A 106,030-nucleotide genomic window follows, 5' to 3' on the forward strand; every position below is an offset into this window, starting at 1 on the left:
TCAGATGAACTCTGGCTACTGAAGAAGGTGACCAGGATGTTGAGAATCCTTGGATTTGAGAGTTGGAAGGGAACTCAGAAGCATCTAGGTTTACCCCCACACAAAAGAAATCCCTGCTGCAATATACAAGTGGTTCTTAGTCCTCTGCTTGAAGACCTCCAAGGATGGGGAGCTCACCACCTCTTGAGGCAGCCAGCCCCTGGGATCACTCTAGATGTGGGGAAAATTCTTAATAGCAAGACTCTGAAACTTCTCCTGTAACTCTCGGTTTTGTCCCCCGCGGTGCAGAGAAACAAGGTAGATTCCCTCCTCAATATGAGAGCTCCTTCCACGCTTGAGGCCAGCTCAGAATGAGGGTTAGCTCTCTGTCCCATCCGAGTGTTCTCCAAGCTAAACATGCCCAGTGTCTCCGAGAGACTCCTAACCCCCGCCATGACAGTATCAGAACGTTGGGCGCCATCCGAGCCTGATGCGAATAGCTTCGAGTGAGGTTTATATGGGATTGGCCTTGGCCTTGGAGATGTTTCAGATCACAGCTGGCTGGCATCATGGCCTTAGAACTGGAAGGAGCCTTGAAGGCCAAGGAGTCTGAGGCCCTCGTTGTACAGATGAAGAACCAGGCCCGTAGAAGGTCCCAGTCGGGTGGGCCGGACTCGAGAGCTTGTCAGTGGGGGGGCAGGGGGAGCGCAGTAGGCTGGACCGAACCGTCGGGGCAGGGCCGCTTGGGGAGGGGGGGGTGCTGGGCCAAAGCTTCCGGGCGGGCGAAGATCGTACCCCCTTCCCTCTTAGGCCCCTCCCCCGAGGCCGGGGTGGGCCGGGCCGAGCCGGGCTGGGCTGGGCCGGGCTGGCCAGGCTGAGCTGAGCTGAGCCGAGGCCCGCCCTCCCAGCCCTCCCAGCCCTCCCAGCCCTCCCAGTCCTCCAGGCCCGGGCCGGCCCAATCAGCGGCGCCCCCGCCCCTCGGGCCCGGCCTCGGCGCCCTCCCCCTGGGGTGACAGAAAGTCGGCGGCAGCTCCGGGAGCAGGAGGAGGCGGAGGAGGAAGTGGCGGCCGGGCTGGCCCTGGGACGGACCGACGGACGTCCTGACCGACTGACCGACGGACTCCCCTGGCCCTGGCCCTGGTGCCGGGCGCGCCCCCCTCCTGCTCGCCCCGGCCTGGCCCTCCAGTAGCTGGTCCGCCTCCGCCCCCCCAACCCCCGCCCCCGGCCCCTGCCCGTCCGGCCGTCCCACCGCCCGCCCCGCGGAGTTCTGCGCGCGCTCGCTCGGCCCGGTGAGTTCCTGGGCCCGGGCGGGGCAGGCGGGGCTCGGGCTCCGGGCGCGGCTCGGCGCGGGGGCAGGCGCGGGGCGGGAGGGCGGGGTTCCGCATATCTGCCCCTCTCTCTCGGGACCGGGATCGGGCTCCCCTTCCCCATGTGCCCCTTCCCCCCCCCGCCTCTGCCGTCTCCGCTCCCCCCCGGGGGCCCCAGCTGGGCCCTCCTCCCGCCCTCCCCCCCTTCCCGTCCTCCCCGTCCCGTGTTCCCTCTCCCCGACCGGCCCGGGCCGGAAGGGTAGCGAGGCAGAAGGGGGAGGGGGCCCGAGGCTGGCGGCGCCGTGGGGGGTGGGGTAGGGCCGCCTGGCTCCCCACTGGGAGCGGCCCTGGGCCTGCTCCGAACTCAGGTGGGGAGGAGCACGTGTGCGTGCGAGTGTGACCCTGACCGTGACTGGCACTGCGAGAGCGAGCCCGGGACGGGGACCGCGCCGCGGGCATGTGCGAGTGAGCGGACCGGGACCCGCCCCGAGGCCGCTGGGGACACAAACTTCCCCTTCAGGTGGCGCCCGCCCCCACGGCCGAGGCGAGCCCTTGTCCGGCATTCTAGGCCTCTGAGACTCCCAGCAGGGACTCGCTGGGTCAGCCTTCCTGCCTCCCTTATCACTCTGGGGGAGGAGGGAGGAGGCAGAGAGGCAGGGTTCTGGAGGGGCGTGAAGGGGTTGGAGGGCGCTCTGGCTTGAGCCTGGCAGAATGCCAGGGAGCCCAGCCTAGGCACCCTGGCCTCTGGCCATCAGTTGGTCCTGCCCACAAGTTCTTGTTGAGCACCTGCCCCAGAGGGCTGAGAAGGGAACAGCCCATTTGACCCGCAGGCTTGCAGAGTACCCCCTCCTCCCTTTGTCGGCATTAGGGATGAGGCAGGCAGTTGGGGTTGAGGCCCAGCAGGGGTGTTTGGGGCCTGCCCTGGCTCTCCTTTTCCTTCTGCTGGGCAACAGTGTTGGGGTGTGCAGGCCAATGCAAGGATTTCTCAGTCCCTTCCTCTGGGAATCATTCATTCATGAATAAATTCATGGGTTCCTTAAGCATGCCCTGTGTACTGTACTGGCACTGTGCTGAGCAGAGGATGTACAAAGATGCACATGAAAGTCCCTGCCCTCTGGGACCTGCCAGTCTCCCCAGGGATGCCATATACACGCGGACAAATACAAAACTCAGACAGCTAAGGGGGCTGGTGGGGGTTGGGAGAGACACCAGCAGCTGGGAGGATGGACCGGATGGATAACCCTTCCAGGTGGAGATCTGGGATCCGTCCCCTGACTGAGCTGAGCCTTGAAGGCAGCTCAGACTTAGGTGGAAAGGTAAGGTGTTCCAGGCATAGGGGACTGCTGCTTACAATGGCATGGAGATGGGAGATGATGCAGTGTCATGTATGAGGAAGCCCAAGGCCAGTTGGTTAGATTTAAAGGGCATGAAGAAGAGAGACATACAATAGATGTGGAGTGAGAGGCCGGAGCCTGCTTGTGAAGGGCCTTTTTAAATGCCAGTGAAAATTTGTGGCTCAGGCAGTAGGGAGCCAGTGCATGCTATGGCCCTACCTGTGTGTTGTGTGTGTTTGAGTTTGAGAGAGAGACATCTCTATCTGGTTTTCTGCATCTTTTATGGGTTCCCTGCATGCGTCTGCTGCCCACTCTCAGCTCTACAGCCCACTGGTGGCTCAGTTTGTCTTTGTTCTGTGTATCTGGGCCTGGCTAGTGGCCAGTCAGGGAATTCCGGAGGGCCCCTTGGTGGCTGCCCCTCCTCTGACATTCCTGCCTGCTTGTTGGGACCCCTCCCTCCGGGAAGGGGTGATTTGGGGGTGGCTGCTCCCCTCCCCCTTACATGCCAGGGACTCCTGCCACCCACTCGGAAGAGGGAGCTGCTCAGGGCTGGGGCCCATTGAAGGGCTCACTGCTCCCCACTTAACCCGGCCGAGGGCGAGCCGCCCCCTTGTCAGGTCACCCCAGGCTGGGGCCAGGTCCGGGGCTCAGCTAGTCAGTCGGTCTGAACTCCCAGCCCTTCCGGCCCGCCAGGCCCCCTTGAGGTGAGAGCCTGTTTGGCCAGTTGGGAATGTGGATGGGGAGGGGTCCAGCGACCGGGCCTACTACCGGGACCGGGGTAGTGAGTCCTTTCCCAATCCTGGCGGGCCCGGGCCACGCCCACCTGCTCCCCGTGTACCGCTCCCACAAGCGGCTGACCTGTGGCCCGGATCCTCCTTGGACCCGCCCTGCGAGGGTGGAGGGCGGGGCCGCTGCCTGATCTAGTCAGACAGGTGCAGCTGCTGGGCCGCGAGCACCTCAGTGCGGCCCGGGGAGCGCCTGGAGGTGGGTGAGGGCCGGATCGCGGAGGGGAGAGGAGAGTAAAGAGACAGAGAGAGAGAGGGAGGCAGGTGGGCCAGGCTGGCCGGCCAGCCGTGGGAAGGAGAAGGCTACAGCCCTGGGAGAAGGGAGCCAGCACCTGGGAGAGCAGAGCCGGGCTGGGCCAGGGCAGAGCCGGGAAGCAGCCGAGAAGGGGGGTGGAGGGGTAAGCACCTGGAACCAAGGACAAGGATCGGGGAGGGGGGGGCCGGGGGGCGCAGAGCATCACCCGTTCCCTGGCAGGTGAATGGGAGAGTGCCCCGGGAGGGAAGAGGAGGACCCCAGGCGCCCCTTGCCTTCTCGGCCCTGCTTGGGCCCTTCTCCACGCTCCCTTCTCGTGTTCCTCGAATCTATACCGGCTCTCCTCCCCTCTCCGCGCTCCCGGCCTCCCGTCTACTTCCTTCCCCACATTTGCTGTTTCCACTCTTCTTGAGCTCGGTCATCCAGAGGACCCAGGCATCCCTGGGCAGCTTATTCATAGCCCTCCACCTATGGGGCAGCGGGATGTCTGTGGACCCTTTCTGACCCTCGCCCCTCCCTTCCCTTTCCTTCCTAGAAGCCCAGCCAGCCAGGATGGAGTCCTTAACGAATTTGTACCATGAGGTGATGAAGACAGCAGGTGAGCCAGTCCCTCTGACCTCTCCCCATGCCCCACCCCCAAGCTCCCCCAGGTCCTCATCCCTTGTTTGTGTACCCACAGACCCCCGGCTCCAGGGCTACCCCTTGATGGACACCCCGCTGCTCATGACCTCCATCCTCATTGCCTATGTCTACTTCGTGCTGTCCTTGGGGCCCCGGCTGATGGCCAATCGCAAGCCATTCCAGCTTCGAGGCTTCATGGTGGTGTACAACTTTTCCCTGGTGGCTCTCTCCCTCTACATAGTCTATGAGGTGAGGGGAAGGGCCCTTGTCCTGGAGGGGCACATTTTGCCCTGCTGTCCCTCTCTCCTCGTCCCCTGTCCGCAGTGGACCAAAAAGGGGCATATCCAGCTTGGTGAAAGGCAAGGGTGGGCACAGTAGAGCCCTCCGAGGGTCTTGGGTTGTCAGAGGAGGGAGATGGCCCCTCTGACCAGCTTCCCCCGCTTCCTTCCCCCAAGTTCCTGATGTCTGGCTGGCTGAGCACCTACACGTGGCGCTGTGACCCTGTGGATTATTCCCAGAGCCCTGAGGCCCTTCGGGTGAGCTGAACTCTGGGTGGGGGTGGAACTGGAGTGCCTTGGAGTGTGGGAGACAGACCTGGCCAGGGGGCCTCACTGGGGGGTCTCCTTCCTTCCACTTTGCAGATGGTCCGTGTGGCTTGGCTCTTTCTCTTCTCAAAGTTCATTGAGTTGATGGACACGGTGAGTGTTGATGTGTTTGGGGCCTGGGCTGGCCCGGGGCAGGGTGGGAAAGCCTGGCCCCGCTGACCACTACCCTTCCCCTCCAGGTAATCTTCATTCTGCGAAAGAAGGACGGCCAGGTGACTTTCTTGCATGTCTTCCATCACTCGGTGCTGCCCTGGAGCTGGTGGTGGGGCATTAAGGTGGCCCCAGGTGAGGAGGGGAATAGAACAGCCATGGGATGGGGGAGGCTGCTGGGAGTTAGCACTCAGACCTCACACTGATCCTGTCTCCCTGCTCTCTGCCGCTTCCCAGGAGGAATGGGCTCCTTCCATGCCATGGTGAACTCCTCGGTCCATGTGGTCATGTACCTTTATTATGGGCTGTCTGCCTTAGGCCCGGCTGCCCAGCCCTATCTCTGGTGGAAAAAGCACATGACTGCTATCCAGCTGGTGAGAGAAGTAGCTCCCCTTGGGTCCTCTCCCCTGCAGCCTCCTGCCTTTCCCAGCCCTCATCTAGCTATCCGCCCCCCATCTCTCTCCTGCCCTCTCCCTGCACCTCCCACCCCATGTCTCTCCATCCCTCCATCTCTCTGCCTGCCTCCCAGTCCTCCCAGCCCCTGCATTTCCCACCCCACCTCTCTCCCTGCTGACCCCCGTCCTGAGCCTGGCCCTCTCTCCCCTGCAGATCCAGTTTGTGCTGGTTTCCTTGCACATCTCTCAGTATTATTTCCTGCCCAGCTGTGACTACCAGTACCCTCTGATCATCCACCTCATCTGGATGTACGGCACCATCTTCTTTGTGCTCTTCTCCAACTTCTGGTATCACTCCTATACAAAGGGCAAGCGGCTGCCAAGGGCTGCCCAGCAGAACGGGGTGCCCAAAGTCAAGGCGAACTGAGCCAGGCTGGCCTCACCCACCACCTAAGTGCCTCAGGGCTGCACTGAGGGCAGCCATCACATTTGGGCAGGGGGTCTGCGGATCCCGTCTCAGTCTCTGCGGCTGGGTCACAGGACCCGGCTAGAGCAGGGGGACAGAGCAGGACCCTCTCCTCTTCCCACGAGCTGGCACACAGGGACCACAACCGCCCCCCCCCTCCCCGTACCTTACCCCTAACTACAGGGGCTCCCTTGCCCTCTGCCACAGCACAGCCCTGGGGGTGGGAGTGCAGCTTGAGCTGGACATGCCCCCTTCCCCTCCACCCTGGGCCAACCTGTCTGGGGAAAGGGACTGCTCAGGGCTGGCCCCAACCACAGGCCTATGGCCTTTTAACTTTCTCACACTGAAGAGGTCAGCAATAATCTCCCCTTGGTCACCGGGGACTTGGTTCTCACCCCACATCTGCCCTGCTGCTGGAGGGGCTCAGGGCAGGGAGAACATGGCCCACAGGGGCTGCTCACTCACACGTGTCTTAATTAAAAGTGACAGGAAACATCAGTGGCTTGGAAGTGTGCTGTGTGTGTAGGGGGCAGAGTTGGGTGGCACTGCCAGTGCCTGTGTATGAAGAGAGCCTGCACTTTCTCCAGGCTGGGGTCGCTGTGGGGGGCAGGACAGAGGAGAGATCGCAGCAGGGGGACAGGTGTCTTTATTAGAAAAATAAAACCCAGTGGGCAGGGGAGGGAGCTGGGACCGGCCTCAGCGGATGCCCTGGTGGATGAGGCTGCTCTTGGCCGCACTTGCCTTCTCCCGCTCCCGCCGCTGCGCAGGGTCCAGCTCAAAGCAGCGCCACAGGCGCAGGGTCTCATCGGCGGCAGCCGAGGCCACGGTGCAGCCATCAGGGCTCATGGTCAAGCTCAGGACTCGGGCCGTGTGACCTTTGAGCTCGGCCACCTTGGCCATGCTTGGGTATTTCCAGATGACCAGCTGGTTCTGGGCAAAGCCATGGCCAGAGATGAGTTCTTTGTAGTGTGGGGACCAGAGGATGGCGCACACCTGGGACTGGGCATCCACGGCACTGAGACATGCTCCTGAGCAGACGTTCCAGATGCGGATGTGACGGTCGCTGGTGCCGCCTCCAGTGGCCAGCACATTGGACTGCCAGGGACACCAGGCCACAGCCTAGTGGGGAGGGCAGGGAGGAAAGAAGGGGTTAGGAGAGTGCCCGCCTCCCTTAGGGCTGGACTGTCTCACCTCGGGCCACCTGGCCTCTTACCTTGACTGCACCCACGTGCTGAGTGAAGGTCTGCAGGGGCCCCCAGGCCCCATCGGTCGGAGCGCTGGGCCACACGTTCACCAAGTTGTCGTTGCCACCACTGGCCAGGTATCGGCCATCAGGGGCCCAACGGAGGCCACACACTTCCTGGCTGTGTCCGCTCAACGTGGCCACGTGGTGTTCTGCCACTCGGACATCATGGTGATGGACGTGGCCAGACCGAGACCCGCTGGGAGGAGAGGACACAGCTAAGGGCCCTGGGGGAAAGGGTCCCCATCTGTTTAAACACCCCTGCACCCCCACCAAGGACCATGATGATGTCTGCCTGTGAGTGATAGAGGGAGCATGCCTGACGGGGGGTGGGCCTTCAAAGAGGGATAAGGGCCCAGCTCAGACCTGGAGAGGATGTAGCTGTTCCAGGCCAGCGCGCCCACACGTGCCGAGTGGCTGCTCATGTTCCGGAGCCGTTTCTGCTGCTGGACGTCCCACAGCTGGGAAGGGAAGGGAGGCAGGTTTGGGAATCAAAGGTCCTTCCTCAGGCTCCTTGCTTGGGGGGGGGGGGGAATGGTTCAGGGGTTCCCTGTCTTGCTGAGGGCCCCCCTCCCCCTCAGGAGCTCCAGCCCTCACCTGAACCTCTGCGTTGCTGGTACCCACAGCCAGGTAGTTTCCCTCCTTGATCCAGGCCACGGAGGACACGTAGTCCCCGGGCCGCTCGGTCTGCAGCAGCTGCAGGATCTCCCCTGAGCCTGCGCTCCACAGGTACACAGACGTGTCCAGAGCCACGGCCAGCACGTTGCCACAGCTCCAATCCATGAGGTTGAGGTCTGAGGCCAAGAGCAGAAGGCAGCTGGACCCAGGGTTCCGAGCCCTCCTGCCCTCAACGCCCCCCACCCCCCACTTTGCGAGCCACTCACAGTAGTCATTGCGGATCTCAGGGGCGTCAAGGATTCGGTCGGGAAGGGAGGGGATGTAGCGGCAGCTCTTCTTCCTGCTGGAGCCTGGGGTGGCCTTCTGGCTGTACAGAACGCGCAGGCTGTTCTGATAGCCCTCTGGGGCGTTTTGGGGCTTCCCGCTGAGCCGAAGGATCTTAGCTTCTTCCACATCAAAGCCATTCAGGTTCAAGGCCCAGGCTTTCTGCTGCTCCTGAGGGCAGGACTCAAGGTTAGGAAGGGGCAGGCCCAGTTCTGCGAAGGGCTGGGGGGGGGGGGGCCCTTGGAGCACACCCCCCCAGCTTCTCCCGGCATGCCCCCCCCCCCCCCCCCCCCGCGCACGCAAGCACGCACCTTCTTGGTGGGCGTGTTGTTGGCTGGCTGATTCTCCTTGCTCAGTAGGAAGCTGGCCACCTCCATTTGGGCTGCACTTCGATGGGGAATGTAGCGATCTCCTCCTGCCTTACTGGGGGTGCTCTGTGTCTTAGAAGCAGATTTGCCTGAGAAGACAGACAGAGGCTGGAAGGCTTGGCCCCTCCCCATGACCCCCAAGCCAGGCCAGGCTGCTAAAGTCTCTTCTCCACACATTCCATCAGGCCTGGCTCCTCAGCCATCCTCACTCACCAGGAGTCCGGCCCGGCGTCTTCCCAGAGCTGTGTGAGCGGTTGGCCGTGCGCATTGGGGAAGGGGGAGGCCCAGGAGTTTCCTTGGCTTTGCGCTGCCAACGGGCAGGGGGCGCATTGACAATTGACGTGTCCAGCTGGAGCAGGGAGTGCAGGTCATTCTCAAACACAAACTGAGCCATGATCGCGGACCTGGGAACAGAGAGGCCAGAAACCCTCAGAGCCCTCCCTCCTTCAGGAAGGCCTGGGCTGGGGGCTCTGAGGCTCCTGAGGCAGCAGGAAGAATGGTGACAAGCAGGGCACAGAAAGGGGCAGACTGAATAATGGGTAGAGAGGGGTGGTGAGGATGAGGGGATGGGCACTACTGCACTGCAGACACCTCAAAAGGCTGAAATCTCTTAAGATTCACTTTAAAGGGATAAATGGAAAGTCTAGAATTGGGTTCCAAAAATCAACAGCAGGGGCGGCTAGGTGGCGCAGTGGATAGAGCACTGGCCCTGGAGTCAGGAGTACCTGAGTTCAAATCCGGCCTCAGACACTTAACACTTACTAGCTGTGTGACCCTGGGCAAGTCACTTAACCCCAATTGCCTCACTTAAAAAAACAATCAACAGCCGCAGATTGTAGGGGACAGTGGGGCAGCAAGAAGGCACAGGTGTGGATTTTACCTTTGATAGAAGGAAAAAACAACTTCCTAAAAATGAGGCTGGGGATTTCTCTCCAAGAAGGGAAGGCTTGGGGCGGCTGGGTGGTGCAGTGGGTAGAGCACCGGCCCAGAAGTCAGGAGGACCTGAGTTCAAATCCGGCCTCAGACACTTGACACTTACTAGCTGTGTGACCCTGGGCAAGTCACTTAACCCTCATTGCCTCACAAAAAAAAAAAAAAGAAATTAGAAGGGAAGGCTTAGGGCTTTGGGGGGGCTGAAGCTGTTTTGAAAAATGCAGCAAGAGCTGCATTTCAATAAAATTGGTTTCCTTCAGAATGCTCTCCCTTGTATGCATTTTAAGAAACATTCTGCACGGGCTCAGTAGGTTTCACCAGATACAATGTCACAGGAATCCATGGCACAAAAAAATGAGGACTCCCTGCCCTAGAGAACAGAGTAACAGGAGGTTAATTACATAGCACTGTACTGTTATCTCATTGGACCTGGGAGGCAGGTGCTATTTTGCTCCCTGCCTTACAGATGAAGAAACTAAGCCTACAGTGGGAAGTTTAGTGAACTGGCCAGGGTCATACAGCCGGCTGCATTGGAACTCAGGGCTTCCAGACTCCAGACCAACACCCTGAGCTGCCCCCTGCTGTGAAATTTTTGAGGCGTAAAATGAAACTTGGAGGCCAAGCAGAGCTTCAGGCAGGAGCATGATGAAGAAGAAAGGGAGAGATTAGCAAAGTGCATAGAGTGCAGGGATCTGGGGTCAGGAAGACTCATCTTCCTGAGTTCAAATCTAGCCTCAGACACTTCCTAGCTGTGTGACCCTGGGCAAGTCACTCGACCCTGTTTGTCTCAGTTTCCTCATCTGTAAAACGAGCTGGAGAAGGAAATGGCAAATTACTCCTGTATCTTTGCCAAAAAAAACTCCCAATGGGGTCACAAAGAGTCAGATACAACTGAAAAGAGGCTGACTGAATTTTCCCGGAAGAAGCCCCCAGTCAAGGGTAGGAAGAAGACTGGGCCAAAGAGCCCTGGGACTAGGTCAAGGGCAGGACTGTGCTAGGAGTTGAACTGTGGGCCAGGGATATAAAGACAAACATGGAATAGTAGAGCAAGTGCTCCAGAAACTCGGCTGGTGTAGAATACACAGACCCTGAGGCCTGGCAGCAAGGGCACAGGCCTGAAAGCTCTTCAGGAAAAGGGCAGTGGAGGGGGTGCTAGAAGTGGCTTTTCTCAAAGGGAGGGATTCTAGGAGGCAAAGCTGGACCTAGGAGATGGAAGGCCAAGTGCAAAGCAATAACCAATAGACCTGCAGAGATCAGCTGAAGCCAGATGCTGAGGGGCCATTAATAAATGTCAACTAGCTGAGCCTCTATCTTCCTGTGGAGGTCATGGATGGGAAGTCCCAGCAGCATCTTGAGCAGAGGGGAGTGGTCAGTTTGGCATCTGTGGGAGACCAATTAGGAGGCTCCAACATCAGTGCAGGGGAGGGGAGGGGGGCCTATATTTAAGCCTAAGTGAAGAGAAAGGCCCAGTCTACTGATTTGGAGGGGGAGAAGGCAGCAGGAGCCACTCCTCTGCTCTCACTAAACAGCCACATCCCCGGCTTCTGGCCTCCCACTGCCTCAGTCAGGCCACGAACATTTAATAAGTGCCTACTATGTGCTAAACACTGGATCTTGGACCAACAAGCAAGGCAGCACTCAGGATTGGGGGGGGGGGGGATACTCTCACTTTTTACTCCTTCCTTGGTGACCTCCCATCAACTCCCATATTTTTAGACCCAGCTGTCCTTGGACAGCTCCATGGCCTCCACTCAGTCACCAAAAAGGTTTTCCCAAATTGAAAATAGGGACCATGTCATCCTCTCTACTTAAAACTCCAGTAGTTCCCCACTGACTTGATCGAGGGCCAAGTACAAACTTCTCAAGGCTCCTTTTTAAAGCCCTGCCCACCAGGGTTCCAAACCACCTTTCCAACCTCAAGAGAGTCCACACACTCTCTGGCCCGGCCAAACCAGTCTGCTTACTCACCTCCCATCTCCAAGCTTTTGCCCAGGCTGTGGCCCATGCCTGGAATTCCTGCCCTCCTCCTCCTCCCCTCAACCTCTTAGAAGCCCTAGCTTTTTCCCAAGTTCAGTTCTGGGGTTGCCTTCTCTATGAGGTCTCACCCCCCTCCCCACAAAGCCTGCATATTCTGGATATCCTTATGTCTACCATAGGGGGCTACTTCTCTCTCCTAGCAAGAAGTGAGGACAACAAACAGTCCTCTGCCTGCCCTATTGAGGCTTTCCCCACGTTCACATCCATGTCAGCTTGTCGTGGTGCCCAAGAACAGAGACGTCCAGATGTCCAGCACATTGCCCACAACACTACCGAGTCTAGCCTGACCCAGATTAAACCGCAACTGGGAAATATTTAACAAAATAAACATCATCACACAGCATTGTAAAAATAGGGGCCGAGGGTAGATAGATGGCACAGTGGATAAAGCACCAGCCCTGGATTCAGGAGGACCTGTGTTCAAATCCGGCCTCAGACACTGGTCTTACTAGCTGTGTGGCCTTGGGCAAGTCACTTAACTCTCACTGTCCCGCAAAAAAATGAAAAATAAAACTAGGGACCCTTCCCTACTTATTATATGTGTGTCCGACCTCACAACCCTTGAGCACCCCCACTCTGACTCAGTCTCTGCTCCTCTGGTCCCCCTCCCCAGGAGCATCGCCTCGCCCACCCCTCAGAACCCCCCCTTTCCGTTTTTGTTTTTTTTCAAACTCTAGCCACGCCCCCTGCATGCACAGAATGGGACGCCTCAGCTCAGCTCTGCTCTTCTGGCCTAGATTGGAGCTTGCCATCCCCTCGAGCTGGCTGCCATACTTCAAGGCTCCACTCTCCCCTCCCAGTCACCCCCTGAGCTAGGCTCCCCCCACACCCCTCCCCCCCGCCCCCGGCCCACCACGGGGCTCCTTTCTGGGTCTCGGTTTCCATTTCCGAGAAGAGCCTGCCCACGCAGCACCGGCGCCGAAATAAGGAACGCAACACTCCGCCCCGGGAGCCCCTCACCCCTCGGGCCGGCCGCATCCTACTCGCCCTGGGGCGGCCTCTTCGGACCCTGGAGCGGCGCCGGCGGACCGCTCCGCCTCGGGCCTTTCCGCCCACTCTCACTCGGAGACCTCAGTGGCCCACGGGCTCCACCATCCTCGCCACGATCGTGTCGGAGCGTCTGCACAGCAAGCCCTGATCTCTCTCTAACCCTGGCTTCCGCTTCGCCTCCGTCCGGGACGGCACACATTCGGCATCCCCAGCCCTCCGCCTCCCCCCTACCCACCCCGGTGCCCGATCGCCTCATACCTCCGCCCGGTCTCGCTTCGTCCTCGGCCGCTACCGCAGCCTCCTCCACTGCCCGTGCAGGCTGGGCGTTTCCGGCCGTCGCCATTTGAAGGCACCCGCCGCGTTCCCATTGGCCGCTTCAAATCCAACGGCTGCAACTGCCGTCCGCCATTGGCTCCAGGACTTGGGGCGGGACTTCCGCCGAGCCCCTCCTTCCTCGCGAGAGGCCAACCACAGCCAGGCAGGGGGCATGGTGAAGAAAGCCGGAGAGGCGGAGACGCCGGCAGGGGCGAGCCCGGACTAGGGGCTAGGGCCAGTGAGGAACTGGGGCTAAGGTGAGGGCGGGGTCTCATGAGAGACGAGGCCAATGAGAGACCAAGGCTGAGGCTAAGGCGGGGATAGGGCGGGGTCACATCGAGGATGGGGCCAATGAAGAGCCGGGCCTGAGGCAGAGGCGGCCGGTGTATGTGTGTATGGTGCCTAACGAGAGACCTGGGTAGCCAAGGGGGCGTGTCGAAGCTGAGACAGAGACTGGCCAGAGGGCGGGGCCAACGGACGGGCCACAGTCGGTGTGGGGCGGGGCCAAGCGGGTCAGCGGTCGGAATTCGGGACCTCTCTTCAAAACTCCAACCCCCAAGTCTCTAGGCTGTGTGGTGCAAGGGCCTGAATCCTGCTGCCAGGGGCATCCCCAGTCTCGGCTTGAATACACGCAGGGACGGGGAGCTCATCACCTTGCCAAAGAGCCCATTTCACCTGGCTGAAGCTCTCGGTGTCCAGTCTTTTCACGGACAACATCCAGCCGGACTCGATGTCCCTGCAGCACCCCCCCCCCAATTCTTCAAACCCTTAGGGCATCTCTTCTTCCCTTGGGTTTGGGGTTAGGGTTTGAGTTGGTCCCGGTTCACCCGAGCTCAGCCACAGACCTGTCGGTCCATATGACCCCAGACTGGGGTCCCAACACACCCACAGCCCACTCCCGGATTTCATGGTCCTAGCTCCTTGTCCCCCTCTTTGTGACAATGCCTCATAAGGGGCTTGGACTTAGGTCATCTCTACGGGAGGAAGGAGGCAGGAAGCGCATGGCGACTCGAAAGGCCCAAAGGACCTGGGTTCCGGTCTTGCCTCTGATGGTTGTATTACCTAGGCAAACCGCAGGCCTCATTTTCCTCATCTATAAAATGAGGGGGTTGGACTAGGGGCCTCTGGGGTCCTTCCAGTTCTGGAGCTAGGCTCCTATAAGGTCTCTTTCCGTCCGAATCCTAGGGAACCCCAAGCCCTCCCGGTCCCACGGAGCACTGGCGATGGGGAGTTCTGGGAAGCTTCCGAGCAGGAAAGCAGCCAGGGAGAGGACTTCTGTGGCTTGGCACATTTGATGAGACAAAGGCCCCTTGGAGGTGGTGGTGGGGGGCAGCCTTAATACTTTGGAGGAGGGAAGGAAATGTTGCACAGAGGAAGCTTTAGATGTTTTAGACTGGTGCCAGGGCTGGAAGTCTGCTACTCTGAAATTTAGTCCCAGAGGGCTGCCCGGGACATTAAGAGGGTGAGGGAGTGGATGAAATAATTAACGGATAAAAGAATGAAAAGCATTTATGAAGCACTCAGCTGAGCATTGGGGATAAGGGTAAGAGTCCCTTCCCCCAACAAGCTCTCCTTCTAATGGGGAAGACAGTGCAGATGGGGTGGGGGGGCCCTTTGGTCCAGAAAGTTCCTGTGAAGGGTGACCAATGGCAGGTTTGATTTGATCTCTGATCCAGAAAGGAGGGTGGAGGGAAGCGACTGGTGAGACAGTGAAGAGGATGGAGGGAAGCGACTAGTGAGACTGTGAAGAGCGGGGAGGGAAACGAAGCCCCGGGAAGGGAGCAAAAAATTTGCCCAGACTCCTACAGTCATCATCAGAGACTGGACTTGAACATGGTCTGCCTGACTGGGAGGCCAGTTCTCCCTCTCCAGGCCACACCACCTCTCTTTTAGGAAGCTTTCCTAATGGAAGAGCTGTCCAAAAGTGGCCTGGGAAGGGAGGGAGTTTCCTGTCCCGATGGTCTTCAAGGGGAGACTTGTTGGTGATGCTGCAGGGAGGGCCATGGACATTCTGGGGCTCAGAAGATAGAGCTCCCAGCTTGGCCAGTTTATTTTTTTTTTCAGGGAGGGGCGGGGGTGAGGAGGCAATGGAAAAGCTGGGGGAAGGGTCCTGAATTCAGTCAGCCGGAATCTGGACTTGGTTTTGTGGATGATGGAGGTTGGGGGAGGGGGGAATGACACCATAAGGTTTCTGAGTCAGGGCATGACATGATCCAACCTGGGCTCAAGATGAATCTGTCAGCATCCCAGGCATTGTTTGGAGGGAGGAGCCTGGAGGCAAGGAGACTAATGAGGACCGATTTACCCAACTGGTACCCATTCCTAGATCTTGGGAGGAAGTGGTAAATCAGAGTCACAAGCCACTCAACCAGCATTTATTAAGTATCTGCCATGTGCCTGGCACTGAGCTAAGCAGTGGCGATACAAACATGAGTCCCTGCCCTCAAAGGGCTTTGATTCTAGAGGTAGAGGCTTGATGGGAGCTGGCTAACCCTTCCCCCCAAGCCCATGCAAAGATCTGGAAACCATTGTGCAGGGTGACTGGCTCATGGTCACTGCTGGGCTTCAGATGAGACAGCCCCAGGAGCAAGTGTGGGGAGCTGAGCTCCTGAATCAGTGCCTTATCTTGGGTGCACACTTCTCCGGTCATGGCTAATGAAAGGTTCTTTCGGTGGATTCTGAGGGTTTTGTGTCGAGCTTTTTTTGGACCTAAGCCGGCAGGAGAGGCCTCAATGAAGCTGAGGTGGTCAGCCCAGGCCTGATTTTGGGGAAGGGCGTCTGGACTGGGATCTGGAAGGAAACCAGGCACTTGGAAAGGTGGAGGTGAGGAGGGAGGCCGTTCCAGGCGGCCAGTGCAAAAACAGAGCCCAGAAAGGGAAGGGACCTTGTGGAGGAAGGCACCAGCATCACCCAGCCCTGTGGAGAACAAAGGAAGCATGGCTGGGACTTGGCAGCTGACCAAGGGTGTGAAGGATGAGGATAGGAGAGGGGCTGGAGGGGGACAGGGTGCTCAGAAGGATGGTGGCCCAAGGAGGCAGGCAGGGGAGCTGAGAGGTGAGGGCAGTGGAAAAGGCCTGGGAAACAAGGCAGAAAGCAAGCACACACACAGATGTTTGTGAGCACGCTGGCCACGAGGCACTAAGGGGCCTCCAGGTGGGAGCCAGGCTAGAGCTGGAGGAGCCCACAGGGAATGGGCAGCCCTCTGCTGTCAGAGCCAACAGAGCAGGCTCTTGGCAGGAGATCAAAAACTTCTTAACTATCTGACCTGCTCAAGAGGCCACAGGGAACCAGGCCAGCTGTCCTTGGGTACAGAAAGAACTGACATATGGAGGAACCAGGTTTGTTCTGCTTGCCCTCATAGGGGGTGGAAGGAAGCTGCAGAGAGGCAGGCCGAGGAAACCTGCTAACAGCCACCTCCAGGAGGCAGAGGCTGTTCTGGAGGAGGTGGGCTCTCCCTCCTTGGAGGCCTGCCACCAGAGGGAATGGCTGCACCCTGGGGCAGGTCCCTGTTAGGGACACTGCAGATACAAAGCTCTTTGGGGGGCTTCTCTGCCCATGAGAGGCTTTAAGTCTCAGAAATTCAAGAATTCTCCTTTCTGTTTCTCCCTGTTTCTCAAAGGCTCTCCACCACCTGGCTTCACCCTATACATCACACCATGGGCCCTGGGTTAGCCTGGCAGGTCTGCTCACTGTCTCTCCCCCCCCCCCCACCCCGAAGTCCACTACTATGCAATTTGGTGTTGGCCCAAGGGTCCAGAGGCCTGGATCTGAATCCTCCTTCTGACACTGGCCATCTCTGAGGCTGTTTGCTCCTCTGTGAAACTGGTGGGGGCATGGGCGGGGCGGGAAGCTACTGGTAGAGGCCTCTTAACTGAGAAAGGAGCAGGCTCTAGAGGCCTGGTGTCCTTCATGTGCCACCGTCCCCAGCTCTGACAGCTTACCCCTTCTCTGAGCCTCCCCCATGCATGGCACTGGTCACTGAGGCTGTCCTTCTGTGCTGGGCCCAGTGCTGGGACCAGTGAAGGTGAGCAAACCTTAAGTCCTGAGAGGGGACAGGACTTGGCTTTCCCAAGGCCACACAAGACTGGAAGTCAGAGATGAAAGCCAGCTGGGCCTTCCTCATTCCTATGCTGGTGGTGGGCCCCTAGCTCTCCCCGACACCTGCTGTGACCAGCAGTGCCACTCTCTAGAGACAGCTCCCACCTGGCCTTTTGGGCTCCTCATTCCTCACCCCCAGTCTTTGCTCAATCACCCTCATATGCTGACTCTGCTGTCGTGTGGCAGCAAGGCCCAGGCCAGGCTCCTCCCTGTGACAATGCACAAGGGTCTGATCCTCCCACAGTCCTGTGTCCCCCTCCCTGACCCAGCGTATAAGGCTCAATTGGTCATTCAAAGACACCTTTATTGAGCGGCAGTGTGAGAGACTCTAAGAAGCCTGTCAGATCACTGGCTCCAGCTGGATGGATGGGCATGTGCGTAAGAGGCGCTTCCTGTTCTGTCCACAGGTCCGGGGGGTGGGACAGCCCCCAGGTGCTTCGGAATAAAGCTCAGGCTCCTAGGGTTGGCCACTCTGAGGCCAGATGGCTGCCGAAGCAAAGCCCAGACCCAGGGAACCAGCAGCCAGCCTTGTTCAGGCTTCCACAGTGGGAAGTGGTATTGGGCTGGGCCCAGGGAGAGAGGGCCGGCTTGGCCACAACTGGGCTCTGTGGGGCTGAGGTCTTCTGGGAGGGGGAAGAGCAGCAGATAGAAGGCTTGTTCAGGAGATGGGAACATGGTCAGGGCAAGGGCCCCACTCTGGGAGACGGGGTCAGTAAGCTGAGCTGGAGCTCACTTGGGAAAGCAGAGGGGAGAAGGGGGTCACTGGCAGGCATTCATGCACAGGGGCCCCAGGGAAAGGCACTTTGTCCAAGGTCTGGTGGCAGCGACTCGAGGGGGGCAGAGGCTGGGACAAGTGAGGCAGGTAGGAGTAGTTGTCGATGTGGGTGGTGGGGCCAAGCTCAGAATGGGAAGGGGCTGGGGGGGATGGTGGGGACCATGGGCCCAGGCAGCCAGCCTGCAGCAGCACCGGGTAGTCCAGCTGGGACTGGCCATCCACGGCCTCAGAAAGGACCTGCAGGAGGCTCGGCTCCTCTTCATCTACTCCTGAGGCTGCGGCCTTGGGCTAGAAGAGATGGGGTCAGGGACTGTGAGGGAGGAATCAGATCTGATCAGGAATCCCAGGAGACATGGGCATCACTCACCTGGCTCAGGGAAGCTGGGGGCTCAGTGAGAAAGCCCCCCAGGACCCGATGCAGGTCAGGAAGTGGAGGCCACAGGGTCTGCCGTAGGGCCCTGCACAGGGAGGGAGGGTGAGATAGGCATTGCTGGTTGGGGGGGGGGCAGGGGGAGGTTAAGTAAAAGGGACAGTGGGGAGGGGGCAGCAGTGAGTTCCCAGGATTCCTGTACTCTAGGATCTGAGCTCTTCCAACAGTAGCCTGCTGCCCACCTGGGCAGATAGCCTCCCACCAGGATGGTGCCACTGCCTGTGTATGCTGGGTCCTGGTGTACCTCATTTCAGGCTTCAAAAGTCACCCCACTAGTGTGTTCTAGGAACATGGTGTCCCATCCCTCCCCATCAACTGGCCCAGAGCCCACTGTCCTCTCTCAAGCCTTTCCACAGTTTGAAGTAGGGCCAGGACAGCAGGGCTGGCTAGTGTCTGCTGCCCAGGAGCTGCCGGGGGCAACGGAAGAACCAGGGTCCAGTGCCATCTTGTAGGGCCATGGCCTTCTGGGACTAGGGCTCATCAGCCTCTCATCAGCTCTGCCCCCAGAAAGGAAGGGCCCACTTGGGCCTCCTGTCCTTGTTCCACCTGGGCTCAAGCCAAGGGACCAAAGTCTTCCAGGCTCCAGGAGTGGGGCCCTGTCCAAGATAGCTTAAGCCCCGTGAAAAGACAGCCCAGGCCAGCGGCAAGGTGGCAGACACTCCAGGGAATCACACTGGCTTAGATCCTTATCTGCTTCTGGCCATTAAATAATGAACGTGTCCCCCAAGTGGGAACAACCCTGTTAACACCCATGGAGAGAGGGAAGCTTCTAGAAACAAGTGGCCAAAGGAACTGGGGGCAGTTCATCTGTCTGCTCTCAAAGATACTGACCAGATTGTTGTTCTCCCTGCCATCCTCGGGGTGCTCCCTCCCTACTGCTAGTCTATCCTCTGGGTTCAAACATAGCTAATCCTCCCGTAGTGGCTGAGTGCATTCCCCGAGTCTTTGCCCACCCCCCCCCCAAGCACGCCCACTTTCTTTGCTGTCTGGTTTCTCAATACCTTTCTTGAACTGTGGCCACCAGAACCCGGCAGACAGAGTCTGAGCAGGGCAGAGGACGGAGAAGCCAGGGTCCTCAGCTCCTGGGCTCACTTGATGTGGGCCCAAATCACCTTCACTTAATTGGCCACCACATCCCCACTAATAACACTCATGCCTACCCTCTGAGATCATCTCCAATTTATCCTGGCGAAATCTTGTTGCTTCATACTTGTCTGCATGTGGTCTCCCTCATTAAAACCTGGGACTGGCTTGGTCTTTGCATTCCCAGCCCTTAGCAGGGTGCCTGGCAAACAGCAGGCACTTTATAAATGGACTTATGGACTTGAGATTGCTGATTCAGATAGGCCTAGCAGCCCACGGGGTAGTGGTCGGCCATCTGCATAACAAAGCACTTTACACATACACAGTCCCTGATTGGAGAGGTAGACACCATTTACAGTAGAGGAACCGGAGGCCACATGGAGGAAGCATCTGCCCAGTGGCTCAGGGCCAGCAGAGCTTGGTCAGACAAACCCCCGTCTGACCCTCCCTCCCCCTGTCCCCAGGAAGTTGGTTTTGTTCTATTGCTCCTACTGAATCTTGGCCAATGGCCACCTGGGCTCGCTATGGATCCCGCCCTGGCTGTCTAGGCTTGGCTCCTTCCTGGCCTGAGTCACCACTGTCCCTGGCCCTCTGGTCTACTCTGTACCCAGTCCCTGGCACGCCGTCACCTTCCCTGGGGACCGAGCTCCTTGGGGGCAGGCATCACGTTTGTGCCCCTCCATGGGGTCTCAGTTGCTAGCAGTGCCTGGCACAGAGTGCCTCATGCAGATAATTATTTGTTGACTGACTGATGATAGATACCCTTCTCCAAGTCATGGATTAAAAGAAAGAAGTTAGACCAGCACAGGGCCAGGCACAGATGTCCAGGGCATTTATTCCACTGAGCCCCTCCCTGGATGACACCAAACCCAGCACTACTTTTTTTTTTTTTTTTGGCAGGGCAATGGGGGTTAAGTGACTTGCCCAGGATCACACAGCTGGTAAGTGTCAAGTGTCTGAGGCCGGATTTGAACTCAGGTACTTCTGAATCCAGGGCCGGTGCTTTATCCACTGTGCCATCTAGCTGCCCCCCACTAACTACTTTTTGAGGGCGGCCATGCAACCTTGTCTGAATCCCTTTGTTGTCTATTGTTAACCCCCCTTCCCTTCTATCATCTAGTTCACATTTCTCCATCATCTCCACGAGAACATTCCAAGAGCTTGCTCAGAAGCCTTTCTAGAACTGAGGCAAACACTACCCCCACAGCATCCCAGCATCCACCAATCTGGCGACACCCTGAAAACACCTGCTGAGCACTGCCCACTTCTCCTGATGCCTGAAGGTGTGTGGAAAGGACAGAAACAGAGGGGGTCCCTGGGCCACTCCTGCTGCAGGTTCAGAAGAAGAGAAGAGAGAGGAGCAGCAGGTTAAGAAGGTGTCTAAGGGCTCTTCAAGCTCTAGCCTGTGACTAGCAACATGGCTAAACGCACCAAGAAGGTCAGAATTGTTGGCAAATATGGAACACGTTATGGTGCATCCCTCAGAAAAATGGTGAAGAAAATTGAAATTAGCCAGCATGCCAAGTATACCTGCTCCTTCTATGGCAAGACCAAAATGAAGAGATGGGCTGTGGGTATCTGGCATTGTGGATACTGTATGAAAACAGTAGCTGGGGGGCATGGGGCAGCTAGGTGGCTCAATGGATAAAGCACTGGCCCTGGATTCAGGAGGACCTGAGTTCAAATCCAGCCTCAGACACTTGATACTTATTAGCTGTGTGACCCTACGCAAGTCACTTAACCCTCATTAACCTGCCCTCCCCCCAGAAAAAAAGAAAGGAAAAAAAAATTAAACAGTAGCTGTTGGTGCATGGTCCTACAATATCACCTCTACAGTTACAGTCAAATCTGTCATCAGAAGACTGAAGAAATTGAAAGACCAGTAAAATCTACCCATCAAATATCTGTAGCCCATATTCCAACAATAAATGGGTTAATTTGTGGAATTAAAAAAAAAAGGAAGGTGCCTAAGGGTGAGTTTTGGATTCATGGGTCCTAACTTAACCCTCCAGGGGTGGAAGGTACCCAACAGGGTCCTGGAAATTTGTGAGCCTAAGTAGTAAAGTGCAAAGGGGGAGAGAGCCATCCTGGAGCTCAGAGAAGCTGGGTTCTGCAGGGACATGCAGCCCCAACATGAGAGAGCTTCTCTTTGAAATCTGGTACCAGCTCTGCCATGTGATATCTGAGTGACCTTGGCCCAGTAACTTCCCGCTCCCAGCCCTCAGCTGCTCTACTTTTTTTTTTTTTTGGTGAGGCAATTGGGGTTAAGTGACTTGCCCAGGGTCACACAGCTAGTAAGTGTCAAATGTCTGAGGCCACATTTGAACTCAGGTCCTCCTGACTCCAGGGCTGGTGTTTTATCCACTGTGCCACCTAGCTGCTCCCAGCTGCTCTACCTTTAAGATAATGGGGTTGAACTAAATGGCTTTTAAAGTCTCTTCCACGGCTGAGTCGATGATCCCACGGCCAGTATTTGGTGGAAGATCACATCGAATGCAAGCCAAAATTCAATTACTTGATAAATTTCAGCTTTTTGAGGGTTTTAACATATGGCTACAGATCGCTGCATGTGGACGGGGTGTGCTGCTGTGGACCACATGTCCTGTAATGTTTGTTTGGTTTTTTTTAAAGCTCTTACTAAAACGGACAAAAGAATGGGTGAGATAGAAGTTGCTTGCTATAACATTCAAACAGTAATGACGTAATGGAATGATAGGACATGACATCAGTATCTAAAATCTACTAAAACATGCAGGTGAGATAAAAGATAAAGCAAAGTTGCATTGGCCTTCAGTGGTTTGCAAACCACAAGGATAGAAGTGTCACAATGATCAAAATGCAGTCTCTTTCAGCAGGAGGGACTGAAGATTGTGCTCAGCATTGCTGCTCAGCAGACAAAAGCTTCCGTGTATTTAAGGCCTTGAAAGAAAATGGAAATGGAGTGGATACTGAAGGAACTTCTACTGTGCTTGGCTGATTGATTGCTTTAAAAATTGAGTTCAAATGCGTAACCTTTGTCAAGTTGCTTACTATCAGGGAGGGAGAGAGGGATAATTTGGAATTCAAAATTTTTTTTAAAATGAATGTTAAAAATGGTCTTTACATGTAACTGGGGAAAATTAAATATTATTGTAAAAAATTGAGTTCAACTGCATAATATTAAAATAAACAAAGAGGCAGATGAGGATGAGCCGGCAAAATATCCTGATATTTTGAGGAAGAAAACTGAAGAAGGTGTATACACTGATCACATTTTTCAGGTGGTGGAAAAAGTTTCATTCTAGGAAAGGACGAAGAAGAAAAACTGGACTTGGATTTAAAGTGTTTAAGTACTGCCTAGCACTCTTCTTGGGAGATAATTCAGAAGGGGATTTTAAATTCAAACCAGTATTTGTTTATCAGTGTTGAAACTTTCCTGCCCTGACAGGCAATGACCATTGATTGCTTCAAGCATGAATGACTGAAATTCTTTCCAAAGATGGTTTTGAAGTGTCCTTTAAGCTGGCTGCTGTAAGATATTGCAAGGACAGTAAAAAGCATTATTGATTTTAGAAAATGCTCCAGGTTATCCAGCCACACTTAGTTTATTGGGTGAGAATGTAAGCATGCAAATTCAGGAGACATGGGTAAGACTCTGTGCACCTTCCAGCATCTCTATGAAGATTCAGAGAAAGAGAAGATGATCCAGTCCATGCTGCTAAAACATTTTAAATGATGACAATATTCTCACTATATCAGTGTAGATTATCCATAGTTATGTGTGGGTTTACCTTTATCTATATGCAAATGCGGTAGTTAAAATGATTTTTAAATACTGCTTTCTAAAACTACTCTTTTAACTTTGGAATAAATCTGAGTCAGAAATACATTTTCTCTACTTTGCTATTATGTTTTATTAATACATTTATTTTTTAAAATTTCATTGTATTTTCCATTGGAATATAATATTTTATGTTAGGCTACCATATTTTGGGGGCAGCTAGGTGGCACAGTGGATAGAGTGCCAGGCCTAGAGTCAGGAGGATTTGAATTCGAATCTGGACCAGGACACTTCCTAGCTGTGTGGGCAAGTCACTTCACCCTGTTTGCCTCAGTTTCTGTAAAATGAGCTGGAGAGGGAAATGGCAAACCACTCTAGTGTCTTCGCCAAGAAAACCCCCAATGGGGTCACAAAGAATCTGACATGACTGAGAAAAAAACAACTAAACCACAACAAAAACCACATTTTACATATGACAATAACTTCAAATAATGAGAATTCAAATAATGGGATTCATTATTCAAACTAATTGAGACCTGGCTGTAGTTCACAGGAGAAAATGTCCAGGAAAGGAGAGAATGATTGGTAAAGTCCATGGCCAGAGATATCTGTACCAATCCATATACAAACACATCACACGCAGGAATAAGTGGGGAAGACTAGAGGCTTAATATGAAGGTGCCGGGGTAGCTAGGTGGCGCAGTGGATAAAGCACCAGCCCTGGATTCAGGAGGACCTGAGTTCAAATCCGACCTCAGACACTTGACACTTACTAGCTGTGTGACCCTGGGCAAGTCACTTAACCCCAATTGCCTCACCCCCCCCAAAAAAAAATATAAAGAGGCCAATGGCGGAAAATGGGTGAGAGGAGCTCTGCAAGGATGGCAAGGAGCATAGGGCCCTAAAGATCTGCTTAAGTGAGGATGTCCAGGGGGTGAAGGAAGCCCCATAGCTGGAGGAAGGCAGTGACATGGTGACCAGGGTTGTGTACTGAGGGCCAGGAGAGGAAACAGATGGCCTCATGCCGATGGATTTCCTGCAGGCCCCTCAAACCCAACATGCCCCGGATATGCTTTCTCATTCTCCTTCCCCCAAGCCTGCCCTCTTGGGAACCTCCCTGTTCCTGTCGGGGTGCCACCATCCTCCCAGGGACCCAGGCCCTTGGTGTCATCTGACGACAACTCGCCCTGCCCCACCCCCACCCCCCAGACAACCAGCACATTGCTGCCATCTTTTGAATCCAATGGCTCGGCTCAAAAGGCTCCTCTCACTTACGGCAAGGCCTTCTTACTGGCCTCCCTTTGCTCCCCTCTAGCCCACCCATGGCCCAGCTGCTAACGCTTTGACCTTGGCTGGCTTTGAAGACCTTTCACACCCTACCCTTCCATGATTCCCCTCCACACACTCTAACTACCCTGGCTTTCCTCACGTCTCTGGGCCTTTGCCTAGGCTGTGCCCCATGTCTGGCATGCCCTCCCTCCTCATTGCCAGCTTCCTTCCAAGTTCAGCTCAAGCGCATTATCCCTTCCTGGTCTGAGCCTCCAGCTACTAATGGCCAGTTGGTTGGTTGGTTGCTGTTTTTAGTCTTAGATTTTTGGCAGTTGGGTGAAGTGGAGGCCTCTTTCAAGAACGCTTTTAAAATGAAGTACATAGGATCACAAATTCTATTGAAAGACAGAGATCGGGCCGGCTAGGTGGCGCAGTGGATAAAGCACCGGCCCTGGATTCAGGAGTACCTGAGTTCAAATCCGACCTCAGACACTTGACATTTACTAGCTGTGTGACCCTGGGCAAGTCACTTAACCCCCATTGCCCCACAAAAAAAAAAAAAAGAAAGACAGAGATCAAAACTTAAAAAAACAAAACCAAAAACAAGTTCCTAGGCTCCCCACTGCCAACCAAGAACCCCGGAGCCATAGTGTCTTCCTCAAAATTACCTTGTGCCTATGTGGTATTTTTTACTTTGCACACTGCTGGGCACACAGCAGGTACCTAATAAATTCTCACTGGCATCTTGATAGGGCCTCTGCTGAAAGCAAGGCTGCTGATAAACTTGGACGCTGCCTGAATATTGGTTCATCCTTCCAGAGGTGCTGGGTATGAGGAAGGAGCCAATGGCCTGGTCTTGACCAGAGGCTGGCCCCTCTGCCGGGACAAAGGAGGGAAAAATCTCAAAGCTTCTGAAGAAAAGACAGGTGGCTTCCAGGGGCACAGAAGTTTGCAGGGAAGGCTATACCAGACAATCCCATGAAGCATCCCCCCAGGGCAGGCAGTTCTTCAGCTCCTGGAGGTTTGAGTCTGGGGGCTGGGAGTGGAGGGAGGGAGATCTAATGCATGTGAGGTACTCTGAGGAGGTGGAGGGCATGTGAAGAAGCAGGAACTGCAGGCTTCTAAGAGGTGAGGGGGAAGAGGAAGCTCTCATTCTAAGAATAGGAGACAGCACCGGCACAGGCAAAAGTGAGGGGAACTGAAGGATGGTGATCATGGGAGAGCCAGCAGGCCGGATGTGATGAGAGGGAGTTATGTGACATGGCTTGGAAAGATTGGCCTGAGAAGGGCATCCTTGAGCCAATGGGGAGCCCCCGAAGCTTCTCAGACAGATAAGTTATGATGGAGTGAGCCTAGAGCCCAGGATTCCAATTAGGAGCCTATGACAATCAGCAAGAGGCAAGGCTGAGTGCCCAGAGGGCCTAGCCCAAGAGGCCTGAGAAGCCCTCCAAAAGAGGATGCCACCTTGTGGAGAGAGAGCTCTTCCTCTGTGCTGGCTCCCACCTACCTTTCTGTCTTTACTTCATTCTACGCCCCTCCCTTCCACTGTCCCTATTCGGTGAAAGGAGGGTGCTCCCTAAACCTCCTACCCAACACCCCAACTTCGGCCAAGTGTCCTCCCTAGAGGTTTTCTCAGTATTTCCTTACCTGGGTATAAAATGGCATCCCCCAGGGGCTGATGGGACAGGGTGGCTTTTGTCATCAGCATGGCTCTAAGCCCCTGGAGGCCTTACAGCAGAGTTGATACATCGTTGCACTGAATGACTTTTCCCCTGAGGAGGCCAGAACAATCTGGCAGCTAGCTACACTGCCCTAGATTCCTTCCAGGACCTAGGCCCAGGAGGGAGGAAATAACCGCTTGGCTCCTGAGACAACTGACAGATGGAACCCTGAGAGATGCAAGAGACCAGTGGGGCTATTGTCTGCAAACCACAACCTAGTGAGCAGGACTGATTCCAGGGAGTCAGCAAGCATTGATTAAGCACCTACTATATACCAGGCACACCCTGGTGCTTACCATTCCTGCCCTCAAAGGAATCCCATTCTAAACAAGGAGATAAACCTTCCTGGCCCATTGGCTAGAGAGCAAAGGAAACTGCCCAGCACCCAAATCTTGCCTCCGAAATCCATTGGCAAGTCAGTAGACAGCTCTAGGGCTGTGAGCTACAGAGAAAGAGACCTGCATTGGTGGAGGGAGTTTCTTTGCTGGGGGTTTCCTATTCAGGACAATGACCTCACAGGCCCACTCCTCCAGTTAAGGAGCAATCCAGGCCAGTCTTCTCTCCATGTCACACCCAACTGAACTCCATCATGCCCCAGAGGGTACTTTCTCTACTCCACTCTGCCCAGCCCCACCCCTAGCTTCCTTTTTTGGTGTTGTCTTCCCCCCTTAGATGGTAGGTTCCCTGAGGACAGGGACTCTTCTTTTTAATATCTGTTTCCCCAGCACTTAGCACAATGCCAGGCACATAGTAGGAGCCTGATAAATGTTTATTGACTGGCTCCCAACTGTATACACACAGGACACACAAAGTAGATAAGGGGAGGGCACAAGCAGCAGCCAGAGGCTTGGAAAGGCCTACTAAATCTTGAAAGGAGAAAGGAGAAAGAGGTGAGAGGGGAAACCATCTCAGGTACTGGGACAACCTTGGTGCAGGTAGAGGAACAGGAGGGATGTGTGTGAGAAACAGCCTGTAAGCCAAGGGAGTGGGATCCTGGAGGCCTTCAAATGCCCTGAAGAGGGGTTGGTGTTTGATCCTATGAACCCTTGGAGCGGACTGGGGAAAAGAAAGGGATGGCGTGGTCAGACATGGGCTGCATGAGGCTTATTTTGGAGACTGGTTAGAGGCAGGAATGGAGGAGGGATCGACTGAAGGCATCGAGACCAATAAGCAGGCAACAGACGGGGTCTCAGGTCATGAGGATGGTAAGCGGCCTCAGAGGAGGAAAGGGAGAGAGGCCTCAAGGAGATATAATCAACAAGTCCCGGCAACAGACTGGATGTAAGGGAAGGGGTAAGAGAGAATGAGAAGAGGAAGATGCCCAAGAGGGGGCTTTAAGGGGAAAGAGAATGCATTCTGTACGGGACACGTGGGGTTCAAGATGCCTATTGGACTTCCGGTTGGAGCTGTCCAGGCTGTGTGTGAGAAACAGCGAGGAAGACTTGGGGGGCTGGATCCCAGAGGGCTTCAGGTGTCATCACCAAGGCAGCTGGTGACGAAGACTGGCGTAGGACTGGGTAGGTAGCCTTGGACCGTTAAAATAGTTTGCAATTGGCTTAGAAAGAGAAGCCATGACCCCAGAACAGGTCGGGCTCTGGAACCTTTAACAGGGTGACTAACTGGGTGTGTCACGGACCCTCCCGGAATCGTGTTCTTAAAGAGCATAAAATGAAACACAAGGGATGACAAAGGAAGCCCAGTATATCAAAAGAATTATCGAGATATCAAAAAACAACAAGCTAAGTTCACGGGCTCCAGGTTATCCGGGTTCATCTGGCCATGACATTCCCTACTCAACAAACATACTGCCGCCGGGATGATAAACCTCTATCTGGGGCATTCGAAGCCCTCCAGCACCTGCTCTTTCCCTGTCTTTGTACTCTAGAGGATGCCCTTGTTTTCCTTCCAATCGCCGCCTTTCCCATCTGCCCCACGTGCCTCCCCTGGCTTCCTTCAAGCCTCAGCCTCCAGAGTACAAGGATCTGCCTCCTTAAAAGGGCTCCTCCCGCTGCTACTTCCTATTCATCAATATCCCGCCGGGCGGGGGAAAGGCGGGGAAGACGGCGGCCAGGCACGCGCACGCGCACGCGCCTGAGGGCGGGGCTTGTACCTGAACCGCGCCGGGAAGAGGCGCCGCAACACGAGGCCCACGAGGCCGCCGAAGCCCAGCGTCAGTACCGCGCTCGTCACCACGGAGACCCAGCCTGGCAGGGGGTCCGGGTCGCGGAGGTCAGAACTGTTGCACCCAGAACTCCGCCCTCTCACTCACTGCGCAGCCGCAGCTCCTGGCTCCAGCCCCCACCCCGCCCCCTTCCCCCTCTTCCCCCTACGCAGCCGTACCCGCCCTGCCGCGCCCCACGGAGCACAAAGCGCAGCCCCAGCGAGGTCCACCCCTCCCTCTCACCGTTCTCGGGCGCCATCTCCACGAGCGCAGGCGCAGACCAGGCGCTCCAAGGTCCGTAGTAGGTGGGGCCGTCAGGCCTCGCGCGCAGCTGCAGTCGGTACTGGGCCCCGGGGCGGAGCTCCAGAGTTTCTCCCAGCGCACCCCGCGGAGGCTCCAGTACCTGCACAGACCCATGCGGAGGGGGCGGGGGCAGAGGCCTTCTGCAGTCTCTGATTGGTCTGTGTGCACGCTCGTCCGTGGACAGGGAGAGCCGTTTGATAGACCTTTGTCCTGACCTACGGACTTACTCATCACTCAGACTTATTCGTCACATACGCTTCCACGGTCCCTGCCCCTTCCACGTCCCTGCACTCACGCTTTCCCTGAGACTGTCTTACTGCCACACACACTTCCATACAGCCCTTGACACGCGCATGCCCAGCGGCTCAGATGCTCTTACACAGACCTTCCTTGCAGAAACTCGCGTGAATACACCCTAACACACCCCCACATGGACGCCCAATAACATACTGACACTTACCTCCTTACCTTCTGGTAGCTACCCCGTCGTCCCCCGCCCAGCCTGCAGACACGCTGACACGTGTACCACCTGAGGGTCACAGGCACTGCCCACACTCCCAGCTTGCCCAGAGGCCGTGCACAAACCCTGGCACACCTGGAGACAGTGCGGGGAGCCAGGAGGGAGCTTGAAGGCCTCACCTTCCAGTGCCCGAGGTTCTGCCCGGAGTAGCGGAGCTGATAGTGTGTCTTCCCTGGCAGCCAGGGCGAGGGGTGCCTCCAGGTCAGCTTGACCTGCCCACCGGACTCGGCTGTCCAGTGCAGCCCTGGAGCTTCTAGGAGAACTGGAGAGGCAGGAGAAGCACACAGGGAGCAGCACTCAGCCGTGGGGGGGGCAAAGAAAGTAGGCAGTGTGGTGCAAAGGATTGGGGGTCAGGAGGATGAGGAGGTCAGTGGAGTCTGGGAGAGGGTCCAGAGGTGGCAGGATAGGATCTCTCACCAATTTGATGCATCCAGAAGGGAGTGCCAAGGTACTGATGTCTAGTGCCTTGTTCAGTGGTTATTTCCACCAGGATGTGAATGGCACTATCATTTTGAGATGCAAAATGGCAGCGGGAGATTGGGCTTTCCTCTGCCCTGGAGTCCATCTCGCATTTCTCCCAGGCAGGGCCCCTGGGGAGAAACCCCCACCCCCCACCATGGCCAATGAGCCAGGGTAGGCTGGGATGCCTCCTGAGCAAGCAGGGCCATTCCTAACAGACCATCCTAACCCAGACCCTATCCCTGGCACTCAGTTCACATAGCCAGTCTGTTGTCTCTTACCTTCACAGCATCATGTGTGTATGCATATACACACATACACGCATGGATGCAGATATACCTACATATACACACATGCATATATACATATATGTGTAATGTGCATATATACACATAAATATCGATTTCTCCGTCTTTCTGCTCATACCACCACCACTCTGATTTAGGTCCTCATCGCCTCACACCTGGATAATTACAGTAGTGTCCCATGTCCTCCCTGCCTCTGTCAAAGTGAGCTTCCAAAAGAGCCCATCACTCCCTTTCCTCTAACGTCAACTCCAGGATTAAATATACCCTCTGTCTTTTAAAGCTCTTGATAACTTGGCCCCTTCTTACCTTTCCAGTCTCTTCCATGTACTCAGGGATCCTCCTCCCTGTTGCTTGAACGTGATCCTCTGCCCCCCATCTTCATGCCATGGACTGGTCTACCCTGCCATCTGCCCTTCCTGGCAGCTCAGATCCCGTCCTCGGGAGGTCTTCAGCTGTCAGGGCCTTCCCTCTCCCATCTACCCTGCATCTCTTGTATGTGCCCAGCTGTCTGTCTGCCTGTTCTCTCTCCCATTAGAAGGTGAGCCCTCTGTGGGCAGGGGCCAGTGACTTGATGCACTGCATCGCCCCCACCCGCGGCTATCACCCCTGACTTCCAAGTCCATTGCAGGCTTGGGTGGCTGACAGCCCCTCTCTCTCCTTTGGGAATGGGGGCCATTCCAGCTTGGCTCCACCCCAGGGATGTCCAGAGCCCCAAATGTCACCCTTCTTGACCTCTCAATCACCCTCTTCTCCCAGATTCTCTCTCCTCCTCTGTGGATTTCCATGACACTGCTCTTTCGGTTTTCTTTGCACCTGCCTGACTATCCTTGTTTTCTCCCCCAGTAGACTGTGAACTCCATGGGGGCAAGGATCACCCTTTGCCCTTCTTTGTATTCCCAGTGCTTGGCACAGTGCTGGGCACGCTTAATAACTGTTACTTGCCTTGACTTCACTTGACCCAAGGTCAGAGAAAACGAATCTATTCCCTTGGTGTGAAGTCAGACAGATCTACTCAGGCCCAAATGTCTATTTCTTACAAGGAATTTTGAAGGTTTCCTTCTCTATCACATTTCTTGATCAATCCAAAGCCGTAGGACTAAGCAGTGCCTCCCAGACCACCAGCTCTGCTTCCAGCTCAATTCCTTAGTCATCATCTTATCCCTATTACCACCCTCCATCCCTACTACCACCAATACTAACTGAAAAACAAACAAAGCAAGGCATCATGAGGGTTGAGACGAGGGTTGCTGCATGCCATTGGCATGACCTTGATCACCACTTCCCCTCAGACTGGAGGTAGATAGCCCAGAACCTGACGCCAAGAGACCAGGGAAGAGTGGTACCCCATACCCTCCCCACCCCCAGCTCCCCAGGTCCTGCTTCCAGCCCTGTCCTCACAGCCAGAGATAGGACCCGACAACTGCCCCTGCAAGAGCTACAGCCCCTGCCTTCCCAGAAGCCATCATGACTAAGTCCTTGGCACTTCCAGAAACAGATAAGGGTTTGGCTCTGGAAATGACCATCAAGGAGATGCATTGCCACCTGCCTTGCTGCTCCACCCTAAGGACTCATTTTCCTCAGCTGACTTGAAGCTGAGACCTCCTATTGTCTCCACCTCTTAGCACAGTAAGAACAGGCACTATCCCACTTTTCTATTTGTACCTATAGCACTTTGTACATAGCGAGCATTTCATGAGCTACTCTTTATTCCTTAGTTTTAATTCCCATGGGAGACGTTACCATCTCTAGCCTGACTGATTGTAGCTTCAGCCCCAGGCCGCGCTTTAGTCTCATCACCTGCTGCCTACTGGATATTTCAAGTACTTCCCAAACTCAATGTGTTCCAAACTGAATTAATTCCCTACCCCCCCTTCCCTCTTCTATACTTCCCTATATCTGTTAAAGGCACCACATTTTCCATGTTACCTAGGTTCATGAATCATGACAGAGCACTAGACTTGGAGTCAAGAAGACCTGAATTCAAATCCTGCCTCTCCTGTCACAACCTCTGTCTGCCTCAGTTTCCTCCTCTGTAAAATGGAGATAATAATAACACCTCCCCGACTGTTGTTAGGATCAGATAATATTTACAAGGCTCTCCAGAAATCTTAGAGGACTGTATGAATATGAGCCACAGCCAGCCGATGCTGCCTCCATCATCATCATCATCCATTCATTATCCTTGTCTTTTTCCTCTCCCCCCACACATCCATGCAGTTTGGCCAAGTCTTGGCTCTAGCCCAACATCTCACTGTCCCCTTCTCTCTGCTCCTTCATCCCCTTTCATCTGTTCTATTGCCACAGCCTCCCATTTGTTCTTTTTTTTTTTTTTTTTGCAGGCAATTGGGGTTAAGTGACTTGCCCAGGGTCACACAGCTAGTAACTGTTAAGTGTCTGAGGCCGGATTTGAACTCAGGTACTCCTGACTCCAGGGCCGGTGCTCTATCCACTGCACCACCTAGCTGCCCCTGCCCATTTGTTCTTTTTTTTTTTTTTTGGTGGGGCAATGGGGGTTAAGTGACTTGCCCAGGGTCACACAGCTAGTAAGTGTCAAGTGTCTGAGGCTGGATTTGAACTCAGGTACTCCTGACTCCAGGGCCGGTGCTCTATCCACTGCACCACCTAGCTGCCCCTGCCCATTTGTTCTTTTTTTTTTTTTTTTGGTGGGGCAATGGGGGTTAAGTGACTTGCCCAGGGTCACACAGCTAGTAAGTGTCAAGTGTCTGAGGCTGGATTTGAACTCAGGTACTCCTGACTCCAGGGCCGGTGCTCTATCCACTGCACCACCTAGCCGCCCCCCCCCATTTGTTCTTGATGTAAGATCCTCCCTCTCTAATCTAAGCTCCTCTGCCAGACGGATTGTCCTCAAGTGTGGGTCTGCCCATGTCAATTCCCTGTTGCCTCTAGGATAAGTAGGAAGTCCTTGGTTTAGCACAGAAAGCCCCCCACCATCTGACCCCTTCATGCCTTCCCAGCTTGTTAACAGAGAATTCCCCTCCATGTACTCGATGATCCAGTTGTACCTGCCTGCTTTGGGCTTCCTCGGCTGAGCCTCTGAGCCTTTGGCTGCCAGGCCTAGAATGCACTTTTCCCTCATCTGTTTCTTAGAATCCTTGTCTTCCTTCAAGACTCAGGCCAAGCACTGCCTTTTCGATGTGAGACTCGGTCCTGCTCCAACCCCCTCAGCCTTCCCAGGGCCTTCCCCCCAGGTTACTTTGTATCTACTTTCCAGTGTTGTCTATTCCTGTATTTCTTTGTCTCCCGCACTAGACTGTGAGCTCCTTGAAGGCAGGAAGTGTATTCTTTGTATCTCCAGCACTTAGCCCAGTGCTTGGCTCCCTGAGGGTGCTTAATCAATGCTTGGTGACTGATTGACCCTGCAGAGGAATATGCTGGCTATGGTCTGGTGCTGGTTCAGATATGGATGGTAAAGGAGAGAGAGTTGAGTCCTTGCCTTCCTTCACTCATGCAGCTTAGTTACCTTAGACCCAGGCCTCTGCTCACCCCTGCCCCCTCCCCAGCGCCTGCTCACCTGTTCCTAGGGCAGCTGCCAGCTCTCCACTTGTAGAAGTAGCCATGGGAGGTGTTGGGATGGGCTGGTTCTTCCCACTGGCATGTGACATGCTTCAGATCCTGAGTAAAGCACTGCAGCCCAATCTCCCCTGGGCCAGGAGAGGGAGACTCTGCTGGGCCCCATCTGAACCTCCCTCCCCTCTCTCCCCATCCCTGTTCCTCTACACAATCGACCTGACCTCTCCCAGATAACTCACCTGCATCCTGTGGTAGGCTCACAGTCACAGGAGATGACCACGGTCCCCAGAAACCCTTAAGGGAGATCCCATCAGGCCTGCTCCGGAGCTGGAGCCAATATGAGGTCCCAGGCTGAAATCCCGAGATGACACAGCTCCCACTGATTAGCTCTAGGGACTGAAGAGGGGGGATCATTGAACCAGAGATTCAGAGCTGGATGGGACTTTAAGGGTCCTCCCTTGTTCCCCTCCATGTAATCTGCCCCATCCACCATATCCCTATCGTAACCTTTGCTTGGATACCTACAATAATGGGGAGCTCACCACCTTATAGAAGGAGGCTATGTGGGTGGTTCTTATCCCCAGACTAGCCTCCTGTGAGACATCATCCCTCATTGGCCCCTTATACTGCCTATATCGGGTTCCTTTATACTTCTGGTAAGTTAGTGGCTCAGAGGGGCTGATTCAGTGATGAATCCATGACTTGTGCATAATGAACTTAGCCCCAAATTGACCACTGGGAAAGCTGATAATTCCTGGGCCATGCGAGACCCAATATCCAAACTCTAAACTTGTCATCTTGGAGAGGGAATAAGGATAGGCTTCAAGATGGGGCACTAGGGAACTGCATAGCCACTTCTGTCCATAACCAAGGGAAAGGTTCCAGGCCTAGGGTGAGAGAAGATGGGGCCAGAGAAAGCTGAGTACTTCTCTGGGGCCCCGAGGCTGCCCTGAGTGTCCCCTGCTGGCAGGTCCCTGGCTTGTGTAGCCTTTTCTGGAGGGTCCCTCGCTGGTGGGGTACTGCTGTATAGACTGGTTCCCTGGAAGCTGAGCTGGAGCCAGGTGAGGCCCAGGGGTTGCAGTGGCCTGGTGTGGCTGGGTGTGTGGCCACCTCATGAATGGGCAGCACATGGGTGCTTGGAGCAGTGCTTTGATCGTGGGCTGAGCAGAGTTGCTGGGGTCCGAAGGGCCAAACTGGAGTTCATGCTCCATGAAGTCACTGATTTCTGAGGGCTGCACCACCCATGTGACTTGTAGCTCCCCAGTTTGACCAGAAGTCACTGCAGTGATGCTCTTCGGTGGGGCAGGCAGACCTAGGGGAGAGGACCCACCACCTCAGTGCTTCCCCAAGCTCATCCAGACCACCTGGAGTGCTCCCCAATCCACCCTAAGTGATCCCTCAGAGGGAGTGAGGAGTGACAAGGCTGAAGAATGAGAACACACAAAACTAAGAGGTGAGGACAGCACTGAGAAGTGGTCTTGAGTCTTGTAAATCTAAAGAGCTCTAATTGAAAAGGATGGGGAAGATGGGGCGGCTAGGTGGTGCAGTGGATAAATCACCAGACCTGGATTCAGGAGGACCTGAGTTCAAATCTGGCCTCAGACACTTGACACTTACTAGCTGTGTGACCCTGGGCAAGTCACTTAGCCCCCATTGCCCTGAAAAAAGAAAAGAAAAGAAAAGAAAAGGATGGGGAAGAGAGAAAACTGTCTCAGTGTCTCCAACAAACCAGCTGCCACAGGAAGTAGCTGTAGTGTAAGAAGAAGAAAATTCCAAATATTCACAAGAGACAACGCCCAGAAAAAACACATGGCCTTAGATGTCTATACACAGAGAGGGACAAAGGTAAGGCAACAAATGGGATGAATGAACAATCAGCGAAGCTTGGTGGGATGAAATCTATGATAGGAGTGTGGCTCAGGAAGGACATACCTTATTCTTTTTTTTGTGGGGCAATGAGGGTTAAGTGACTTGCCCAGGGTCACACAGCTAGTAAGTGTCAAGTGTCTGAGGCCAGATTTGAACTCAGGTCCTCCTGAATCCAGGGCCAGTGCTTTATCCACTGTACCACCTAGCCGCCCCCAAGATACTTTATTCTAAAGACATGGGGAAAGAGACAGGATGGGACTGAGCAAAAAGAAGAAAAGCTCATGGGAGGAAATCCAGGAACCAGAGGATGAAAGCATGAGGGAAGATGAGTAGAGGCAGAAACTGAAGGGAAAATTTCACTAGACTACAGACTGCCTGGATAGAAGCAGGAGAGAGAGGAGAGGTTTGAAAAAGAGATCATAGCACTGGAACAGGCTCATGATATGATATGATGATGATATAATGGGAGGTTTCAATGTATGCTGGGGATTTCTCTTCCAAAAAAATAGATGTGAATTTTGGGGGGGAGGCAGTAGGGGTTAAATGACTTATCCAGGGTCACACAGCTAGAAAAGCTAATAATTTGTTGATGGATTGATGATAATTTCATCTTTCAAAAGGTATAGTCATCCACAAGGGGAAATCCAGGATATAAGTTTTATCAGTGGAGAGGAATTTGGCCTTGGGGTAGAAATATTGGAAAACATGAAGATAAGTTACTGCTGCCATTTAGAGTTTGTGAGAGAGGAGAGAACATTTGGGCATGACCAGAGATTTGGGGAGAGCAGATTTGAAAGAATTCAGGGAAAGGATAGGCACGGTTCCACAGACTAAAATCGTATTGAGGAAGTCAGCCTAGGAACAGTTGGAAACTCTAAAGAATGAAATTCTGAAGACCCAAAAGAAAATCATTCTAACGAGGTGGAGAAGTAGAAGGTGTCTGAAGAGACCACCGTGGATACATGGGGAACTTAGCAACCGACTTCAATTTCAAAAAGATACATATGGAAGATGGAGGTGAAGGAAAAAGGGTTGAGATGGCCCTGTAAGAAGCATGTCAGAAGAGTAAACACTCAAACTGAAACTGGCAAGGAAAACTGATGCCAAGGAAATAGTTTCAGGTGTCAAGGTTTTATTTGGATTTGTTTGGATTTGTTTGATTTTTGCTCTATTGGGAAAGAGAAAATAATCAGAGAAGGGATGGAAGGGATAATGATAAACAACAAGGAAGAGAAGGCTGGGCTGCTCAAGTCTTGTTTTGCTCCTGTTCTCTCTGCCAAGGACAATGACCTTTGCACTGGAAAGGACAGAACTAAAGTAGTCAAGAAGGAGCTGAGATGGAAAAGAAGTAAAGAGTGAGAGAGCACTGAGCTGCCCTGAGGTTCCAGTCACCAGGTTTGGATGCTATCCCAGCAGAAGGGAAGCCTCCTGAGGGCAAGGACTATAGCTTTTGCCTTAGTATCCCAGATGCCTGGCACATTAAGTCACTTGCCCAGGGTGACACAGCTATTAAGTGTCTGATGCAGAATTTGAACATAAGTCTTCCTGATTCCAGGTCCCATGGGACATGATGTCTATATTCTGCTGACCTGAAGGTTCTATCTGAATGCCAGTGATGATGAGGAAGATGGTGAAGATGATGAAGAAAAAAGAAGATGATGTTGATGTCAGGAACCCCAAAGCCCTGGACAGGCTGGGTGGGTGAGCTGGGTGGCTCAGTGGATAGCACACAGGACCAGGAGTTAGGAAGAACTGTGTTCAAATTTCGTCTCCACCACTTACTATAGGCATGACCCTGATAAGGAAGTTGCTTAATTCCTCTCCTCTGAGCTTCAGCAGTACCTTTTTTATAGGGTTTTTGTGGCATCCCATGGGATGATCGTGTAAATAGGTTTGTAAATCTGAAATTGTTATCTAAATGTCAGGTTATTGTTATTGTTATTATTCTTACTGAGCCAAGAACCCAAGATATCTGAATAGGCTTCAAGGGGCAACTAGGTGAAGCATTGGATAGAGAGCTATACCTGGAGTCAGGAAGCCCCGAGTTCCAATCCTGCCTCAGATTCTAGCCAGCTGTCAGGCTCCCTCATCTCCCATCTTCACCTCAAGTGCCCTTAGTAAGTCACTTCACTTTTGTCTGCCCACTTCCTCACCTGTCAAATGAGATAATAATAACACTGACCCCCTTGGGTTCTTGTAGGGCTAAAATGAGATAATATTTGTAAAGCTCTTAGCCAGCCTTAAAGTACTATATATATGTTAGCTATAGTATTATTTTGAGTCACATCTAATAAGATGAGATTCAGTAGGAATCAATGTGGCCTTGTGGTCCTAGGGTGCAGAAAATCAGCTCCCCATGCACAAGATGAGCCCAGAGACTGGAGGGCTGGGGCTGGATGGCTACACACACTTGGTCCAACCAAGGCCGGAGCGTGCTGGGGCATTGCAAGCCCCCCTGAGCACCTTTTGATGGAGTGTGGAAGCCAGAAGAACTGACAGGCCACATAAAGAGAGGCCAAGAGTGCCTCTGGCCTCTGCCTGACTCGGGCCACCCCTGGAAGGCTGTGTTCAGTTCTGGGTGAAGGATTTTAAGAAGAATGTTGACAAGCAGTGGAAGGAACATCTAGTGTTTGCCTGGAGAAGAGAAGGTTCTGGAGGATCATGGAAGTGGACTTCAAGGACCCGAAGAACTGCCACGTGGAAGAGAATTTTTCTGCTTGGCTAAGGAGCAGCTGTGTGGGGGGAGTTGGGGGGAGGAGGGATGCAAAGAGATAAGCTGAGGCTCAGTGTCAGAAAAACAACAACCACCTTCCTAACAGAGTAGTCCCCAAATGGAAAGGGGCCATCTCAAGAGATGATGGGCTCTCTCTTCTTGGGGGTCATAAAGCAAAGGTTGGATGACCACTGTGGGTGTGGGTTCTTTTGGGGTGCCGTTTGGACTCATGCCTTTGAGGCCCCTTCTGGCTTTTAAATTCTATGACTGAGGAGAGAGAGCAGTGAGGAGAGAAGACAGGACTCTGGGAAGGGAGGAGGGACAAGGCTGTGGGGAGGGAGGAGGGACAGGGCTGTGTGGAGGAAGGACAGGGCTGTGGGGAGGGAGGAGGGACAGGGCTGTGTGGAGGAAGGACAGGGCTGTGGGGAGGGAGGAGGGACAGGGCTGTGGGGAGGGTGGACAGGGTTGTGGGGGGAGAGGACAGGCCTGTGGGGAGGGAAGACAGGGCTGTGAGGAGGGAGGAGGGACAGGGCTGTGGGGAGACGCCAGCACTCAGCAGAGACAGGGCCTCACCCACGTTTTCCAAGCTGAGCACTCGTTGGGTCCGGTTTCGGTTTTTGGCAGGGTCCCACACCCACAACGTCAGCTTGGCAAAGAGGCGCATGCCATGGGCAGACTGGATTTGACAGACGTGCCGGAGCCCTCCATTGGGCAGCCTCTGGGAGCTCAGTGGGCACACTTGGGGCTCCTCCCTGAGGGCCGGGGACGGATCTAAGGGGCCCTGAAGGCCCTTGTGCTCTCCTGGCGTGGAAACTGCCAGAGGAGAGGGTGCTGCCGTCCTGCGCCCTCCCCCTGGTTCTCCCACTCCCCGCCGACCCTTTCTCCTCTCTCCTTCCCACCCACCCTGCCGCCACCCCGGGGTAATAGTGCTGGGGCCCCTCTAGGCTCCTGGGATTAGTACGATGGGGGCTGGGGGAGGAGGGGAGCAGAGGGGGCTCTACCTAAGGGAGGGGATGTGCCACCGTCCTGTCCCCCCGCCCCCCAGTTCTCTGCCAGCCTCCCACCCCGCACCCCATTCCCTGCCGGTGGGTGTTGCTCGGACTAATTTCAGCGTGGAATGCACGCACCCGGGGTAAGCGAAGAGAAGTTGGTAGGGCCCTGGGTCTTCCTCGCCACCCTCCACTTCTTCCTTAGTCCAGTAGTCCTCCTCCTCTACCTCGTCCCAGAAACACGTGAGGTCCTCAAACTCCCTGGAGAAGCAGCGCAGCGGCTCCGGCTCTGCCGCCAGGAGAGAGGCATCTGGGGGCGTGTGAAAAGCCCGGCCAGGGCGTCAGAGGTTGCCCGGCCTGGCGAAGGCCTGCAGGCTCTGCCAGTCTGGCCCGGCGAGAGGCACAGGGCTCACGGCTGGATCCCGAGCTAGACTCACAGGAGTTTAGGGCCGGCCGGCTAATCTACCTTCTTGTCCCGGCACTTGCCCCGCTGTCCAGCCCTTAGGCTGCTCGGGAGAGATACCTGGAGCATTACCGGGAGCAGAGGGGGCGGCGCAAGGAGCAGAGCAGGCCGCACAGGGAGCTCTCTACAGGGGACTGGTGGCGTTTAGCCGGCGCTGCGCTCCTTGGAAGCGCCTGGCTGGAGGAGGAAGCAACAACGACCTCCAAAGGATAGGGACTTGGGGGCGGTTTCCTGGGGCCCGGAGGGCCATGGGCGGAAGGTGCAGGAGCCGAGGCCCCAGACAGCACGGCTCCCGAGGCTCTCGGGGAGGCCGTGGTGTAGGTTGGGGGTGTGCCGTGGGCCTCGGCGGCTTCCTGGGCTCCTCCAACGCCGCAGATCCCACCTGTAGTGACTCAGATGTGGAGGCAGCCCCTGACTCCTGGTAAAAGGCCCTTTTAAAAAGGGGGAGTAGGAATACCCTGAGATCAGATCGGAGGGGGCAGTCAGAGGGGGGCAGAAGAAGCTCGCAGCGGTAGCCCGAGCGGCTCCTTTCAATGACAGTTTAGCCTGTGTCTCTAGCTTGTTTGTACGCATGTTCTCTCCCAGTGGATTGTGGGACCTAGGACCGCGGGTTTCCTTTCTTTGTATCCCGTAACTTAGCGCGGTGCCTGCACACAGGAGGCACTTAATAGATGTTTATTCAGTGGGCCGAACCCGGAATTCGGTCTGGAGCAGAGCCGGCCCTGGGCCCTTGGCCCTGAGGAGAGTACAACTCGAGACACCTGATCCTGAACCGAGGTTACTCCAATGCTCCTGGGCCATGAGGAAAATCCAATCAGGTCCCAGAGAAAAGGGTCGAGTGGGAGTGGGGCCCCAGGGCCGGGCAACTTCCTGGAGGAGGCAGCTCCCAGAATAACAGATCTCATCCTTAGATAGAATCAAGTCACTCCTTTGTTAACAAACAAAAACCCAAACCCTCAGTGGCTCCCTATTGCTGTTGTTCAGTCCTGTGAGACTCTTGTGACCCCGTGGACCATAGCACATCAAATACTGTGCATGGGGTTTTCTTGGCAAGGGTACTGGAGTGATTTGCCATTGTCTTTTCCAGTGTATTAAGACAAACAGAGGTAAAGTGACTTCCCCAGGGTCACATAGCTAGTAAGTAGCTGAGGCTGAACTTGAACTCGGGTCTTCCTGACTCTAGGCCCAGAACTCTATCTACTGAGCCATTTAGCTGCCTCAAAAGGGCAAGGCAGTGCCCCAAGGTCCTGGATCCTCCCAAGATTCCAATCATCAATGAGATGATCTAGGGCCAGAGAACTACTAAGTTGTCAAAAGAACTGCTAGCTAAAGTTGGCTCCCTATTACCTCCCACCTCAGATTCAAATTCTTCTGCCTGGCATTCAAAGCCTTCACATCTGGAGTTGGTTTATCTTCCCATCTTTGTCCCTTTTCACTCTGGCCCCTGAATAAAACATTCCCCTGAAACTTTATCTCTTAACTCATTAATAATAATAGAGATTGAGTAGTGATTTCATTGTACCTGCCACTTCTAGTCTTAGAGAGTCTAACGCAAATGTTAGGTGACTTGCCCTGGGTCCTACTGTCAGTAGACTTCAGAGACAAACTCAAGCCTTGTGGGCCTCAAGGCCAGCTCTCCAGCCACCAGACCCCTGTTGCTTCTCCTAACTCATCCTTTAGCCCTCCAGGTTCACCCAGAAAGGTGGGGAGTGCAAGCATTATTGTCCCATTTTACAGTTAAGGAAACTGAGGTTTGAGAGAGGTATCTTCGAGGCAGAGTTGAAAGAGCACAGCTCTGCTCTTGGTTTCCTCCTATGTAAAGTGAGGGCCTAGATGAATTCTGTGGTCCCTTCCTGCTCTGGGTCTTGAGTCTATAAAGCCAGGTCCTCCAGCATAACATCTTCTGTGCCCTGGGTATCGGAGAGACAGCCTGGCTTAATGGGTAGAGAGCTGGCAGCAGGACCACAAAGACCCGGGTTCAAGTCTCACATCTGACCCCTCCTGCTGTGTAACCCATGGAGTCCCTCACCTTGGGTGAGTGCTCTGGGTAGCTAAGATGCTGCATGATTCAGAGAAGGTGCTGGGCTGTCCTGGTGGAGGGCGTTCCCCATACTTGGGGAGTTACAGGTTTGGCTCTCATCACATCTTAAATTCCCTGCCCCCTCCTCTCTCTGGGCTCTCATGTTTCCGAGGCCTGGGATGCTGTTCTCCCTTCCCTGTCCCCTGATGAATTCCAGACCAACTCAAAGGCCACCCCCTGCAAGATGCCCCCCCCCCCAATGCCCCGGACAGTCATGGGCATTTGTTCCCTTGTCAGCCCCTCTCTGACAAAATGAACATGAAGTTGTGCATTACATAGCAGTGGCCTTTGGGTCTCCCCCAGTGCTGAGCACAGTGGTCTGCACACAGTAGGTGCTTTATCCCAGCTAAATTCCTGGCTGAATATTCTGAACCATCCCCAGGAAAGTCAATGTCCCAGGCCTCTCTCCAGTCTTCCTCTCCCTATCACCCTGCTCTCCTTCCCCTATCTCCCCCATACTCCCCCATTCTCCCCCATTCTCCTTCCTCTCCTTATTCTCTAGTCTCTCACTCTCGCTTTCTCCTTCCCCTCTCCCTTCTCCCTTTCCCCCTGTGTCCAGCTGCCTCTTCCCTGTCCCCCTCATCTTCTCCCTGACTTTATGATGCCGGGGCTCTGGGGGAGGGTTTTATGGAGGGCTTAGCACAGGATCTCTGCTCTGCCCCCTTACCTTCACTGCTGACATGGGGAGTAGCCCGGCTGGGCAAGAGGAGGAGGCAGCAGGTGCCTAGGATGAACAACCAGGCTGGCATCCCTTTGGGCATGTGGGCTGTGAGACCCTGGTCCTCCCCTCAGGAAGCTGGGCCCCAGCTCTCTCTCTACCCCAGGCCCACAGGTTCCTGTCAGATATGGCCCGACGTCCTGTCCCTTTCCCTTTCCCAGCCCCAGCCCCAGCTCTGGGCAGCCCAGGGGCCGGAGAGGAACTGATCCCTGACCACACTGGGGCCCCAGGCTTGGGGTCTGGGGGGAGGAAGTCTGGGGACCTGTGAGGGAAGGTGGAGTAGACTTGGAGAGGAAGGGGGTGGGCAGTGGGATAGCCTGGTTCTTTGTCCCCCCCCCACTTCATCCCTAACCCCAGAGCAGTCCTACAGAGGCCACCCCCTACCTAAGGCAGCAGTCCAAGGACGTCCAGGTTAGCATCTCACTTTGCTCTTCTTGTTCCAATCTCCCACAGGTAAATAATAATAATAAGAACAACAACAACAACGATAATAACAAAGCAGCTGGTATTTATGTAGTACCTGCTATGTGCCAGATACTATTATATCACTCAATCCTCACAATAACCCATGGAAGAAGGTGTTGTTATTATTATTTTATAGCTGAGAACCTGAAGCAGAGAGAAGTTAAGTGACTTGCCTAGGGTCACACAGCCAGTAAATATCTCAGGTCAGATGTGAACTCAGGTCTTTATGACTCCAAGCCCAGCACTCTTTCTACTTTGCCACCCAGCTGAATGGGGCCCAGAATCCTGCTTCTAGATCTTCCTAATGCATCTGGCCCAGTTGGAGATGTTGGCCACCTACTTGACCTCTCCTAGTCACCTGTTAGGACCCTGTGGCTCACTCCTATACCCCTAACCCATTTATTACTCCCAGGAATGTAACGGTAAATCTTCTTGGAACTGAGCATCTTTCTACCCAGCTGACTGCCTTGGGAGGAACCAGGAACAAGGGTGGTGGTGGTGGTTGTAGTAGTTGCAGTAGTTGTTATTGGGGGGTTTTGTTTGTTTTTTTGGGGGGGCGGCAATGAGGGTTAAGTGACTTGCCCAGGGTCACACAGCTAATGTCAAGTGTCTGAGGCCAGATTTGAACTTAGGTCCTCCTGAATCCAGGGCTTTATCCACTTCGCCACCTAGTGCCCCCTTGTTATTGTTGTTGCTGGTGGTGGTGGTGGGAGGAGGAGGGGAAGGGGGAGTAGGTGGTGGTGGTGAAGCTGCAAAGAGACCAATTTAGCCTTGATGCCAGGAAAAGCTTTCTGGGGATCAGGGCAATGGACACCCCCCCCCTTCCTTGGAAGTTTGTAAGTAGAAACCAAGGGATCATTTGTCAGGTACATTCTAGAGAGGATGCTTCTGGCAATAAGGGCAGGACTACCAAACTCCAAGGGGGCAGCGAGGTGGCACAGTGGATAGAGTGCCAGGCCTGGAGTCAGGAAGACCTGAGCTCAAATCCAGCCTCTGATGCTTACTGGCTGTGTGACCCTGGGCAAGTCACTTCACCCTGTTTGCCTTAGTTTCCTCATCTGTAAAATGAGCTAGAGGAGGACATGGCAAACCACTACAATATCTCTGCCAAGGAAACCTTAAATGAGGTCACGGAGAGTCTGACATGACTGAAAAATGACTGAATTAAGAGCAAACAATGAGGCTACTTCTGAGAGGCTCCAATCTTTTTTTTTTTTTTTTAGTGAGGCAGTTGGGGTTAAGTGACTTGAACAGGGTCACACAGCTAGTAAGTGTTAAGTGTCTGAGGCCGGATTTGAACTCAGGTCCTCCTGACTCCAGGGCTCTATTCACTGCACCATCTAGTTGCCCCTGAGTCTCCACTCTTGTAAGAGGAGGTGTTGAGCTCCCGGTCTCTGGAGGTCTTCCAGCCGGGTCTCAATGACCACTTACTTGTCTGGGATGTTGTCTGGATCTCTCTCAGTTGGCCTTCTGTATCAAGGCTTTGGGGCCCCACCTCTGGCACTTACAAGTTATGTGACTTTCAGCCTCAGCTTCCTTACAAGTACTGACCCAAGTGAAATGGGCACAGTGATGTGCCAGCCTCCCAGGGTTACTGGGAGAGAGCAGTGAGGTCATTTTTGTGAGTCATTTGCAGACCTTGTTGTTTCTTTCTCCACACTGTCTCCTGCATTGGTCCCTTTCTCACATGGCCATCAGCCTGCTGCAGACCCCCATCTCCTTCTCCTGCATTACTGTAACAGCCTTGGCGGGGGGAAGGGGACCCTCCCAGCCTCATCGTCTCCTCCTTCCTAACTCTCTTTTCCACAGATGCCAAGGTGATTTTCCTAAAGCACAGGTCTGACCTGCCCTCCCACCTGACACTTCAGTGGCTCCCTTTTACCCCCAGGATCCCATACACACCCTTCTGACTTCGGCGCCAACCCTACCTTCCTAGGCTTAGTCACGGTGTTTCCCTCCTTCTCCCCAGTTACACACTTTTGATTCAGCCCCGCTGGCCAGCTTGCTCAGCCCTGGACCTGGTACTCCATCTTCCAGCTCCCTGCATTTGCTCAGGCAGTCTTTCCTAGGCCCAGCACACAGTAGGTACTTAATAAATGTTTATCAATTGACTGTACTCCTACCTCTCAGAATCCCCAGCATCCTTCAAGGGCTTTCTCCCATTCCCTCTCCTACCAGAAGCCTTCCTGGATTCTCTTAGCTGTCCATGCTCTCTCCTTTCTCTCTTAATGAGTGTGTGTACATGTACGTACACGTGTGTGTGTGTGTGTGTGTGTGTGTGTGTGTGTGTGTGTTACCTTCCCCAGGCAGGTGACTCCTAGTCCCACTCCTGAGCTTGCTGTACCTTTCACAGCTACTTGGACGTTCCCACTTGGAAGTTCAGTTGGCTTCCCAAGCCCAACATATCTAAGATGAAACTCATGCCGTCCCTCCCAAATCCAGCCCTCCTCCAAGCCTCCCTCCAGTCTTTCCATATTTTGGAGACACCTCTGACTCTTGACTGCCTCACTGCCCCTCCCATCTGTCCAATCAGCTGCCAGATCTCCATCATTCCACCTCCACCACACTGGTCTCCACCCTCCCCCCCCCCAACGCCTCCACCTTGGCCTGGACCATTGTAACCAGCTCCCAATGGCTCCCACATTCCCCTCTGGTTTCTGGCCCATCCTTCATGTAGCCACTAAATTAATTCTCTTGCTCCAATGTGGAGCAGCATCATTACCCAGGAGGGTAATGGTGTGAGGCAGGCCCAAGTTTAAGCACCAGGAGCTCTGGCAGCCTCCCTGGGATCACATGCCACTCATCTAGCCTTCCTGTTCTGCCCTCCCCCACCCCCAATTCAAGGGTAAGGCCAGCCTGTCCGGGGACAGAGAGAAGAAATCTGCCAAAGCAAGACTCTGGGGCATAACCAAACGTTTTATTTGCCCCAACCTAGGGTGCAGGGCTGTGTGGGGAAGGTATCTGCATGAGGAGGAGGAGTAAGTACACTGAGGGAGGACTGCTTATGGGGGGGGGACACGAAATAACTCAATGGAGGGGGAGGAGCTACACTGGGGCGGGGGTGGGGGGGTGTTAAGGCAGAAGGAGCTGTCCAGGACTGGCATGAGGATCCTAGCACCACCATCTGTGCCCCTTCTATTTGCCAAACCAAAAATGTGATTCACTGAGTGAAGCTGATTTGGTCGGAGATCCCAGGGGCTTTGTGGGCCTATGCCCAAGGAGTTCGAGTTGTGTGCCTCTGTCCAGCAGGAGGCTGAAGGGCCAGCAGGGAGGACAGAGCCACCATAGACTTTCAAGCCTCCTCTGCGGTGGCATCAATGCCTGCATAGGTGAAGTTTTCGAACAGTGCCATGTTCACATAGGCCTGAGAGAGAGACAGAGACGGTGTTGGCATCAGAGGGCAGCTTCAGGGCCGTCCTCTCCCTCCCACTTCCTAGTAAGGCACAGGTAATGATCTGCATTTCTAAATGTCTGGGGCTCTCTTCCACCCCCAGATCCTATGACTCTGCAAAGGGAGCCCTGTTTTCTGGGCAGTGAGGACAGAGGCTAGGAGGAGAGACCTGGAGGGGATTCAGAGTTATGGGGAATACTTATTATTATTAACATGCCTGACTAGCTTCAATAAGATATTCAACAGTTTCTCACAAAGTGCTTGGGGAGAGGACGGTGACATGTGGGCTGGAAGAGAGGACAGTCAGTCAGATGGAGTTGGAACCAGACGGGTAACCAGATGTGATTCCACAATGGGCTCAGTGACAACCTGGGGAGAGGTCTCCAGGCAAGGGCCCCAAGGATCTGTGCTTGACCTTGGGCCAGTCATTCAGCTAAAAGGATAGATGACAGGCTCATCAAGTTTGTAGGAGAGTTTGAGTTGGGAAGAGAGCAGACACACTGGGTGTCAATTAGGATACCAAAGGACACTGGCAGGCTTCAGAATTGAGCTGAATCTAATGAGATGGAATTCATAAAGGGATGAATGTAAATCTCTTCATCTTGGATAATGGGATGGGAAAGGCCTGAGCAGGTCAGACATAGCACCTGGGGGCTGTCAGGGACTATAGACCTCATATGAGATGCTTGGGGTGCATGTGAGTGCGTGAGTGTGCGTGTGTGTGCAGGTATGTAGATTCACATTTTGATGTAGACACCACAGAATTATGGAATTGGAAAGTTGAAAGGGACATTGCCAACACCTACTCCAACCTGTACACCAAAGGAATCTCTGGTACCACCTTGTACTATCTCTGCTTGATGACTTCTAAGGAGAGGGAGTTCACCACCTTTCAAGACAGCACTTTCCATATTGGGATAGAGTGTTTCCTGACTCTCAGCCGAAACTGGCTTTCTTTCTCCCTCCTTCCCTTCTTTCCTTTCTCCTTTCTTTCCTTTCCTTTCTACCTCCCTCCCTTCCTTCCCTCTCTTCTTCCTTTCCCTCCCTCCCTCCCTCCCTCCCTTCCTTCCTTCCTTCCTTCCTTCCTTCCTTCCTTCCTTCCTTCCTTCCTTCCTTCCTTCCTTCCTTCCTTCCTTCCTTCCTTCCTCCCTCCCTCCCTCCCTCCCTCCCTCCCTCCCTCCCTCCCTCCCTTCCTTCCTTCCTTCCTTCCTTCCTTCCTTCCTTCCTTCCTTCCTTCCTTCCTTCCTTCCTTCCTTCCTTCCTTCCTTCCTTCCTTCCTTCCTTCCTTCCTCCCTCCCTTCTACCCCTATGGATGAAATAGTGGCTTCCTAGTGCCCTGGGTCTGAATTCAGGCTTTACCACTACTAGCAGATGACCATGGACAAGTCACTTCCCACCCCCACTCCCCCACCTCCCAATTTGTTCATCTGTAAAATGAAGAAGTTGGCTGAGATTATCCCCAGGCCCTTCTAAGGAGATGGTCATGTGAAAGGGATGGAGGACTGGGAGCTGCTTAGCTTCCCCCTCAAAGCTGCCACAGGGACACAGGAAGGCACTGGACTGGCCAGCTTAGTGGAAAGTGAGGTAGGTGGGCATTTGGAGTCAACTAGCAGGGCGCCCCAGGTGCTCAGATGCCCAGCCTGGCCAGTATGGAATAGGAATGGGAAGGGGTGGTCTTAAGGGCCCCAGGGAGACGTTCAAGGCCTGCCTCCAGCATAAAAATCAGTGGGGGAGGGGCAGCCATTCCTCTGGAAAGGGCCTGCAAATGGGCCTTGGAATTGGTCAGAAAAGCCCCCAAGGGAGGGGGGACACAGGCCAGGGGCTGGAGTAGGGAACCTCTGAGAACTCCACCAGCCAGGATTCCATGGGGAAGAGGCAGGAATGGGACAGCCTGGCCAGACCAGGGTGGGGAGAACAGCCAATGCTAATGACCTGCTCCTTCCCTCTCTAAGTTACTGGGGTCTCTCTCAGGTTGGAGCTGAGGGCCCAAGTTCCAGGAGGAGCTGAGTAGAGAGGGAGGGCCCATATGCTGCCAGGCTTGGAGGTTACCTGTCACTTTCCCTCCTTTGTTGTTTATGACCCCTCCACCCCCATTCATTTATTTCTACTCTGAGTCAAACCCTCAGAGCTTCCCACAGGGCCACGGACTCATTAAAGGTGGGATGGAAGGGGAAGAGTGAGCCTGGGGCCTATGTCCTGGTCTCCAGGAGAGAGGGAGATGGGGAAAGACAGGATGTCTGCCGAGTTGTCCTGGGCCCAGCAGCAGACAGGGAGCAGGGTTAGGGGAGGGGTGGGACTGAAGGAGAGAAAGGGATTATGGGAGCTGGCTTCCCTCCAAGGGCTGGGGCCTGGCCTCCCTTCCTGAGGTCAGCCAGATGTTCTCACCTTCCTGGCTTCTAACATGCGGCCGAGCTGTAGGGAGATCTGGGCGAAGGGTGGCCTTTCATATGGACGATCCCTCCAACACTGGCGCATCAGCTCATACCTATGGGGTGGAGGTTACCAACCCTCAGACCTGGGGGACCCCCAGGACTTGGGTGTGGATGTGTGTGGGTGAGGGGGAGACATCACTGGTTAGCATATTGGAGGTGTGGTGGGGGGTCACTGACAGATTTGGGGTTTGGGGGAGCATTGGGCCTTAGGCCCTGAGGGGAGGGGGGGTCATTGACTCTCAGGCCTAGGAGATGGGAGGTTCTAGATCCTTGGGCCCTGGGATGTGGGAGGTCAGAGCCCCTCAGCTCCATGGGTGAGGAGGAATCACTAACCTTAAGGCCTGGTATGAATAGCATGTGTGAGTGCGAGGCATCACTGGTCACAAGATTGGGCAGTAAGAGGGAAGTCTTTGCCCTTTGAGCCTGGGGGTGGAGTGGGGGTGACACCCACTCAGTCTAAGGAGATAGAAGTTCTGGGACCCCCCAAGTGCCAGCCCATTTTCAGGCTTGGGGAGTGGCATACCCCTGACTCAGACCTGTTGAAGTCAGGCATTGCCTGCACTCAGTCCAAAGGCCTGGGGGCCCTCAAGGGTGTGGGAGAGAAGGGGCAGGGCCTTACATACACTTCATCATCACAATTTCGAGGTTGCTCCATGCGGTAGCCCTGGGGCAGCTTCTCATAGAGTTCAGCACAGGTCATGCCACAGTATGGGGTGCCCCCTGTAAGAGTGAGCCTGGCCTTAGAGCCCCCTCCCATATACACTGGGGCAGGGGCTGTTATGGGGAGATTTGAGAGGGGGTGAGATGGACTGGGGCCATTTAGGGGGTGCTGGTGGGGATTGGGGGGTGCTGGGGGATGTGATTGAGGGACTGGAAATCGGTACCCATGACAGTGAATTTACTTTTGGGGTCTGGAACGTGGGGGCTTGGAATGGGGGGCTAGGCTTGTGATCCATCGTGTGCCTCAGAGTTTGGGCCTGAGATGGGAGGGCTGGGGTGGGGGTGGAGGGAACATTAATAGGGAGAGGAGTCCAGGGATTTACCAAGGCTCACGATCTCCCAGAGCAAAACCCCGAAGGACCAACTGCAAAGAGAAGATAGTAGCCTTGTTAAGCCTGGGTGAGTCAGGCTGGCCATCCATGCACCCCTCCCGCATAGACTCGTCCCCTCCCTTTTCAGGGCACCAGCTGGGAATCACTGGGGCCAGACTCAAACTGACGGACAACAGTGTCACAGTGTCCCGAAGAACAATGGATTGGATGATGTAACAATAAGGCCTTCTCTCTTCTCAGCCTCTGGGCTGGCCAGGAGGCATTGACTGGGAGATGGGGGAACGGGGAGGACAAATGTCCTGAGAACTCCATCCCCCCATCTCTTGTGGTGGCAATGGAGCAAGGATTCTCAGCACCTGAGGGTGGTGGACGATATTCCCTAATTCCAGACCAGGTTCCTCAAAGCCTCCACTGGTTGCCCATGTTTTGCCACTCCTTCAACCCCTAGCCTCCCCAGATGTCCTCCTGGCTTTGACCCCAGGATTTTGCTGGGCTGAACCCTCAGCCTGGTTTCTGTTGAGAACCAAGGAGATGGGACTAGATCTGTCCCCAGTGACATCCACCGGCTCCCTAGACTCCAGCCCCCCTCCCAAGCTCCCCTGCTCCCTCCCTACCTCCCAGATGCCTCTGCTCCCTCCTACCTCCCAGAATAGCTGGTGTCTTTCTCCTTTCCCTCATGCTCAGTCTGTCCCCTTCTCTCCCTAAACCACCCTTCATCTCTTCTCCTCTCCCTCCCCCTCCCCATCTCCCCTAGCCTGTCACCCCTCCTCTTCATCATGCTCACCCTATCTTCTCTCCCATCATCCCTCTCCATCCCCACCCTGTCACCCCTTCTCCTCCCCCCACTCCATCACCCCTCTCCATCCCCACCCTGTCACCCCTTCTCCTCCCCCCACCCCATCACCCCTCTCCATCCATACCCTAGTATCCCTTCTCCTCTCCCTCATGCTCACCCTGTCCCCAGATCCCATATCCCATATCTGCTCCTTCCCATAAGCTCCTTTCTCACTCACACGTCACTTTTGGTGGTGTAGACACTATAGTTCAGGGATTCGATTGCCATCCAGCGCACAGGGAGCCGGCCCTGGGACCGAGGAGTCACCAAGTGAGAGTGTCAGGGTCACACTGAGGGGAGTGGGGTATACTGGGGGAATAGTAGGATTTGGGGTGGCTGGGGAGCATGGAGACTTGTGGGGTCCCAGATGATCAGGCCCCAGACTCACCATCGTCTTCTTCACATAGACCTCCTCCCCCCGGGACAGGCCGAAGTCGGCGATCTTGGAGGCCAAATTCTCTCCCACAAGCACATTCCTGGCGGCCAGATCCCTGTGGATGAACTTCAGGAGACATGGGGGCACTGTGGGTCCAGGGATGGGAGCAGAGGGGCACAGGGCATGGTGTGGGTACAGGGCATAGGGGCACTGTGAGTCCAAGGGCAAGAGCAAAGGACTCAGGGCATGATGTGCACTGGGCATAGAGGCCACTATGAGACTAGGGATGAGAACAGAGGAATGCAGGGCATGGTGTGAGTACAGGAGGGCATGGGGAGCACTATGGGTCCAGAGGTGAGAGGAAAGGGGCATATTAATAGGCAAGAGGCCCAGGGCGTGGGGGGCATTGTGGCCCAGGTGTGAGAACAGAGGGGCACAGGTCAAGGGGTTTACTGTGAACCTAAAGGGAGGAACAGGACATGGAGTAGGCATAGAACATGAGGGGCATTGTGGATCCAAGGGTGGGAGGTGAGGGGCACAAGGCATGGTATGGCCACAGAACAAGGTGGGGCTACTTTAGGGTTGGGCACAGACAGTGCAGGCTATAGTATGCTTATAGGTAGCAGGTCATGGGGATGCCATTGAGTTTGGGACATGATATAGACACAGAGGATGCGTCATGGGGTGGGGTTGGCTTAGGGCAGGGCACAGGATGTGAAGGGTATTTGGGCATTGGTTATGGGTGAGAGAGTCTGCTAGTCATTTTTTTGGTGAAGGGGACAGTTTTGACTTCCCTAGGAAATGCAGAGACCGTCTGGATGTAGATAAACATCCTGAGCACTTCATGGCCCAAAAGCCAAAGATGAGTAAAGAAGTGATTCCAGCTGCAGCTGGGGTTGGCCAGAGGATCAGAGGTCTTTCAGCAGAGACTGAATGGACATTTGTTAAGTTTGTCATGAGCTGGGGTGGGGGGGCAGAGAGGAAATTGCTTTTGTGGATGGGTCAAACTAGATGTTCCCAAGGTCTCTCCTAATGCTCAAACTCTGAATTTGTGATCTTGTCCAACTCTTTCACTTAACAAATGAGGAAACTGAGGCCCAGGGAGGTGAGACTGGTCCAAGGTCACAAAGATAGTCAGCAGCAGAGGGAGATTTGAACCCTGGTCCTTTTCCTCCAAATTCAGGGCTCTTCATGTTAGACCATCTTGTCTCATTGCCTCAGGTCTCAGACCAACTGTGGGTGGAGAGTGATAAGCCCAGCCAAGCCAGCCTGGCCCTTTCTGAAAAGGAGAGAGAATCTATTCCCAGGCCCTAGGAAAGGGCTTGGGGAGATCCTGTCCCACTCCAGAGGCACTGAAAATGGTTAATGTGTCATAATTTGTGATGCCTATGTCAGCTAATTTGAGATGTTCAACAGGCAGTCGGTTATATAGTACTGACGCTCAGGAGAGAGGTTAGGGCTAGATGTATAGACCTAGAAATCCTTGCCTAGAGGTGACAATTGAACCCACGAGAGCTGCTGGGATCACCAAATGAGAGAGTATAGAGAGATAAAAGCAGAGGGCCCAGGACAGAGTCTTGGGGAACACTCAAGGTAAGCTGGAGGAGAACCAGGAGAGAGAAGTATCATGAAAACTCAGAGAAGAGAGTGATCAACAGCATCAAAGGCTGCAAAGAAGGGGAGAAGGATGAAGGTTGAGAAAAGACCATTAGGTTTGGCAGTAAGAGATCACCGGTGATTTTGCGGAGAGAAGTTGATTGGGTCAGAAGTCATATTGCAAAGATTTGTGAAGAGAGTGAGAAGATAGGAAGTGGAGACACCAAGTGTAGGTGACATCTTTCCAGGAGTTTGGCTCAGAAAGGAAGGAAGGATATAGGATAAGAGGGAATGGTCCAGTCTAAGGAAGGGTTTGTTTTGTTTTGTTTTGTTTTTTTAGTGAGGCAGTTGGGGTTAAGTGACTTGCCCAGGGTCACACAGCTAGTAAGTGTTAAGTGTCTGAGGTCAGATTTGAACTCAGGTACTCCTGACTCCAGGGCCGGTGCTTTATCCACTGCGCCATCTAGCTGCCCCTTAGGGAAGGTTTTTTAAGCATGGAGGAGACTTGGGCATATTTGAAAGAAGCAGTTAAAGAGAGGCTGAAGATATAAGAGGGAAAGAGGGGATGATTGAGATGTAATCTGTTGGAGAAGATGGGAAGTTATGGCATCAAGGGGTTGGCCTCGGCAAGAAGAAAGGTCACCACCTCTGTCAGAGACTGGGTGATGAGTTGGAGGTGATGTCAAAGGGTTTGGTGATGGGGGCAGCTAGGTGACACAGTGGATAGAGCACCAACCCTGGAGTCAAGAGGACCTGAGTTCAAATCCGGCCTCAGACACTTGATACTAGCTGTGTGACCCTGGGCAAGTCACTTAACCCCAATTGCCTCACCAAAAAAAAAAAGGGGGGGGGTTGGTGATGAAGAAAAGGGGGGAAGAGGAAGCTTACATAGGAGAGTAGAGCACTCAGGACAAGTGACCTCAATTTTCTCAGTAAAATTAAGAGCCGAGGTTAGTATCCAGTGCTGGAGGGGACAGCTGGGGGTGGGGTGGGGGGGGCAAGGTCCTCAACAGGGAGCCAGGTCTCACTAAGGGCTGAGGATGGAAGGAGTGAGTAGGAGAGAAAGACGCCCAGGATGGAGCCGGGTTTGGTCAGTGTGGCTTCACACTCACCCTGAAGTACCTCTCTGGGCCCCTGTTCTGTTCTGGCAGCGTTCTCCACCCAACTGTAGCCTTTGTCCTTGTCTCAACTTTCGGTCCCTCCCTTCCCCCATCCATCCATCCCTGCTCTGGCTACATCAGCTCTGCCATTTGAAGGCCTGGCTCCCCGGCCACCATCCATCTTCTCTGCTTCCTTCAGCTCCTGAGTTGTTCTGCCACCAACTGGCTCAAGTAGACATTGATGCTGGCTCCTCCCTGCTGCTTGTCAATCATCCTTGCTCTCCTCTCCGATTGGTTTTCTCCCCAGCTCCCTTTCTGTAGGACACTCCTCCCCCAGCTTCCCTGGACAAAGTAAGGTCATCTGAGGACTCGGAGGAAGCCTCAATGAGCTGCCCGACCAGCCTGTCACTGAGTCTTGGGGATCCCGTCTGTGTCCCCTTCCTCCTTCTCCCACCACCTTTGTCCAGGTGTTTATCACCTTCTAATGGGCCTCCATTAGGGGGCAGCTAGGTGGCGCAGTGGATAAGGCACCGGCCTTGGAATCAGGAGGACCTGAGTTCAAATCCAGCCTCAGACACTTGACACTTACTAGCTGTGTGACCCTGGGCAAGTCACTTAACCCCAATTGCCCAGCAAAACAAAACAAAACAAACAAACAAAAAAAACCCCTCCATTTACTCTGGGATCCAGTGATGATGGCATCTCTCCATTGGCTGTTGGTTCCCTATGCTTGGAACTCTCTCCCTCCTCATCCCTGCCTCCTGGAGTGCCTCCCTGGTACCATTCAGTCTCAGCTAACGTCCCAGCTCCTGCAAAGATTCTTTCCCAAGCCCCTTAACACTCGTGCCTAGTGCCTTCCCTCTGCTGATTATCTCCAGTTCATCTTGTCTGTAGCTTGTTTGTCCCTGGTTGTTTATTAGACGATGAGCCTCTTGAGAGAAGGGACCGTTTTTTGTCTTTCTTTTTATCCCTAACACTTAGCACAGTGCCTGACACATAGTAGGCAATTGATATTTATTTATTGACTCACTGACTACTAACCTTGAATTTTTTTTTTAACCTTCATCTGTAGCCAAAATGCTCTTGTTGAAGCACAGAACCTTCTGACCATGTCCCTCCTCTGCTCAAGAAACTTCAGTGACTCCCTATTGCTTCTAAAATAAATGGCCAGCCTGGCACTTAAGACCATCCTCCACAATCTCTCCCACCTTCCTTTCAAGTTCTATTTCCTCTTATTTCCCTTCACATACTCTATGTTCCAGTGAAAATGAAGACCTTACTGAGTGTTCTCCAAAGAGTTGTGTTCATTACTTGACATTGCATCTCCTCCTTCCCTCCATGTGTTTGCAAAGGTTCACAGACTTCCTAAAAGGATACCCCAAGGGGCAGCCAGGTGGCACAGTGGATAGAGCACGGGCCCTGGAGTCAGGAGGACCTGAGTTCAAATCCAGCATCAGACACTTGACACTAGCTGTGTGACCATGGGCAAGTCACTTAACCCCAGTTGCCTCACCAAAAAAGAAAGCAAAAAAAAAAAATGATACCCCAACTCAGCCCCTCTGAACACTTGTCTTCCTTTTATGGCTTAGCTCAGGTGCCTCTGCCTGTGACACCTTCCCTTAGCCCAGCCCTCTCCCCTGCACCTAGGACTCCCCCTTCTGGAGCTACCCTGTATTTACATGTCTGGGGAATGGTGGCCCTGCCCTTCCCCCCATCAGAATGTAAGTTCCCTGAGGGCAGGGACAGCATTGGAGGCTCCAGCCCTAAGCACAGCACTTTTTTTTTTTTTTAGTGAGGCAATTGGGGTTAAGTGACTTGCCCAGGGTCACACAGCTAGTAAGTGTCAAGTGTCTGAGGCTGGATTTGAACTCAGGTCCTCCTGACTCCAGGGCCAGTGCTTTATCCACTACACCACCTAGCTGCCCCAGCACAGCACTTTTCATATACTTAGAGCCTAAGAAAGCTTTCTTGGCTCCCTCATTCTCGCCATCCTTCCTCCCCCTTCTCCTCTCTTCTCTCTTGCTGTCTGCCTTATTGGCTGCTTCCCTGCATCCATCCCCACCAGCGATTGGCCTATATTTCTTCTGCCCTTCTTGGTTAAACCCCCAGAGAAGGCGGCCCCCAGTCTGCTTCTGCTTCTACTCTTTTCACTCTCTTCACATCCGTTTGCAATTTGGCTTCTGACCTCATCTCCCAACTGAAATTGCTTTCTCCAACGCCACCAATGGTTTCTTAGCTGGCAACTCGAATGGTCTTTCCTTGGTGCTCCTTCTTTTTGACATCTCTGCAGCCTTTGAAATTGTTCCTCCCTGGTTCTCATGATCTCTCTGTCTCTGTCTCTGTCTCTACTCTCGCTGTCTCTCTGTCTCTCTCTGATTCCCTTCCTGCCTTCTAAGGCTACTCTGATGAATTTTCATCCATTTCTAGCCCACTCATTGTGGGTGTTTCTCCCACCACTCCCCTCGAGCAGGTTCTGTTCTGGGCTCACTACTCTTTTCTCTCAGCCTTCTCTCCAGCTTTCAAGGGTGCAATTATCATCTCTATGGAGGTGACGCCCACATCTATATTCCACCTTTCTCTCCCTATTGAGAGCTCAGATTGATCCTCAATCACCAACTGCCTTGAGGACATCTGTGACATCTCAGACTCAAAATGTCCAAAACCTCAATTCATCTTGTCCCAAAGCCTCCCCTCTCTCATACACGTCTATGGTGCTTTTTTTTTTTTTGGGTGGGGCAATGAGGATTAAGTAATTTACTCAGGGTCACACAGCTGGTAAGTGTCTGAGGCTGAATTTGAACTCAGGTCTTCCTGACTCCAGGGCCAGCGCTCTATCCACTGCACCACCCAGCTGCCCCCTTTCTTCTCCTTAGCTCCCATTTGCTCTATTGCCAGCCATACTGGCTTCCTTGCATTCCGCGCTCATTACCTTCTCTCTCTCACCTCTAGCTTGGTACGAGCTGATCTCCCTCCTCATCTCTGCCTCTTGGCTTTGAGGGTTTCCTCCAAGACTCTCAGGAGGCCCTCACTGACTCCCAGCTGGCACCATGCCCTCTCTATTCTGTATTTAGCTCCAATGTTCTTTCTACATGGACTGTAGCTTGTACCATACCTCAGAATGGGAGCCCCTGGAAGACAGGGCCTGTCGGGCATAGCAGGTGCTTAATCAGTGCTTGTTGACCAACTGCATCCAATTAAGGGGATTTGGATCATTTGCCAGGCAACGGAGGCTTGGGGATTTTCACCCTGTGCCCGTTCACTGGTGCTGGGCAGCGGAGGCTAGCTCAAAGGCTGTGCTCAGGAGCTCACCGGTGCCAGGGCCCTGAACAGGCAGGGGGAAGCTGACTGTGGGAGTCAGCAAAGGGAGCTGTCATCCTCTGAGCTCAGGAGGCATGAACAGAGATCCTGTCATGTGAAACTGCTGCTTGGGCTTCTGCCAGGGGTAAAGACAGGATTAAAGAGTCTCTTGGCTGCCCACTGGAGTAGCTACTCCTGGACTTCCCAGGAGCAGGAGAGGAATATGCCCACAGGGAACCAGGGAGAAAGGGGGAGAAGACATCCTTCCCTGGACAGGAGTTTGGCCAGTGGAGGAGGAAAGGAAGCAGGGAGACTGAGGCACTGGAGACAAGACACAGGCAAGAGGTTCCTACTAGGGGTGGGGATCTGGAGCTTGTAGGGAGAGGGCTGCTCTCCAGGCATCACGTGTCTGACACACAGTAGGTGTGCTTGCTGCTTGCTGGATCTCCCTAACTTTCCTCTTTCATTACCCAGGGCCCCGCCCTCTCTTTCCCCAGCCCCCCACGGGCAGCACCTGCTTCTCACTCAGGTACTGCATGCCCTTGGACACGTCACTGGCAAAGCGCAGCAGCTGCTGAGAGGTGAGCGTGGAAGCTGTGCCGTGCTCATGTGCGAAGGCCGGGTCAGTCTCCAGCACTCGGCTCTTTCGAAGGAAGTCCAGAAGGTTCCCATAGGGTGCGTATTCAATGGCGATGTACAGGTACCCTGGGGGTGGTAGGGGTGGAGCACCGGCAGATCAGGGAGTGATCCTGGGGTTGGGGCTTGGGGTCATAGTGGGAAGGGGGCCTCACCTCGGTTCTCACAGGCTCCCAGCAGGTTGATAATATTTGGGTGGTGTCCGAGCTTACACAGCACTTCCAGTTCTCCGGCAAAGTCACGGTGGTCATTCTCTGAGGCAAACTCTGGATGCAGTGGGAGCCAGTATCAGAGTCAAGGTGGCCACTGGGGTCCCAGAATTGGGACTAAACACAGGCTTTGGGTTGGGGTATAGTTCAGGCCTGGAGGAGATTTGACTAAGAGGTGGAGTGGGGGGGTCAGGTGAGGCTGGGGGGCCACAACTGGGCAGTGAGGAGTCAGGGTGTCAAGGGTTAGAGCTTGGACCACAGCTGGGCAGTGAGGGGTCAGGGGGTCAAGGGTTAGAGCTTGGACCACAGCTGGGCAGTGAGGGGTCTGGGGGTCAAGGTTAGAGCTGGGGTGGAAGCTCAGGGGTCTGGGCTTGCTAAGTTCAGGGGTGGGACCTTTGAGCATCTTGACAGCTGCATTCATCTGGAGTCCGTCCTTCTTGATCATGGCTCGAAGGACCTGCCCGAAGTTGCCCTCCCCGATGAGGTCCTCAAAGGTGATGTCCTCCCACTCTAGCACAGGGTAGCTCAAAGGTTCTGGCTGTGGTTTTGGACGGCGGGTCAAGGTCAGGGTCCCAGAGCTGAATTGCAGGACGGTCTCTTCTCCCTTTGGGGGACAGAGTGGACAGTCACTTCAGGTGAAGAGGAATGGGGACTGCAGCCGGTCCATGTCCAGAGCTATTGGCAGATAAGGAAGCATGGACACAGGAGCACACGATCAGCACGTACCCTGCCAGTCACATGACCAGGGATGGGAAAAGGCAGAATCACAGAGCCCCAGGGGCCATTCGGTTCCTCAGAGAATCCTCATATCCAATACCTCTGGTGTATCCAATACACCCTTTAGCTCCTGAGGTGGTCCCTTCTGCACTGGGAGAGCTCTCTGCATTAAGATGTTCTTCCTGACTTAGAGCCTAAGTCTGCCTCTTTGTGGTGTCCCCTATGCAGAGCCAAGCTGATTCTCCCTCCATGTGGAAGTCTTTCAAAGACCCAAAGACATCTCTCATTGTCCCCCCAAATATTCTCTTCTCCAGGGTAAACGTGCCTGGTTCCTACAACTGATCCTCAAGAACACGGGCTCTCGGCCCTTCCCCACCCTGATTGCCCTCCCCTGGATGGCCCCTGCCTCAGGGATGGTCGTCCTCTGGACTGTGGTTCCCAGAACTGAACGTGGTGTCCCAAGACTCCAGCTGAGATTTAGGTAGAGCAGGGCATGGTAAAGCTGCTAATTCCTTCTTCCTGAACATGATGCTTCTCAGAGCGGCCTATCAGCCTGTTTGCTTTGTTGGGGGCCATCGCCCTCTAATGTTGAGTTTACAATTCACTTAAGCCCCTGCTTTGTGCCATCAGAAAGATTGACAAATATACCATGAAGGCCTTTATAAATCAATGGTAAAAAGGTTAAATAAGACAGGACCCAACACTGACCCCTGGGAAATAACTGTAGACACTCCAGGTCGACAATGGTTTTTTTGTTTTGTTTTGTTTTGTTTTTTTGGTGAGGCAATTGGGGTTAAGTGACTTACCCAGGGTCACACAGCTAGTAAGTGTTAAGTGTCTGAAGCCGGATTTGAACTCAGGTCCTTCTGAATCTAGGGCCGGTGCCCAATCCACTGTGCCACCTAGCTGCCCCTGACATTGGTTTATTGATGATCTATTCTTTAAATTCAACTGGTCAATTGGCTTTGAATCCACCCAATTGCCCAGATCTCTCCACAAAATAACCTGAGATACTTTATCAAAGGCCTTGCTAAGACCCAGGTGAGATTGCATCCTTGCTATATCTTCAGTCTATCAGCCTGGGGCTGCTGCCAGGAAGGGGTGGCTAGATTTGCATGGCCGATGGCCAAAAAGTCATCCTGGCTCTTCGTGGTCCCCGATTCCCTTTCTGCAGGTGATCCTGGGATCAGAGACTTGGAACTGGAACAGTCCTTTGCTCTCATCCAGTCATGATCTGCCTCCTTATTTGATAGATATCCACTATTTGTTGCCTTCATCAAACATTTGAGAATTTTGCAATGAATGGAAGCCAAGCTCACTAGCCTAGGGTTTGTGCCTCTAGACTCTTCCTGGCTCAGTATATTCCAGTCACTCCCTCTCATCTCTAGTATCAAATACAAACTTCTCCTCTTGGCACTTAATGTCCTTTACAACCAAGTCCCTTCCTGCTTTTCCAGTGATATGCTTTCCTCCTCTCCCTCTGCTCCATGGTCCAGCCCAACCAGCCTTCTCTCTGCTCCTCACCTGGGATCCCTTCAGCAGTTCCCTTGAAGCTGTGCTTGAAGGCACCGGAAGCCTGTACTCCTGGTATCTGACGATCTCCACAGTCCAGCCGTGGTCTAGCTCTCTAGCCATATTCCCGACCCTTCCTGTCCTGCCCCTGGCTGGATTCCTCACCGTGTCTCATGCTGACACAACGTCTTGTGCTTTCCCGCATGTCCCTATGCCTCAGTTCACACTGCTCACTCCGCCTACCCAAGCTCCATCAGCAGAATTCCTACCCATCCTTCAATGCCCTGATCAAATGTCACCTCCTCCAGGAAACCTTCCCTGATCTCCATGCCCTGACCCAAGCAGTGGCTTCTTCCCACTCAGGCTTCCCCAGCAGGTGATACGCCTTTCTGCCAACTTCAGAGCCAGCATCATTTTCTGTAATACCTAAGGGTGGATCCCTGTCCCCATAATGGCAACCTTCCCAAGGGTAGGAACTATATCCAGTCTAACAACAACAGCAACACAGAACACCAAAGTTTGCAAAGCATTTTACAAATATTATCTCATCTGATCCTCATAAAGACTTGGGAGATGGCTCCTAATGTTATCATCTCCACTTACAGTTGAGTTGAGGAAACTGAGGCAGAGAGCATTAGAGTGACTTGCCTAGGGTCACACAGCTGGAAGGTGTCTGAACACAAATCTTCCTGATTTCAAGTGCAGGACTCTATGTCCAGTGTCCCCTAGCTGCCCCTGCCCCTGTAATCTAGCTACCAAATAGCTAGATGAGACCCTTTGCTAGTGTCCAGCCCAGAGCTGGAGGCAGAAATGGGCCCTGCCAGCTCTTCACCCGCATCCCTAATGATGGCAGTCCTCCAAGGTTGCAGCCTGGGCCCTCTTCTCTCCTCTCTCCACTTTGTCACGGGGTCACCTCATCCACTTCCATGGGTGTAATGACCATCCCTGGGTGGATGAGGCCTACATCTCCATTTCCAGCCTCAGCGTTTCCCATGAGCCCCAGCCCCACATCACCATCTGCTTCCTGAACATCTCCAACTAGAGGTCCCAGATCCGCCTCCTGACCTCCCCTAGGACTGCTGGCCCTGCAGCTCTCAGTGACCCAGGCTCACCACGGTCATCCTGGACACCACTCGTACCCAAGCTGCTGTTAAATCACCTCGACATCCATCCCATCCATCTCCTGTCCCACGACTTACTACCTCTCCTCTGGACGGGGGAGTGCATGCCCTCCTCCTCTCTACCCCCAGGATCTGGAACTTCCTTCCAGGCCTGGCTCAGCTGCTCCCCTAGGGCAAATGCCATCTCCCCCAAATTACTGAGTCTAACTCTCTGTCTCCATGCTGTTCTCCCCCCACCCCCCCATCCCCAGGGTAGGTAGAAGATGAAGTATTAATGAAGGGGCTTCCCTGTGCCAGGCCCTCTGCTGAGCACTGGGGATACAAATACAGATGAAGAAGGAAGACAGTGCCTGCCCTCCATAAGCTTACATTCTAATGGGGTAAGATGCTTCACAAAAGGGAGCTGGGGCTGGGGGGTGGGGAGTTCCTTGGGGATGAGGACTCCTTTTGGTTTTTAACTCTATGCCCAGGGCTTTGCATATGGTAGGTGCCTGCAGGCCTTGCTGGTCTGGCCTAACCCCCACCCCCCACCCCCGCCTCGGCCCTGGTAGAAGGCCCACAGCCCACCTCCCATAGCACTAGGCAGAAGGCTGGAGTGAGGAGGAAGGAGCCTCAGACCCTGAGGCGGGGGGCCCACCAGCCTTGAGATGGACCTCTAGGCCCAGCCTGGCACCTCCACCTCAGGGAATCCTTGGCCTTCCCCTCCTCCTGACGCCCATGGACAGACAGAGACCCCCATGGCCCACTTACAGAAGAATAGACAGACCCTCTGGGATGGAGAAAAAGAGGTGAGAAGGGGCAGAAACATGCCAGGCAGGAAGGAGGGACTCAGACGTATGCAGACACATACACACACCCACGCATGGGCTGCTATGGGGGGCCCCCGGCCACTGACCGAGCCTGACTGGTAGGTGAAGGTCCGTCTTCGATGGAGGCAGCTCTTGCGGATACAGACGAGGGCCAGCAGGGCAGCCAGAATGGTGAGACATGTGGCTGACACGGAGCCCACAACGGCCAGCACGAGCTGCCGGTCCAGGCCGGGGCTCGCCGTTCGGCTCTGCTGAGCCGGGCCTCGAATGTCTGACCCTGGGAAGGAGGCCAGGACAGGGATGAGCAGAAGCTGGAGGGGGCACAGAGGGCTGCGGGAAAGGTGTCCCTCCTCTGTCCCCAGCCACAGCCCCGCCCCCCTGCTCACCGTTGCCCGTTGTTGTCCCCTCTACTACTTCGCTCCAATCTCCAGGGCCCTGAGCGCTGGCTCGCACCCGGAAATGGTAGCAGGTGCTGGCGTTGAGGCTCTGGATGATGGTGCTCTCCTCGGCTCCTTCCGTGTCTACCCACAGGGGCTCCCCGGAGCCCCCGACAGCCTGCAGCTCCACTATATACTTGGCAATGGCTCCAGCCGGAGCCTCTGGGCGCTGCCAGCTCAGCCGAATTTCGGAGTCTGACAGTGTCTCGGCTCGGAGCAGCCTCGGAGCTGGGGGACCTGGAGGGTCGGAGGAAAAGGACAGCAAAGGACTGGATGCCTCCAGGCCCCCCCATATCCCCCACGCCCTATTCCCACCACCTCCCAGGTCCCTTGGGGCCTCCCCACAGCGACCTCCCTGCCCCTGCTTCCCATTTCCCAGTACCAGTGGGGGGCAGGAGCACGCGTGTTGGTTGGGAGGCGGGGCCCAGGCGTGTGCAGTGATAGAGCCGCACTTCCAGCTGGTAGAAGGTGCCGGGCACGAGGCCGTTCAGCTTAGCGGTGCGAGCCTGGGGGGACGTGACATTCCTGCGTAGCTCCTGACCCAGTGCTGGGTCCCATAGGCGTAAGAGGAATCCATCTCCCACCAGGGGACCAGGCACAACAGGTAAGGACCAGGTCACTTGAAGCCGGTCTGGGGCCTCCACATGCCAGTCCTCCAGCCAGGGCCGCAGCGTGGGCTCTGCGGCCAGAGGGTAGGGGTCAGGCAGATTGGAGTCAAGGGTTGAGGGACGGAGAAAGGGCCACAAAGTGTTCCTGGACACAGCCTTCATCAGTCAGGTGTAGGCCTGGGAGGGACATGCCAGTCCCAAGTGACTCTCTCCTCCCCCCAGGGGCAGGAAGGACTCTCACCAAGGCAGTCGGTGGCCATGATGGAGGGTGGTCCCCAGGCTCCCTCACCGCCCTCTCCTGGGCGGCTCAACTGAGCCAGGACACTGTACCCCGTCTGAGGCCGGAGGTTCATCAGGGTCACGTTCTCACTGGGGTCCACTGCCAGGAAGGGAGGTCACAGTGGTCAGGAAGCGCCCACAGGGAAGGCAAGAAGGAAATGCCGGGAGAACAGGGAGGGCACCCAAGGAGGGTAGTGTGAACCAGGGGGAACCTTCCATTGACCTTCTCCCTCACCCTTCTTATTCTCCCTCGATTCCCCCTTTCCCTTTTCTCACTCACCCACAATTGTGGACCAGGCCGCAGAGCTGTCCTGAGGCCGGTAGCGTAGGCGCACTGATGAGATGGGCCCATCCCCTGAGAACGGCACCAGTGGGGAGACCACCAGTTGGCGACTGAGGCGAGCCAGGAGCTTGGGTGGGGCCATGGGCACTGGAGGAACTGGGAGAGGGGAGGACATTGTGTGAAGATCTTCAGAGGGCTCTTCAGTGTGTACCCCAGGCTTACAGAGGAAGAGGAAAGGAGAGAACCCAGCCCTGGGCTGGAAAAGGTGCCTTCCTGCTTTCAGTACCCATTGAAAGCATGGAGTGGCCCCCAGGATGTGGGAAAAGGCTGTGATCACAGCCCAGAGCTAGAGGACTTAGGTTCACAGCTCAGACACTTGCTTCTTGTGTGGCATTGGGCAAGTCACTCCACTATGCCCCACATACCCTGGGTGAGGTCTCTATCACTCTTCAGAACCCTGTAGGACCCTGATACTCCTTCAAGCTATCATCCTCTATCCCTCCACCCTTCTTCCATAGACAGACTCTTAGAACAGGGCATTCCCACTCAGTGTCTCCATTTCTTCTCCACCCCCTTGCTTTTCTGGCTTACCACCAGATGGGAACACACACACACACACACACACACACACACACACACACACACACACAAAATTAAAGAGCACATGGTAGATTACAAGAGATACTGTGGACATAGAACCAACAGGAGTTGGTCACAGAGGAGATGGCAGGAGGATGTGAAGGAAAGGGAGGACTCTGACTTTTGAGTCTGGGTGCCCTGGACAGAGAGAGCGGGAACTTAGGGAAAAGAGGCCGTTTTGGGGACAAGATGGTGAGTCGTTTGGGGAAGGATGAGTCTGAGGTACCAGATAGTGCAGCTAGGTGGTGTAGTAGCTATATGACCCTGGGCAAGTCACTTAACCTCTTTTCTGTTTCAATTTTCTCAACTAAAATGTAACTATAATAATATAGTACCTGCCTCTCAGAGTTGTTGTGAAGATCAAATGAGATAATGTTTGTAAAGTTCTTAGCACAGTGATATGAGCAAGGTTAGAAGGAGGGAATTAAGAATTAGGAAGCACATAACAGTCATTTAATAAATGCTTGTTCCCTCTTTCAGAGAGGAGAGATTTGGGAGGGAGGCTTCAAAGAGAGGAGGTCAGAAATAGACCCAGACCTGGGGATCCTCTTCCTAGAGATAGTTATGGAAGCCCCAGGGCAGATAAAATTACTAAGTGAGTGACAAAAGCCAAGGAAAAGATGGGCAAGGGAGTGGTGGTATGTTGGAGGATAGGTAGAAGAAGAGGAGCTGGAAAAAGAGAAGTCAGGCAGATAAGAGAGAGAGAGAGAGAGAGAGAGAGAGAGAGAGAGAGAGAGAGAGAGACTGACTGAGAGATAGAAAACCAGAGACAGGGAGACAGTGAGAGACAGAGAAATAGAGAGAGACAAAGAACCAAGGGAGGAGAGAGTATCCAGGAAGAAGGAGTAGGCATTCTGGCAGAGGTTGCAAAGGATGAGGCTTATGAAAGACTACTGGCCATCTGGGTCACTTTGTTGTTTTGTAGTTTTTCAGTTGTGTCCAACTCTTTGTGACCCTTCTGGGGGTTTCTTCGCAAAGAGACTGGAGTGATTTGCTGTTTCCTTCTCCAGCTCATTTTACAGGTGAGGAAACTGAGGTAAACAGGGTTAAGTGACTTGCCCAGGGTCACACAGCTAGTAATTGAGGCCAGATTTGAACTCAAAGAGGACTCTTCCCGAGCACTCTGTCCACTGCATCACTGACCATCTGGGTCGACAGTGGTCTCTGAAACAGAACTTTCAGTAGAGTGGGGCCAGAACCCCAAACAGGAGAAGGATATAAAGTTAATGCATCACAGAGCTTTGGTAAGATGAAACCCTTGATCGGACCTTCCTGATCCCCCTCCTCCACCTCAGGCCTCTTGAACTCATTCTTTCTCCCCATCCCCCAGATATTCCCAGATCTCCTAACCTTTGATGTTAACCCTGAAGTGCCTGCTGTCCTGGCCACCAGATGTGGACACTCGACACTCCCAGAGGCCACTGTCCGTAATGCTCACAGGTGGTACCTGGAACTCTGAAGTGGTCTTGTCTATTTCCATGATGGCCTTTGACGGCTGTGGATGGTTAATGGGGAGCTTGGTTAGTGCGTGTCCAGAGATCGACATAGACACAGGCGTGGATCAGCCCATGTCCATGGAGAGGCAGCAAGGGGGAGAAGAGGGTTGGGAGAACTGGATTTCAATCCCACCTCGGATGCTTCCTGAGTGTGTGGGTGACCTTGGCAAGTCACTCAGGCTTCCTCTCATCTGTAAAATGGGGATGCAGCATACCTGCAGCACCTCCCTCACCAGGGGGTGATGAGACCCCCATGAAACCCTGGATAGAAGGTTACATGTGGGCACGTGTTTAAAGACACACTTTCATGTGGGAGGTTATGTAAGACCACAGAATGGTGGGTGATCCAGGCTAACTCTCGTTTTATGAAGGAGAGAATGGAGGAAGCCCTACGGGTGTGTGTGTGTGTGTGTGTGTGTGTGTGTGTGTGTGTGTGTGTGTGTGTGTGTATGTTAGAGAGAGAGAGAGAGAGAGAGAGAGAGAGAGAGAGAGAGGAGAAGAGAGGGAGAGAAAGAGAAGAGAGATAGCAAGAGAGAAAGAGAAATAGAGGGAGAGAAAGAAAAGAGGAGAGAGAAGAGAGGAGAAGGAGAGATAGAAAGAGAAAGAGGGAGAGAGAGAAGAGAGAGAGGAGAGGAGAGGAGAGGGAGAGAGAAAGAAATAGAGGGAAAGAGAGAGAGGGAGGGAGAGGAGAAAGAGAAGAGGAGACAGAGAGAGAGAGAGAGGGAGAGGTGGGGGGAAGGAACTTTATGCTCCTGACATCTGCTAGGACGGAGGCTTGGGCTGAGGGCAGGGTGCTCACTGAAGCCAGTCAAGGCTAGTAGATAGGACTAGAAGGATAATACAGAGGTCAGTGGGTCTCGGGATTAGAGCATCATCGATCTGGAGCTGGGAGGCACTGGCTCCAACCCTCCCCTTTTCCAGGTGAAGAAGCTGAGACCCAGGAAAAAGAGTTGAATTGCCCAAGGTCCCATGGGCAGTAGCCGTAGAGAAAGATTTGAACCTAGGTCCCCTGCCTCCAGAGCCCTGCCAGGGCTCTTTCCACTGCCCGGGCTATCTGTCACCAGTTATTCAGAAGATCAGTGGATGGGGTAAGGGTGGATCAATCATGAAGACAGTGTGTGAGGTTAAAGGTTAAAGGGGTCAAGAGGGGTGCTGACCATAAAGACAGTGCCATCGGGTCTCCGTAGCTCCATGCTGCCCCGTACCGGGGGTGGGTTCCCTGTGGCTGCACAGCTGACCATGGGCATGGCTCCCACATTGAAGTCCAGCTCGGAAGCCATGTTGACGATCTCTGGGATTCGGTCTGGGGGTGGTAGAGATACTCGTGTGTGTGCACGTGTATACATGTGGGTGCCTATAGCCACTCAAGGACATGTGTATGGGCAAATGGGCTGGGAGCCAGCAGATGCCTGCCCTGAGCCTTTGGCCCAGGCCCTTAGCCTCTAGTCATGCCTGGGAACAAGCTGTGCAGCCCACGTGCCACCCCCAGGGACCCTCCTCTGGGCTGCCCTCTCTGGCCTGGTCCCTTATTCCTCCTTCTCCCAAGCCCTCCCTGCTCCCTGTAGTATAACCCTCTCCCCAGACCTGATTTCTCGCAGTGTTCCCCATGCCACCCTGAGGGGCAGACACAGCCACTGAAGCGGTCACAGGTACCTCCATTCTGGCATTGACACTGCAGGTAACAGGAGGCCCCAAACCAGCCAGGGGCACAGGCTAAGGGAACAGAGAGGGCACAGGTTGGTGAACAGAGGGCCATTAGCTAAGGAGACAGAAGGGATACTGGTTAAGGAGAAAGAAGGGGAGCCAGCTAGGGGGGCAGACAAAAGGGGCACCGGCTAGGGGGTAGACAGAGGAGGCACCAGCTGGAGGGCAGATGGGGGGCACCAGCTGGGGGGCAGACAGAGGGGGCACCAGCTGGCAGAAGACAGAGGGGGCACAGGCTGGGGGGCAGACAGAGGAGGCACCAGCTGGGGGGCAGATAGAGGGGGCACCAGCTGGGGGGTAGACAGAGGGGGTACTGACTGGCAGAAGACAGAGAGGGCATAGGCAGGGGGCAGACAGAGGGCACACAACCAACTTCTTCTGGAGGACTTCTTGCACTCCCTCCAGCCAAGGAGCTTTTCCCTCTGGGGGCAGCCTTTCTTCTCTGCAGGATACCATATCTGCCTTTTTGTTTACATACTGCCTGCCTCCATTTGAATGTAAGCACCTTGAGGACAGGTGGTTTTTCTATTTTTGCCCTTCACAGTGTCTGGTCCACAGTAGCCTGGGAGGATGGGAGTGGGCACGGGGGAGGGGAAAAAGGCCTTGCCCCTTGCCCTAGTGTGGAGGAGGGGTGACCTGGGGCAGTTGTGGAGGTCGGACTGAAAGGCCAGTGTCTGGCAACATCAGTGTAATCCGGATGCACCTACCTTCTTCACACTGGCTGCCACCCCAGCCGGCCCCGCAGGAACAGCCGTAGGGGTCTGGGAGGCAGAAGGTGAGGCCCCGGCAGCCGGATGCACCTGGACACTGCTGCTGGCAGCCTTGCCCAAATCGGCCCTCTCTGCAGGCTGGGACAGGCGAACGTGTGGGTGCCCAGGGCCTGCCCATCCCCATACCCCTCAGATCTCCCTCTCAGGAGTCCTGGGGCCTCCCCAGTCTCTCCAGTCTCCTCCTTTCCCTGAGGCCCTGGGCTCCCCCTTCCTCCCCCCTTTCCCCTAGGCCCCTGGTAGCCCTGAGTCCTGGCCCCATTCCAGCCCCCTCCCTGAACACACTACTACCAGCCCTCCAAGATCCCATCACCCTACTCCACCAGAGCCCTTACCCTGCTCGCAGCGGGTGCCCGTGAATCCAGGGGGGCACACACACTCGCCATTCTGGTCATGGCAAATGCCACCATGCAGGCAGCCGGGACAGTCCTTGGCACAATCTGGCCCCCATCGCCCTGCACTGCAACCTGAGGGAGAGAAGTCACCAGCCTGACCTGCCTCCTTGAGCCAGTGCCTGTACCCATTAACTTCATGGATAGCCCAGCCCATGTTTCTCACCCCCGCCACCCATGTCCCTCCTTCTAGATGCCCCATTTATGCTGGCTCTAACCTCGGACGATGACCCTGAAGAAGGCACTGGCCAGGGGGTTGCCCTGCAGGTAGGTGGCACTGTAGATGCCCCCGTCAGAGGCCCTCAGGTTTGTTAGCTCCATCGTGAAGCGCCCATCCTTGGCCTCATGCCAATCTAGGATAGAGAAGTAGGAGCCTGGGCAGGGGGAGAAAGAGGAGGAAGGGGGTGATGGGTGTGCGGTCAGCATCCACATCCCTGCTCTCTGCTGTGGCCAGACCACACCCAGCTTTGAGGGAAGGTCCGTCTCTGCCCGAGACCCTGGCCTATCTTCGGGAGGGTCCCTATTGGCCACAAAGGAGGAAGTCACTGGAGGGAGCCTACTTGGGCTGCCAATTGACACATTGTAGCCCCTGCCCATGTTAGGAGCTGACATGGCCTGGGAATGGGGGTGGGGCGGGGGAAGGGGCAGCTCCCATGTGTATCCCAGGGGCTCTAAACTATTTGTATCATGTTCTTGTCATGTCAGGAGGGGTGGAAGAAAATGGCTGTGTTTATTCTGAAGTCAAAGGGGCCAAGTGTGTGAAGGGTAGGCTTCTGGGGGGAGGGATTAGCCTCCTAGTGCTTGGTCTTTTCAGAGGGCAGAGCCAAGGAGAAATGGGGGGAAGCTAAGGGAAGGTACACTGAGGCTTGGCTGCTTGGAGAGTGAGCGACTTCTCTCCTTGGAGATCCATGAAGACTGGATGTCATGGTTTGTTAGGTATGTTGAGGAAGAGGAAAGAAACACTGTTCTGTCAAGGAATATTCAGGGAGTATGTGTGTGTGTGTGTGTGTGTGTGTGTGTGTGTGTGTGTGTGTGTGTGTGGTGGGGCAGCTCGGACTGGAGCAGAGCAGAGAATGGGAGGAAGACTGAGGCAGAGCCCCTGCCTGAACAAAGAAGGGTTAGTGGGAGCTACAGGCTTGGGGATCTCTGAGGTCAGCTGTCCATCTGGAGAAAGAATCAGATGCAGTGGGAGGTGGTAGATGGGTAGGTGGCTGTGAACTGGTCCCAGCATACCAGAGCACAGAGACAAGCATCAAGGGACAATCTAAATTGGAGGCCCCAGGATCATGTGGCAGAACCCAGACTTATGGAACAGGGGGACTGGTGGGTGGCGACTGGGTTGGGCCCCTTAGGTGAGGAAAGATGGTGGGCACAGGGACAGAGTGGGAGGGAGCCCTAGGGCAGAGTTATACCCTATATAGACAAACCTGAGCTAGGAATGGGCACCCTGGAGGTAGATGGGACAGACTCGCTGACTTTGCTGTACTCCCGGCCAGCTCCTAGTTTCTCTCACTGGGATCCCCAAGACTTTCAGCTCCTAGATGGTCTCAGAGACAGCTTGAGGCCTGTTCTGAGCAGAGCCTGCCCTGCCTGCTGCCGTGAGGGCCGTGACTATAGTCTGTCTACACTGTCGCATAGCCTGTTCAGGCTATGTGCATCAGCACGTCGGAAACACCTGGCCAAAGCTCAGCCAAATGAACGGACCTGGGGCTTCCCTACTCTCCGCGTCCCAGACGCCCTACAGCCAGGGCAGGGGATTCTCGAGGACAAGGTGGCAGATGGATGCTGGGAGATTCTTCCCAGGCTACACAGTAACCATGTGTCCCTGCATGGCTATATACAAGGAGGATGGATACGTTGTAGCCAGCCCTACTTTCCCCCAGTGGTACTTCCCTCTGTCCTGGCAGAGCCCTCCCCAGCAGATCCTGACAGGCCACCCAGGGAGCAGCCCACTGCCCCTTCCCCCGCTCTGACCCATCTCCAGCTGTCTGGGGCACTTTGCTCAGCTCTTCAGTGAGTTTGGTTTGGCCTCTTTAGGGCCTGACTATGTTGGGTCACTGGGAAGACAGGGCCCTCTCCCAGATGGCCTCTGCTCCCGGAAAAAGGAAGCCTGCCTTTGGCCCAGCTTACCCATTTCCTTTTCCATCCCCCGACCCTGCGTGGTTCCTGTCGCCTGCTCTGACACTTTTTTTTTAGTACCATGCTAGGTTCTCTCCTCTGCTTTCCTGACCCTCCTCCATCTAATCCTCCATCGAGGGCCAGCGAGGGCCCCTGGTACTGCCAACTACAGAGGGTTGTCACAAGGAAAGTGTTTTATGAAGCCTGCCTGGACCCACTTAACTCCAGGACAAGGGAGGAGGAGCTGGGAGGGGAAGCAGGTTGGGAGGGAGGGAAGGAGGGAGAGACAGAGACAGAGAGAGACAGGGAGACAGAGAGAGACAGGGAGACAGACAGACAGAGATTGATTGATTGTGTCTGTGGTGCTCCGGGCTAACAAGTGGGGCAGCTAGGTGGCGCCATAATGCCCAGAGTGCCGGGCCTGGAGTCAGGAGGACTTATTTTCCTGTGTTTAAATCCAGCCTCAGACATTGACTAGTTGTATGACCCTGGGCTAGTCATTTCATCCTGTTTGCCTCAGTTTCCTCACCTGTAAAATAAGCTGGAGAAGGAAATAGCAAACCTCTCCAGTATCATAGATACTAAGAAAACCCCAAATGGGGTCATGGTGATCTGGACATGACTGAAAAATGACCGAACAACAAAACAAGTGGGGCTGGAGAAGACGACTGCAGGACGAGGCCAGAGACTTGGGGGTCATGTACACTGAGGGGACTGGCAAAGGGCAAATGCTTCTAGGGAAGCTAGGCCTGCAGTGGATAGAGCATTGGACCTCAAGTGAGGAAGACCTGAGGTCAAATTTCACCCTGATACCTACTAGGTATATGATCTTAGGCAAGTCACTTCACCTCTGTCTACCTCAGTTTCCTCATCTATGAAATAGGGATAATAAAATCTACCTTCCAAGGATAAAGATAAAATAATATATGTAAAGTTTTACATAAATGTTGATGATGATGATTTATTATTAGCAGAGAGGAGGGAAAGGTTAAAGATATAGGAGAGAATGGCAAAGATACTGCAGTGGTTTGACATTTCTTTCTTCAGTTCTTTTTACAGCTTTGGAAACTGAGGCAAACAGGGTGAAGTGACTTGCCCAGGGTCACACAGCTAGTAAGAGTCTGAGGCCAAATGTGAACTCAGGAAGAGGAGTATTCCTGACTCCAAGCTCAGCACTCTATCCACTGCATCACCTAGCTTCCCTAAGGGTGTGTGTAGGTGTACATATGTGCATGTATGTATATGGCTGAGTATGTATAGGGTATATGTTTACACTGTATATGTATAGGTTATATATATGTGTATGTTGTGTGCACATATAGGGGTGTGTATATCATGCATGTATGGCAGTGTACACATGTGGTATGCATGCCCACTCACGGCACATGCGTGTGTGATATGTATAATGTATATATACACACAAGGTATGCATATACATGATATGTGCATCATGCATGTATGTGTATATTTGGTGTGTGTGAGTATGCATGTGTGGTCTGTGCACACATGTGATGTGTGGTATGCATGCTTATGGTGTGTGTGTGTGCACGCGCGCGGTGTATATATGCATGTGTGGATAGACCTCAGGAGAGAGTCGTGTTGGGAAACCAAAGAAGGGAGCCCTGAGAATGAGGATGGGGATGATCGTGATTTTATCTGATACCAGCCCTGAGATGTCACTGGTAGAGGGAATTACCAAGGAAAAAGTCTCTTCACTAGTGCAGAGTAGCACCCCTTCTGCACCTCAGAGTTGGTTGCCTGGGGCACTGAGAGGGAAGGGGAATTGCCAGTAAGTGTCAGAGGCAGGGCTTGAACCCAGGGCTAGCTGGCTCTCTAACCACTGCACTCTGCTGCCTCAGCAATACTCTCAGATGTTTGTGTCACACCTGTTGTCCCACATAATCCTCAGGCCATCTCTGTGAGGCAGACAGCTGTACTCTCATTATCCTGGCTCAGGGCCAAAGGCATACAACTGGTTCAGATGAAGAAGAGAAGCAGAGGTGTTGGAGGAAGAGAACTGACGTGATGGTGCTGAGTGATGGGGGAGGGGGGGTTTTGAAGGCAAGGCACCTCAGCATGTGGGCAACACGAGGGTGAAGGGCATGGGAAACCAGGGCAGGAGATGGGTGGGCCGAGTCACTGCCATGTAGCCTGAGGCCATGAGGAGGATGTTGATTGGGACGGTGTGTTAATGGCCTGAGCCTGGTGCCCCTTCAGAGGAAAAAGGGGCAGCCTGGGCAGTCGACTGGAGGCAAGGATGAGGCTCAGATGAGGATGGATTGGACAGAAAGGCAGATTTCTGAGAGATGGCGGCAGAGCGAGGGTCTAACAGTGGGGATAGGGGCAAGAAGGCTTCCTGCCCTTCTTCTGGGCCTCCACTCTGTGTGTGTATGTGTGTGTGTGTGTGTTTGTGTGCGCGCGCGCACAGAGAATCCATCAGGAGAAAAAAACCAAGAACAGCTACAGCTGAGACGAGATACCTGGAGGGGTGGAAGGCGAGGTTGGTAGTGTGGTGACCCCCAAGAGAACAAGGCCCCCAAGACTGAAGTGAGGCAGGTGGAGACAGAGGCAGGCAGTATGGTAGGTGAAGGAGAAGAGGAAAGCTTTGGCAGGGGAAATGCCAGAGCAGTGGGGCCTTCCCCAGCCCCACAGAGGCCAGGTCAGTACTCCTAAAACACCTTGCCTGCCAGCCCTGACAAACCCTGTAGCTCTCCACCTCAGCACCTACTTGGAATACTTTCTGTCTGGCATCCCCTGAACCTTGCAAGGGCCATCTCCTATGCCACCTCTTCTGTGAAGCCAGATTCCCCCAGCTGGGAGTCCTCCCTCTCTCCTCTTTGCCTGGCTCTGCAGTGCCTGCAGCTCTCATAGGTTCCATCACACCCCTCTCTCTCGGATGGCCATCTGAGCAAGTACCTAGACATAGGGAACCCTGCCCTCATGGAGCCTTCTCTCTGGCATGACTGGAGCTTAAACCGCAGAAGGGAACCCAGCTAGACCGGGCAAGTGGTACCAGATTGCAGAAGGCCTTGAAAGCCAGGCTAAGGAATCCAAAATCCCTCTAGGTAATAGGGAGCTATGGAAAGATTTAGAACACTGGAGTGTCTGACCAGCTCCCTCTTGGAGGGAGGTCAGATAGGCTGGCACAGAGGGGGAATGACAGACACAGGGAACCGTTAGTGCTGGTGATGGAGCAGCTTTGCCCTGGCTCAAGGACCCCTCTTGTAGGCTCCTAGGATATGGAAGGGCCTTAGACATTGCTGGTCTTCTCCTTTTACAGAGTGGGAAATGGAGGTTGGGGAGGGGGAGGGAATGTTCAAGGCAACACAGAGCATTCGGTGTGTGGCCATGCATGTTTGTGTGTACATGTGCATGTGTCTGGGGAAGGGGAAGGCTCCCACTCACCGTTACTTTTCCAGATCACATCTTCTTGCTTTTCTGTGAGGATTCGAGCAGACAGCAGAGCTGTGTCACCAACGTTCACGGTGTGAGTCACCTTGTCAGGGAGCAGGTGGGCTGGGAGCCCAGGGTGAGGTCAGGGGGCAGGTAGGGCCAGCCCCAAGCCCCCATTTTGCCCCTCCCCACATGCCCCATCCCAGCTTACCCCCAGGACTATTGTGTACGTAGATCACACGTGTATGCCGGGCGCCAGTTCCACCGATGCAGGAAAACACGCCAACAAGGTCGGAGGGCTGGGAGAAGCCCCGAAGGGTGATGTGACGAGATCCATTTCTTGTAGAATGAAAGGGTTGGCGAGGTGGGAAAGCCCGAACGATGCGGTCGTCCTTTTCCAGAAGCAGTGGAGGGTCCCAGACATCTAGGCCCCGCCCTGCCCCAGGATCTCCGGACACACAGGTCAGAAAAAAGCGTTGGGGGTCTGTGAGGCGCAGGTCTGCCAGCAGCGTGAGGTCCATAGCTGCCCCTAGGGTTCAAGGTAGGAGATCTCTGGCCCCACCACCCACATCTAACTCTGCCAGACCCTTCAGTCGCCATAGCTAACCTGAATGCCCAGTGACTCTCTTTGACTTAGGATCCAGCTGGCCATGAGTTGACCCCAATGGATTTAGGACCTCACGATCCTCAAGGACCCCATGGTCATCTTCAGCTTCTGGTAAGGCCCCTATCTGGGGCCTTGAAGTTTGGTTCTGGGGGCAAGACTTACCTACTTGGGAGGTAAGAAGGAAGAGGAGGAGAAGGGGGCCGGCTTGGCCCATGGCCCAAGGCTGAAGTCAGGCAGGCCAGGTCCTCCCTGCGTGCTGCGCCGCTGTGGCCCCACAATTTGTTTCTGGGTTAGCGTCTGGGCCTCTGTCTGGTCCCCTTGTAGTCAGAGGGGCTTTCTGTGAGGGTCTAGGTTTCTACCCATCAGTGTGGACTGGTTAGAGTGTATGTGTGAGCATAAAGTGGTGTGTATCTGTGTTAGCGGGTGTCTCCACCCAGCAATGTGTGTGTCTCCATCAGTGTTGGTAGGTTAGTGTGTATGTGTACTGATGCTGGTGTCTGGATTGGTGTGTCGGTTCTCCTAACGGGGCCCCAGGAGGAAATGAGGCAGCTGGGGGGGGTGGGGAGCCGAGTATGAAGGGGAGGGAGGAGGGGAAGCTGTGGAGGGAGGGTCAGGAAGCTCAGGACCTGGGGTTCCCTTCCTTTCTCAGGGTTCCTCAGTGTCCCCCATGGCATGAGGGAAGGGGCTCATTTCCCAGGCTGGTCAGGACAATTAGGGGGGACACCCCCCCCCCCCCCCGCCAAGGCAGTGCCCCCTCCCTCTCCTCCCTGGGCTGGTCACCCTGCCCCCTCCCAGCCCCTAGGCAGGAAAAGGAGGAAACAGGCGGGGCTTCCGACCATTCAGGGGGAGGGAAAGGGGCAGGGGCTAGGGCAGGGAGAGGGGGAGGAGGAGGGCAATTGTTCTGGACCGGGACAGGCGAAGGGGGGGTGGGGGGAGGCAGACGTGAGAGAGCCGTCTCCTCTCCGCCTTCGCCTAAGGAACATGCCCTCAGGGCATCCCCTACACGAGCCCCCTCCACCAGTCCAGCTCAGGGGTCCCTCCCGCGTGTGCGCACAGGAGGTGCTCACTAAACATTGGTTCAATAAATAGAAATCCTTTCCCTCCTTCTATCAGGGTCATGCTGGCAAGGCCAACGAATACGGCCCCGCCCACGGCCTCAGGGCCCACCCACTTGTGCTCCTCCCATCTGGCCAGTTGAGGCTTTGGAGGATGGACAGACTCTTTGCCCCGCCCACTCGTGTCTCCGCCCATCGCCTTGCACCCCGCCCCCCGGACCAGGTACTGCTCCGCCCCTCCAGGTCAGGTACTGCCACGCCTCTCCAGGCCAGGTACGCCCCTGCCCGTTTGCCCGGAAGCCTAGTTCAGGAGCTGCAGGTAAGACAGTCCCGCTGCGGGGAAAGGAGAGCTGGGCCCTTTTTGGCTCTTGGTAGCGTGAAGAGCCTGAGTGTGTACCTGGGAGGGAGGGGTACTTTGGTGCTGGGGGGATGTGTTTTGTGAGTGTGTTTGTGTGCACGCGCGCTTGTTGCCTGGCGAGTGGATCACTGAGTTAGGGTGTGTATCTGTGGGTATATGACCCCGGAGGAGATTTGGGGGGCATCGGGGTGTGGTCGGTCACTGCACGTGTGTGGGGGTGGCTGCATGGGCGGCGAGGGCGTGGGGAGGGTTACAGGGGTGGGGGCGCACTGTGTCCAGTGTCTGTAGCTTCCTCAGCATTGACACTTTTTAGCCTCCTATAGTTAGAGGCAAGAAGCTTCTTAGACTTCCTCCTCGTGAGTTCTTTCCCAGGCACCTGCTGATTTCTGGGTCTTTCCCTTCATCCTCCAGCCCGACACCTTTGTGTCTGTTTCTTCCGTGTCTATGTTTTCTGTTCTTTGGGTTATGTGTGTGCAGAGTATGTTGTGGGACAGGGAGGCCCAGGGATTGTCTTGGAAGTTCCTCAGAGAGTGCTTGGGGATTCTGTGTGTGTGTGTGTGTGTGTGTGTGTGTGTGTGTGTGTGTGTGTGTGTGCATATGTATGAGTAAGTGTGAGTATGTTTATACGTATGTGTGTGTGTGTGCTCAGCTCCCACCAAAGGTTCTCAGACTCAGAACTTGGGGGGGTGGGAGGATGGCTGTGCTCTTGATTCTGTGCCTGGGACTGCCATCCCTCCCTCCATCTACTCCCCAATTGTCCTTCCCCCAGCACCCCTGCTCTGACACTAAAAAATCCTTTCTTAGGCTTCTTCTAGGGACTAGGAGTAGGGATTACAATGACAAGAACAATCATTCCCCGCCCTGAGGAGCTTGTATTTCACTTGGGTTACAAATAGGGAAACAGCAGATGCTGGGAAGAGGGAGGGAGTGCTAACAGCGGGGTGAGGATCAAGAAGGACTTCCTGTAGAAGGTGGCACCTGAGATAAGCACCGAAGGAAGGGTTCCTAAGAGGCAGAGGTGAGAAGGGAGGGCATACCAGGCAGGAGGGACCGTTGGTATAAAGATACAGAGGTGGGAAGTGGAAAACTGAGTCCGGGAAAACAACAAGTAGGCTGGTATGGTTGTACGGTAAAATGATATGTGAGAACCATGGAAAAGCAGGCTACCACCAGAATGGAAAGGGCTTTTCAGTGCCATTTTTTCCTTAGAGGCAGTAGGGAGCCATTGAAGTTTCTTGAGTGGCAGAGTTCTATCTGTGCCTTAGGAAGATGATTTTGTCAGCTGTGTGGAGGATGAATTGGGGAGGGAGAGTTGTGGAAGCAAGGAGAGTGATTAGAGTTATAATAATAATTAGCATTTAATTTGATCCTCATTTAATTTGATTAGTACTCATTTGATCCTCATGACAATCCTGTGGGGTTATTGTAATAGTCAACAAGCATTTATTAAGTACTTACTATGTACCGGGCACTGTGCTAATCGAGATGCAAAGGAAGGTTAAACACAGCCTCTGCTCTTAAGAAACTCAGTCTATTGAAGAAGAAAATATGCAAATGATTATGTAGAAACAAGCTATATGCAGGATAAATTGGGGATAATCAGGATAGGGAAAGCCACCAGCATTAAGGGGGAAGAAAGAAGCTCTTGTAGAGGGTGGGGTTCTAGCTGAGACTTGTAGAAAGCCAGGGAAGCCAGGAGGCACAAATAAGGAAGGAGAGATTTTCAGGTATGGGGGACAGTGAAAATGCCTGGAATGGGGAGAAACAACAGCAAGAAAGGCAGTGTCATAGAATCAAAGAGAACATGATGAGGAGGGGGTAGATGTAAGGAATGAGAAGGTAAGAAGGAATTGGGTTACAGAGGGCTCTAAAAGCTACCTGGAGGCAATAGGAAGCCACTGGAACTGATTGAATGGAATGTGGGGGTGTATGAGATGGCCAGACTTTCACTTTTAGGAGATCAGTTTGACAGCAGAGTGGAAGATGCAGTGGAGCAGAGAGAGACTTGAGGCAGGGAGACCCACCAGGAGGCTATTCCAGTAGTCTAGGTGGGAGGTGATGAGGGACTGTGCCAGAGTGAGGACAGTGTCAGAGGAGAGAAGGAAAGATGTTCTAAAGGTAAAATTGACGGGCCTCTCCAACTGATTAGATATAGGGGGTGAGAAAAGAGGGAAGGGATGACACCTGGGTTTTAATCCTGGGTGACTGGGAAGATGGCGATGCCCTTGGCAGTAATAGGGAAGTTAGGAAGGGGAGGGTTTGGCTAAGGGAAGATAATGAGTTCACTTTTAAATTTGTTTAGTTTAAGATGTCTATGAGATAATGACTCTGAAATGTCCAATAGGTGGTTGGAGGTGTAAGAATGGAGGTTGGTTAGTTAATAGACAAATAAATCTAAGAATCATCTACATAGAAATGATGGGTGAAATGATGGGAGATCACCAGATGAAATGGTTTATTGGGAGGAGACAGACTCTGTTCCAGGGACACAAACAGTAAATGGGCTTGACCTGGATGAAAATCCAACAAAAGGGACAGAGAAGGAAGAGTCAGCCAGGTATAGCCAGGAGAGAACAGTGCATAAAAGAGAGGAGAGGTATCAAGGAGAAGAAGGCAACCATTGGTACCAAAGGCAAGGTCCAGAAGGATGAGGATTAAGAAAGGGCCATGGGGGCAGCTAGGTGGTGAAGTGGATAGAGCACCAGCCCTGGATTCAGGAGGACCTGAGTTCAAATCTGACTTCAGACACTTAACACTTACTAGCTGTGTGACCCTGGGCAAGTCACTTAACCCCAATTGCCTCACCAAAAAAAAAAAAAAAGAAAGGGCCATGAAATTTGGTTATTAAGAGACCATTGGAGGGGCAGCTAGGTGGCGCAGAGGATAGAGCACTGGCCCTGGAGTCAGGAGGACCTGAGTTCAAATCCGACCTCAGACACTTAACACTTACTAGCTGTGTGACCCTGGGCAAGTCACTTAACCCCAATTGCCTCACTAAAAAAAAAAAAAAATCAATCAAGAGACCATTGGAGACACTTAACAATTGCTAGCTGTGTGACCCTAGGCAAGTCACTTAACCCCAATTGCCTCACCAAAAAACAAAAACAAAACAAAAAACAAAAACAAACAAACAAACAAACAGAAAAGAGATCATTGGCAACTCTGGAGGGAGCATTTACAGTTGAATGGTTACCAAAACCAAATTGTAGAGTTAAGAAGAGAATGAGAGGAAAGAAAATGGAAGCATTGATTGTAGACATCTTTCTCTAGTCATTTAGCCACAAAAAGGAGACGAGATATAGGATGATAGCCAGCAGGGATGGATCAAATGAGGGGTTTTTGAGGATGGGGGAATCAGGGGCATTTTTGCCTGAGTATGGAAACAACCAGTAGACAGGGAGAGATCGAAGATAAGTGAGAGAGTAAGGATGAAAGAGAGGCAGTCCGTTGGAGAGGACAGATTGGAATGTGATCGCTCGTGCATGTTGATTTTGCTGTGGCAAGGAAAAGGGCTACATCTTTGTGTGAGATGGATGAAGGAGGAAACAAGTATTTATTATGTAACTACTTATGTGGCCAGGGATACACAGCTAGTCAGTATCTGAGGTTGGATTTGTCAAGGGCTTTAGCCACTGAGCCACTTGCCTGGCTCAGTGGTGATGTGAGATGAGGAGGAAGGGAGAAGAGGAAGCTCTTATCCAATGGTCTCAGCTTTTTCAATGAAATATAAGACCAGGTTCTGAGTTAGGAGGAGTCATGGCAGGTTTAAAGAGGGATGAAAAGGTTTGGAAGAGCAGGAGAGAGAGTTGATTTGGGAGGTGTACAAGGTTTTTCTTGCCACAGTGAGGATCCAGTTGAGATTATGTGACATAAATTTATAGTGGACCCAGTCAGTATGGTGTTGTGATTTTCTTCAGCTTGCTTCAGCAGAATGTTGTTGTTGTTGTTTATCTTTCATTCTCCAAGAGAACCGGGACAGATGTCATGACTTGTAATGAATTCGATTTAAGTGAGGGAGGTTGTGCAAGGTCACCAACCATGACTCTCCTACAGAGCCATTTGGGTCCAGTGGCAAGATATACACCAGGACAACTAGAGATAGCCCCGGATGTTTTAAGGCAATTGGAGTTAAGTGACTTGCCCAGGATCACACATCTAGTATGTGTCTGAGGTGAGATTGAACTCAGGTCCTTCTGACTCTGGGGCCAGTGCTTTATCCATTGCACCACCTAGCTGCCCCTCAGCAGAATGTGAGTAAGGTGGTTAGCCGTAGATGGTAGGAGTAATTAAAGACAGGGGCCTGGTAGGGCAAGATCAGTGATAGGATAAAAGGGCAAGAAACTCTCAATAGCAGGAAAATGTAGGGTTGACCTGGCTAACCATGGGGTCAAGACAGGAAAAGTGGAGAGTGTACTAGTGTGTGTGTGTGTGTGTGGGGGGGGTGATGGTCTGGGAAAATATTGGATTGGAGGAGACAGCCAACAAGAACAAGGTTTGGGGTTGCAGGTGGAAGGAGAGGTGGGATGGTAACAGATTAGGATCAGATAAAGGAATTTTAGAGCTAACAAACATGGAAGTAGCACATTTCCAGGTGATGGCAAGATCAAGGCTATGACCATCTTTGTGTGTGACTGAGGCAGGCTGGAAGAACTGGTCTGTGAAATCAGGAAGCTGAGGAACTGGGACATAGGGGATTTGAGGGACTATCAATATGTGTGTGAGAAGGCAGGAGTTAGGGAGGAAAGAAAGATTGGGAACATGGGACCAAACTCTTTGAGGAAGGAAGGGGTGTGTCCTGGAGCTTGGCAGGCAGCAGCCAGCAGGGTTTTGATTGGGTGATAGATGGATACAAATTGAGTCAACCTCAAACAAGGGTACCGAGTGACGGTGAGAGAGGGAGAACCTGTAAGTGGAAATGAGGAGGAGGAGGAGGAAGAGGAGTGTTCTGACTTCTCCAGCTCATCTGTAAACTGTGGGAGCGAATAAAAGTACAACCAGTGCTGGAAAGGGAATCCAGAGAGGCCCTGTTATCAGAGGGAAATGGGTTTCATTGAGGAACAGGAGAGGAAAAGGGTTAAGATGAAAGCAAGTTTGTTCCTTAGGGAGCAGGAATTCTAGAAGGCACAGGGAACGGGTGGAGTTGTCAGAGCTTGAACTGTCTTGGTGGCTGGAGTGGGATGGGAATAAGGAGTTAGGCAGAGGAAGACAGAGAATGGGTTTGAATGATGACAACTGGGGGTTTGGAATCACTGGGATGGGGAGGGCATGGCAAGAGTGGGGTGGTCATATGAGTGCAGAGGAGAGGACAGACCAGAGAGAAGCCATGGAGGTGCAAGCAGCTAGATTGCTTTCCTGCTTAGATGTGTGTGTGTGTGTGTGTGTGTGCATGTGAATGTGACGTGTGTGGTATATGGTGTGTGCATGTGAGTGTGGTATGTATATGAGTGTATGGTGTGAGTGTGTGATATGTAAGCATATGGGGTATGTGTTGTGAGTGTGTATGGTGTGAATTTGTGTGGTGTGTGTGGTGTATGTGTGGTATGTGGTATGTAGTATGTGTGTGATGTGTGTGTGGCATGTGGTGTATATGATGTGTGCAGTATGTGGTTTGTGTGCACGTGAGTGTGGTATGTATGTGAGTGTATGTGTGTGGTATGAGAGTGTGTGTGTGTGTGTGTGTGTGTGTGTGTGTGTATGCCCGTGAGCTGCCCAGGGAAAGTGAGCAGCTGAAGATGAGGCAGGAACCCTGGGGGATGAGGACAGAGAGAGTTTGGGGGGCGGCTCCTGTTGTCTCCAGACAGGGCCCGATCCAGACCCCTGCCTTCTCTGCCTTCCTAGATTCTTCAGGCCTGGAGATTCAGTTTCCTCCCCGATTCTTGGGGTACCTTCATAGCTGTGGACCAAAGGCTGCCTGAGCTCTGTGGCTTCCTACAATCCAAGACTGGTTCCTGAGGGTTGGTAGTGAAGGAAGGAGGCAGTTCCGGCCTCGGGACGATGACAGAAGTGAACACCAGTGAGTGCGGTGATGGGGGCTGGCAGGGCCCCTGCCCTGCCGTGGGCATGGGATGTGTGAGGGGCGGGGGAGCGAGCAGACCCCTCTCCAGGGCCTTCGTCTTGTCCCTTCTCCCCAGTCTTGATGCCTGTTCTGATGCCTTTCTTTTCTCTGCTCTCGTGACCTTTTCCTCACACAGTACCCCCCATTCTGCAAGGCCCAGGTCTGGCCGTGCTTCTGGGGGATGCTCCTCAGTCTGTGTTTTTTGTCTCTGCAGCGAGCCCAGAGACCTCAATGACTTCGGCTGGGCCAGAGGCAGGGGCTGGGGCTGGGAGCGCGTCCTGGCCCGCTCTGGTAGGTGTGATTCTTGCGGCTGTACTGCTCTCTCTCCTCATCGCATTGGCTGCCAAGTGCCACGTCTGCCGCCAGCACCGTGCCAGCTATTCGCACCGCCCACTGTCTGGGTCCGGCAAGATCGTTCCTTTTGGGCTGCCACAAGATGATGATAAGGATGATGATGGCTTCATTGAGGACAACTACATCCAGCCAGAGGCTGAGGGCTCACGGCTGGGAGTCAGCGAGGCCCCCTTCTCCCTCTGAGTCAAGCCCCTTTCTCGCTGCCACTTCTTGCCCTCCCTTTACTGTCCTCATCGATGCCCAATAAATTCAGACCTGAAGACTGTGTAGACAGCTCTGCTCTGTCTGTGGTTGAGGGGCTGGGGTGGCACTGAGTATACGAGGGAAGCGTGGTGGACACCCGGGACTCTAGTACAATACAATACAGGCAGGAGTGTGGAGATATGGCAGACACTGGGCATGATGAATAGTGTGGGGGGCCGCCCTGAAGTTCTGCAAGCTCCCTTTCCATCATCCTCTCGCCCTGTCCTAGCCCTGGCCAGAAGGGTAACACTTTTCTTCAGAGACAAAGAGAATGGGGACCTTCAGCTTCAGTGCTCTTTGGGACCAGCCCAGATTCTTCCATCTCGTGCACAAGGATGGGGAGGGATTTCTGCCTCCAGAGAGTGAAGCCTAGGATCCGTTGGGATGATGAGTTTCACAATGGATTTAGAGCTGAAAGGGACCGTCAAGTCCAATCCAACCTTTTCATTGTCACACACGAGGAAACTGAAGTAGAATCACATGGCTAGGAAGGATCAGAAGCAGGATTGGAATCCAGGTCTTCTTGGCTTCAAGTCCTCAGTGCTTCACTCAGTCTTTCACCCTTTAGGTGAAATCCCTGCCAAGACCTTGCTGGTCTCCAGCTTTGCTAAGACTGGCCAGGAGTCCATCTCTGATCCCCTTTGTTATGGTCATTGGTCTGGATTTTGTTGTGGTGGGAATCCTTTCCTGGCATGGCTTGGGTTGGGGCTTGGGTGGTCTCTTCTGGCTCTGAGATTGAGGAGTCTGTGATAAAGGGCAGGGAGGTTCACCTGGCCCTCCCTATGTTAGATGAGGCCCTGCTGGGTTTTGTGGGTCACAGTTTCCTTTTCTAAGCACTCATGAATCATCTCTTTTATGACATGCCCTAGAATTTCCCCAGGACTCAAAGGGCAGCTCCTGGACTGGAGCTGGAAGACTCCAACCTCTTTCTTCCAGTTTAAAAGAGTAGGGACCCATCCTCCAGTGCTTTCCCTGTGCCTGGCCCCCCAGACCCAGCAGCCACACCCACTTCCACTACTTTCAACCCCCAAGGATGGAATTCAGGGCCAAGCACTGGGTTACTCCAAACCAAAATTATTGGCAGAGAAAGCAGAAGTAAGAGTAGGGCTGGGAAGTTCTAAATTTTTGCTTTCATCTGTTGGCATCCTCCCAACCCCCATAGAAGTAAAAATAGAAATGAAAAAAGTTGCAATGATCTATGTAATGGCTGCCCCAGGGCAGAGGCAGCTGGCATCTCACTGCCCACAGGTGAGGAGGAGAGTTTCTGGACACCATGTCCCTGGACTCTGAGTGCTAGGACCTGGGCACAAGACGTGCAGGAGATCCTGCATCCCTCCCAGCCCCCTGGATGGAGGAGGTGGGATTGGCTCAGGCTCCTGTGGAAGGAGCCCCACTTGGTGCTGGGCCTGAGGGATAAGGGCTAACTAGCAGGATCCTGAGGATGTGGGATGGGCCCTCTGTGGTGCTGCCCCTTCCTTGGTGGCCAGCCTCACCCCAACATGACTCTTACAGGGCTGTGCTGTGCTATAGGATTCTCTACCCCTTCTCACCTTCTCCTCTAAAGCATGGGGACCTCTGCCTGGTTCTTGAAGTCTACACTAGCAGAAGGCAAGCTCCCTGAAGTCCCAGATAGGTTGCCAGGCATCCGGCAGCGGAGAAGAATCTTAGCCAGTTCTGTGGAACATGGCAATCTGCTTTGGGTTGAGAGAGCGCCTGCACAGCCTTGGCTCCCATCTTTTGTACATGTGCTCTTTTTTTTCTTCTTTTTTTTTTGCAGGGCAATGAGGGTTAAGTGACTTGCCCAAGGTCACACAGCTGGTAAGTGCCAAGTGTCTGATGCTGGATTTGAACTCAGGTCCTCCTGAATCCAGGGTGGGTGCTTTATCTACTGCATCACCTAGCCACCCCTAAATCCTCTGGCTTTTAAAGCCTTTCCTGACCTGGTCTCTGCCAACCTCTCCAGCATTCTTACACCATATTCTCCTTGATCAACCCTGCAATCCAGTGACTTTGTTCCTGGCACAAAACACTCCATCCCCAATTCTGGGGATCTTCACTAGCTTTCCTCTGGACCTGGCATGCCCTCCCTCCTTGTCTCCACCTCTTCCTAGCTTTCTTGGCTTCCTTTGTGTCCCAGATAAAATCCCACGTTCTACAAGAACCCACTTCCTATCTCCTTAATGCTGCTGCCTTCCCACTGAGATGATCCCCAGTCTATCCTACCTAAATCCTGTTTTTGCAGTTGTTTGCATGTTTTCTCCTGCTGGACTGTGAGCTCCTCAAGAGAGGAGACTTTTGCCCCTTTTTTTGTCTTCCTAGCACATGGCACAACACGTAAATAGCACAGATTAATCAATTCTTTTTGACTTGACTCAGCCCTAGCTCAGCCCGGCCCAAGGTTGGCTGCTTGAAGCCATCAGGGTCCTGAGCTGGCCCCTTTCACTCTGCCCCAGCTCTCGTGGTTGGAAAGTTTGTCCTGACACCAGACTCGATCCCTGCCCTACCCCCAGCCTCCCACTGTCTTCCACCCGACAGCTTTTCAAATACTTGAAGACACATCTCATGTCTCCCCCTCCCCCCTGCCCCAGTGTTCTTTGCTCCAGGCCAAACATCTCCAAACTCTTCCTGATCTCTGGTCATCTCTGGTCATCTCACCATCCTGGGCTCCCTCTTCTGGACACGCTTATGTAGGCCAACACCCTTCTGAAAACATGGGGGCCAAAGGTGAGCACACACCTCAAGCAAGATGTCCTTTGACCAAGGATGGGGGGGGGTGTCTTATCCCCCTCTGTGGACATTACCTCCAAAAACATATATTAGACTCTGCTCCCTTCCTCTCCCTTCCCCCCCCCCTCCAAGGAGAGCATAACCTGGGGGGAGTAACTATTTAATTAGTGACTTGCACTGTTTAGGCACCATACAAGCCTTTTCTGAATGAAATAGAATTTCATCCCAAATCCCACATGCTCTACGGACTGCCCCATGACCTTGCTGACTCATACTGAGTCAATGGAAGCCCCCAGATGTTTTCACATTGATATGGTGGGAAATGGGGTATGGTTGGTGCGAGTTGGGGTTCTTGGGAATTCCTCTTTAAAGAATTACACCCTCTTGCACACAAAACTTAGTTAGAATAAGGTGATAGTTTATTTAGGAGCAAGGGAAGGGAAGGGTGGGGGGAGGGAAACCATGAAAGAAATCCTTGGACTTTTCATGGGGAGATTAGCACCAAGCACATGGCTCAGAGGTACCAAATCTCCTCGAACAGGAGACGGGAAGGTACTTTTATAGAGGACTGATGAGGGTGGACCATCTGCCCGTGAAAAGTTCCTTTAGTGAGAGAGGACCATCCCCCACTGGTGGTAGCTGGGGGAATTGGGTGAGGAGTGGAGGACCATCCCCCACTGGTAGTGACTAAAGGAATTGGGTGAGGGGTGGCTACGGATCCCTCTTCAGAACACAAAGGCCACAGCCACACTCAAATTTATCTCCCCAGGGTAAGGGAGACCAGAATGAAGGGTAGGAATCCCAAACTAGCTCAGTCCTATTTGGTTCAGTTTATCTCTCTAGGCGTAATCTGTCCTCTGGTTTAGTTTCTCAAGGAGAAGATTCCTCGGTGTGCCCCAGAGAAATTCTGGGGTGCTCTGCGCCCCATGACAACATGAAACACCATACCCCTCTTAGCTGTGTGACCCTGGGCAAGTCACTTAGCCCCCATTGTCCCACAAAAAAAAAAAAAACCAGAGGATTTTATATCTGATCCTAGAGCAAGCCACTGGGATTCTTGGTGGGTGGCATGGTCAGGCCTACATTTTAGGAAGATCACTCTGATAGCTGAATAGAGGAGGGACTGCAGTGGTGGGAGACCCGAAGCAGGCAGACCCCTCCAGCAGCTACTTCAACGGTCCAGTCATGAGGGTGCACCCGCACCAGCAGGGTGGCAGCGTCAGAGGAGAGAAGGAGGTGAGTTCGAGAGATGCTGCAGAAGAGAAATTCACAGGCCTTGGCTACGGATTGGATATGGGGGAGGGGGTCGAGAGTAAGCAGTCAGTGATGTCACCTAGAGCTTAGATGACTAGGTAGTACCCTCAACAGTAGTAGGGAAGTTAGGAAGAGGGTTAGTCTTGGGGGACAGGTAATGAGTTAAGTTTTTGTTGTCGCTGTCCTGTCTGACTCTTTGTGACCCGTTTAGGGTTTTCTTGGCAAAGATCCTGGAGTGGTTTTTGCCATTTATTTCTCCAGCTCATTTTTTTTTTAAATTTTTTTTTAGTGAGGCAATTGGGGTTAAGTGACTTGCCCAGGGTCACACAGCTAGTAAGTGTCAAGTGTCTGAGGCTGGATTTGAACTCAGGTACTCCTGACTCCAGGGCCAGTGCTCTATCCACTGCGCCACCTAGCAGCTCATTTTAAAGATGAGGAAACTGAGGCAAACAGGGTTAAGTGACGGGCTCAGGGTCCCACAGCTAAGAAATGTCTGAGGCCAGATTTGAACTCAGGAAAATGAGTCTTCCTGACTCCAGGCCTGGTGCTCTGTCCACTGCACCACCTACTTGCCCTGGTTCAATTTTAGACGTGATGAATTTAAGATGTCTGGGGGACATCCAGTGTGAGGTGTCCAGTAGGCAGTTGGAGAGTTGAGAATGGGGGTTAGGAGAGAGGTTAAGGCTGGATAAATAGGCCTGAGAATCATTAGCATAAAGATGACAATTGAATCCTTGGGAGCTGATGAGATCACCGCGTGAGGAAGCATAGAGAGAGAAGAGAAGAGGACCCAGCACAGAGCCTTGTGCTATGAAGATTCAGCAAAGGACACTGGGACAGACGGAGAGGCAGGGGTCAGCTGGCTCAGGAGAGAGCAAGGTCCCAAAAACTTAGAGAGAAGAAAATGTCCCTGAGAAGAGGGTGCCTATTGTAGGCAGCCTTCTCAAGGAGTCAGGCCCCCAGAGGGAGGAGAGCCATGGGATGCTGACTCTCAGGGATGGATGGATCAAGGGAGGGGAGACCTGGGTGTGTTTGTAGGCAGCCCGGATGGAGCAGCCAGGACCCGGATTCGAACAGAAGACTTCTAAAAATTCCTTCATTCCTTGAGAGTCTGCAATTCTATGGTAGTGGTGGTGGTGGTGGTGGTGGTGGTGGTGTGTGTGTGTGTGTGTGTGTGTGTGTGTGTGTGTGTGTGTGTGTGTGTGTGTGTGTGTGTGTGTATGTATCTCCTGTAAAGCCAGAGTGGGAAGGCCTTGAGGCAGGAGGGAGGGGAAGGGAGCAGCCTCTGGGAGCAGCCCTGGGAGCCGCACCAGGAGAGAAGAGGAAGCAGGGTAATCATGATCAGAAATGACTGGTGATGGGGCAGCTAGGTGGTACAGTGGATAGAGCACTGGCCCTGGAGTCAGGAAGACCTGAGTTCAAATCTGACCTCAGACACTTAACACTTACTAGCTGCGTGACCTTAGGCAAGTCACTTAACCCCAATTTCCTCACCAAAAAAAAAAAAAAAGACCGATGCTGAGAGAACACAGTCTAGTTAGTGTTTGTGTTCCATCCTCCCAACCATCCAGCAAAGGAAGTACTGTAGTTGTCATTGTCCTCATTTGAAGGATGGGGACCTTCAGTGAGTGAGGTGGAAGCAGCTAAGGCAGAATTCACATCCAGGTCTTCCTGACTCCCAAGCCCCATGCTCTATCACCCCTGGGGCCTATGGGAGAGGGAGGGAGGCTCCTGTCAGTGTTGGAGGCTTGGCAGAAATGAGCATCAGAGACCTTTGGTCTGGAAGCTCTTGGCTCCTGTGTCACCGTCCGTCATTTGGTCCCTGAGTTCTTCAGTAAAATTGCTTGTGGGAAAATTCCATTGGTTCTCTTTGAATCCAGGAGAATGTCCACTAACGGGCCTTGGCTTGGAAGGGCTTGGTGACCTTGGAGGGCAGTGAGTCCACGTACCTGGGGGTGTGGTCAGGCCAGGCCAGAGCAAGCTGGCAGAGAGGCCCAGCTAACAGAGGGGGGAAAGGGAAGGTTTGTGGACATTGACCTAATGCTGGCTTGGGCGGCACCCTCTGCTGCTCTGACTCTCTGACTTTCCTGGAGGATAGAAACTGCTGTGGGGGAAGGGAGGGCCAAGGAGACAACTAGTCTCCTCCTCTCAGGTCCTGTGCCTGCTAGGCCCTTGGTCTGGAGCTCAGGGCCCCCTAAGGCCTTAAGATCCCCCAAATGCCAGAGGTCCCCCGAACCAACTTAAAAAGCTCCCCAAATCACAGTCTTGGAGGGGGCTACTTCAATGGTCCAGTCATGAGGTTGAACCCGCACCAGGGGGGTGGCAGCGTCAGAGGAGAGAAGGAGGTGAGTTCAAGAGATGCTGCAGAAGAGAAATTCACAGGCCTTGGCTACACATTGGATATGGGGGAAGGAGTTGAGAGGGGGACTCAGACATTCAGTCCAACCAGTACTTGACCTCAATCTCCTCTGAATAATTTCCCACCTTTGCCTAGAGGCCAGAATACAAACCCCTCAACTGAACCCCCAAAGCCTCCCTCTGCCTGGTTTGAGGTCACCTTAGTGCACATGACTTTCCTGTTCAAACTCACCATTCCAGTTAAAACTGCTTGACTCCATCTCTCATCTCCATGCCTTTGAACTAGCTGGGCCCATACCTGGAGCACATGTCCCGCTCACCCATCTCCTCCCTAGAACCTCAGTTTCTTTTAAGGCTTACTCAGCTGCTCACCTTTCTATCTTCTCTCTAATTGATAATCCTCTCCCTTCAAATTCTCTGGTTTTTACTTCCCAATGGCTAAATGGTGTCATTTCCACCTTTGTAATGTCACTCAAATATGCCCCCTGATACAGTCCCTTGTCACCTAACCCCTGGACCATTGCAATAGCTGCTGGTGGGTCTCCCTCTTTCAAGTCTCTCCCTACCCCAGCCCATCCTCCATACAGCCACCAAAGGGATTCTTCTAAAACAGTTTTACCTCCCTCTACAATAAAAACTCCAGTGGCTCCCTATTACTTCTAGGAAAAAAAAATAAACAGCACTGGAGTTGAAAATTCTTTACAAGCTGGTCTCTTTTTACCTTTCCATATTAATTAGACTTTACTTCTCTCCATGCCCTCCAAGATCCAGAAACACCGACCACCTTGCTTTTCCTTGAACAAAACACTCAACTACAGAACATTCTCTCTCCTCGCATCTAGACATCTCAAATCTCACCTTCTCTGAGAGGTCTTTCCCAGCGCTCCACTAAAAGTGCCTCCCCTCAAAACTGCCTGTATATATATATATTGTGTGTGTGTGTGTGTGTGTGTGTGTGTATATATATATATATATATATATATATATACACATACATACACACACATACACATACATACATACTGTTCTCTTCTCCCCACTTTGGAATGTATGTTCCTTGAGGGTCGAGACCCTCTTGCACTGGTATCCTCAGCTTTTAGCACAATGCTTGGAATGCAGAGGTGCTGAGTGGGCTGAAGTGAGGCAGAAACGATATCTCTAGCCTCTTCTTCCCCCACCCTTCTCCAGGTTAGACTTTCATTCTTGCCAGGAGGGGTAGTAGGAGACTGGGGCTGGAGAGGAATACCAGGCTAGATATAGATCTATCTGCTTCCTTAAATATGATTAGACTCGGGCATACGATCATGTTTGAACTAACTTTTGATTGCTTGAGCCCTTTCGAACCAAATGTCAGTTCTACGATGAGTATAGCAATTAGCCAAGATTTTTCCAAATCATAGCAAACAGAGATCAGAGAAGGCATGTATATAGATGAATAGATACCAGACAGGACAGAATGAAGGCATTTTCCCATTAGGATCAAGATAACTTAGCTCAAGCAAGGGAAAGGGGCCTAGATGTCAACTAGGGAAACCTCCCAGAAGCCTCTAGTGTAGCAAGCTGGGGAGAGGGATGTGATAGACTATTGGCTCTTCTCAGGTTTTCCCAGGGTCTTTTTCTTCAGCAACCTGAATTCAAGGTGGTCTCTTCCATCTTCTCTCTTTTTTAAAATTAAATTTTTTTTTTTGTGTGTGAGGCAATTGGGGTTAAGTGACTTGCCCAGGGTCACACAACTAGTAAGTGTTAAGTGTCTGTGGCTGGATTTGAATTCAGGTCCTCCTGAATCCAGGGCCAGTGCTCTATCCACTGCGCCACCTAGCTGCCCCTCCATCTTCTCTCTTAAAGTTGGAAGTCAACTGAATAAATGCTCAAAGAAGACCCTTGCTCAGAGAATCCCAAAGCAGGACTGTCTGAGACCTGAAGCCCTCACCTCTGGACAATTCCTACCCACCCCTCACACAGGGCAGGAAGGTCACCTCCACCTATAGGGAGAATCCTGTACCAACAGGCTTTGGTTCAGGGGTTACATTAATAAATGCTTATTGGATTGGATTGCATCCAGCCTTTGCTCAAATGCCTCCAGTTAATAATAATTAGGGGCCTCTACACATACCTCACCTTGAGGCAAGGATAATTATCCATCCTTCCTTCCTTCCTTCCTTCCTTCCTTCCTTCCTTCCTTCCTTCCTTCCTTCCTTCCTTCCTTCCTTCCTTCCTTTCTTTCTTTCTTTCTTTCTTTTGTTAGTGAGGCAATTGAGGTTAAGTGACTTGCCCAGGGTCACACAGCTAGTAAGTGTTAAATGTCTGAGGCCGGATTTGAACTTATGTACTCCTGACTCCAGGGCCAGTGCGCTATCCACTGTGCCACCTAGCTGCCCCTTATTATCCTTTCTTTACCAGTGAGGAAACTGAGGCAGTAAGGAAACTGAGAGAGGTCTGGTGAATTGCCCATGATCACAAGACTGCTAAATGCCAGGGGCAGGATTTGAAATCAGGGATTTTCTGGCTTCAGATATAGCTCTTGTAGTGGATAGACCCCCTGCCTTGGCCTTGGAGTCAGGAAGACCTGAGTTCAAATCCAGCCTCAGACACTTACTAGCTGTGTGACCCTGGGCAAGTCACCAAACCTCTGTCTCAGTTTCCTCATCTATAAGATAGCACCTTACTTCTCAGGATTTTTGTGAGGATAAACTGAGATAATATTTGCAAAGTGCTATGTAAATCTTCAATTGCTATATAAATGCTAGCTATCATTATTATTAATAATTATGTTGCTCTGCATTAGAAGGAGGCCCCTCAAGGCAGCCCCTTTACTTTTGAATAACTCTAATCATTAGTAAGGTTTTCCTGACATCAAACTTAAACTGAGCTCCTGTGACTTCTCCTAATTGTGCCTGCTTTGGCCCACTGGGAGGCCAATCCCTCCTCAGAGCCCTTCAAGTACACGAATACACCACCAGTCTCCTGAGTATTCTCGGGCTGCACAACCTCTGTTCCTCGAACCAGTCGTGCAAATGAAGGACTGGAAGGCCCTCCTCACCTTTCCCTTACCCCTCCTCTGGACACTGCAGCTGCTCAATGTTCTTCTTAATGAGAGCCACTCAGAACTGAGCCCAGATGTCCAGATGAGGGCTGGCTGGGGCAGAGGGCAGAGGGCCTGAGAGCTCCGTCTCTATTAAGATGGCACCCCAACATGACACCCAGTTTTGTTCTGCTGCCTCCTCACCCTGCTGATTGGGCATTGGCACAGGTCCATCCAACCCCAGACCTTTTTCTTATGTCATCATCCTCTCTTCCCCCGGAGCATTGCCATGGAAACCCAGTCGTTACCTAGAGCTCCCCAAGTTTCTGAGGGTTTTTTTTAGGCCATGGAAAAAACTTTATTCTAACATGAAGCCCCATAGACCAGATGAGGAGAATCCATGGGGAAGGAGAAATGGGGCAGCCAGGGCATGACAGATCCCTTGCTCTGGCAGTGGGGGATCCTGCATGGATGTGGGGAGAGATGCCTTTGGGTAAGCAGGGGGCAGGAGAGGGGAGCAGACCAGAGCTGGGACGACTACATCAGTCCAGCCCCCACTACCTGCCCAGCCCATTTTCCTGAATGATGTCCTGGAAAAGAACCAAGATTTATTTCCCTTCCAATTGATGGAAGGGGAGCCACAGTGCCCTGAAAATGGAAGACTATTCCTTTAACTGCTCATTTTTATTCCTATTCTACATGAGACTGCCATTAAAAGGTTCAGCCATTGACAAGAAATAAATAAATCCACAGTTGGAGATTGAGCCGGGAAGCTCACCCACAAGACACAGATTTTACTAAGCTCAGGCTGAGAAGGTGGCAGAGCCAACTAGAGAGTTAATTACTGCAGCTAATGATACCTGAGATCCCCATGCTCCAGACTGGTGCTGACCTCAGGAGAGACTTAACAATGAAATGAGCCAGTGGCAGTGAGAGGTGGTGATTGGTGTGTTTATTTGGGTAATCACCACTCCAAATAGCACCTGGTTAACGCCCCACCTGACTCCACTTATTGCCCCATTGCCTTCCAAATTAATTATTTAATTTTATTGATTTCTTTTATCACCTTCATTTACAAATATAGCCCTTCCTCCTCCTCTCCCCAGAGAACAATCCCATGTGACGAAGAACAAATAAAAAAAAAACACAAAACCAGTTCAGCAAAACTGACCAACATATTAACTGGGATATGCAGTGATCCGTGCCCATAACCCTCTGCCTCTGCATAGAAGGCTGGGAGTTGTATTTTCTTGTCTCTTCTCCAGGACCAACCAGTCATTAGAGTTACAAGCATTTATCCTTTTTTTTCCTTTTCTTTTCTTTTCTTTTTTTTTTTGCTGTGGTTCTTTTTTTCATTTACATTGTTGTAGTCATTGTGGATATTGTTTTCTGGTTCTGGTTATTTAACTTTACATTAGTTAGTTAAACTAGCATTTATTAAATACCTGTTATGTGCTAAGCACCAGAGAAACAAGGGAAAAAAATCACAGTTCCTGCCCTCAAGGAGCTCACAGTCTAAAGGAAGAGACAAAATGCAAACAACTATGTACAAAGGAGGTGTAAACAGGACAAACTGGTGGTCCTCAACAGAAGAAAGGTTTGGGAAGGGCTTCTTGTAGAAGGTAGGATTTTATCTGGGACTTGAAGGAAGACAGGAGGTGGATATGAGGAGGGAGAGAATTCCATGCAGAGGAGACAAGGAGTAGGGAGTAGGGAGCAGGGAGATAGAGCATTGTAGTTAAGCCACAGCAAGGTGGCCAGTGCACCTGGATCAGAGGAATGTAAAGTATAAGAGTAGGACAGAGACTTTATTAAGGGTGCTGAAAGCCAAAGAGGGGATTTTATATTTGATCTTTTGTGTATGTGTGTGTGTGGGGGGGTGGGCAATGGGGGTTAAGTGACTTGCCCAAGGTCACACAGCTAGTAGGTGTCAAGTGTCTGAGGCTGGATTTGAACTCGGGTACTCCTGAATCCAGGGCCGGTGCTTTATCTACTGCACCACCTAGCTGCCCCTTTATATTTGATCTTGAAGGTAATAGGGAGCCACTGAAGTTAAGGACAGCGATACGGTCACAACTATGCTTGAGGAAGATCACTTTGACAGCTGAGTGGAGGAAGAATTGGAATGGGGAGAGACTTGAGGCAGGGAGACGCCCTCCCCCCCCCCCAGCAGCTATTGTAATGGTCCAGGGGTGGGGTGATAAGGGCTGCACTACTGTGGTGACAGTATCAGAGGAGAGAGGCACCAGAGAGGAATGTTACAAAGGTAGAATTGACAGGGCTAGGAAACAAATTGGATGTAGGGAATGAGAGTGAGGAGTCAAGGATGACACCTGGGTTTTCGAGTCTGGGTGACTGGGAAGGTGGTGGTGCCTTGGACAGTATGAAGAGATAGGAAGAGGGGAGGGCTTTCTGGGAAAGGGGGTGAGTTCAGTTTAGGACAGGTTGAGTTTAAGATGTCTATGGTCTGGTACAAGACATCTAAAAGGCAGTTGGAGATGTGAGACTGAAGGTCAGGAGAGAAGTTAGGGTTGCACAAGTAGATATGAAATATATCTGCATAGAGATGAGAATTGAGACCATGGAAGCTGATGAGATCCCCAAGTGAAATAATCTAGTGGGAGAAGTTCCTGGAAGTTTTCCCATGCTTCTTTGAATTTGTCATGCTCATAATTTCTTCTAGCCCTGCAAGATTCCATTATATTCATGGACCTTAATTTGTTGAGCCATTCCCCAGTGGAAGGGAATCTGTTTACAATTCTTTGCTACCACAAAAAGATGCTATGAATAGTTTGATGTCTGTGGAATATTTCTTTTAGTCTCTGACCTCCTTGGTATGTGTGTGTGCCTAGTAGTGGGATCTTTGGGTCAGTGCCTGTGGACATTTTAGTTATTTTCTTTGCATGCTTCCAAATTTCTCTCCAGAATGGTTGAACCAATTCAGAGTTCCACCATTCCTGAATGAGTGTGCCTGTCTTTCCATTGCCTTTCCAACATTGACTACTGCCATCTAGGTTGGGTCGATCTGCCAATTTTCTGATTATGACGTAAAGTCTTAGAGTTGTTTTTACTTGCATTTCTCTTATTGGTGATTTGGAGTGTTTGCTTATATGGTTGTCAATAGTTTGTAATCCTTTTGGGAACTGTTTGTTCATATTCATTGAACACTTATCCATCCCCCTGGATCTTTTCTTTTTCCCTACAGAACTATTGTCTAACCACGTTTCCTTAATACTATAGTTGTGCAAATTATAATTTTAATTATTTTTTAAAACAGAAGTTCAAGACTTTATGTCCAGTCCTATTAAACTTTGTCTTATTAGATTCAGTTGGATACCATAGCTGAATGATCTATATTTGGATCCCGACTCTCTCATTCTGGGTGTTAACTATTCTTTCCAGCTTTGTGTTGTCTGAAAATAAAAGGAGCATGCCATCTATGCCTTTATCTAAGCCACTGATAAAAATGTTAAGGAGCAGAGATTCCTGGGGCACTCTATTAGACACCAGCTTTTGCATTGATGTTGGCCCATTAAAGAACAACTCAGTGGGTCAAGTCATTCGATAATAGTCATATTTAACATTGAAACAGAAGAGAAAGCTGGGGGTGCTGCATGACCACTGTCTTCAAGAATGTGAAAAGTTTTCATGGCATTCATTAATATGTAGTTTGGCCCCAGAGGACACAGCTGAAGTTAAAAATGTCTGCTGCTGGGGGCAGCTAGGTGGCACAGTGGATAGAGCACCAGCCCTGGATTCAGGGGGACCTGAATTCAAATCCGGCCTCAGACACTTAACACTTACTAGGTATGTGACCCTGGGCAAGTCACTTAACCCTAATTGCCTCACCAAAAAAAAAAAAGTCTGCTGCTAATTAATGTTAATGATATGTTGGGCTGCCACCTCTGACATTTGCTCCCTGTGTGACCCTGGGAAGGCTCTTTCCCTTTGTTCAGTCTGTGTCCTCATCACCTGGATGGACATCTCAAAGCTCCATTCCAGACCTGTGATGCTCCAGGCTCCACCAAGCTCTGGATTTGTGCTTCTCCAATGGGTTCCCTGAAGCAACCTAGCTCACTCCAAGCCAGGGCTGTCAGATCTCCCTTCTGAGTCCTCCCCAGGGCCAGAAGTGGGTCTGATCTAAGAACCTGATGCATGGGAGTGCTTCATAAATATGGACCACATTGTATGGTGTTGTCTAGCACATTTATTTGGGAACCTAATCTGAGATGAGAGGGGTTAATGGGGTCAGAGGGGGAAGGGTCTCTGAGCTGGTGGAGTCATAGAGGGTCTCTGAGCTGGGGAGAGAGTCAGAGGGGAATCTCTGAACCGGGGTGGAGGGGGTGTCAAATGAAGTTCCTGAGGATGGGATGGGAGTCATGGGGGAGTCTCTGAGATGAGGTAGGGTGGGGTAAGAAGCATTTATTAACCATTTATTATATGCCAGGTGCTGTGCTAAATGCTTTACAAATATCATCACATTTAAAGGGGTCCAGAGGGAGTCTCTGACTTGGGATGGAAGATTTCCTCCTTGGCCACTTTTAGGGGGCTGCTGGAAGGTGGGAAGTTTGGTGATCCCCAAGAAGGATGGAGTTTTCATGTGTGGGGAAGGGACAGCAGGACAGAAATGGGGCTTCTGATCACAGAAAACACACATGCCCAAGCAGGACCACATTCACCAAGACCACATGTAAGTCAGACCTGTTAGTGATGACGGAAGATGGGAGAACAGAGACGGGGGCTGAGGAAGGGTCCTGGAGGTAAGTATTGGAGGTCAGAGGATAGCAGGAGGTGGAGGTAGAGGCTGAAGGCTGAAGACAAGAAGGTGGCTCCTCGTGGTACGGGCGTCCCAATGAGGTGGAGGCAGAGGGTAGAGGCTGGTAGCTGGACCTGGACGTTACCAGTGAAAGTCCAGGGGGGTTCAGTTGCTGCTGCGGCTCAGTCAGAGGAGGTTGGCGATGCTGGGTGTGGTTGGCAGCCGTCCAGAGATGCTGAAGATGCTGCTGCCCCTTAGCCTCCGGCCTCGACCAGAGGCGGTAGCCGAGGTGGGCAGGAGGCAGCGGCCTCCCATTCCCACCTGATACAGCAGCACTCCTAACAGCAGGAGGGCCCCCATGGCGCCCAGGACAATGCCTGCAGTTAGCATAGTGGTCAGGGGCCTGGCTGGGCTGGGGCTGGGGCCAGGGGTAGAAGTGGAGGAAGTAGCCAGGCCAATGAGCACTAGGCCACTGACCAGCAGCACCAGGCCGCTGACCAGGACCATGAGACTGTCCGCTCCTCCCCCACTGCGCAGCAGGGCCACGTGCCGGGGCTGCCGGATGCAGTTCATGTCCTGCACGGCAGAGCCCAGCAGCTGCTTCACCAGCACCAGCAGGGCCAACAGGCAGAGGACGGTGCCCGTGGCGAGGCGCCACTCTCCTGAGCGGCTGCTGGTGGAGTAGAGCAGGGCCACCCCGCCAGCCCCGCAGCCTGCCACCAGCCCCACAGCCACGGAGAAGCAGAGGGCCGCACGCCGGGGCTCCTGGGACCACCACAGTTCCACGTGCTCCTCCAGGACATTGGGGGCCCCCTCCACGCTCACGGGCATAGGCACCCCATGCTGCTGCAGGCCAGGGGCTGCTTCCAACTGGGCCATCTACTGCAGCTGCGCTTGGGGGCCAGGCTGGAGCTAGAGAGGAGGGGCAGGGAGGGGGCTCTGGAAGACTTGCGGGACTCAGGGGCTTAGCCTCATGGCTCCCCTCCCCCACAGCTGGCCTAGGTCCTGTGGGTCAAGTCCCTCTGCACAGTCGGCAGCAGAGTCATTGTCACTTAGGAAGGCAAACAGATGAGCTCCGTGTTGTCACCTGGGAAGACAGAGGCATAGATGAGATCTGGCTCCTGAGAGGGCCCATCTCTAGGGGTCCTGGCCCTGGCTAGCCGTGTCCTCGCCCCCTGGATTCTCATTCCTGGTGTATAGCTCTGCTCTCTTCTCTCGGGACCATCCCCCCTCCCTGAGGCCCTTGGAGGGATCCCTTTGCCCAATGCCCCTGCCCCCTTCCGTCCTCCCGACAGCCCCTCTCCCATCCTCCCGGCAGCCCCTCTCCCCACCTTTCAAGATCCCAGTGTCCTGGCTCCTTCATCTGGACAGTTCCAAAGCTGTGCTCACAGCAGTGTCCCCAGCAGTGCCTGGAATAAAGGCTCATTGAGCCTCAGGCCACTCCCATGACCTCAGCTGCCTCTTGTCACCACCAGCTCCGCGGGGCTGCATTGTAACTCTTCAGCACCCAGAGATCTGGAGCCCCCTTGCCCCCCACCCCCAAGGGGAAGGGACCCATCTCCAGGGGCACAGACCTGGCCAATTGCAGGCACTTGTCAGGTGTTACACTTAGGACTGGGCCCCTAATGCCCACCCAGGGCCTGAAAACAAAATGCGCAAGAGCTCCTGATCAACGAGACGGGAAGACAGAGGGTGAAGCCAGATGCCCACATCTGAGAGGCCCCTCCCCGACAAAGGGCCCTCGGGAAGCCCTGATGCACAAACAAACTCACCTTCAGCTCAGGCTTCTTCCTCAGACCCAGGGGTCTGCAGACTCTCAGGTCTCCAGAGCCCTTTACATTCTTAAAAATCTGATCCCTCCCCCCCAAGAACTTTTATTGATGCGGCTTATAGCAATTGCTATTTATTCTATTCAAAATGAAAATCTTGGCATTGTTATGAAAATGGTTTGGATGTCATAGACCCCCTGAAAAGTCCCGGGGACCTGCAGGACCCCCCAGACCTGACTTGGAGAACTGCTCCTCTCCCGATCCTTCCCCTTTCTGGAATTCACTGAGGCCTTGCTCCCCTCCAAGACATGGCGTCCACGGCCATCCTTTCCTGCACTGGCTACACCTTCCCTCAGGTGAGAGTCAGAATTATCTTTGCTCCCCATTGTCATCCCCAGACCCTCTTTCTGCTGCCGCGCCTCAGAAAGCCCATCTCCTCTGAGGCTCGTGCTGGCCAAATCTGTCACCCATTCCATAGCCTGGTAGCTATTATCTACCGGTTCCAAGATCATTCTGGCCTCTTTTGTGGCGAATTTGGTTCCTGAATAGCCATCTTCCTCACCACCCTGACTCTACTGCTATACTGGGAGGCTTCAATATACACACAGGTAGGTGATCCCTCAAATGCCCTGGCCCCCCTCCCCAATTCCCCAGTCTCTTCATCTACCATGCCTTCCTCCTCCCTGCCTCTACCCTGGCCACACCAGGGGAGGATCACACATACAGGATCTGGATCCTAACCTCCCATCATTCCATCTGTCCCTCCACCTCACTCCTCTGACACGTATTCTGCCAGTCAGGATCTCCTTCCCCTGCCTCCCTTCATCCCCAGAGTATCTCTGTTGCTGTCATTTCACTTCCTTCTCTTCCAATCTTGATCTTGGGGCTGACTAGTTCACCTCCAGACTGTCCTCTAGCCTCATATCCCTTGTCCATCCTATTAGTTCCTATGGGAGATCAGGAAGCCATCCAACTGTAATCTGTGGCCTAATCTTAACTGGGTCCTTAATGCAGCATGCTAATCCTTTGATTCTTGCTGTGTTCTTTCCCTAGTCTTCTCTCCTCAATGGCTCTTTCCAACTTTCTCTTCTCTTTTCCAGCCTTCCACTTCTCAGCTGAGAACCTCACCTCATACCTTTACTGAGAAAATTAAGATCATTCTTTTTTTTTTTTGGCAGGGCAATGAGGGTTAAGTGACTTGCCCAGGGTCACACAGCTATTGTGTCAAGTGTCTGAGGCTGGATTTGAACTCAGGTCCTCCTGGATAAAGCTGGTGCTTTATCCACTGTGCCATATAGCTGCCCCCAAGATCATTCATCTTAAGCTACCTTTTCTTCCCTCTCATCTTATACCTCCCTGACATATTCTCATCATCTCTCCCTTCACTCCAGTCTCTGAAGAAGTAGCCCTTCTCAACTATAAAACTATGCATACCCTTTGACTTAGCAATACTGATACTAGGTTTGTATCCTAAAGATATTAAAGGAGAAGGAAAAGGACCCATATGTAGAAAAATATAGCTGCTCTTTTTTGTGGTGGCAAAGAATTGGAAATTGGAGGGATACTTATTAATTGGGGAATAACTGAACAAGTTGTGGTATATGATTGTGATGGAATACTACTGTGCTGTAAGATGGACAAAGGAGATGGTTTCAGAAAAACCTGGGAAGACCTAAATGAGCTGATGCAGAGTAAAGTGAGCAGAACCGAGGACATTGTACACAGTAACAACAACAGCATTGTAAAGATAATCAGCTTTGAAAGATTCAGCTACTCTGATCAATACAACGATTCAGACAATGCCAAAGGACTTATGATAAGAAATGCTATCAAGCCTCCAGAGAGAGAGAATTGATGAACTCTGAATGCAGTTAAAGCATCTACATTTTAATTTTCCTGTTTGTTTGTTTTTTGCCACATGACATGTGGAAATGTTTTGTATAACTTCATATGTATAGTGGGTATCACATTTCTTGCTTTCTCAAAGGGTAGGGGGGAATTTTTCTTTAAAGTAGCCCTTCTCCTTGCCAAAGCAGACCCCCTTACAAGCACGAATGTTCCTGTTCCATCCCATCTTCTCCAGTAGAAGCACCCCCCCCCCCATCATTCCCTCCTCTTTCTAATCTTGTCTCTCACTGCCTCTTGGCTATTTCTTTGCTACCTACACACTCATTTCTCTCCTAACCCAGGGGGTGAGAAAACAAACCAAAAACTTATTCGACTCTACCATCTCCTCAAAGTCTTCTCCCTTTCACAAAAAAAGTTGTCTGGGAGCAGCTTTAAAGCACCCAACCTGGATTCAGGAGGACCTGAGTTCATATCCAGCCCCAGACACTTGACACTCAACTAGCTGTGTGACCCTGGGTGAGTCACTTAACCCTCATTGCCCCTCCCCCCCAAAGCTGTCTGCACTTCTTGTCTCTTCCTCTCCTCTCACTCATTTCTCAACTCTTTCCAACCTGACTTCCAACCTCAACATTTAACCCAAACTATTCTCTCCAAAGTTACTGGTGATCTTTCTTAATAGGTAAATCTAATGGCCTTACTCAATCTTCATCCTTCTTGAGCTCTCTGCAGCCATTGGCACATGGATAACCATTTCCTCTCTCCTCTCTGTGTTTTTGGAACACTGCCCTCTCCTTGTTTGCCTCCTACCTGACTGATCGCTCCTTCTCAGTCCCCTTAGCTGGATCTCCATTTACATCACACTCCTTCACCGTGAATGTCCCCCAAAGTTCTGACCTGGGCCCTTGTTTCTCTCCATACTTTTACTTGGTGACTATCACAGGGTCAATTATTATCTCTAGGCAGGTGACTCCCAGATCTACCCATCTGTCCCTATGTTCTCCTGAGCTTCAGTCCCTTGTCATTAACTGGTTCTTTTCAACATCTAGAACTGGATGTCCCATAGATGTATCCAACTCAACATGTCCAAAACCAGAACTCATTATCTTTTCACCCCAATTCTTCTCATGATCTTTCTAGAATTTTCTTCTCATGAAATTCTCTTTTCTGTTGGAAAACTTCCTACCATTCTCCCAGTCATTCAGGCTCATGACCTCAGGGTCATCTTGATTCCTCTCCCTCTTGCTTAGTTCATGTATACTGGATATGAAAGAACAGACATGGCCAATAGGAAATTGATACCTAAGATAGGTGAGGAGATAGTGAGAGAACTCCCAGTTACCCTCGAACGAATGTCAGGCTAACATGACCTCCATCTTTGGATTCCCCAAATGGCTGGTAGAGGGGAAGACTTTGAAAAATCATGGAAAATGGGAGAGATGACAAGACTGGAACTGGCTAAATGTCCTGCTCTTCTTTTGATTTTACACACAATTATTTGTCCTTCCCGCTTCCCCTCCTCATAAACGAACAATGAAAAAAACCCCTCAGAATAAATATGCACAGTATGCACAGTCCAGCAAAACAAGTCCCCACATCGACTACATCTAAAAATGTCTGCCTCGTTGTTCATTTTAAGTGCATCACTCCTGGAAATGGATAGCATGAGTGGCCTTCAGTCCTCTGGCGTAACGGTTTATCATTGCACTAATCAGAGTTCTAAAGGCTTTTAAACTGCTTTTCCTTATGATGTTATTGTTGTATAAATTGTTCTTCTAGTTCTATGAACTTTATTCTGTATCACTTTATAGAAGTTGCCTCAGTTTCCTCTGAAATTGTCCATTTTGTCATTTTTTATAGTCAAATAATATCTCATGACTCTGTCATACATGACGCCACCATGGATGTCCCCTTAGCTTCCATTTTTTGGATTATAGATACTTTTGTGCAGTTGAGTCTTTTTCCTCTTTTGGATGCAGGCCTAGTAGTAGAGTGTATGGAAATATTCTGGTTTTTTTTTTTTAAAGAAGAGAATGGAGTCGATAAATCATAGGCCAGTGAGCTTGTCTTGGATTCCTGGGAAAATTCTAGAAAGATCATTCAAGAGATGGCTGCATAGATCGGGTCACACTGGTCTCCTTTCCTTTTCTGACATAGTTATTCCAGGAGTAGGTGAAGGGAATACTGTAGAGTTTATTTAGCTATTAGCAAGGCTTTTGATGAAGTGTCTTATGCTATTCTTGTGGAGAATATGGAGAGCTATGGACCAAATGGATAGGGAACTAGTTGGGTGGCCAGGTTCCAAGAGCAGGTAACTGTTAATGGTTCCATGTTACCATGGCAGGAGGTTTCCAGTAGGCCACACCAGGGATCTGGATTTGGCTCTGTGCTGAATTTTTAAAGTCAATTATCTGAATAATATCTGCAGTGATAATATGCTCAGCAAGTTTGCAAGTGGCTCAGAATTGAGAGAGAGAGAGAGAGAGAGAGAGAGAGAGAGAGAGAGAGAGAGAGAGAGAGGAGAGAGGAGGGATAAGAGAGTGAATGACTGAGTGAGAGAGACAGAGCTAACACACTGAATGGTAGTCACTCAGGCTAGAGCATCGGTCTGAATGTAAGAAGTTGTCTTTGTTTTTTGTTTTGTTTTGTGGGGCAATGAGGGTTAAGTGACTTGCCCAGGGTCACACAGCTAGTGTCACGTGTCTGAGGCTGGATTTGAACTCAGGTCCTCCTGAATCCAAGGCCAATGCTTTATCCACTGTGCCACCTAGCTGCCCCTGAATGTAAGAAGTAAATGTGAAGTCTTACACTTTGTTACAAAAAATTCACTTCACAGTTTAAATAGAGGAAGGTATGGATAGATGATTGTTCTGAAAAAGATCTGGGGGTGTTAGTGGACTGCAAGCTGAGTAGGAGTGTGATATAGCCACCAAAACCTCATGGGATCTTGGGCTGCCTTGAGAAGAGGGGAGGGAGCCCTCTGTTCTCTATCCTGCTGACTGTCTGGAGTGTGGTGCTCTGTTCTGGGCATGAGGGTTTAAGGACATTGATCCCTTGGTGAGTGGTCAGAGGAAGACAAGCAGGCTGGGAAACAGCCTCCTTCAGGACAGAGGAGGGTCACTTGAAAGAGCTGGTCCTGTTTAGCCCGAAGAAAGAAGACTCAGTGAGGGAGATGAGAATTGTGGTCAAAGGACTGTGAGGTGAAGGAGGGATCAGCCCTGTTCTGTTTGCCCTGAGGACAGAGTCAGGAGCCCTAGGGGTGGGGGCAGAAATCGCAAAGAGGCCTATTGAGGATGGTTAGCAGGAACAATTCCTAACAAGGTGGTCTGGCTGTCCCAGGGTGGGTGTGGAGGGACTGCCACGAGAGCTCCCCCTCCTGGGACATCTTGAGGCTGGACAACCACTTGTCTGGTGGTTGTTTGTCCTTTTTCTTTTTCTTTTCTTTTTTGTGGGGCAAGTTAAGTGACTTACCCAGGGTCACGCAGCTAGTAAGTGTCAAGTGTCTGAGGCTGGATTTAAACTCAGGTCCTCCTGAATCCAGGGCTGGTGCTTTATCCACTGCGCCACCTAGCTGCCCCCTCTGTCCTTCTTTTTCAAAGAGGACCAATGACATCACTGGATGATGTCTTGACTACTCTGGTATCTTATAGTGGGGATTCCTTTCAGCTATGGATTGTACTGAGTACAGTGCTGGCCCCTTCCAATTCTCAGATTCTCTGGCATAGTCAGTCCACTGCCTCCATCACTTTTTTTCCATTTCTGAAGCCACCCCTTCCCCAATTCCCACCCCAATTCAGGCCCTCAGAACCTCTTGCCTGGACCATTGCAATGGTCTTCTAAAACAAACAAGATTTTGCAGTTTAGTAGCTTATACTACTAAAGTACAAGCCAGCTGAATTGGCAAGAATTTTTGGGTAATGAGCCTTCTCATAAATTCACTGGCCTCTCCCTCTATCTTCTTGGATGGAAGCCTCCCCCTTCCCCCATTAGCTTCCATCTCCACGGGGCACGTCTTGCTTGGTCGTATTTATTTATATGTTGTTTCTAGAAGTAGACTGGAGGGTGGGCGTGGTTCCAATGCTTAGCTCAGTGTCCAGTATGTGGCGGTCTCCCATGCTTGGCCCCCAGTCATCAGTAAAACATATAAAATGGTGTTTGGCATGTAAAACCCTCCGTGATCTGGTCAGAACTGACCTTTCAGCATGATTACACATGACTGTCCACACAGACCACGTTCCAGCCAAGCCGGCTCTCCTGCTGTTCCATCTCATCTCTGTACTTTTGAACTGGCTGCTTCCCCCCAGACCTGACATCTCTGCCTCTTAGAATCCAGGTGACCTCCCATAGGAGGCCTTTCCTGATCCCTCCACCCTCTTCCTGCCTGCCCAGGTGCTGGTCTCCCCTGCCCCCACTACATACAATTACTTTTTATTTACTTTACAATCTTACAATTCGCTCAGACTTACAAGTCATTCACATGATAGGCTGCTGGAGGACGGGAAGAGCCTGGTCAGGATTTTGCTTGGCAAAGAGTTGGTGCTAAATAAATGTTTACTGATTGATGCATGCCTTCAAAGAAGAGAGGATAAGAAAACAGAAGGCGGACCTCATCAAGTGCCCAGGACTCCAACCCTGACTAACCATGTCTCATGGCATTGAGAAGACAGGGGGTAGGGAGGTGGAGGATGGGGGTGACCGTGGGAAAAAGGCAAGTGTCCCAATTTTGAAAGAAGGGGAAGGAGGTGAATTCTTTTTTTTTTTTTAGTGAGGCAATTGGGGTTAAGTGACTTGCCCAGGATCACACAGCTAGTAAATGTTAAGTGTCTGAGGCTGAATTTGAACTCAGGTAGTCCTGAACCCAGGGCCAGTGCTCTATCCACTGCGCCACCTAGCTACCCCAGGAGGTGAATTCTTGACCCTGTTGGCTGAAAAGCTTGACTTGGGTCCTTAGCCAAAATCTAGACCTTCTTATTAAAGGGATAGTTTTGGATCATTTAGGAAGGAATATTTGTTGCTTGGATGACTGAAGGGGAGAAGAGAGTCCTGCCATCCTCTGCCCCACCTCATCTGGGCACCTCCACTTAGGAAGGATTTGGATAAACCAGAGTGTCACTAAATAGGGGGCTCCCTGAGGGCAGGGATGGGCTTTGACTTTTCTTTGCATCCCTAGCACCTAGAACAGTGCCTGGCACATAGCAGGTGCTTAATAAATGTTGCCAGCCAGGGTGGGGAAGGGCTTGGTGACCATGAGAGCATGCTGGGTTAAAAGATCTGGGAGTGTTTTGCCTGGAGAAGGTTCAGGGGGTCCACAAGAGCCCGGTTTAGGTGTCTGAGGACTCCCAAGTGGAGGAGGGAGGGGAAGAATAAGGAGCAGTGTGGGGGGTAGTTTGCCCAGAGGCCAGAAGAAGTTGAATGTCAGGAGAAACATCCTCAACAACACTGATGGCTGCCCCAGAATACAAGAGACGGGTGCGAAGCTCTGAGTTCCAAGTTCCACCCAGGAGGGCTCCCACCAGAGAGGAGTCAGCAATTGTCCCGGGGTTTATCCAAGGAGGCATGGCTGCAGCTCCCCAACAGAGCCCTTAAGTCCTGAAGGTGGGAAAGGGGTGGGAAGAGGAGGTGTGTACCTCTTGTCTCTACAGACCTTACCCGCATCTCCTCTCGCGGCAGCCCTGGGAGGTGCACGAGGAAGGGCAGCTCTCATCATCTTTATTTGACAGCCCCAAGGACTACCAGTGACTTGTCCGGGAGTTCAGGGCAAAGGTTGGGGGTAGGGCAGCGTACACCGGGCTCTTCCTTGCTCCCCACCCCCCAGGTCCCGCATCTCAAGGAGGCACAGGCTGAGGACTAACCTGTAGGCAGAGGTGCGGGGCCATAGGGTCCGAGGAAAGCAGCGGTGAAGGTGGGGCGGCAGAAAGCCCAGAAGGAAAATCCAGAAGGCGGTTTAGCTGTCTTTGCTGGTCCTCAGGTGAGCTGGGGGAGGAGGCAGG

The 106,030-nt window shown here is 52.8% G+C and overlaps 6 protein-coding genes across 10 annotated transcripts; 3 read left to right on the plus strand and 3 right to left on the minus strand.

Annotated features, from left to right (window-relative positions):
• The first annotated feature begins 979 nt into the window (after window positions 1-979).
• On the plus strand, window positions 980-6,393 carry ELOVL1 (ELOVL fatty acid elongase 1). 2 transcript variants are annotated; one of them, XM_044003630.1, is made up of 8 exons: window positions 980-1,268; window positions 4,194-4,256; window positions 4,338-4,528; window positions 4,735-4,815; window positions 4,921-4,977; window positions 5,064-5,169; window positions 5,272-5,408; window positions 5,644-6,393. In XM_044003630.1, the coding sequence occupies exons 2-8, from the start codon at window positions 4,211-4,213 to the stop codon at window positions 5,854-5,856; spliced, it is 831 nt and encodes a 276-aa protein (XP_043859565.1). In that variant the 5' UTR covers window positions 980-1,268; window positions 4,194-4,210; the 3' UTR covers window positions 5,857-6,393. The 2 variants fall into 2 exon arrangements, with proteins under 2 accessions (XP_043859565.1, XP_043859566.1); XM_044003631.1 differs by lacking the exon at window positions 980-1,268 and adding an exon at window positions 3,586-3,604.
• Window positions 6,394-6,502: 109 nt separating this feature from the next.
• Window positions 6,503-42,004, minus strand: LOC122754564 (thrombopoietin receptor-like). Its single transcript, XM_044003100.1, has 18 exons — window positions 41,923-42,004; window positions 38,940-39,022; window positions 38,851-38,891; window positions 38,297-38,475; window positions 34,068-34,453; window positions 33,381-33,537; window positions 33,143-33,272; window positions 29,261-29,433; window positions 28,963-29,105; window positions 28,264-28,423; window positions 27,970-28,063; window positions 8,662-8,852; window positions 8,392-8,537; window positions 8,023-8,251; window positions 7,736-7,932; window positions 7,505-7,599; window positions 7,109-7,337; window positions 6,503-7,014 (listed from the first exon to the last, which is right to left on the minus strand). Exons 1-18 carry the CDS (start codon window positions 42,002-42,004, stop codon window positions 6,592-6,594), a joined length of 3,138 nt encoding a protein of 1,045 aa, XP_043859035.1. The 3' UTR covers window positions 6,503-6,591.
• LOC122755321 (60S ribosomal protein L37a-like) lies at window positions 20,153-20,995 on the plus strand. Its single transcript, XM_044003632.1, has 2 exons — window positions 20,153-20,723; window positions 20,914-20,995. The coding sequence occupies exons 1-2, from the start codon at window positions 20,527-20,529 to the stop codon at window positions 20,993-20,995; spliced, it is 279 nt and encodes a 92-aa protein (XP_043859567.1). The 5' UTR covers window positions 20,153-20,526.
• Window positions 42,005-45,481: 3,477 nt separating the features above from the next.
• Window positions 45,482-74,885, minus strand: TIE1 (tyrosine kinase with immunoglobulin like and EGF like domains 1). Its single transcript, XM_043963585.1, has 23 exons — window positions 74,407-74,885; window positions 73,849-74,166; window positions 73,650-73,760; window positions 68,345-68,500; window positions 68,070-68,201; window positions 67,675-67,815; window positions 66,848-66,976; window positions 66,421-66,566; window positions 65,118-65,262; window positions 63,126-63,284; window positions 62,808-62,945; window positions 62,341-62,637; window positions 61,908-62,195; window positions 61,608-61,798; window positions 57,756-57,966; window positions 57,309-57,419; window positions 57,032-57,222; window positions 50,537-50,650; window positions 50,327-50,397; window positions 49,305-49,345; window positions 48,885-48,981; window positions 48,215-48,314; window positions 45,482-45,802 (listed from the first exon to the last, which is right to left on the minus strand). Exons 1-23 carry the CDS (start codon window positions 74,456-74,458, stop codon window positions 45,731-45,733), a joined length of 3,411 nt encoding a protein of 1,136 aa, XP_043819520.1. The 5' UTR covers window positions 74,459-74,885; the 3' UTR covers window positions 45,482-45,730.
• Window positions 73,687-82,374, plus strand: C4H1orf210 (chromosome 4 C1orf210 homolog). 4 transcript variants are annotated; one of them, XM_043963588.1, is made up of 6 exons: window positions 73,687-73,731; window positions 73,984-74,178; window positions 74,275-74,417; window positions 75,358-75,618; window positions 81,496-81,670; window positions 81,927-82,374. In XM_043963588.1, exons 5-6 carry the CDS (start codon window positions 81,652-81,654, stop codon window positions 82,247-82,249), a joined length of 342 nt encoding a protein of 113 aa, XP_043819523.1. In that variant the 5' UTR covers window positions 73,687-73,731; window positions 73,984-74,178; window positions 74,275-74,417; window positions 75,358-75,618; window positions 81,496-81,651; the 3' UTR covers window positions 82,250-82,374. The 4 variants fall into 4 exon arrangements, with proteins under 4 accessions (XP_043819523.1, XP_043819524.1, XP_043819521.1 ...); XM_043963589.1 differs by having other exon boundaries at window positions 75,358-75,522; XM_043963586.1 differs by lacking the exons at window positions 73,687-73,731; window positions 73,984-74,178; window positions 81,927-82,374 and having other exon boundaries at window positions 74,259-74,355; window positions 81,496-81,639.
• A 13,708-nt stretch (window positions 82,375-96,082) lies between these two features.
• On the minus strand, window positions 96,083-97,861 carry TMEM125 (transmembrane protein 125). The gene is made up of 2 exons (XM_043999515.1): window positions 97,758-97,861; window positions 96,083-97,513 (listed from the first exon to the last, which is right to left on the minus strand). The coding sequence occupies exon 2, from the start codon at window positions 97,303-97,305 to the stop codon at window positions 96,613-96,615; it is 693 nt and encodes a 230-aa protein (XP_043855450.1). The 5' UTR covers window positions 97,306-97,513; window positions 97,758-97,861; the 3' UTR covers window positions 96,083-96,612.
• Between the last annotated feature and the right edge of the window lie 8,169 nt (window positions 97,862-106,030).

This window comes from Dromiciops gliroides, chromosome 4, assembly GCF_019393635.1.
Source record: "Dromiciops gliroides isolate mDroGli1 chromosome 4, mDroGli1.pri, whole genome shotgun sequence".
NCBI classification, from domain to species: Eukaryota; Metazoa; Chordata; class Mammalia; order Microbiotheria; family Microbiotheriidae; genus Dromiciops; species Dromiciops gliroides.

Bases quoted from the DNA above. Each gene is read 5' to 3' on its own strand.
- TIE1 (XM_043963585.1), bottom strand. From the start codon at position 74,458: ATGGGCCAAGCCGGCCCCCTTCTCCTCCTCTTCCTTCTTACCTCCCAA. The intron at 68,202-68,344 runs GTTAGAGCCAGC...TCTCTCCCTCAG, and splicing joins CTTCAGGGTCATCGTCCGAG to GTTGCAGTGCAGGGCGATGG. The intron at 49,346-50,326 runs GTGAGTGAGAAA...TTCTCTTTGCAG, and splicing joins TACACCACCAAAAGTGACGT to TTGGTCCTTCGGGGTTTTGC.
- LOC122755321 (XM_044003632.1), top strand. From the start codon at position 20,527: ATGGCTAAACGCACCAAGAAGGTCAGAATTGTTGGCAAATATGGAACA. The intron at 20,724-20,913 runs GGGGCATGGGGC...AACAGTAGCTGT, and splicing joins TGTATGAAAACAGTAGCTGG to TGGTGCATGGTCCTACAATA.
- TMEM125 (XM_043999515.1), bottom strand. From the start codon at position 97,305: ATGGCCCAGTTGGAAGCAGCCCCTGGCCTGCAGCAGCATGGGGTGCCT.
- C4H1orf210 (XM_043963586.1), top strand. From the start codon at position 74,302: ATGGATTTAGGACCTCACGATCCTCAAGGACCCCATGGTCATCTTCAG. The intron at 74,356-75,357 runs GTAAGGCCCCTA...TCCTTCTATCAG, and splicing joins ATGGTCATCTTCAGCTTCTG to GGTCATGCTGGCAAGGCCAA. The intron at 75,619-81,495 runs GTAAGACAGTCC...CTGCCTTCCTAG, and splicing joins GCCTAGTTCAGGAGCTGCAG to ATTCTTCAGGCCTGGAGATT.
- ELOVL1 (XM_044003630.1), top strand. From the start codon at position 4,211: ATGGAGTCCTTAACGAATTTGTACCATGAGGTGATGAAGACAGCAG. The intron at 4,529-4,734 runs GTGAGGGGAAGG...CCTTCCCCCAAG, and splicing joins CCCTCTACATAGTCTATGAG to TTCCTGATGTCTGGCTGGCT. The intron at 5,170-5,271 runs GTGAGGAGGGGA...GCCGCTTCCCAG, and splicing joins GGGCATTAAGGTGGCCCCAG to GAGGAATGGGCTCCTTCCAT.
- LOC122754564 (XM_044003100.1), bottom strand. From the start codon at position 42,004: ATGCCAGCCTGGTTGTTCATCCTAGGCACCTGCTGCCTCCTCCTCTTG. The intron at 7,338-7,504 runs GTCTGAGCTGGG...CTCTCCTCCCAG, and splicing joins AACAGCTACATCCTCTCCAG to CGGGTCTCGGTCTGGCCACG. The intron at 7,015-7,108 runs GTAAGAGGCCAG...CCTCCCCACTAG, and splicing joins AGCACGTGGGTGCAGTCAAG to GCTGTGGCCTGGTGTCCCTG.